This window comes from Anopheles darlingi, chromosome X (assembly GCF_943734745.1).
Source record: "Anopheles darlingi chromosome X, idAnoDarlMG_H_01, whole genome shotgun sequence".
In the NCBI taxonomy this organism is placed as follows: Eukaryota; Metazoa; Arthropoda; class Insecta; order Diptera; family Culicidae; genus Anopheles; species Anopheles darlingi.
In genome coordinates, this window is record NC_064873.1 from 5,546,629 (window position 1) to 5,683,840 (window position 137,212).

General features: G+C 53.3%; 12 protein-coding genes across 22 annotated transcripts; 7 read left to right on the forward strand and 5 right to left on the reverse strand.

The window, feature by feature from the left end:
- Positions 1 to 975: 975 nt before the first annotated feature.
- On the forward strand, positions 976 to 23,846 carry LOC125955014 (moesin/ezrin/radixin homolog 1). Of its 3 annotated transcripts, none has more exons than XM_049685844.1 (9): positions 976 to 1,076; positions 3,724 to 4,085; positions 5,512 to 5,678; positions 15,973 to 16,152; positions 19,633 to 19,907; positions 19,995 to 20,301; positions 20,414 to 20,986; positions 21,747 to 21,962; positions 22,050 to 23,846. In XM_049685844.1, exons 3-9 carry the CDS (start codon positions 5,667 to 5,669, stop codon positions 22,212 to 22,214), a joined length of 1,728 nt encoding a protein of 575 aa, XP_049541801.1. In that variant the 5' UTR covers positions 976 to 1,076; positions 3,724 to 4,085; positions 5,512 to 5,666; the 3' UTR covers positions 22,215 to 23,846. The 3 variants fall into 3 exon arrangements, with proteins under 3 accessions (XP_049541801.1, XP_049541793.1, XP_049541785.1); XM_049685836.1 differs by lacking the exon at positions 976 to 1,076 and adding an exon at positions 1,140 to 1,302; XM_049685828.1 differs by lacking the exons at positions 976 to 1,076; positions 3,724 to 4,085; positions 5,512 to 5,678 and adding an exon at positions 13,558 to 13,964.
- A 170-nt stretch (positions 23,847 to 24,016) lies between these two features.
- On the forward strand, positions 24,017 to 30,158 carry LOC125954951 (arf-GAP with coiled-coil, ANK repeat and PH domain-containing protein 2). Its single transcript, XM_049685670.1, has 6 exons — positions 24,017 to 24,671; positions 24,768 to 24,869; positions 25,691 to 26,008; positions 26,111 to 27,139; positions 27,226 to 27,486; positions 27,581 to 30,158. The coding sequence occupies exons 3-6, from the start codon at positions 25,953 to 25,955 to the stop codon at positions 29,169 to 29,171; spliced, it is 2,937 nt and encodes a 978-aa protein (XP_049541627.1). The 5' UTR covers positions 24,017 to 24,671; positions 24,768 to 24,869; positions 25,691 to 25,952; the 3' UTR covers positions 29,172 to 30,158.
- A 99-nt stretch (positions 30,159 to 30,257) lies between these two features.
- LOC125955192 (C-factor) lies at positions 30,258 to 32,514 on the reverse strand. 2 transcript variants are annotated; one of them, XM_049686185.1, is made up of 4 exons: positions 32,410 to 32,514; positions 32,018 to 32,278; positions 31,054 to 31,105; positions 30,258 to 30,939 (listed from the first exon to the last, which is right to left on the reverse strand). In XM_049686185.1, the coding sequence occupies exons 2-4, from the start codon at positions 32,144 to 32,146 to the stop codon at positions 30,374 to 30,376; spliced, it is 747 nt and encodes a 248-aa protein (XP_049542142.1). In that variant the 5' UTR covers positions 32,147 to 32,278; positions 32,410 to 32,514; the 3' UTR covers positions 30,258 to 30,373. The 2 variants fall into 2 exon arrangements, with proteins under 2 accessions (XP_049542142.1, XP_049542150.1); XM_049686193.1 differs by having other exon boundaries at positions 32,018 to 32,274; positions 32,410 to 32,449.
- Positions 31,493 to 35,607, forward strand: LOC125955034 (thioredoxin reductase 1, mitochondrial). Of its 2 annotated transcripts, none has more exons than XM_049685865.1 (2): positions 31,493 to 31,894; positions 33,689 to 35,607. In XM_049685865.1, exons 1-2 carry the CDS (start codon positions 31,879 to 31,881, stop codon positions 35,173 to 35,175), a joined length of 1,503 nt encoding a protein of 500 aa, XP_049541822.1. In that variant the 5' UTR covers positions 31,493 to 31,878; the 3' UTR covers positions 35,176 to 35,607. The 2 variants fall into 2 exon arrangements, with proteins under 2 accessions (XP_049541822.1, XP_049541813.1); XM_049685856.1 differs by lacking the exon at positions 31,493 to 31,894 and adding an exon at positions 32,581 to 33,542.
- Positions 35,608 to 35,750: 143 nt separating this feature from the next.
- Positions 35,751 to 38,383, reverse strand: LOC125955208 (B-cell CLL/lymphoma 7 protein family member A). Its single transcript, XM_049686205.1, has 2 exons — positions 37,010 to 38,383; positions 35,751 to 36,907 (listed from the first exon to the last, which is right to left on the reverse strand). Exons 1-2 carry the CDS (start codon positions 37,620 to 37,622, stop codon positions 36,792 to 36,794), a joined length of 729 nt encoding a protein of 242 aa, XP_049542162.1. The 5' UTR covers positions 37,623 to 38,383; the 3' UTR covers positions 35,751 to 36,791.
- Positions 38,384 to 39,139: 756 nt separating this feature from the next.
- On the forward strand, positions 39,140 to 52,710 carry LOC125954956 (palmitoyltransferase ZDHHC8). 2 transcript variants are annotated; one of them, XM_049685683.1, is made up of 10 exons: positions 39,140 to 39,717; positions 41,639 to 41,716; positions 41,794 to 42,290; positions 42,422 to 42,543; positions 42,649 to 42,806; positions 42,929 to 43,104; positions 43,230 to 43,424; positions 43,509 to 43,845; positions 47,616 to 48,154; positions 49,877 to 52,710. In XM_049685683.1, the coding sequence occupies exons 3-10, from the start codon at positions 42,199 to 42,201 to the stop codon at positions 51,123 to 51,125; spliced, it is 2,868 nt and encodes a 955-aa protein (XP_049541640.1). In that variant the 5' UTR covers positions 39,140 to 39,717; positions 41,639 to 41,716; positions 41,794 to 42,198; the 3' UTR covers positions 51,126 to 52,710. The 2 variants fall into 2 exon arrangements, with proteins under 2 accessions (XP_049541640.1, XP_049541649.1); XM_049685692.1 differs by lacking the exon at positions 39,140 to 39,717 and adding an exon at positions 39,729 to 40,078.
- Positions 52,711 to 53,679: 969 nt separating this feature from the next.
- Positions 53,680 to 59,514, forward strand: LOC125955262 (forkhead box protein P1-B). The gene is made up of 6 exons (XM_049686321.1): positions 53,680 to 53,984; positions 54,186 to 55,852; positions 55,935 to 55,961; positions 56,656 to 56,732; positions 56,803 to 56,904; positions 58,226 to 59,514. The coding sequence occupies exons 2-6, from the start codon at positions 54,790 to 54,792 to the stop codon at positions 58,826 to 58,828; spliced, it is 1,872 nt and encodes a 623-aa protein (XP_049542278.1). The 5' UTR covers positions 53,680 to 53,984; positions 54,186 to 54,789; the 3' UTR covers positions 58,829 to 59,514.
- A 736-nt stretch (positions 59,515 to 60,250) lies between these two features.
- Positions 60,251 to 62,368, forward strand: LOC125955151 (uncharacterized). Its single transcript, XM_049686102.1, has 5 exons — positions 60,251 to 60,306; positions 60,365 to 60,393; positions 60,472 to 60,631; positions 60,724 to 61,491; positions 61,600 to 62,368. The coding sequence occupies exons 3-5, from the start codon at positions 60,489 to 60,491 to the stop codon at positions 61,721 to 61,723; spliced, it is 1,035 nt and encodes a 344-aa protein (XP_049542059.1). The 5' UTR covers positions 60,251 to 60,306; positions 60,365 to 60,393; positions 60,472 to 60,488; the 3' UTR covers positions 61,724 to 62,368.
- LOC125954980 (late secretory pathway protein AVL9 homolog) lies at positions 62,369 to 66,040 on the reverse strand. Its single transcript, XM_049685748.1, has 7 exons — positions 65,842 to 66,040; positions 65,547 to 65,722; positions 65,006 to 65,472; positions 64,769 to 64,930; positions 63,897 to 64,660; positions 63,618 to 63,801; positions 62,369 to 63,529 (listed from the first exon to the last, which is right to left on the reverse strand). The coding sequence occupies exons 2-7, from the start codon at positions 65,610 to 65,612 to the stop codon at positions 63,163 to 63,165; spliced, it is 2,010 nt and encodes a 669-aa protein (XP_049541705.1). The 5' UTR covers positions 65,613 to 65,722; positions 65,842 to 66,040; the 3' UTR covers positions 62,369 to 63,162.
- Positions 66,041 to 66,414: 374 nt separating this feature from the next.
- Positions 66,415 to 69,055, forward strand: LOC125954983 (xaa-Pro aminopeptidase ApepP). The gene is made up of 4 exons (XM_049685761.1): positions 66,415 to 66,591; positions 66,783 to 68,032; positions 68,130 to 68,437; positions 68,530 to 69,055. Exons 2-4 carry the CDS (start codon positions 66,801 to 66,803, stop codon positions 68,820 to 68,822), a joined length of 1,833 nt encoding a protein of 610 aa, XP_049541718.1. The 5' UTR covers positions 66,415 to 66,591; positions 66,783 to 66,800; the 3' UTR covers positions 68,823 to 69,055.
- An 83-nt stretch (positions 69,056 to 69,138) lies between these two features.
- On the reverse strand, positions 69,139 to 98,926 carry LOC125954910 (dorsal-ventral patterning protein Sog). Of its 6 annotated transcripts, none has more exons than XM_049685586.1 (11): positions 98,827 to 98,926; positions 97,288 to 97,857; positions 92,913 to 93,374; positions 90,542 to 91,704; positions 78,523 to 78,626; positions 78,307 to 78,439; positions 74,881 to 74,946; positions 72,781 to 74,790; positions 72,352 to 72,695; positions 72,031 to 72,261; positions 69,139 to 71,930 (listed from the first exon to the last, which is right to left on the reverse strand). In XM_049685586.1, the coding sequence occupies exons 4-11, from the start codon at positions 90,720 to 90,722 to the stop codon at positions 71,718 to 71,720; spliced, it is 3,282 nt and encodes a 1,093-aa protein (XP_049541543.1). In that variant the 5' UTR covers positions 90,723 to 91,704; positions 92,913 to 93,374; positions 97,288 to 97,857; positions 98,827 to 98,926; the 3' UTR covers positions 69,139 to 71,717. The 6 variants fall into 6 exon arrangements, with proteins under 6 accessions (XP_049541543.1, XP_049541560.1, XP_049541552.1 ...); XM_049685603.1 differs by having other exon boundaries at positions 92,913 to 93,379; XM_049685595.1 differs by lacking the exons at positions 97,288 to 97,857; positions 98,827 to 98,926 and adding an exon at positions 96,091 to 96,267.
- A 27,673-nt stretch (positions 98,927 to 126,599) lies between these two features.
- Positions 126,600 to 129,018, reverse strand: LOC125955066 (proton-coupled amino acid transporter-like protein CG1139). Its single transcript, XM_049685919.1, has 3 exons — positions 128,654 to 129,018; positions 127,325 to 128,499; positions 126,600 to 127,237 (listed from the first exon to the last, which is right to left on the reverse strand). Exons 2-3 carry the CDS (start codon positions 128,392 to 128,394, stop codon positions 126,796 to 126,798), a joined length of 1,512 nt encoding a protein of 503 aa, XP_049541876.1. The 5' UTR covers positions 128,395 to 128,499; positions 128,654 to 129,018; the 3' UTR covers positions 126,600 to 126,795.
- Between the last annotated feature and the right edge of the window lie 8,194 nt (positions 129,019 to 137,212).

The following is a 137,212-nucleotide window of genomic DNA, read 5'->3' on the forward strand; positions in this document are numbered from 1 at the left end:
TGAACGCCAAACATACAACACAAACACACACACACACAAATTCAATAAAAAAAAATGAAAAAAATGAAACACTAGAACAGAGTGTGCGTGTGCGTGTGTGTGTGTGTGTGTTGGTATGTGTGGCCAAGAACTGCACTATTACCGGCTATACTAGAAGGTTGGCACGATTGAGAGCAAGCAAGCTGGAAGATCGAGGAGGAAAAGGAATCGGGCCGAGTATTCATTGTGAATGCGATGCAGTGATAAGAATGGCGGAGCGAAGCTGGATTAGAAAATTGAATAACATTGTAACGATAAAACAAAAAAAAACCAGAAAATTAAATATGAATAAATGTATTTTAAATGTTAAACCACCGGCTGCAGTTCGCATCCTGTTCGCATCCCCCGTGACCTGACCTGACGTAACAAAACACGCAAAATGTCCGACATTTCCGGTCTGCCCGGTTTTTGGGGCTTTTCAAAATGTCCGGTGCATGAGCTCTACTGCAGCACAACAACGGTTGTTTGAACTGATCGAACGCATCCGCTTTTCATGCTCCTCCACTTCAGTTTGTCACCCTTTGTAATCCTCCGGCACCGTCACCGGCACCAGGTGTCATGCGGCGACCGAGGCCGCTCTCCTGAAGTGTTCGTAGCCAGAGAAGCAAGAGAGAGAGAGAGAGAGGAAGAAAGAAGCAAGCAAGCGAGTGCACGTTCTCACTCTCTCACACACTGTTTGTGTTTGATTTTCGCTCGCGTACCTATTCCAGCCACCATTCCGGCTTCGGTCAGCGGTAACTCCGAGCCAATCCGTCTCCAAAGCGGGTCCAAATGGTCGTGTTCGCCCGCACGCACCATCTCTCTCTCTATCTATCTTTCTCTCTCTCTCTCACCCTTGCCAACTCCCTTGCCGGCTGTGCGGCTTTTCTTCTTTTCTCGCCCGCCCGGTGTGTGTGCCGTTCGACCGCTTTACTTTTCCTCTTCATTTGCACTTCACAGTTTGTGAGGTGAGGTTCGTGGCTACGTAGATGTGGCATTAGTACACAGAGAAAGAGAGAGAGAGAGAGAGAGAGTGTGTCGCTCGTCGCTGAACAATCGTATGATTTTTGTTTTTTTTTTGTTTCTGATTTTTGTGCTCTCAGCAGCAGCAGCAGCAGCAGCAGCAACAGCAGCGCCAGCAGCAGCAGCAGCAGCGCCAGCAACAGCAACATCAGTAGCGGCAGTGCAGTCAAGCGGCGGTGCTAATTAACTCGCTAGTAGTGGTGTGTGTGCGTACGTGTGTGAGCAGCGTATTGGAATTTCGTCTCTAATTTGGTGTGGAAGGTGTTGTAGCGTTTGTTCTTCTGTTCCCGTGGCCTTTTACCACCTTTTTGGCCCGCTATCATATCATCGCCCGTTGGTCATCTTCTGTCCGTTGTGTTGTGTGTTATGTGTGTGAATCATTGTGTTCTTCCTTCTCCCCTCTCTCTCTCTCTGTCTCACTCTCTATCTATCTTTCCCTTCTACCCTCCGTTCCATCCGCATCCGTAGCTAGCAACTAACTTTCACGAATTCAACGCCGCGTCGTCAAAGTTTGCTTTGTTTTTTTTTTTTTTAGTGCCAGTCCTACCGAGTTGGAGTTTTGGTCTGGTGGGGATTAGTGGTGGTAGAAAGCAAGGTCCCTTCTCGGTGTTGTCCCGGGATTCGCGTGCAGACTCATTACATCGGTTGGTAAACTGTGTGCTCTTAGAACACCACCATCATCAGCCAGCCGCAGTGCCAGACACAACCCAGCAATCTCATCCCAGTTTGTCAGGCTGCCGGGGAAGGGTGGAAGGAGTAGCGACGGTCGCCGTCGCTGCCGTCGTCGTGACCATTCGTGGTGACGACGCAGCTCCAGCTCGAACGGGTTGTGCGGTTGTGTGCATGGCGTCGCTGAAACCACCACGTCGAACCGCGCTGGACTCGCGAGCGCGTGTGTGTGTGTGCATTTGTGTATGTAGAATGGCATATGTGTGAGCCAGTCCTCCGCACCGACACATACTAGTGTGCTGGTGGTGGTGGTGGTGTGCACGGGTTTTCCATTCCATTCCACTCACGGTATTTCGCGGTATCGGCGGTTACGCGTTCCCTTACACCCCGTTCCACGCCCTTCCGCAACGGCCTGTCGCTTGTCGTCGTCGCGCTGGTGGCCCCTTCCCCTTTACGCGCCCCGTCTCCTTGGTCGTTACTCGTGAAATCAAGAAACTGCTCTCCCTTTCTCTCTTCCTCTGTTGTGTCTATCTCTCTTTTACTAAATCTTTCTCTCTCTCCTTGTCTACGAGTGTTTGCATCTCTTTTGCTCGGCCTATCTTGTCTAAGGCTCTCTACAGGCTACAGCTGTCTCTTACAAACGCACATACACACGCACACACTCCTACACACACACACACACACACACACGGTTACACCGGGCCGCATTCTCATGTTTCGTGCTGCAACAAACAAGCAAACCAATGGCGGGTGTGTGATGTGGCGGCGGTGGTCGTGTACCGTGGAAACCGGATCCGCACAAAGTATTTCCACTGCCCAACAGCAGCAGCAACAGCAGTGGCTACACGTAATGGTGCGGGTAGGGGGTATGGGGAAGGTGGCTTTCCATGGGCCACGTATGGGTGCCTTCGATTGGGTGTATCGGTCGGTGACGACGACGACGGTATTCCCTCCTTGGTAGCATTGCAATAATACACTCCTGGTGTGTGGAACATGCCCGATCTGGTCAGCCAGACACACACACACACACACACGGGACCGAATGGTCCTGTTGGCATCGATCTCTTCGCTGGTCGACGAATTAGTTGTTGATTTTGATGCCGGTTAGAAGAAGCCCGTCTCAGCTTTCGAACCCGGGGGGCTACGGGAGCCAAGCGAGCGAGTTTAGTGGGGTATAGGAGTCCTCCCACTACAGGGCTAGGTTGTACTTCACTGTGTTTGTGAAATTTAGTACAAAAAAAACCAAAACCTCGATCGCTATCCTTGCGCTGTTTTTTTTTTTTGCATTCTCTCGCGAACGTCACACAGGATATGCAGGCACACGTACATGGTCAAAGCATACAACGCAAGCAGTGTACTCACACACACTCAAACACACACGCACCCTAGCGCAGCCCACAATCCGCGATCGATCGATCGCTTTTCACCTTTTACAACTCCACCTTCTGCCCCTTCTTCTTTTGTCTACATGACGCATTCGTGTGTGTGTGTATGTGTGTGTTTGTGTCAACGCCATACTGACACGTGTCTATTTTACTCGAAAAAAAAATCCTCCCGTTCGCCGGGATGTACTAAAAAGGTCCACACTCACTTTAGTACAAACGAAAAACAGCTATTGTTTCCAACGTCTACTGTGCGGAGTGGCCATCCCCCGTGTGGAGACTAGAGCCCATCCATCAAGCCGACCTTGAGCCCAGAAAAGAAGAAGAACGGGAGGTACTTTCATCACCGGTCCCTAGGAGTCTAGGCGGCGGTAGGCCTTCTAGGGTGGCCTACACGAACCACGGACTCGGAATGTCCTTGTTGCGGTGAATGTTTTCCCTCAGCTGACGGCCCTTCTTCCCCCTTCTCTTCTTCCCCACACACGATAGCCCCACATGTCCCACTCGCTTAAAGCTCTGCAGCACAAAACAAAGAAGAGAACCCGAGCCGAGGTTGGCTTCATACTTCCTAACCTTCCACCCCACCCCCCCTAATCCATTGCTCTACGTTTGTTTCTTCTCCCGTGACCAGTGCAGAGAAACAGAAAGAGAGAGGGAGAGAGAACGAGCGAGCGAAAGAGTTCAATCGCCAGTGCACGGTGCTCCTATACGCATTTCCGTTTTCCGAGTGCGCGCGCGGAACAGTGTGTGCTCGCGTGACGCAGTGTGCTTCCGTCGCACAGTGTACGCGTGTGTGTATGTGTAGGTGTTTGTGTGTGTGTGTAAAGTAAAGAGGAATTGGATCCAAGTAGCAGCAGCAGCAGCAACAAACGCGCGGCTAACGATTGACCGGCCTAACTCAAGCGCGCCGCCCGCTACTATCATCCACCGGTCCGCAAGCAACCCTCTCACCCACCACCATCCCCTTAGGCCTTTCTTCTTCGCGATCACGGGGTGAGTTTTGTTTTTTTTTTTGTTTTTTTTAGGTTCTAGGTTAAAGTGTAGGGACCGAAAAAGGGGGGAATAGCGGAACAATGATCTTCGTTGTCCACCAGAAGCGCCAGAAGCCAAAAGAGCGAGAGCCTGTGAGAGAGAGAGGGAGAGAGAAAGAGAGAGAGCCTGAGAGAGAGAGAGAGAGAGAGAGAGAGAGAGAGGAAGAAGGGTATCCTCCTGCCGCCTCCTTATCAGCAATCAATGAAATGAGTGAGCGAAGCGCGTTCCGAGTGCCGGAACGCGCGATATCAACGATCAACCCAACTCAAGCCGATCACCGATCAACATTCTCATCAAACGCTATACGAAGGCGCGCTTGGTACACTTTCTTAGTTCCACACCACTGTCCTCCTTACGCTGTGCAAGTCGACGACGAGGACAAGGACGACGACGAATGCACAACAATGAAGCGATGGCGAAGACGAGATGCGAGAAGTTCGCGCGCGCCCCCTCCCTGGCCTCGTCTGCTACTGATAAGCGTCACTACTGGTTGGTGGCCTCTTCCTTCACCAACTACGCGGCCTTCCTGCTCCGGCGGTGGCCATCAAAAATCGTGAATCGTGCACTACGCCAATTGGCACACGCTATTCGCGCATGGTGCAAGATCATCTGTCGGTGCGTCGTCGTCGACACACACACACACACACACACGCACACGCATTTCTGGTTGAGAATCGCTCGTGTGCATATCACTACTTGAGCGTGAAGCTGCCGCAGTGGACGCCTCTCTATCTATCGGCCAGCAACATGGGCCCCCGGGGCCACCCTGTGTCATGTGCTCGTCGCGACGTACCGCCTCCCACCAAACTACCCACCCTCTCTCACCCTCACGCGCGTGTATACGGAGACAACGGAGCAACATGTGTCATGGACACACCACATACAACCATCCTCCGCCTGAATCATCGCTCAAACGTCTCCCCCTTTCTTTCTCGCGCTCTCTCTCTCTCCCTCGCGGCCTTCCCCATCCTTGTTCGCGATCGCTAGTCCCGAAAAAAAGCGAATTCGGCTTGTTTTTTTTGTACGAACACACGCACGAGCAGCAGCAGTACTCGTCGTCATCATTATTTAAGAAGAAAAAAACACATCATCATCATTTGCACAATGAATAACGCAACCTAGGTTCGAAACCTAGAAAGAGATGCTGCTGCGTTGATGGGTTAACGGTGGGAGGAGGATGAGGATGAGGAGATGGTACGCTTCCGGTGGTAGCGGCGAGTGCTGCTGACGATAAGCAGCAAATCCCCCCCTTACAGTATTGACGGACTCCGCTAAAAACGGCACCAAACTAAAAGCAATCTTCTTATGTGTGTCTGTTTTTGCATGATTCACTAATGTCTCCCCCTATGTTTTTTTTCCTCCTTCCGCTGATCTCGCGCTATTTCAGGAGCAAAAGCCCGCACGAACCGCAAACCGAAGAAACTCAGCACGTCACCGTTCTGTGCCGTTCTGTCGTAGTGTTGTCGCCTACCCGTCGTAGCATCGAGCGTCGCCATCGACAATTTTAAACAACTCCGTAGCCTACAATCAACCAAGATCAAAATGCCGAAATCGGTAAGTGAGCCCGCCATTGCGCCACTTGTTACTTACTTTCTCTTTCTTTCCAATACACACACACATACACACACATACACAAATTCAGTGTCGCATTAAGCGACGATCTACGTTACCAAATCTCGACTCGGTTCGGCTCAGAGGGGAAAGAAGAAACTAGAGACCTGCCGCCTATGATCACCAACACTTTATGATTCCATTCGAGCAAGGCTCGATAGTCGTACCATCGGCACGTCTGGTATCATATGGGCCAGCTGTAAGGCGCCAGTCTTTAGCCCATGGTCACCATTGTCATGGCCTTTTGTTTTTTGTTTTAGGGTACACCGCAACGCACATCTTTTTTTTTACTTTCATTGATCTTGGAAGGAACGGCTTTTGGGTTTTTGGTTGTGGTTTTTGGAAAACGTTCCCCCAGCTCCTTGGAGTAGACTTGGCCAATGTCATCGCTTGGCTTTATGCCAGCGGCTGCGTTACAATGTCGCAGTCGTTGCAGTCGTTTCCAAAAGGCTTGAAATTGTAGCTTCCTGGAAGCATTTGGAAATTTGGAATCTGGAGCGGTAAATCCTCAAATGCATCTTGCTGTGCTCGCTAGTATAGCAGCAGGAGTGCTGTTGATCCTTGTCATCAATCGTTTGCACCCGACTGCGCTGCTGTTGCGCTGACCGGCGGATGACGGATTTTGCCTCTAGAAATAATTGTGCCCTAGAGTATAAACGAGTACAGTTTTGCTGCCCTAGAGTAAACGCCTGAACCTATTTCAATTCGCTTTCGTGTGACTCCGAAATGATTTGCGAATGAAACAGGGCCTCCATCCCACCCACCGGCCTTCCAAACCCTGTTTGCCGGCCCCTCGCTCGCTCGCTCGCTCGCTCACAAAACACAGCAAAAACAATCAACGAACTATATCTACATAATTTGGCCATTTTGCTGACGTACGGCGGTATGATCTCATGCTGTCAGTGCCAAGCATTTGGGAACTAAAAACCCGGGGGCCGCGACCGCAAACGCGCAATCTGTGGCAGCACGCGCGCGCGCGCCAGAGGCCGAGGCCGGCAGCGCAGTAATGCTGTTTGTGCCACGTTATTTTCGGGGCACACGGACCAGGGGGGGGGGGGGGGGAGAGGAGGGGTACAATACGAACGTGCGCGTTTGTGTGTGCGCCTAGGCCTTGCTGGCTGCACTTCCAAACAACTGTAACCCCCCTCCCTGCCTCCCTTGAGCGGCCTTGGAGCGGCTACAATAAATAAACGTCGCCAAACGCTCCTCCTCCGCGCACCTTCAGCGCAGCGCAGGGTTTGGAAATTGGAAAAGAATAAACCCCACCACCACCACCCAAACACAGTGAGCTCGCCCAGCGCGCCCAGAACGGCAGCGTCAGCCAGATGCAGTTTCAAGGGTGTGTGGGTGTGTGTTTGTTTGTGCGCGCACACCCGTATTTGATCAAGTCACAGCAGGCTGCAATGACGACGTGCGACGACGTGCGACGTGCGGCGATGATGCTGATGTTGCCGTTGGAGTCACCATCTAATCCGATGCGCCATCCCCACCCCTCCCACCGATGATATCATAGTGTGTCCAGTGGGGAGGGGAGCGCACCGCACAATTGTGGGGCTGCTGCGTGCTGTTTGCGCAAAAGACCAGGAATATCTTGCTTACGCAAGCCGAAGTGCGCGCAACCCCCCCCCCTCTCCCCACCGTGCCTCTGCTGATGATGATGATGATGCTGCTGCTGCTGCGCTGCTAGTTCGGTGATTTTGGGACCCATTTGATCATCATCGCACTGGTGCTAGTGCCCGGTTGGTTTGCCTTGGAAAACCAAAGATTTCGGCTCAAAGCTGGAAGAGAGTGCGGTGCGATTACCGACAGCAAGGTACAAGGGTGCAAGGTGCCACGATAGCAACTTTTTTTTTGTTGCTGCTGCTGTGACCTGATAGAGCTTTTGATCCACTTTAAAATGAATAATTCTCTGCTACCCAAAATTACACTATCACAGCAGGTTAGAAAAGAAATAAATTAGCTCATATAAGAATGATAGAACATCTCATACTGAAAGATTAATAATAATAACCTATTGACCTCTTATTAGTCATACCTATTATTTGGTCAATTTGGAGCAATTTTGACAGTTCGTTTTAGAATTTTCAGCTGCACCAGGAACGCAGCTTCGGTCAAAGGCTGTTCTGGCTGTGTAACCGTGCAGCTTGGCCGACCGATACCAACCTAACTTCAATCTCATTTTAGACAGCTTGCTCTGGCGTTTGGTGAGGAGAAGGACGAGTATGGACGGACTGGCGGCGCCGCACGACAAACGTGTGTCAGCCACGATAGCATCGGCCACTAGCGAGAGGGAGGGAGGGAGGGCACTGACAGTGACAGTGTGATAAGGCTTAGAACACGCGAACCGAACATGGCACCGGTGCTGCGGTGCTAATAGCCGAACGCCATTCCATTTTCTGATGTTCCTACCAGAGAGTGTGAGAGAAAGAGAGCAGGTGGTGGTGGTAACGGGAGTAAATAAAATTCTGGTACCAAACCACCACCCCCACCTTCCCTTCTTCATCCCTTCATTCGTTCCATTTCCTTCCGGCCCCGTGTCTGGAGGAAGGAGGAACATGTGGGTTTTAATTTCCTTCCCAAATAGAAGCACCCCTTCTCCTCCCTTCCACCTTCCCGTTCACGCATCTGCGGTTCCGGAAAGGCGTTTGCTTGATATGCTCTCCTCTATTTTTTTTTCTCTCTCTCTCTCTCTCTCTCTTTTGCCCTCTCGCGCTCTCTTTCTTTCGCGCTGCTCACCCCCCTCAGAGGGAACGAACTTTAGGAGGAAAATGGGGGGTGGGGGGCACACGCACGCACGTAAGTTCATTGGAAGTTGTCGTCCATGTTGTCGCCCGGACGGTCCGGGGACCATCCACCTGGATGTTGACGCCGCCTTTTTGATATCTTATCGCTGGTATGTGCCATATCTTTTGGGAAGTTTGCTCAAGATGTTGCGACGAAGACGACGACGACGACGGTGGCGGTGGCGGCGGCGGCGGGCAGCGCAGGGAGGCAACATTGTTCATCCGGCGGTACCGCCACCACCTTGGAGTGTGCGCCGCACCGCAACCGTTATCAGCTAACATCGAGTAACTACCCCCCACCACCCCAACCCCTTGGCGACTCCATTTTTCTCTCCTTCATCGACTGAGGGAAGAGTGAGTGGGTTGGGTGGATGGAGCGAAGTGTCTCGAATTGCCCTCGTTCCTGGCAGCTCTCCAACAAGCGGACACATTCCACGGAGAGGGAAGGGATGGGGTTGGGGATGGAGGATTCTATTTCCACCCCTGTCATAGGACCGATCATCGGCGGCCATCCCTTATCCCTTATACCAAAAATGGACCGCTCGCTCGCTCGCTCGAAGTGCATTGGGTGCGTGACCTCTGACACCTCCCCAGTTAAGGGGTGCAAGATGATGATGCATAGAAGATCGGCATTAATTACGATGCATCAGTGTGCGTGTGCGCGTGTGTGTGTGTGTGAGGCGTGCACGTAGTGGGATAGCACGGGTGTCCGTGAAGGTAGAGACGCGGTGTTGGGGACGGCAGGGGGTAGTGGCGTGACCAATCGACGCCGAGTCTAACCAAATACGGTTTAAGAACAGCAGCAGCAGCAGCAGCAGCAACAGCAACAATCAAATAGCGCGTTAAGCTGCACGCTGCTGCTGCATAAGCGTCTAATGATGCACTCTGCATGCACCCTGGGATGAATGGGCGAGGGGAGGGGGAGAAGTTGAGGAGCCTGGGAGTTGAGTGTGTAGAGAAGAGCTGCTGGCAAAAGCTCAACACGCATGCTGCACGCGCGCCCGCGCGCACATTGCATTGCATTGAGTCCAAGGAAAAATGTCAAACTGCCCTCCCTCCTTCACAACCCCCGTCCTGCCCGTGGTGGTGAGGTGATGAGCATTCCGAGACCTTCCTCCTCCCGCTCGCCCCCCCGCTGGGCTCGCCTTCGTTCGTAACAATTCGTTTATGCTTCCAGCGCACGTGCCACTCTCAATGGCTTTTGTGCACGGTACACACACCTCCACCCCTCCCTCCGTAGGTCACACTCCCTCCCCGGGTAGGCTCTGTTTCGGAGTTTTCGGAGGGTGTTTTGTTAAAAGGAGTCACATTTTTCAGCTACTAAATTTTTGTTTTTTTTTTGTTTGTTTATTTGTATTTTTTTATTTTTTTTTTTTTGCAAACCTACAAAGCGAGATGTGAGATATGAGAGCGAAAGGGAGAAAGAAATAGAGAGAAAGAGAGAGAGAAACTGTAGGAACATATTTAACAAGAGAAGAGCTTAACAAAAAAAATGGGGCTAAATACACACACACGCACAAAGTAACCTCTTCTGAGGGAGTATAAAAGGGGTTGCTGAAAGGGGGGAGCGGGGGCTATTATGGGTCAGCAACAGCAAGGGGCCGGGGGTCTATTGCAATGGCCCAAGTTGGCGTGTTGTGTGTGTGTTTTTTTTTTTTTGTTATCTACATTTAGTGTGTTCCGTGCTTTTGTGTTAAGGGCAAAGCTGAGCCGAGCGGCTGCGGGGATGATGGGGAGGGAGAGGGGGGATGGAGAGAAGGCCTCGGCCCTGACTGGCTCATTAGCGGGCCTGCGCTACTACCACCACGACCTCCTCTCTCCTGCTGATCGTGACATACGACGACGACGACGGGGCTCTCCACGGGGATCCAAAATGTTCCTCCAAGCACGTCGTCGTCGTCATCGTCGTCAGATCGTTCACCGGTTCGCTGGAGCTGGCTGCTAGCAACAACCGGTGTCCGGAGTTGATGTTGATGATGATGATGATTGGCAAACGACGTCGTCTGCCGCCATGTGATCATCGCGCGCATCTTGTGCCCCTCGAACATCCTCACCATCATCATCAACATGACGTCATTCGTCATCATTCGGCGGGATGACGATGAGCGCACACACACACACACATACATACAGACATACATACATACAGGCAGACAGACAGACAGACAGTCAAACAGACACGTCAGCTATTATCACACATCACCTGACACATCATGACCGCAGAGGAGGAGGAGAGGGTCATTTGAGTATTAAACCCCCGCGCACCCCTCCCCACCCTTCTTCTCAATCTCCATAAGCTAATGACACATGCGCGCGCGCGAGGGGGCAGCTCATCTGGAGCTGATCTGAGCTCTCTGGCTGTTGCTGCTGCTGCTGCTGCTGCCGCCCGCCCTGTGCTATAAGCAATTTGCGTTTTGCTGCCGTTTAGCCACGTGCACTCGTCTATCCGTGCGTGTGTGTGTTGTGCTGCGTGTGGCGAACACTTGGCGACGATGATGGTGCGCGATGGGATGACGTAAAGGCCCCTTTTTCGGGCCAGAGAGAGAGAATATGGCTCGATCTTCGCTTATCTAACCACCAGCAACAGCAACAGCAACAGCAACAGCAACAGCAGAGAAAGAAGAAGAAGAAGAAGAAAAAGAGAGCGATGATTTGCTTGATCTTGCCTGCGCGAGGTGGATCAGTTCGTCACAGAAAAAAAAAGAAACTAGACACCCAATGGAGACGGGAGAGAGATGGTCAGCAGCGCAGCGCGGTGTCTGCTCTTCTGCCGGTTGGTCGATCGTCGTCGTCGCCGTTGGTTCGTTCGTTCGTTCACGTGATAGTGGGCCGGAGAGGGAGGAGGAATGTCGCGTATTCACGCGGTGCCAATGGCCTTACATTGTTGTTGAATTCCCGATCTCGAAAATGGGCCTCCCCCCCCCCCGGAGACCCATTCGCGATTGTCTCTTGATTCGCGTCGCGCCCAGTAGCACTACTACTACTGCCAGCAAGCCAGCCAGCATGCCTGTGCCGTGGGACCCATTACTGGTGGTGTGATGGCAATGACGAGTGTGCATGTGTGTGTGTGTAGTGTGTGTGTGTTTACATAACCTCCTCGATCCGCGGCGTTAATTGGGCATCGATTCCGCCGCCAATTCCGTTGAACGATTTTTTTTGCTTTTTGCTTTTTGCTTTTTTTTCTTTTCTTCTTCTTCTTACCGTCCATCATCCCCTCCTTCTGGGCGCTTTTGATGGAGCGTTTTTTGATCGGGAAGAAGGAAATCGATAGATACGCACACGAACACACACACACACACACACACACAAACTTGTGCTTGTCCTTTTGTGCGTTTCACTGCTTCCTTGGAGTTAAACAATCGAACCGAAGCCCCAACACCGCATTCAAGCACACCAACCAACCAACCAACCAACCAACCAACCAGCAGTTCAATCGCTTAACAAACAGTTCACCCCCCTTTGCCCTACCTCTCGACTCTCCTCTTCACCTCTTCGCTTTCCCACTTTTCTCGATCCCTCGATGCCAACTGGTGATGGTGTAATGATGCATGCAACCCCCCCACCCCCCACCCCCACCCCCACCGCTTCACGCCGAAGAAAAGGCAAAACCCAACGCACAGCGGGAGGGAAAGGCGAGCCGGTTCGTCGCTTGGCCGAGCGCTTGCTGGCGTTGAAGTTGTTCGTTTGCGAGTGGTGTGGCACTCAGAGAGAGAGAAAGAGAGAGCGTAGCGCAGCGCAACGCAACGCAACGCAACGCAGCGCAATGCAGAATTGCAGGTAGAGGCAAGAGAGAGAACATCATCAAATGATGAACCGCTGAAGCGCTGAAGCGCTGAACGATGATGATTATCTTCAGTAACATCGTCGTGTGGTAATGGGTTTTTCGATTTAGATTTTCAGCTCACGGCGGCCGATGAGAGACCAATGAGATCCCTTCGTTCTGAGTTGTGTATTGTGTATAAAATGCAAAACCCAATGATGAGGCCAGTCATGATGATGATGATGAGCAAGAAGAGAGGAAAGAGAGAGAGAGAGAGAGAGAGAGAGAGAGAGAGTGAGAGAAGGAGAACTATCGGAGATCCGTACTCAAGTGAGCCTCGCACGCACACACGAGCACACAAGTTGAATGTGGTTCTGGCCGCACGGTGGTGTGGTGTGGTTCTGGATTCCGCGACCTCTTCTCCGCTCCGTCTCATTCCTTCGCCCTGCTCACGTGTTCAGGATTTTTTTTTGTGACAGGGTTTTCGCGTACCTCTCACCTCGTTCTCTTTCTATCTCTATATCTCGTACTCTTGCTCGCTTTCTCTCTCTCTTCCTCTTCCTCTTGCTCTTTCCGTATCGTTCGCGACAAACTGCGCTTTTTGGGGGCTTTTTGGGCCTTTACCTGAGAGATTGGGCACCAGCATTGCTGCTCGCACTCGCAGACAAATACACCATCATATATATACATATCGATCATCGAGAGGCACAAAACCACAGCCTGTGCCTCTTCCTATCTCTTCTTGTTCTATTATTACTCGTTTTAACGGACAGCTCATTCCGTCGAGAGCTTCACGCGCAGCAGCAGCAGCAGCAGCAGCAACAGCCTGTTTAGCACTACCACCACCACTGTGTGTGTGTGTGTGTGTGTGTCTGTGTGTGTCTCGTGTCTCTCGGTGCTCTCGTGACACCTGCTGTGTCGTCACCGCCGGCCGAACAGAACATTCAGGGCCGAATCATCATCGGAACACGGAGCAGAGCCTCTCGTTTATTGCAGGTTCTATATGCGAGCCGCCGCACCAGCCGTTTTACTGGTGATCGTGCGGGCGGGCTCTGTGATGCGGAGAAGAGCGCTTGGCGCAATACTGCGTTGGTATGTGCTTGTGCGCGCACCGCACAGCGCGGCGACCGAGTGTCACTTTCGATCGAGAGCCTCATCGAAGAAAGAGAGAGAGAGAGACAAAGAGAGCGAGCGAGAGCGAGAGCGAGTACGTCCGTACTCTCGTCCGCATCCGGCGCGACGCAGCGCTCATCATCGACGCACACGATCTCCGAGCCCAGTCTTCTGCAATCATCGCACGCGAGAAGAAGAGCGTTGCAAGCTTTTTTATCCTTTCCGCTGCTTGCTACAGAAACGCGCGCGTCGCTCTTCTGGTTCTACGCAGGCACCACGCGCTCCTCTCCCTTTCGCGCTGTTATCGGCCATTCTGCCGCCAGCCAGAGTCACGGGAATCCGTTTTTGCAATCCACCTTCGTGTAATCCTCCGGTGCCGCGTGCTTCAATCAGCCTCTGTGCGCGCGCTTGCGCGTGTGTGTGTGTGTGTGTGTGAGAGCGTGTGCATAACTTAAAAGTGCCAATAACGCAGCCACAGCAGCAGCAGCAGCAGCAGGTACCGGAGTAGAGGCGCGCCGGCGGCCGGCTTCACTGTCGACACAGACATACAAAATGGTGTCCAGGAATAAGATGGTAAGCAAGGAAGACGGCGGCGGCGGTGGTGGCGCGAGCGCACGCAGCGTTGAAGCTTTTATCCCCGGAACTATCCTCGTCCTTGTCGCGATTGCAGCGATTGCAATAAGTATACTTCCATTCCCCCTGTCCAGCTTCTGGATCTTCTTGGCTTGGGGCTCGAAAATCGTGATCGTTTATTCTTCTTCTTCTGCACACACACACACACACATACAATCTAGTTGTGGTCGATCCTGGCATACCATAGCGATGACCGCGGTGGGGGGGTAGGGGCGCAAAAAACATTCGTCCAGCCCTCGTTCCAGGAGTGTGTTGGTAGCACTCGTCTTGTAACACGCAGCCAAACACACACACAGAGGAAAGTGTTTCACTTTTCCTTTTGTCTTTGGGTTCGGTTCGTCCCTCTGTAAGCTCAAGGAAGATGGAGGGAAACGGGGTGAGCGCTTCCCATATCCCTGCCCAGGGACACTGCTGCTATCGGTGTCTGATTCTGTAAATGTGTTCGCGTATACGCGCGTGTGTGTAGAAGCTTGCAGAAGGGCTGCAAAATTCGTGGGTCCTTTTTTGCAAAAAAAAAAGGCGCGATAGTCGCGTGTGTTGAATGCCCCCCGAAGCGTGACAAGAGTGAGGTTATGTTTTCTCACTTCTCATACCCTATAAGCCATGTTTGAGTTTGTCTCTTGTCCAGGGCGGCCATATTTGCGCAAAAACCAACGATCGCAGTGCAGACAGAGGCAGATGAGCGATACACATTTTCCTTCTCGAACTCGAACTCTCTCTTTCCTGCACTCTATCTCTTTCTAAGTAAAAAAAGGAACGCAAAGATGAAGAAAAAAAAATCACTCCAGATGGACCTTGCGTCCGATGAAATCATTGTGTCACCAGGCAGCAGGCCACCAGATGCTAACAAAGTTTGCGTGTGTGGGAAGGAAGGGAAGGAAGGGGTCGCTGCTGGTGGTGTTTGCTCACCAGCAGCAGCAGCAGCAGCAGCACGTATGTCAGGCACGCTCTCTGGTGGTGGCATCATCAGAAAAAAAAACCGGAGCCTTAAAAGAGCAAAGGAGGGAGTTTTGCAGCGGCGATGAGCAACCGACAGTTTTAGCAGCGCAGCGAGAATGCGGATTTATCTCGGGTCACCTCGCGGTGCCCTTTGGGGCACGTTTTGACACTTGGGTGATATAGCAGCACCCATCGGAGGAGCGCATCGAAGCGCTGAGTCATCACTGACTCAATACCGCACAGTTTCCCCGTTTGTTGGGCTGTAGATTAGCGACTAATTGTTTCCTCGTTCCTTGTAATTGTTCGTTTTGTGGTGCGATCCCCTTTCCGTTTTTGGGCACACATCATCACCACCCTCTCCATTCGAATGGGGTATGCATTCCGATCGATTGATTGAGTCATCGCCCAATGGCGGGCCAATCGTTTGTGTGCTCATCGAGAATGCTGTTATCGCAAGTGCGCGGCATACTGAGAACAGAGGTATCAGCGGAATGCGAGCGTTATGATTCATCTGAAGGACACACACACATACACCGCGAGCCCAATTCAATGCTGTACGCCGATCAAAGTACCGAGATCGAGGAGTGTCATCTGGCGGAATAAAAAAAAATAAAATAAAACAATAAAACAAACAAGCTGCGCAAACGATTCCCAAAACGTGCTTCCCGCTACTCGAGACGTGGGGTGGGGATTTATGGGATGACATAATTGCCCCAAATAGACTGTTGCACGGTTGTCCGTTGTCTTGCGCCTTGCCAGCCATGCTCGTTGGCCCTTTCGGCATCGGTAAATCTAATCTAGCATACCACCAATCGAGAGGCAACAAAGCACACCAGGCTCGATTGCTGATACCTCGACCACCCACTTCTCTCTGGGCCTGTACACTCCCTTTATGTGACACATACACACACACAACACATATGCCACGTATAAATCACGAGAAAAAGAGAGAGAGAGCCTATAATTCGACTAATCGTCTTCTTCTTATTTTCGTTCTTTCTCCTTCCAGATGAATGTCCGGGTGACGACGATGGACGCGGAGCTGGAGTTCGCGATCCAGCAGGGCACCACCGGCAAGCAGCTGTTCGACCAGGTCGTGAAGACGATCGGGTTGCGCGAGGTCTGGTTCTTCGGCCTCCAGTACACAGACTCCAAGGGGGACAACACGTGGATCAAGCTGTACAAAAAGGTAAACGACGCGCGACGCAAGAACGTTGGACCAACCCACCATATTACAATTCCACCTGCTGCTGCTGCACCATCAGTAGCGTTAGCGGTGGAGCCGTTATTGTCGTCGTCGTTGTCCTCGAGCGTGCTCGAACACGCACGCATTGTTTAGTCTCAGTAGAGCGCGCTTATCGGGGTCAGGCGTGCTGTACTCCTCCTAGCATCGCTAGCATCTCGCCCTCTCTCTCCCGCCATCCCCGATTTGTGGACTGCTAGTCTAGAACGTGTAGAATCGAGCTGGGTAGCGAAAAATGCCTAAGGATTGGCCGTTCGGGCGTCAATTCCCGTCATTCGTCCCGTTTCGTTTATACCAATACAGCACGAACGCTGGGGGGCCCCCCGAGGGGACAGGTCGACACAATGCACAATGGAGTTAGTCGCAGCAGCAGCAACAGCAGCAAATGGTGCGGAGCGAACCCGAGACTGGGTTGAGTACAATATTCTCAACAACGCACAGTCACGACGATTTGGAGCATTTTTATCTAATTTTTCGAAAGAGAGAGAGAGAGAGAGAGAGAGAGAGAGAGAGAGAGAGAGAGAGAGAGAGAGAACAATGATGAGAACGCTGCACGAGAACCGTCCACTGATGTCGTGCTGTGCTAATCATCATCCTGTGCCGTCGTCGTCGTCGTGAGAATGGTTGTAGATGCTAAGTGTGTAGTATTGACTTATCTAATTACAGACCGTGTAGCAAATGCAACCGCGGGCTCCCCCCACACCCGTGCCGCATCGGTTAGCGATGTTATTGATATCTGCAGTGACCGGAGACAGGGAGAAGCGCTACAACCGAAAAGACCGGCCGAGATATGCAGGTTTATGGCGCGGTGTTAGTAGTAGTAGTAGTAGTAGTAGTAGTAGAATAACCGTGCTGATAAAGCCAAGTCCTAACCAGCGCCAACCACAGTGATACTAGCGCACTGTGCGTATTTCCTGGATCGCACTACTTACCTGTTGTGCGTAATCCCTTTCTTAAAATCCGAGGCCAAATGAAGAGCCGCGAGCCGCGGCGCAAAGCAGCACCAAATCAGGGCTCAAATGTCGAGGTCGTCGCCGATGTTATCTCGTCACTGATGGTAGTAAAATGCTCCCCGCACTTCCCACCGCAAGGACATACCTTTCTTCTGTTATGGTGGATAGGTCTGTGCTCTGTTGGTCACTGCTGCTACATGTCCCTGTCCATCCTTCTTCGGGGGCAGCAGTCAGTGTGACGACAGCATGGTGACGACTGTCTGTTACCTCACTACCCTTCTGCTCAATCCGAATGCCGAAGGGCCGCAATCGACGAGCGTCAGCGCGCCAACGGACAAACCAGCGAACCATTTTCTCATTCTTCCTCGATGAAATCGATCGATTGCGCAAGCACCAACCACACCTGCCGCGTAGTGTGTGTGTGTGTGTGTGTGTGTGTGGAAGGGCGAGGGTGAGCTAGAAAAGCTCACAACCACCCCTCGTCTAGCGCGTCTATCAGCTCGTCACCTACTCGTTGTCACCATTACTCCATCGTCGCGTCACTCATCTTTTCCCGTCGCGAAGCGCGAACGCTCATGATGTCATCTGCAATCATGGCGGACTTTGCGGACTAGCTAGCAAGCTGCGCAGCAGGCAGCACGTGTTCCTGCTATTGCTGTGCAGTAGAGCCCACCGAGATAAACGCGCGCGGGGTAGTAGGGAAAGGAACAGCACCATACACTCACACACAACAAACGCCGGGTGATTCGATAACGTACTACCGGCGGCGGCGGGGTGGAGGAGAAGAAGGTGTTCGGTGGTACGCTGCGTGAACAGCAAGTTAGTAGCGTTAGGTCGATTCGATTCTCGGAATTCCGCATTCCACATGTATGCGCGCGCGCGCGTGTGTGTGTATATTGAGTAATTGGGTTGCGTAGCGTAGCGCTAGATGATTCCAATCCCCCCTCATTCGCCCTTTTTACAGAGCTCCCCTCCTTAGCGCTGTACTGTAATGCCTGAAGAAGGATGTCCTTATGGAATGTCGTAGACTCGCGTGTTCTTTGCCCTGGGAATGGGTCACTGAAACTACTTTCACTAGCTCATTCTCCGCCTCTCTCTCTATCTTTCTCTCTCTCTCTGTGGCTTTACCTTTACGCCAGCCGGAGAATCTGATCTGCAAGCATATGAAGAAGTTGGGCAAAATCATCAAACGCAACATTGGCCAACAGCAGCACCGTTTGCTGAGCGCCAGCCACAGTAGCGGTGGTATCGCCGGGGGTGGCGGCAGCAGCAGCATCGAGAACGGTTTGTGCAACGGTGGTGACGGCGAGGGAGGAGGAGGAGGAGCTCAAAAGGAAGGAAACCGGGGGCTGTCGCTTGCCGAGGAATCCGACACAGATGAGGACGATCTGGTAGCTGAACTGCTAACTCCCCCTACCTTACTAGTACTTTCTGGTCCCCTTTCCCCCTTCTGCTTTCTTTTCATTTTCCTCTTCATACCGAATCGGGCATCACGCACAGTACGATAGTGTTTACGGGGGGTGGTAGAGGAGCATTGGAAAAAAGGAAGTTCCAACATAGACGAGGCACAGTGAAGTCAAAATCGATCGAAGATAAACCGGACATTGCGCCTGGGGGGAGGGGGTGGTAGATGTGAAGAGGTCCCCAAAAACACCAACACATACACACCACCATCATGCGAGACCGGTGATGTGTGTCTGTTGCTCCGAGGCCTTTGTGCGCACCGGTCTATACCACGTCATCAGCGGGCGCACCGCGCAACACACATATGTAACGGCGGGCGGTTCTCCGTTCCGCGGTCACACTCTATCAATCAATTTCAAACCACAAACCAGTGGGGCTCCTCAACTCTCTCCCCCCCCCCACCCCCTTCACATCCTACGTATTGTGCAAAAGGCCAGAAGCGAGGTTTGAAAGCGAAAAATCCAATCGGTTCACTGTGCAATCCACCTACTTTACCCACCCGCCCATTCTTCCGCCATTCCAGCCACCTGCTGTACACTGCTAGAGATGCATTGGAATCATGCTATTCCCGTGGGTCAGAGTTGGGTTTTCGCCAAGTCACTATCTCTTATTCTTTTTTTTTTCTCTCAATTCCCCTTTCTCTGCTCTCGCAATTGCCTTTTCGCAAGGCCGGATCAACACCGTTCTCCAAATGGGTAAAGCCCTTTACCCTAAGCCATCCACGAATACTCGGCACCGCTCGGCAACAACTACACGGCTCCAATGGCTAATGCCGAGGAAGCCGATTCGATTTTTGTTGCTTCTTTTTTTTGTATATAATAGGTTTTGAATAGTGTGTTTTCCTCCCCTGTAAAAGCAACTTCAGCAACAACAGTTGATGGTCGAGAGCCGGACAGCAAATGAGACGTCTGCAATGAATGACTCCATCGATCAATTGACAGAAACACACAGGCATACGCATATAGCAATTCGTTTAAGCTCAATTCGCCTTCTGCTCGCTTCTTTCCAGGTGATGAGTCAGGATGTGCAAAAAGGGGACCCGCTACTGTTCAAATTCCGTGCCAAATTCTACCCGGAGGACGTGGCCGAGGAGCTGATCCAGGATATCACGCTGCGCCTGTTCTACCTGCAGGTGAAGAACGCAATCCTCTCAGACGAGATCTACTGTCCGCCGGAAACGTCCGTACTGCTCGCCTCCTACGCCGTCCAGGCGCGCCACGGCGACTACAGCAAGCTCCTCCATGTGCCCGGCTTCCTAGCCAAGGATCGGTTGCTTCCTCAACGGTGAGTTGGTTGCCTATAGTTGCCTAGTTGCCTGTTCTCTTTCACATCACGCTCTCTTTCTCCTCTCCTCTGTCTCTGTCGCTGCAGTGTCATCGATCAGCACAAAATGTCGAAGGAAGAGTGGGAGAACTCGATCACGACCTGGTGGCAGGAGCACCGTGCCCTGCTGCGCGAGGACGCCATGATGGAGTATCTGAAAATCGCCCAAGATCTGGAGATGTACGGTGTGAACTACTTCGAGATTCGCAACAAGAAGGGTACGGAGCTCTGGCTGGGTGTCGATGCACTCGGCCTGAACATCTACGAGAAGGACGACCGCCTGACGCCGAAGATTGGCTTCCCGTGGTCGGAAATCCGCAACATCTCGTTCAACGATCGCAAATTCATCATCAAGGTACCGTAGCATGCCATTCGTCCGCTAGGCCTTCGCCTTGGCGCTCTATTTTAGTCTAATTCTGTAATGACACTTGACCGCTGCTGCTTGCTGATGTCCTTTCTCGTCACAGCCAATCGACAAGAAGGCACCGGACTTCGTATTCTTCGCACCGCGCGTACGCATCAACAAACGCATCCTGGCTCTGTGCATGGGCAACCACGAGCTGTACATGCGCCGCCGTAAGCCTGACACCATCGACGTGCAGCAGATGAAGGCGCAAGCCCGCGACGAAAAGAACGCCAAGCAGCAGGAGCGCGAAAAGCTACAGCTGGCCCTGGCGGCACGTGAGCGCGCCGAGAAGAAACAGCAGGAGTACGAGGATCGCCTGCGCTCGATGCAGGAGGAGATGGAGCGCAAGCAGGCAAACCTGAGCGAGGCTCAGGACACGATCCGCCGGCTGCAGGAGCAGCTGAACCTGGTGCAGGCGGCCAAGGAGGAGCTCGAGCAGCGACAGAACGAGCTGCACGAGATGATGCAACGCCTCGAGGAAACGAAGAACATGGAGGCCACCGAGCGTGCCAAGCTGGAGGAGGAGATACGCGTGAAGCAGCTCGAGATGCAGAAGATCCAGGAAGAGGTGTCCATCAAGGACTCGGAAACCAAGCGCCTCCACGAAGAGGTCGAGGAGGCGATACGGAAACAGGTAGTTAATGGTAGTGTATGTATCGCGTTCCTTTTCTCCTACGCACCCCTTCTTCTACCTTTCCACTTGCTCGCTGTACCGACCTGCAAAAGGCCACATTCTGCACGTCATCCACAAGGTTGATGTGGTGCGTTTTTTGTGGTAGTTTGCAGCCGAAAAACACAGCCTAACCCAATGAGTGCAGTGAAACATTAACGGTCGTGACTGATAGACTCTCTGGCTGGCTGATAATTTTTTTTCAAAATTGCTAATGATTCTAATGTGTGACAAATTAGTTCTTGTTTCACAATTCTAATAGCATGCCACGCACGACCCACTGTGCTCGAATATTGCATTAACGTCATAAATCTTTTGGAGCTCGCCAGTAAAATATGTCTAATTCATTCCAAACATACAGCTAACATTTTCTATCTCAGCATGAAGTTTGTGTGAAGTTCTTTTCATTGTCATCTCTGCTTTTTTACTTAGTAAAATTAAATCCGTTAGTGATATGAGTGAATATTTGAAATAATCAAACCAGCACGCTTAAAAGGTAAAAGGTATGGGATATGGCGTAGGAGAAAAGCGGCAGTCGTGTTGCAAAAGTTCTGATGCACGATTTGATAGCACAGCAACAATGGTAAAATCGTGATTGTAGCAAATAACTGCGGCTGTGAGCAAGCGCAACGTCACCCAGTTGAGCACATTTACTGATACTAATTCCATCCCGCAACTTCGTTCTGTGCTTTGTTTTGCTTGTTTCCATTTACCACAATTATAGAACATGGCGGCAGCAGCACTGCTGGCGGCCACCACCACACCGAAGCACCATCACGTGGAAGAAGAAGAGGAGGAGAACGAGGAGGAACTCGTCAATGGCGAAAATGGGACGCAGGACTTTTCCAAAGATTTCGACACGGACGAGCACATCAAGGATCCGGTAGAAGAGAGACGCACGCTTGCCGAGCGTAACGAACGTCTGCAGGATCAGCTTAAGGTATACTAACGGCTGCTCGTGGTGATCATGTCATCTCTAGCATGCGACACTCAGCTCATCTCTCTTCTTTTTTTGTGGTTTCTGCAGGCACTAAAGCAAGATTTAGCACTATCGCGCGACGATACAATGGAGACACCCAACGATAAGATCCATCGCGAGAACGTCCGTCAAGGCAGGGACAAGTACAAGACGTTACGCGAGATCCGCAAGGGCAACACCAAGCGCCGCGTCGATCAGTTCGAGAATATGTAAAATGCCTATGCAACCAACACCTACTATTCGCTTAGGAGAACATCGTCGGGAACATTAGAGTGTATTTCTTCCTCTCTTGTTCCTCGTGCTCATGGAAGTGGTTCACAGTGCTGCATGGTTTTTTGAATGACGAGGTGTAGTGCTTAAAAGGAGGTACCGTTGAGATGATACGTGGAAAACACCAATCATTTCATAAACTGACCTTCGCCTCAGTGGCATCCCAGTAAATGACGCTGGGAAATGGAGCGGGATTTATATACGTGTGTAAGATGACGAGAAGGTTGAGAAAGTATGCCTAAACTAACAGAAGCAAAAGCAACGCCGTTCTGTCTTTATATATATATACATACATATATATATATATATGAATATATATATTTTTGTAGGTTAATATTCTATGAATTACAAGAGACAGGTAACTAGAAGCAAAACGAGAAAGCAAAAGGCAAAGTTAATAGAAGACAACAGCGGCAAAAGCAGCCGACACACAACACGTGCGCTCCAGACTGTTTGTCATTTAATTCGAGTGTCACTTTTTGTTTGTAACTTTGTTCGTTAATCATATAAAAATACAATATTGGTGTAGCCACATTCACTGCAGAAATAACACAGTAAAGTAGGATAGGATAACAGGAGAGGGCTTTCATTTCCATTTATTGAGCGAATCATGGTTGGCAACGTGTCGAAATGTTACTTTTTTATTATTATTTTCCTTTCTTATAATTGAAAATTATGGCATGCTTAACGTGTAGCGGTTTCACATTCTTTTTTTTTTCGTCCTGGAATGTACTACTATAACCGCCCAGAGACGAGACGATCACTTGCTCGCAAACATTCTTGTCATTTGTATGGCACCCCTTTATCCGACGCGCTTTTATTTCTTTATTATCTGGATTTTTTGTCTTTATTTGGAACTGGCATGAAGTGTTTCGATTATTATCTGAGTCTCTCGGTAGTCCAGCAAAAATTATCAGATAATAGACCTATAAAACAATCCGGTAAATTCCTGGTCAACTTCGGATGGAATTCAGTGGGCTACGGGTGTTATCTTTGTTTGTTATTTTGATGTACGGTCATCAATGTGTAAGGAGTATACGGGGAATGGCACTAAAATAACGAAGGTATCGTGAAGTGATTTTGAAACGGTGCCGCAATCCATAGTGGGAGTGGATGGGTTTCGGCAAACGGACAAACACTTCACACAATTATAACGCCAGATCCCCGTATGCAATGTTGGTAAAACGAAACAATCATTAGAAAGGAAAGAAAGGTCAAAAGAGAAAGAGTAGGATGAAGAGAGAAAGAGAGAGAGAGAGAGAGAGAGAGAGAGAGAGAGAGAGAGCAAGAGAGAGAACAATTGATTGGGTTAAGTGAATGAAATCAAGCAACACATTGTGGAACTAAACTAGAACTTTAGTAAAATAATAAAACAGAGGGAAAAGGACGCTACTGTAAATGGACAGAGGGCAGTTGAAAGAAAACTTGCTATCGGGAGGTACACGCTGTATCAGATGAACCCAACATTCTTCTGATAAAAGAAAACGATTGTATTTCAATTCTAGTGCTCATGTTTCGTACTGATAGTAAGTATATAATATAGCTTCTATAGCTTGGATCGCGCTACCCTCGTTATTTTGGTTATTGTTAGTTTTATTAGGAATAGTAAAAAATTGTAATACATGTTCTTCGATTATGTATGTGGAAATCAATTACAAACGAAGCAGAATTGATACTGAGCCCGAGAGAATTTCGCAAAAGATAGGATCGCCCGGAGTTTCTCGAGGGACGTGAAACGAGCGCTCATCGATTGTAAAGACACCCGGATAATAAGTAAGTAACGGCAATGGCCACGGGTACACAAAAACATAATAGTTGCACCCAAAAACATAATCGAACCGCTGGTTTAACGAATTGCAACGCCCTTCGGGAACGTCTGGAGAAGTTTCTGCATTCACCACACCGCCAACACAGGTAAGCGAACGCTGGAACTCTTAATGACACGACTACTATCTACTATTGTTGGCGAGCGGTTATAGCACCAACCGTTGAAACCAATACTATGCTTCACGCAAAATACAGATGTACAGTTATGCTGCGTTTCTACAGGGTAGCGATCATCTCTCTCTTTCTCTCACGCTCTCTTTCCTTCACACACATACAAATTCTATATTATTTCCCTCTCGCGACGTCTATCCAGCTGGCGCACACAGCATCGCGGTTGTGTAGGTCGCTTCGTTTCGTTGCCGTGTTTCAGGAGGTTCCGACGTTGAGACACGCGGCAGCGGTAGGGAAAACGCAGCACAGCACTCGACATCCGTACGTCCTCGCTCTTCTGCCGTTACGCGCTCTGTAGAGATATGTCGCGGTGGTAGACAATCCAGCGCTTTTCCATCCGGGTCCATATACTTGCGTGTCGTCTGTCATTCACCGAAGGGGCCTGCACCGTAGTAGCACGAAGTGTGTATTTTTGGTGGTCGGTGATGGTGTTGTGATGTTTTATAGTCGTTCACTGTGGTTTACCACCTTTTCCATACTCTTTACTCCAATGTGCAGAACCTTAGCATGATGCGTTGCATTGTGCGCTGCTGAGCTGTAATCATCGAATAAGCGGCGAAGCAATAGATCAAGCGAAAGCTTGGTTGAGTTGGTCTATAGGTATGTTCTTAGTCATCAATCCAGACATTCCATCGATGTGTGTTTTTTTTTGTTTTTCGCCCTTCCCTGTTCGGTCTTTTCGGCTCGCATTTATCTTTCCAAAAAATAACGTAAGACCCTACAAGCGAACTCCGTTTTTTTTTCGCAAGAAAATGACGACGATGTGCAGGGCGGCCGTCAACAGGTGTTTAGTCTTTTCTTCGTTTGCTTTCGCGACATGGGTGGTGCAAATGGTACTGCGGTTGGTAATGGTTTCCCATCCCGGAAGTACAGGAAAAGTGCTCTTGGATGATGGAAAGCGTATGTGCAGGCGTTTAGCAATGGTTGGCAGCCCTTCGCTTGAGGCCGTGATCGAAGAACACCGTCGATCGTCAACAAAATTCGTTAGAAAGTGTTTGTGTCACGCTCCCAAGGGGTGCGGTTTTGTTCGGTTTGTAACTCCACGCCGCGATGTAAACTGGTCGGCTGCAGTTTGCTAAGATCGAGGAGGGGACAAATGCAGAGCGAGCGATAGTGCAGACAGCGAGGGCGAAGGAGAAGAGATAGGCCAGACAAAGAAATAACTGCGAATCTGAGAAAGCAAGCAAAACCAACAGCAAAAAACAACGGACGATGAACTGCTGCTGGTGCGACCCAGCAGGAAATGGAATGACGCAAAGCGGTACCACGGTGCCACGGGGCTTCCCGGTGTCGTCGGAGTCGCTCGGGATCGGATTACGGAGGCCAGTGGTTCCGCAAGGCCAAACCCTTTTAACGCGTTTTTACTTTCATTTCGCGCCCGAGCACCTATCTACTTATTACTGATCTCGGTCTGTTTTTAGTTTATTCCCTTCGCTGATCGGGCGACTGTAGGGAGCTTCAACTCAATCGCCAACCTATCAACCACTACTCCTGAGCAACATTCTCACCATCATCAGCTGCGACAGCTGCAATCAACTGTCGCCGGAACTGCTGCTACTGTTGGGTGCGCGCGCGTACGTGTGTGTGTGCATATGTGTTGGCCTTCAAACTGTTTCCAGCGCTGAGCTTCCGCAATAACACTGCACCGGGGACGAGCACGATCGTCACCAAGCCACCCACGCGATGGCACGATGCAAGATCGATTTCGGAGAATGCCTCAAGGATTCACCAAACTTCCGGTAGGTTATGGGTAGCGGGAATGCTTTGTTGCTTTGCGTCGTTCGCCATTTCACGCAGTTCATCATTCCCCCCTCCCTTTTGCCATCTGGTGCCGTGGACAGGCTGCGTATCGAGCAGGAAGAGGCGGAGATTGAGCATCTAGAGGTGCGGCTGGAGAAGATCATCAAGGCGTGCAGCGTGGCGGTAGACAGCGGCAAGGAGTACATCCGCAACCAGAGCACCTTCGCCACCTCGCTGTGGGACCTGCAGCGCCACTTTCAGGACGACAAGAGCTCGACCAATGCGCTGGCACAGCTGATCCAGTTGCTGCAGGAGATGAACAAGTTCCACACGACGCTGCTGGACCAGGCCAACCGGACCGTGCTGAAGCACCTGACCGGCTTCCTGAAGCGCGACATACGCGAGGTAAAGGAGTATCGGCAGATCTTTGGCAAGGTGTCGGAAAACCTCGACGCTGCCGTCTACCGGAACGCCCAGGTCAACCGGAACCGGGCGGCGGATGTGCTCGAGGCGGAGAATTTGCTGTCCGCCACGAAGAGCTGCTTCAGCCACACCGCGCTCGACTACGTCAACTACATCACGCTGCTGCAGAGCCGCAAGCGGCACGAGGTGCTGGCTACCCTGCTCAGCTACCTGCAGGCGTGCAGCACCTACTTCCACCAGGGCTCGGATCTGTGCGAGGACTACAGTGCGTTCTTCAAGGGGTTGGACGATGAGATCGAGCAGATGCGGTCGGAATACGCAACCCTGGATAAGCAGATGCAAAACCGGCACACGTGCGTCGTCGAGCAGGCATCGTACGAGCGTGGTGTGGACGGGACGGAATCGCAAAATGCAGACGCGTCCCTGGCATCTAGCGGCGAGGGGAAACCGTCATCGGTTGCACCGTCAACGAGCAGCGGAGATCGAGCACCGAGCTACATGGAGGGTTACCTCTTCAAGCGCACCTCGAATGCCTTCAAAACGTGGAACCGGCGGTGGTTCTGCATGTGCGACAACCAGCTCTTCTACCGGAAGCGATCGGGCGAGGAGCTACCGACCATGATGGAGGAGGACCTGCGGCTCTGCACCGTCCGGCCACTCGCCGACTCGGATCGAAGATTTTGCTTCGAAGTCATATCGCCCACCAAGTAAGCAGCAGCAACATTGAGCTGCATCACCTGAATGAGCTGTTACTTTCTGCTAACTGAATCAAATTAAAAAAAAACATCGACAGATCGCACATCCTACAGGCCGACTCGGAAGCGATGATGAACGCCTGGATTAAGGCACTGCAGATCGGTATCGATTCCGCCATCCAGCACTACAACCCGATTCCAATGAATCGAAACCGCGAAGGAGGTGGATTGCGCACAACTTCGGGCGTGACCCGCCCGCTGCCAGGAGGAGGCGGCTCCTTCGCTGGCGGTAGCGGTGGTAGTGGTGCACTGGAATCAGGCGGCAAGGGTCCTGGTAACCGGAAGGGATTCAAAAAGATGTAAGTAAATCGGTGGGATAGACCAACGGTCGATGGTGACGATGAGCAGATCGCTGAATTGCTTACCTAATGTTCACCCTCCCAATACCAACAGCAACTGGACGCAGATGCTGAAGATCCCCGGTAACAGTCGGTGCGCAGACTGCGGCAACGGTGAGCCCCGATGGGCGTCTATCAACCTGGGCATCACGCTCTGCATCGCATGCTCCGGTGTTCACCGCAGCCTCGGTGTGCACTACAGCAAGGTTCGGTCGCTCACGCTGGACGAATGGGAACCGGAGATACTGCGCGTGATGATCGAGCTCGGTAACGACGTGATCAACCGGGTGTACGAGGGTAATGCGGCACGGATAGCGCGGTTCGAGCGGGCCACCGATAACTGTGAGATTGCGGTACGCGAGGCGTGGATACGGGCCAAGTACATCGAGAGGCAGTTTGTAGCCCCGCTTGATGGAGACGGTGTCGGCTTGGGACTGTCGGACCCGGGTGGAGCGAACAGCAGCAGTACCTCGTCGTCGACGCTCTCGTTCAAGAGTCTCGGTGCCGACAGCTCCAAGTTTCCGGAGAAGTGGAGCATCAAGAAGCTTCGACGACGCAGCTACCGTCAGCTGCTGCGACCAAAATCAAAAATGATAGCGGGAGTCGCGGCGGGAGATGCTAAAGGGGGGGATGCCGCCCAGTTGACACCGGTGACGGATCTCGATGCGGATGAGCACCGTGAGGCACCGGAGGGCGAAGGTAATGACGTTGGTGAGCCCAGCGATAGCACTGGGAACGGTGAGGGTACGAGCCCGGACGCGGATGAGAAGGATGTGAAGGAGGGTCTGCCAAAGCAGTTCGCCGACATACTGCTGATCGGGGCGAACATCGTCACCGAGGACCATCAGCTGCCGGACGAGGATTTACTGCTGCTCAACTCTGACCAGGAGTCGACGAGCGGCGAGGAGGACAATTCGATCATGGAGTGCGAGGATCTGGAGCGCCTCTGCCCGAACTATCTGCTGTACAAGGCCGCTTCCGGGCACAATCTGCCAGTGATGAGCCAGGCGCTGGCGCTTGGTGCGGACAAGAACTGGACGAACGGGGACCAGGCCGATCGGACGGCGTTGCACGCGGCCATCCTCTCGGGCTCGGTGATGGCGTGCGAGTACCTGCTGCTGAATGGGGCCGCCATCAATGCGACCGATCGACACGGTCGCACCGCGCTCCACATGGCCACCGACCAGGGTTCGGCAGCACAGGCCTACCTGCTGCTGAAGCACAAGGCTCGGTACGATATCGCGGATGCGGAGGGACGCCGACCGATCGACATTGCGGTCGAGAAGGAGGATGCGGACATCGTGACCCTGCTGCGGCTCACGCTGCTGAACGATGAGATCAGTGCGGGCGAGGACGGTGGCAGCTACACCGGTGTTGACGTTACGTACGCGGAGGTGATGAACGAGTTCTCGCACCTCGCCAGCAACCAACCGCAGCGCATACAGCGCACTCAGCGCCAATTACAGCACCAGCTGCAGCAGCAACAGCAACACCAGGAAGAGCTACAGCTATTCCGGCAACAGGAAGCAGAGCTACTAGCGCGCCAAAGGGAAGCCTTATCGTTAGCGGCGGACAGTGACCAGCGCACTGACGTCCCTGTCACAGATCTCGATGTACCAAACAGTTGGCAAGCGAAACCGTCGTGAATCGCGAGCGTTGGTGACCGAGATCGAGACCGAGACACAGAAGCAACCAAAATCGACACACCCCTCCTTCTGTTTCCCTGGTTTTCTCCTTTTCAGCGCCAACAGACCTCTAGCTCCACAGGGGACGGTTGGCAAGCGAAACCGTCGTGAATCGCGACCGTTGGTGACCGAGATCTCCCATGGAAACTTTTACTATCGGATCACTATCGAACTATCGTCACTATCGAATCTATCCATAACACAAGGGGGGGCGGGCAAAGCATAAGTTTTTAGAAAAGAGCTGGCCGCACGCTATTTCTCCGTTTTCCCTTATGTTTCCGTTGTGTTGTTTGTGAATCTCGGGCACGTTATTAGCTGTGCAGTGTGAAGCAGCTGCAGCTATGCAGTTGTTTCCGTGGGCTCGATGTTTCCTTTTTTTTTGTAACATTCTGTTCTTGCGGCGCGAATCTTTGTGGTTTCAACTATCGTATTCCTATTTAAACATAGCTAAAAAGCTCTCACATTAACCGTTTATAGCGTAAACATGGATGACGTTTGTTGGCTTAGAACGTTGTTATAGATATTATATATACACCTAGACTGGTATCCCGAAAACGAACAGCAAAATCCATAGGAACTGCTACCATTACAAACCGCAGCATTGCCCCTAGGCCTTTGGCAACCTAGTTTCGCAACAGTCAATTGAGCGTTTTCCATTCCAGACCTGTCTCGTATTTCTGCCTTCACAATCTGTTTTCCTCAAGTGTGTCTTACTTTCTTAGCCAAAAAAAAAGGGAAAGGAATCACCAAAGTAATACGATAACAACAAGAGAAAACAATCCAATCATTTACTTCCGACATTGTTTATTGGACAGCCGCACACCATAGCAAGGTTGCCAGAAAATTTTCCGGTAACACGTACAGAGATATTGGTATTATACTATGTTGTAGCGTTAATATATATGTACATGTTGAAGAAAATCAAAAGTTTGTGTTTGCTTTTTGGTGAAGAAGAACATTCATTCTGCACGTTCCGCGTAAGAAACATTCATTCCGAACCCTATCCGCCATCTCATTTCTCAATATGGTTTCTATGCTGAGAAGGAACACAAAACTAAACACCGGTATTAATGTCTACCATTTCATTTCATCTTCTTGAACTTATGAACGTACATAGAAACGGTATAAATGAAGTAATCCCTGGTAGCCAGCGCGTTGCCAACTCACCAGGGCAGTGCCGTGCCGTCGTACTGCAGGAACTGGCCGTTGTGCGATTGGTTCAATAATAGCAACGTTTGCACCATCGCATCACAACTCTCTTCGACGGCCAGGGGCGCCTTCGAACCGCCCATGTCGGTTTTCACCCAGCCCGGGTGCAGCGCCACAGCCATGATGCCGTTACCCTGTAGATCAATGCTCATCGACTTGGTGGCCGCGTTCAATGCCGCCTTGGACGTGCGATATCCATATAGGCCACCCTCTCGGTTCGCCTGGATTGAGCCAAGGATCGAGCTCATGTTGACGATGCAGGCCCGGCCGGGGCCGACCGGTGCATCCGGTTGCCTATCGGCGGCCCTCTTTAGCAGCGGAACGAGCACCTTCGTCAGCATGATGGGTGCTACCGTGTTCGTCACGAACGTATCCACTAGATCGTCCGACTTGGTAAAGTTGAGCCGCGTCGATTTCGGTGAAATGCCCGCATTATTGAACAGCACGTTCAGCCCGGCTCCCTGCACGATCGATTCCACCTGCTGGACTAGCTGATCGTACCGCGCAAAGTCCCGCAGGTCTAGCAGGTAGGAGGAACCATTTAGAGTAAAAGAGGGAAAGAAAAACAATAGAGAAAAGGTCAGTCGAAATGTGCAACTGAGGATGTTGTAAGTCCATTGGCACTGGTACGCACCGGCCTGCAGTGGGATGATTTGCGGGTGCTGCTTGGCTAGCGCCAACAGTTCCTACAAGAGAGAAAAGAAACACAAGCAAAGGGGTGAATCATCAATCGGGTGTGTGTGTATCGAGTTCGATCGGGTGCCTTTTTCGCCCAAGTGTTTAGCCCCCGATTTATTCGCGAAGTCACTGATGTCGCGTTGATCGTAGGGAGGAGTTTCAGGATTCAGGATTCAAACTGGGTCCCGACAACCAACTTTTCGAATCGAGTATGAGGAATTTCGCATGTGCGATGATCGCGAAGGCCACTGTGCGTGAGTTACCCCGTTCGCACACACTGTGGCGCACTGAGTGCGCCATCAGGCGGCTGATGCTCGCTCGCTCGCACCAATGGCCCTTCTCCTATGCTCCCTGCATAAATACAACCGCACGGAGCGAGCTGGATGCTGAAGTATAGTGCCTGCGCTGCCGCTCAATCGCAAAACGTCAACGCTGAGCTGATGTTAGTCGTGCTATCGACCGGAAGATTCCGCGAGTACAGGAACCATTTGGGAACCGTTCGTAGCTAACTTTTTTCTTGGCGACTAGCTAGGTTGCTAGGACACAATCAACATTCAAACCAACGAAACCATACAAACGTGCAGAAGACGTCCACCCTCTGCATTTCCTGCACCACGAGGCCGTTGACAGCCGCACACAACGCCAAAGAAGGGCGATTCACAAGCCGAGGCCGACTTCAAGTGCCGCATCTTTATCTAGCAAGAAGGGAAGCCATCGAAGCAGCACCGCGTCACCGAAACTTATCATTCGCTGTTCGTTCAAAGCATCCAGTAGCAACACGATGGCGCCGCTGAACCGTAAGTTACTACTTTTTTACACCGCAGAGCTCGCGATCGTGACGCTCGCCATCATCTTAGCAGCGTTCATACGGCACCGAACCAAACTAACAGGTAACACCACCACTCTTGTCCATCACTTACCTCGGACTTTTCCGGCACCCGGTACGTCGCGATGATTTTCTCCGGCTGTTGTTGCTGTTGCCGGAGCAGCGACCGGATCAGCCCCAATCCGAGACCCCGATTGCAGCCCGTAATCAAAATGCTTTTCATGGCGCTTCTGTTGCCCCTTTTGTGTCGTGCTGTGCGTATGTGTGTGTTTCTGCCGGGGTGTGGAGTGTAGTGGCTCCCCAAATCTCCTTCTGAAGCTGTAGCTTTCAGCGACGCGTCCTCGCGTCGGTCTACCTATGAAATGTCGAATGGAAACATGACATAACGCGCTTTTGGCGATCGGAACGTACACCCCGGCTCCTGGTCCCTACGAGGCCAAGGCTCTAAACCAGTAGAAGCATCGAGAGTCCGCTAGATTGTCTCACCTGATGCAATCCGGTGCCGGAATATAGTAGAGAAACAAGTATGCGTGTGTGTGTATATGTGTGAAGGAGAGGGAGAATGTATCGTCTCTGTTAGCTGCTGCTATTCGCCCTGTGGTACGCTGTCAATGCCTTATATTACCGCGTGCGGAAAAGATTGACTTTTGTGTAACCGCGCTGCTCTCTGTGTTGGAGTGCGCGTTTACCAGAGCCCGCTCCAGCATCGAACGTACGCCTAATCGCGATCTAGAATCCTCTCGATCGTTCGCAGGCAACGACAACGATCACGGTCATGTTGGTGGTCATTCGGAACACGGCTCAATCCCGAATATGCGATTTCATGCTTCCGGAGATAGCGCAAAAATGACGAGTCATGTCGGTCCGGGTTTACGCCGCGCATTCACGCAACGTCGACTCATCATCACATACACGCTCCTAAAACATTGTTTGCAAAGTACGCGAATCCTTTTGCGCCAGATACGGAGTTGACTTGAAACAACGCATATAAACACTGGTCCCTCGTGTGTAGTGGTGTCGTCCGATCTGACAATCTGCTGCTTCAGTGCGTGAGCGACGTTGACATTGACCGCGACGAGCTCTCCGAGCGTTTGTGTGTAGTACGCATCTCTCTGTGTTGAATCCTTCGTCTTCCTGGCAGAGACAACAACGAAAAGAACAATTGTGGTGCGGTGTTTGCGCCGTACTAGTCACACCTCCCCTCCCTTGATCGTACAGCTAATTCGGTGTAGCGACACAGCTGATTCGCGAAACAATAGGTGATGTAACATATCGCATGAGCTTCGCGAACCAAGAGATGCCGGTTCTTGCTGAAACACTGTGGCTGGAACCGTAAGTCGTGGGCCGTCTGTATTGGTCCGTGGTGAACGAATTTACTTCGTTTCGCCGCTGCAACGTGGACGTTTGTTTTTTTTTGCCATTGCCTCCTGACTGAAGAAAAGAGAAAGCATCCGATTTCGGCTAGACTGCAGAGAGTTTAATCACCTCCAGACACACACACACACGGGGGGCAAACAGACTGATGGCTGCCATTGTGTTGACGCGTGCCCGGAACCTCGCTCACTTGGCGTATGGCTTGCGGTACATTCGAACACAGGTCGCATCACCGTTGCTGTCAAGTGAGTTGTTATCCGAACCGACCGAGAAGTTCTTTCTGGCCCCTTCCGAAGCCGAAGCGTTTCTCAGATTGTTAGCATATCGTTAGCCTGCTTAGTCAAAAGCCTGAAACATTTCTTCCCTACACCATTGTTTCATTTCTTTGCAGAGGAGAACTATGACTACGATCTGGTGGTGATTGGTGGCGGATCCGGTGGATTGGCCTGCGCTAAACAGGCGGTCCAGCTCGGTGCCAAGGTAGCCGTGCTGGACTTCGTGAAGCCATCGCCGCAAGGTACGCGCTGGGGTTTGGGCGGCACCTGCGTCAACGTTGGCTGCATCCCGAAGAAGCTGATGCACCAGGCGTCACTGCTCGGTGAGGCGATCCACGATTCGCAGCCGTACGGCTGGCAGTTCGCCGATCCAGCCTCGGTACGCCACGATTGGGCCACGCTGACCGAATCGGTTCAGAACCACATCAAGTCGGTCAACTGGGTGACGCGGGTGGACCTGCGCGACCAGAAGGTGGAGTACATCAACGGGCTCGGTTACTTCCGCGATGCGCACACGGTGGTGGCACGCATGAAGAACGATACCGAGCGTGAACTGCGCACCAAGCACGTGGTGATAGCGGTCGGTGGTCGGCCGCGCTATCCCGACATTCCCGGTGCGGTCGAGCACTGCATCACGAGCGATGACATCTTCAGCCTGCCGCGGGCCCCCGGCAAAACGCTGCTCGTCGGTGCCGGTTACATTGGGCTCGAGTGTGCCGGTTTCCTGAAGGGGCTCGGTTACGATGTAACGGTAATGGTGCGGTCGATACTGCTGCGTGGCTTCGACCAGCAGATGGCGACCATGATCGGCGATTCGATGGTTGAGAAGGGCATACGGTTCCACCACAAAACGCGCCCGCTAGCGGTGGAGAAGCAAGCGGACGGTCGGTTGCTGGTGCGCTACGAGACCGATGGTGCCGAATCGGGCACCGCCGAGGACACCTTCGATACGGTGCTGTTCGCGATCGGGCGCCAGGCCGAAACTGGTTCGTTGCAGCTGGATAAGGCCGGTGTCGTCACGGCCGACGGTGGCAAATCGGACAAGCTGGACGTGGACGACGAGAGCCACCGGACGAACGTGGAGAACGTGTACGCGGTCGGTGACGTGCTGTACCGGAAGCCCGAGCTGACGCCGGTGGCGATTCATGCCGGGCGTATCATTGCCCGCCGCCTCTTCGGTGGTTCCAGCGAAACGATGGACTACCGGGATGTGGCCACCACCGTCTTCACGCCGCTCGAGTACGGGTGCGTCGGGCTGAGCGAGGAGGCAGCTGAGGCGGCCCACGGCAAGGACAACATCGAGGTGTACCACGCGTACTACAAACCGACCGAGTTCTTCGTGCCGCAGCGATCGGTGCGCTATTGCTACCTGAAGACGGTCGCATTGCGCGAGGGCGACCAGCGGGTGCTGGGGCTGCACTTCCTCGGACCGGCCGCTGGCGAGGTAATTCAAGGGTTTGCAGCCGCCCTCAAGTGCGGTCTAACGATGAAGGTGCTGCGCAACACGGTCGGCATCCATCCGACGGTGGCCGAAGAGTTTACGCGTCTCGCCATCACCAAGAGCTCCGGTCTCGATCCGACCCCTGCCACCTGTTGCAGCTAAGCCAACCAGCCAGCCAGCCTCCGAACGGACGGACCAACTTACCTTTCTCTCTCTACAATCAGCAGCACACACACACATACACATACACGAGCAGTCGAGCGGTGGTTGGTTTTGGAAATTAACTGGAAAAACACATCATAACCCAATCAACCGCTCACCCCTCTATCCCTATCCCGTTTTTTTTTGTAGCCTGTTTGGGTCTCTCATGTGCGTTCCTTCTTCATTCTATGGCGGACTCAATCAAATTGAGCAAAGGTGGCATGTGTGATTGTAGTATGTGTTATCATAACAAAAGAAAAAAAGAAACCGAATTCTCCGACTCGAGTCGATCAGACGAACGCAGGGAAACGTGTTCCTGGGAAAACGAGAAGCGAAACGTATTAAAAAAAAAAAAGAAAACAATCAAACAGCCCCAGGTAAATGCACTCGAACCACACATTAATTGGAAATAAAAATAAATGAACTGTTGGTACATGGATTTGGTCTTGCCCTTGAATTTCGCTTATTATCGCTTGTTTTTCCCTATCGCTCCGGTGTTGGCCCTTTTGTAATGATCGATCGCAGCGGCGAGTCAGTTAGTATGTGTATACGTTGTTGGTAGTTTATTCATTCCTTTTCGGGGCTAGCTTTCGAATTGAAGATGCCCATACGCTATGCGGAAACAGCGACTGCAGCGACATGGCTGCTCGAGAGCTCGGCTGTCGGGTGTTCCAGGGGGGGGGGGGCGTGTTTTCCGTTTTCTCTCTCGTTCTCGTAGATACAATTAGCCATAAGGTGTAATATACAATAATGCTTGCTCGATGCGTCCCTAAGTCCTCCACAATCGAGGCCGGCGAGTCGGACAGAACGTGTGCGTCCCCTAGCTTAATCGTGCCTAAAAGAAAGGGCTGTGGTGCTGCATTTTTTTTGTTCAAGTTAAGCGTAGCGTGTCACTTTGTGTATGTGCGGTACTGTCTGTGCGCGTACATACACACTCACATCTGCTTTCGCTAATTCAATCTGTGCAGGACTGCTCACCTTTCCAATCCCATTTCTCTCGCTTTCTTTTGTTCCAAGTCCAATGTTAAATAGCGCATATTACCGATGGCCTTAATCTTGCGCCCTGATGCAAACTCGTGTTTTGAATAATCCGAGGGGAGGGGGGGGGGGGGGGGAATTGCTAACCTAAAGCATCGCTAAACCTAGGACTTGTTACACAATTGCTAAGTAAAGAATATTTTGCAAATGCTCAAATATGAATAAAATTGATCGATCGAAACCACTAGCGCATATGAATTGTTTAAGTTAATTATAAGATAAGTAGAGTTTGACCTTCCGGTTACATCCGGGAAAAAGGTCTCCGTCCGCATTCCGCCCTTCCCTGCGATGATTGAATAGATCCAGTGACCCTTCCACCCACAATCCCCTCACCATGTTAGTCCTATTTCTTTTGCGAAAATAATCGGTTCTATACGCGCATACAAACATTCTGGCACACAATCACACACACACACACACACACACACACACGCTCACACATGCACACTAGGTTTTTTGTACAACTTGTTGGTAAAGGATGCTGCCATGGTTTGGGAGGGTGGGCTAAGTAGCAGCTTACGGGGGCGCGACGCTCCTTTTCACTCTATCTTGAGCCGCTTCGGTACGCTGTCACTGCCCTGGGAGTTGGAGTCCTCCGAGAACATGTTGGAAACGAAATCGGTGGCTCCCTGCGAATCGCTAACGATGGAAAAACCTGCATGCGACACGAGTGGAAAGGGAAAAGGAGGGAAAAGCACGTTAAACCATGGCATGGCTACCATGACAGGGGCTGCGCCTCGCTGGTGAATGTACGTACAGGTGTTGGAGTCCTCGGCCAGCCCAAAGTTCGAGTTCGAATTGGAGTCCGTGCCGGTTGGCTTGCGGTTGTTTTCCTTGTTTTCGCTACTGTTGCTGTTGCTGTTGCTATTGTTATTGTTGTTGCTGTTGGTGTGACCCGCGGTCGAACCGTGGCCCTGCGATCCAGACGTCTGTGAGCCCATCGGTCCGCCGTTGACGCCCGCACCCGCCTTGCCACCGAGCAGCTGCTGGGGTCCACCGGTCGGTGAGGAGACGGTACCGGTACCGGTACCGACGCACGCCGAGCCGGCACTGTCGACGTCGGAAAGTGAGGCTGCAGCGGCGGCGGCGGCAGCGGCCGCCGCAGCAGCAGCAGCCGCCGCTGCCACGGCCGCAGTCGGTTTCTTCTTCTCGTTGGTCGAGATCGGGACCCATTTGTAGATCTTCATCGAGGTTTCACCGATCGTCACCCACTTCTTCTCCCAGTGTCGGACCCGGTCCATCGACAGCATCAGCTTCTTCACGTCATCCTTCTTGCTGGCACGCGTTTCTGCCCGTACGCTGCGTGACATGGTTGAGCCGCCGCTACCACCGCCTCCACTGACCTTCTCCTTCAACGCTACACCAACCATCCGCTGCTCCCTCAGCTCACTCTGCGCGTACTGCTGCTGTTGTTTGCTGTTGTCACCGTCGCCGTCGTCCGCCGACCCTCTGCCCCTTGCTGTGCTTTGGCCCCGAAGCTCAGCTGGCGATGGGCAATGGCGAGGGGGGGTCGTAGTACCAGACACCTTCACTCAAGCCGCAATTCCTGCAAAGCAATTCCTTTGCTGTGCTGTGCTCGATGTTCGTCCCCCAGGGATATAGCGGCTAAGCGTTGCACCGTTCCAAGCCCCGCGGTGTTCCCTGTATCTCGCCACGCCGTGTCGCACCCTCTTCGAAGCTTTGGTTGATTGTGTCTTCTGGGCTTTGGATTGATTGCTGTTGAGCCTAGAGTGGCTAGAGTGGCTAGAGAGCACTGCACTGCTGGTGTCGATCTGCGATATCTGTGGTAGCCTTTCTTTTCCACTTCGCTTACTCGCTTACCCCGTGCGCTTTCATGGCGTCGCTGGTCAACCTGGTGAGCGTTCGCACAGCCCAGCAGTAATAGGCTTTGGGCCTCTCTCTCTCCCTACCTCACGGGTGCCACACACTTCGTTGGAGCGGTAGGAACGGGCAGGATGAGAAAATACGTGAAATCCGTGTGTCACGACCGCGGTGTACCTGCGCCACCAAAGTTTGCGTTCGCATTCGGGGCGACACAAAGATGGAGATTTCGAAGCGAATGCAGCAGCAGCAGCAGCAGCAGCAGCAGTACCAGCAGCTACGTATCGTGTTGTCTCAGTCGTGCTGTGTACGGCCGTACGGCTGAGGACGCTGGCGCCTCACTCGCTCACTGCTCGCATTCACCACACGGTACGCACACGCTCCTGTACGGGCTGGGATGCGTATTGGTGACACCAAGGACACCGCGCATGAGCTAGCCGTGAGTGCGTTCCGTTTCGAAACGTCTGGCTAAACTGGTGGGTTCAATGCTCCACAGGATGCACAAACCGAATGATCCTTCCTTAAGCTTAAGCGCGATCTGCGGAATTGCATTCATCACCAAACGCATCAAACGGGATGCCCATGAACATAGCGATGCGCTTGGCACCGGCAGACTACCGACTGTTTTCCTGGAACCCATTCCCAAGGGGAACTCTGCTCAGGCGCGCGGTGTCGCTGGTCGCGGCTGATGTGGACACGGCCTATACATGCCGTCCGCTGGAAAAGGTAGCGAACCCAAATTACTGCCCACCAGCTCTTACGAGCTACTAGCATATGAGCCACACGATGTAAAATCTCAGCTGACGACATTGACGACGTCGATCGCCGTGATGTGATTTTTGAGTAATCGTTTGTGACGTCAGGACGTGCGTAGAAAAAGTTCGATCTGTCACAATAATCTTTTCGTAGAACTCATTCGCTCTATCTCTCTTTCTCTCTCATCTCTCCTCTCTCTCTCTCTCTCTCTCTGGCACTAGCCTGTGCGTACGCCGCAAAGCGCGAAAGAGCGAAAGAGAGAACGAGAGAGAAAGAGAATGAGTGAGAGTGCGTTGTTGCTGCTGCTGCTGCTAAGGCTATTGCCTTTTTGCGCGAAAGATCACTCGGGCGCAACATCCCAATAGCTCCGCGGTGGCCATCGCACATCACCAACCCGCACACACAGACACACTCTCACACACAACACAACACACCCACACGACCATGGGAAGCAGACGTCAGTAGTCAGTACATCCTTGTCAGGGGGCGCAGAAAGTAACCGTGAACAAACGTTAGTAGCCCGAACCCCGTCGAGTCGATTGAGGTTCCCCCGTTTTTCACTGTTTCGGCGCTGGCCCAGCTGCTGGTGCTGTTGTGTGCCTGCCTGCGTGTGTGTGTGTTTGTCTGCTGTGCTGTGTGCTGGAGACAAAGAGAACGGGAGCAGGCTGGTGAGGAGGAGGAGGAGGAGGCTCTGATTCTGATTCGCTCCACGGGACGACTTTCCCAACAGCCGACGACACCGAAATCCGAATCCGCAAAATCCGGCGGACGTATCTCGTGGACAGACCGTGGTGCACAGATCCAGAATAACCGTCGAGTGGGGGCAGTGGTGGTGGTGGTGGTGGTGTGGTGGCCAGCAACATTCGACGACCGAGGGCGAGCGAAGAGGTGAGTTGCAGGAGTTGGAATCAGCGCGCGCGCGACTGTGTACGTGCGTGTGTGTGTGTGTGCGCGCGCGCGTGTGTGTGTTTGTGTGTATGGATAAGCAGTCAAGCAAAAAGTAACCAGCGAAAAAGAAAAGAAAACACGAAACCCGGAGAGCGGAAAAACGGCGAAGGAAAAGTCCGATATCAAGCAGCGCCCGCGCCCTGCACCCCGCCGACGGTGGAACCGTACCAAGGTGAACGCAGCATTAGCTGCTACACGTCTGCCCCCCCCGCATCCGCTGACCGTGCTGGAGCTGGCTTCTGCGGCATCCGGAGTCCGCGATCCCTGGGGCACGGAACGATTCCTTCACTCAGTGTGGATGGTATGTGGAAATTCCGCCCTGGATGTGCCAGGATGGTGTCGCCTGGAAGGAAGATGGCGGAAGGGTTGCCCGTGAAGGTCTTGTGCGTACATGTGCGTGCGTGCGTGCGTGCATGCCTACATGTTCGCCGCTACCTGTCGAACGTCTCTGCCGTGTGTTTGTGTGCATCAAAAACTCGATAGTTTCCCGTTCTTATCCGGCAAAGGGATACCTCCTTAGCCTTATCCAGGGGTCAGTCACCTGGTGGACAAGACGTCAGCAGGAGAGTAGCTCTCCTCGCACATGTTGCTTGGTCTGGAAGGAATTGGTGACCCCACTCTAACCTGTTAAGCGCTGGCATAACATACCAAGTGGTTCTGCTTGCCAGAACCCCCGGTTTCATCATGTCACCAAGGAATCACGTCGTCGTCTGCTGCTGCTGCTGCTTGTATGCTGGTCATTTCAGAAGACAAAAATCATCTCAACCTAAAATGCCCTGACCAATCCTACAAACGGACGGTCGAGAGAGAGGACTATCGTGTGTGTGTGTGCGCGAGGGACAGCGAGTGATACCGAGAGCAAAGGGCGTGGGAATGCAGCGAAGCGCGAGAAAAACTAAGTTAACAGATGGTCTTCACACCGTTGGGAAAACAAATTGCGATGGTTCTGGGCGAGTTGTTGGCGTGTGCCTAGGGCACTCCAAGTTGTCACACAAGCTGGGTTCGGCCGGGGGCCTTCGTTTACGCCTGTGTGCCTACCTCTACTGTCCTGCCGCGTTACTTTCGGTTCTATTTTTTTAGACCGCATTGACTGAAGACTGAAGACCGAAGGCGACTCATATCCTGCAGCTGCAGCTGATGGAATCCTCGTGGATGGCCCGTTATCGTGTGCTGCATCCAGAGCACAACCCCTACAGGCCCCGTTGAGCAAGAGAGGAGCCCGTCAGGGCGTCGCGTGGTGTCTACGCTGTCGCTATCGGCTCCCCTAAGGAGGGGAGGACGGACGGACCCATCACTTCGACCCTGATCGAATTAGTGCCCTGCACGGGAGTTTTCGGTGGTCGCCTCGTGTTGGGGACGGAAGGAAGCGTGACGGAACAAGATGATGGCGGTGTTTGTGTGATGCGAAGACGATATGTGTGCCGCCGGGTGTGTGTGGAACCGCTGCTGCGTGGAGTGTGCCGGAGGACGAGCGCACGCGCGCGCGCGCACACAGAACCATGCGTCCGTACCTTCTGTCGCGAGGTGTTCCGTCGTGGCCTACCAGCGCCAGCAGCAGCAGCAGCAGGTCGCTTCGTTTCGCTAGTGTTCGCCTACTTGGTACCTGCCTCACCACTCGCAACAGCTCTACCACTCTTCTTCCGACACCTCCTGGATTACCTGTGTTTGCTACAAGATTGTAGTTTTGGCTCTTGATTCCATCTTCTAGGAGTTCGATTGTGTTGTTTTTGTTGTTGTTGATGCTGTTGCTTTGTTGACTATTGGTTGTTTGTTTATTTGTTTTTCATTTGTTGCTTTATTTCTGTTTTTCTTTTCCGGCTTGGCGGATGTCGATGCACCACCGTGAACCATCTGCAAGCAGCATTTAACCGGTGTTACTGGTGAGAGGTCTTCGGCCGGTCAACCAGTCAACCAGCCAGTCCTGGCGAGGCTGCCCTTGGTATGGGGGTTACTGATTCTGCCAACTGATCGCACGGCAAACCACCTTAATCGGCTCTTTTAATTCTCTTTTTCTAGAAACTTCAACACGCTATCTGCAATCAACTCTTTTGTCTTGGTCTCGCGGTCCCTCTCTCTCTCACTCATGCACATGCTCTCTCACCAAAGCACTGGACGGAATTAATCAATCAAAAGCGACATACATGCATCGTGGTGCAATCGGTGGGCCGGTTCACTAGCTACCAGTGCCCTGAGGTAGAACGCGCACGATCGCTTAGCTGCTGCCCCGTCATCATTGTCAGCAATCAAACGTACCATAATCTACCAACCAACAAAACCAACCAACAGTCGAAACGGCGATATCCGATTCCGAACTTGGGGGCGGGGGGAACGGAAGGGAGTAAAATCCGTCGGGATTTTCTGGATGCAAATCGCGCCGCAGAAGATCGCCGCCGTCACCGTCGTTAATCACAGTCTGCCGCAATGCCGAAATGTGACGTTAAGACCAGGTATATTCCAGCCACCTTTGCCTGGACGCTGCTGCTCAGCACCACATTCCTGTTCTTCTGGTACCCGTAAGTAAACACAGACCGGAAGGGAGAGGGGCAACGGGGGCTTGCCTTCCGGTTCCCACGTCGATCAGCGCTGTCGCCGGTGTATTGATGCATTGATGTCGGTCGTCGGGCCGTCGTTTCTTCCGTTGCAGATGTCGCCAGTTCTACCTGCAACGGTATCCCTGGGTGCTAGCCTACCAGGCCGTGATAACGTTCTTTGTTATCGCCAACTTTACACTGGCCACGTTCATGGATCCCGGTGTCATTCCCAAGGGTAACTAACTGTCCGGTCCGGAGTCCGTTGTGCCGCAAACCAGCGAGTACCACTTTTTTCACATTATCACACCCTCTCCCCCCCCCCCCCCCCTTTTTCCGGTAGCCCCACCGGACGAGGATCGCGACGATGAGTTCCGGGCACCGCTGTACAAGAATGCCGAAATCAACGGGATCACGGTGCGCATGAAATGGTGCGTCACGTGCAAGTTCTATCGGCCACCCCGATGCTCCCACTGTTCCGTCTGCAACCACTGCATCGAGGTATTGAGGCGGGCCGTTCCCAAGCCGCAGTTTATTGCGTCCCGTGTCCCTGGAGTGAACTTTCCAAATAATTTCGGTTACCTTTCTTTTTTCATGTCCATTGGCCTTACCTTTCGCGGCAGACGTTCGACCATCACTGTCCATGGGTGAACAATTGTATCGGCCGCCGGAACTATCGGTTTTTCTTTTTCTTTCTAATCTCGCTATCGGTGCACATGCTGAGCATTTTCATACTGTCGCTAATGTATGTGTTGCAGATGGAGCGGGAAGTGTTGACCCAAGTCGAACCGATAGTGGCGTAAGTAGAAGAGAGGCACTGATCCCGATCGGCCGAAGGGCCGGCCGGAGACGGAGTTGAACACTCGAAACACGATCATATTGACCGGGATTAAAATGTCTTTCCTTCCCTTTGGCTCTCGGTAGTATGGTGCTGATGGCAATCGTCACGTTGCTCGCTATTCCGATCTTTGGCCTGACCGGTTTCCATGTGGTTCTCGTATCGAGGGGGCGGACCACCAATGAGCAGGTGACGGGCAAGTTCAAGGGCGGCTACAATCCGTTTTCGCGCGGATGCTGGAACAATTGTTGCTACACACAATGTGGTCCGCAGTATCCGAGGTTGGTAGCCGTTCGGCGACGTTTGGCATGAATGTACCGGCCACTAACACTAACGGTATGCTTCCACCCTCCCCTTTTCCGCAGCCTGCTAAAGCCGCAAAAGTACGTGGCGCGTCGCTACAACAAGGATAGCCAACCAATCAGTACCATCACCAACGATGGCGGTGAGGGTGGTGGCTCGAACCGGCGCCAATTTCCCGGCCGGCCCTCCCAGCAGCAACAGCAGCAACAGCAGCAACAACAGCAGCAACAGCAACAGCAGCAGCATCCGCAGCTACAGCTACATCAACAGGCAATGAATCAGGCCAGTGGTGGTGGTGGTGGCATCTATGATAATAACCGGCACACGCAGGTAAAAACCTATATGGATCAAGGCAATGGTCACGGTATACGTACAGTTGGATCCAGTCATTACAGTAAGGTGCGTAGCATTTTTGTTTTGCTTTTTAAATCCCCACAACCCAGACCCTCCCCGCCCACATACCACTCTTTCACGCAACCCCCCCTCCTAGCTACGTAATTGTATGCTGTTATGGTATGGCGTATTGCATAAACTTGACATAACCTACCTAAAGAAAAAAGGGGATAGTTTCACACCTATGGCCCTTTTCCCGATAAAGTGTAACGGCTCCTGTTAGTCCGGGGGATTGCTTTGTGCGAATGAGATTGAATGAAATTGTCTGCTACTGGCGCACCTTAAGTGCAATTGAAGCTGGCCTGGCTAGGATCAGACTGTCTCCATCATACAGCATCGTGTAGATGGAAGATGCGTGTCATTTATGTAGCTCAGCGCTGTGCTGAAAAGAAGAAGTGATAAATTATAGATTTTCTACCAATCCTCATCGATTGGATCCGGTTCTGGCTACTAGTTTAACCCTTGAATGTTCCTGATCCATAGCCCAGGTTTCTTGGCCTTAGGAGCCTCGTTTCACAGTCTGCATTCCTCTGCTGTGTATGTGTGTGTGTTGTTAGTGTGTATCGTTGTGTGCGTGCGTGTGTGTCAGGAATATATGAACATCCTGGCGCGTCTGCATGTGATTCCTACTGTCTCATGTGCTGCTGCTTCCGTTTGCTATAATCTAGTTTATTTCCGTTTGGTTCCTTTTTTATTTTTTTGTTTTTATATTTGTTTTTCTTTCTCTCCCTCTCTCTCTTTCTCTCTCTCTCTCTCTCCCTCTCTCTTTCCTCCTTTTTTCCTCTTAATTTTTCTGTCTCTCTTTTCGACTTCCTGCATCCCCGTTCGTTGATGCTGTTTTGGTGCTTTCCCTGCGCAATCCCGCAACTCTCTCCTTCACTCATGCCCTTCCTTCGTACTGAAACATACACACATCCACCACAAAATCACCATTGTCATTGCTGATTATCATGTGCATGGTTTACTAGTTGACAGAGCGGTAAACGGAGATGCGGAGCCTTGTTGGATGCACGCGGATGTTGTTGTGCTTCTGTTGGTGCGGGCTAGTACTAGGAGGCTAGCCCCCTTTTTTCATACGGGTCGTATGGCTAACTGGTATAAATACCAACTATCGAGATCAACTAATAGATAGAGAGAACGCGGGCAATGGCACAAACGACGCGCTAGTTAGGTGGCGTAGTGAACGTGACACTAATACTTATCTCGAATTACAGTTCGTCGTTTACCCTCCCCCTCCCTTGGATCGGGGTTATTTTAGCCCTGTTCTGTTTCGAAACGAAAACATCGCAAAGTACTTTGTAGTGTATAATAATTATTTTTCCCTCCAATAAATCGTCGTGTTTTTTGCGAATTAAGCGATGCATAAAATTCGCCCCCCAGTGTTGCCAGCGTTTGTTTCCGCCAAGGGTCACGGGGACACGAGCTTCCTTGTCGCGTACAGGCCATAGAAAACAGATACATATTAAAGTAAGCTGGGCTGGGTTGATCTGCTCCTTCTCGCTCGCTCGCTCTCGCTCTCTCTTTCTCTCTCTCTCTCTATCTTTCTTTTTCTATCTCTCTTCCTGTTTTCCCCCTTTCTATTTACTTTATCAATCCATCGTTCGATCTTATCAACCCGTCTGCTGGTGGCATACAGCATCGTCATCGGTACAACCGGTAGAAAACAAGGGTCGGTGATCTGCTTGAGACGTTAGTTATCGCCCCCGCACTGGGTGCCATGATAAAACAGATCCGTTGATCGATTTTGTACCGCTCGTTTTTCACACCTGCGGGGTGGTGTAGCTGTTGATAACAGGATAAGGTTATAGGGATAAGAAGGGTCCCATTGGGAATCAGTACGGAAACACATTTCTAGTAGTGGTCGAAGTCGCCGGGCACAGCATATTATTAGCCTCAGCATTTCAGCATCCTGGATGTCACCACATCAAATAGCTCGATTCTATCGACGGCCGACGGTCTCACTGCATGATTAATCAACCGGCCTCAATCGACCTTCCCTCTCCCCACCCCCCTTCCCCGAAACCCTGCTAAAGCGTTTTTCGTTTTGTCTCTCTGCATGTACCACACCGTTTTGATGTTTTTCACAAAAGAAGTATCGTTCGCTTGAGTGTAAAGAGAGAGAAAGAGAAGCTAATGTACGATTGCATGCGCATGTAGCCCACAACCAGCATCAGGACAACCAGAAATGAAAATCGTGAAACTTTGCTTTGGATCTGGAATGTGCGTTGCCGAGGAGATACGGCTTCGGGGTTTTCTCTGGGGTTCGCAGGCTGATTGCTTTCTTCGTCCGTTTGCGTTAGGACAATCAAGATCTTTAGCTTTCTTATAGGCTTACATACACCTTATAAACTGCCATCGTCGCCGTAAAACATACGGCTTGCCCGCGAAAAACAAATCTTCGCTGTATCGTACCGAGTAGGCTTAACGTTTACGAGGCGTGTACAGTACAAACGCACACAAACACACACACACACAACCAAATAATTTCGTGACTGTGACAAGGTGCTTTACCGAGGCCAAGGTAAGTGTAACTGTGTGTGTACTCGGCCATCGCTCCTTCAGCACTACTACACCACCACCAAGAGTAGATCGTTTTTTGTATAATACTACGACCGGTCCAGCGCCCTGCTTCTCCTTCGGGGGTTCCTGAGTGTAGAACGGTTCCTAGTAGTGTGCCGCCTAGGACTTTAGAGTGCTTGGAGTAGTTCCCTTGAAACCCCCTCTTTCCACCAACTCACTGATGACAGAATTTGTATGTTTATGTGTGTTTGTGTGCTAGAGGGCCCTCTGGCCAATGTCCAGATTGTTGATCCTCCTGATGTCCGTGCACTAGGACGTACTCTGTCACGACTCCCTCGCCCTTGCTCTCAGTCTACTTAGCTGTGCGTGCGTGCGTGCGTGTATGTATGTATGCGTTTCTGGATAAGTGTCTAGTCGGTTGGTCGCTGGTTGAATTGGATCGACATGGATCGTTAGTTGTTGGTGGTTTGCTGCTCAGTTCGTCAGGCGACGACACCCATGTGTGTGTATCTGACTCCCCTGTCGTGTCGTAGTGTCGGTGACCTGCCAGTCCCGTGCCTGTCCGTTAATATGCTCCATCTGCTTTCGCTAGCCTTGTTTGGAGTGTTTGGAGGGCGGAAAGCAAGCAGGCCCATCGGCGGACCAATCGTGGAACGCAGGTAGCGAAACAGGTAGCAGCATTGGAGCCATCGGATCCGACCCCGGCGGAAGTCCGGCGCACTGTCGGCCTCTCTGATGCATGCTCCTCTCCCCGCCCATTCCTCAACCCCCCGCAAACATTCAGTATTTCATTCGTAACGGGGGACGCGGCCCGCAGCACCTACTGATTCGAATAAAACATTTCGCCTTTTCTTGTCTCTCCGTCCCCCTTTCTTTCTCTCTTTCTTTCTCTTTCTCTCTCTTTCTCTCTCTCTCTCTCTCTCTCTCTCATTTTATCACTCTTCCTCTCTCTCTGTCTGTTTTTCTTTTTTCTATTCTTTTCTTAACCTTTTTCCTAATCTTCCCATGTCCAATATTTGTCCTCCACTCTCCGGCACGTTCTTGTCACTGTCATGACGCACACACACACACACACACTTTGACTTGACCCTTTTTCGACTCTCTGACTGATCTCATCATATCACCATTCTATCTCATATTTCAAATCACACGACTTCAAACGATCGCGACTTCTATCACTCTTCCCCTCTTCCTAATTTCCCCATACACTATCACACATACACACACACACACACGCCTGTCTTGTGCCCCAACAGCTATCGCCGGGCCGCGAGTGCTCGGATATCGATATGGAACCGCAGGCCTCCCAGAGCCGGGACTGCGAACCAACGCCACCGTTGCAGCGCCACGGTTCGAAGAGCAACTTTTTCCTGCCCTCGCTGGACGGTACGGCCATGTCGATGCAGTCGGCAGGTGGCGGCACTGGCTCCGCCAACGGTGGCGACTCACCCCGCCAGCAACAGCAACAGCACATACGCATGTATCTACCACGGCACAGTCCTCATCCCCGGCAGCGTGGTCTGGATCCGTCGCGTAGCTTCACACCGGAGGGACTATCGCCCGACCAGTCCGGAGCGTTGCCACCGATGATCACTATACAGTCCCAGCAGCAACAGCAACAGCAACAACAGCAGCAGCAGCAACAACAACAACAACAGCAGCAGCAGCAACCGCCAGGAGCAGGAGGTCTGCGAGGAGGAGGTGGACCGACATCGGTGGCAACACCGACAATGCAGCAGCGCATCAAGGCACTCGGTGTCGCAACACCACTCGCCATGTCCAGCCCAGTTCGAAGGTAGGTAAATCACGGAGGGAGCATGGGGGGTGGCGGGGAGGGGGGGGTTGGGAGGGCTGTTTACCCCTTTCAGTGGAGTGGATCTTCCGTTTACACTGTGTCTTGCGATGACTTTCACAACACAACCCTTTACGAAATCCGCTGGCCGAGGATCGAGGACTCTTCAAACTTTCAAGCCCCCTAGTTTTACTCATATACACATCAGTATACTTATACGTTTCCGTTTACACTTTTTTCCGCGCTGCTGCTACTGCTGCTGATGCTGATGCTTTTGCTTCTGGTGTGGGATGCACCCCTGTCAACCATGCCACCAAACCTTCCCCTCCAAAACCGGGCAAACACCCTGGCCAGGTGGACCTAACGTTAGCCTACTAGCTCTACTGGACAGGAAGAGTAGCGACGATGCCTGCTACTACTACCACTACTACCACCACCACCACAATCACTATTACTACCAAACCAGCATCCCTTTATCCAAAGCAACGAGAAACACCCCACCCAGCCCGTATCTCTCCCTGTCTTTCTCAATCTCCCGCCCATCTGTCTGCAAACGATCGCGACGATCAGACATCGGCAGCAACAGAGCGCAGCGGCGCACTACCAGCATCTGCATGGAGCCGCCACCGTTCTCTCAGCACACCGGCAGAAGAGTCGACGCAAAACCTCTAATCCTGATCATCATCATCCCCCCCGGGGCAGTTCGTTTTCGTTCCGGTTTCAGGTGTTGTTCGCACTGTTTCATCCTTCGGATATGGCTCTGCGCTCAGGTACTTGCTACTCCAGTGCCCACCAGTGTACCAACCGTGGCGCAACACACACACACACACCGTACGCACTCCTTGTTCGAGTTTCTTGTACCTGCTGCTGGCTGCCGCGCCTGCCGCGTTCGTTCGTTCGTTCGTTCGTTCGTTGTCTCGTGTTCGCTTGGTAATAGAGAGTTTTGTGATTCCAGATTTTCCTTTCCTCCAATTCCCAATTAGTTAGTTTTCGGTTTACGGTTCCTTTTGCTGCCGTACCCACACACCCCTGTTGTTTCGTTTCCTGTTCACGTTCTCACGCGCGCGTTCCCGGCCGTTTAAGGGAAACGAGCTTTTAGATCATCCGAATAGTAGCTCTGCTAGTAGTAGCAGTCCAGCAATGGTTACTTTCGTGGAGAAGCCGTCATCACAGCCGCAGGCTTCTGGCATCATCTACCTGTTCCCCTCCACACACACACACACACACACAACCTCGCAGAACTCGCCTCGACTCGAATCCATGCGCCATCCTTTTGCTAGTTCCATCTGCTCGGCCCCTGCTTTTGGTAGTGTTTGTGATGATCCGTCTTCGATTCCGGAGTAGGCGTTTGTTGTGTTTTGTTGTTGTTTTTTTGTTGCTGTTCGTTCTGCTGCCGTACTACTACTACTACTACGCTCTATCTATCTGCCGCTTGCGCTGCCTGCGTGGCGAATCGCGTTTGCTCGTTTAATTAATTCGCTAGGCTAGGTTCTTGGTTAATTAGCGAATTTGGTGGTTGGACGGAGCGCCGAGCGGTACAAACGCTACTGCTGCTAGTAGATAAGGGCTCGGTGGTCCATAGAGCGATTGTCTGTTTTCCGTTTTACGCGAACGCCGAACACGCACTTGGACGGCTTGTACTCCACTGCATTACAAACGATTGCTAACACTCTCTTCGTTCATCGTTCCGTTTCATGCAAACCATCCCCCATTGGCTGATCGTAGATCCAACCCAGGCACACCAACACAACCGAGGCGACCGGAGTTCATAGGCGTTGGTCAGCAGCAGCAGCAGCAGCAGCTCGTTGGAGGCAACGGCAGCATGGCTGGCAACTACTATGATATTCCGATGGTGCAACAGCAGCAGCTGCCACCGCTCGCCCTGCACCAGACGTCCGGATTGCCTCCTCAGCATTCGTTCCACCAGCAGTACCCGATGGTGCATCACAACGGAGTGCTGGCTGGCGGCAACCCGCAACAACAGCAACAGCAGCAGCAGCAGCAGCAGCAACAACAACAAGCCTCTCAGCAACAGCAACCGCGGGGTCCATCGGTTGTCTACCATCATGGTAGCCCCCAGCGCCGCTACCTGTCCGAGGGTGAGCTAGTGCGACAGGGTGCGGAGCTGTCGTACGCGCGCAGCAATCAAACGTCGGACAACATCCGGGAGCTAGCTGGCAGCCCGCAACGGGGCGTCTACCTCTGGAAGGACACGTCACCGGGCTTTAGCCAAGGGCCAGGAGAACCGGGCCAGGGGCCACTGCCCGCAGGCCTCAGCATCCAGTCGGTATACCAGAACACGTCCAGCCCCTCTGCCGTTCCACACCATCATCTTCAGCAGCAGCAACAGCAGCAACAGCAGCAGCAGCAACAGCAGCAACAACAACAACAACAACACCAACAACAACAACAACATGATCAACAGCAACCGGTAGCGCCATTCGGAACGGTTAGTGCCGCCCGGTATCAGCTGCAGCAGCAGCAGCAGAGTACCCTAGGCAATAACATCGCTTACCATCCGGCGCTACGCGGTGGTGTGCCCGTCTTTCCACCGCAACCACCAACATCAACGATCGTAGGCGGTGGTAGCGGTAGTGGTGGACCGGGGGCCGGACCGATCGGCTCGAATGGTGTCGGTGGCGCGGTGCCCGTCACCGTCATCGGTCCGCAAGCCCCTTCACCGTCCGTCAAGCGCAAGGCGACCCCGAACCGGCCGATGTCCTTCGTACGCGCCCTCGAGATGACCGATTCAATGGAGATGACGGCAGTGACGGGTGGGGGCGCGAGTGGCCTCGGAGAGGGTGGTCTAGTGTCAGCTGTCGGTGGTGGTGGTGCGCTGCAGCCGGCCGTCGCCGGTACCGTAGGAGGTCCATCGCAGCCGCCCGGCGCTGGGGGACTGCGCGGACCCAACGCGTCCACCTCGCCCGATCAGCGGGCCAGCGTCTACGATATGAACTACGAGATATCGGTGTAAACATGCCAGCCCCGGGCCGGGCCGGGCCGGTGGTACGCCCTAATCCGCAAAAATCCGTGCAACCCTCGGCATCGCTGGGCACGCTTTTTGTCCAGCTGCTGCAAGCTGATAATCACGGACTTCTATTGTGAAGGCAAGATAGAGAGAGAGAGAGAGAGAGGAAAAGAGAGAGAGAGAGAGAGAGAGGGAGAGAGAGAGAGAGAGAGAGACAAACAGAGATCAAGGTATTAATTAGTCAGGAGGACTGGACCGAGGGGCGAGAGAGGGTGGGAGGAAGAGGAATGGTTTATGGTATAAAGATCGAATGAGTTGTGGAGTCGCATGGTGAATGGCCATGGCGTTGTTGAGGCGTCAAGCGATAATGAAGGGGGAGGGGGGGGGGAGGGTGGGGTTATAGACACCGTTGGGACCATGGTCCCCGTGGTGTACCGCTGCCCAGGCCCGGTCTCCTAGTCACCCCCCCAGTGGTTTGCTTTTGGTGTCCAAAAACGTGTTCCCATCCCCCTTTCCCCCATTCACCAGATCCAGATCCCCGACAAAGCACTCTTCTGCTCTTCTTCCTTCCCCACCACCTCCACCACCTTCCGTCTTCCGTACCGTCTCCGTACCAGCTACCGCCGATCTCACAACGACGATGACGTCGAGTACATAGTACATACGGATGTAAGCGTTACTGCCTTAACAGCCGCCCAGTTGGTGTGTGTGTGTGTGCGTGCGTGTGTGAGTGTATTTGTGTGTGTGCGCGAGAGAGAGAGATAGAGGGGGAGAGTGGAAGTGGTGATCGCGAGATAACCAGCGGACCAGCTCGTCGGCCGAGTGTCTAACGGTTCTTCTGCGATTCTAACGCAGCTGTCCCGACGACTTGTCCCAGTTGATTACGCTGTCGTCATCGTGCTGCTAACACGAATATTGTCAACCCTGGGCAGGGTAATCTGCGACGTGAGGTTAAGGGTGTAATACGGGGGAAGGGGTAGTGAGGTGGGGTGGAACTATTCTTTCATTAAACGCAGGTGCGGAAAAGGACTACAGAAGATTAGGGGGTGGGGTGGGAGTGAGGGAAGGGTAGGGGCCAGTAGGAGTATGTCAAAATGCCAAATGAATCCACGGAAGTATCCGGGAGTTGTTGCCTCCAAACTCAAAATACGGCCACAATACACACACACACACACACACACGCGCACACACGGTCAGGCAAGGTAGGTTAGACCCTCCTCCATTGTTGATCGAGCGCACCCAGTATGTGCACTTGTGGTGCGTGTGTCTGTGTGTGTGTATGTGTGTGTGTGTTTGTTGTGTGGGCAATCCATGACTCGCGACTCGTTTACTGCAGCCGCTGCAGCCTCTCGCATGCGATTTCCAAAGCCAATGCAGAGTACCACCACACCCGGCGTCCTTTGATTACGTATAATAAGCGCGCCTTGTGCATTCTCTGTCCCGTCCCCGCGTCCACCGTCGCTTCGTGTACTTTGCTTCCGGGCGCCATGTTTGTTTGTACTTTTTTTTTGTTATTATCTTTTCATGCCATTCCTCGACAGGTGGTAAATCGCAGGTGAACCTGTTGAAGGATTCCATCCACCGCGAATGGGTCGGGGATGGGGAGTTGTGGGGGGGGGGGGGGGGGAGATAGAAAGAAGAAAGAGAACAGATTTCGTTGCGTTGCTTCCCCCATTTATCCCCGCCAATTTTTTTTGTACATGAAGTTTATTTGGGGGGAAGGGGGGGGAGGGGGAAGGGTTGTGGTCGGCGGAGAGTGGAATGTTTTTTCATTGTTAGTTTTTTTTTCCCCCGCGGCTTTATTCCTTTCCCTCCCCTGTTACGTTCGTGGGTTTTTTTTTGTGTCGAGCAAAACGACTCTGTGTGCTTTTTTCGTATATTTCTTTAGTAAGCCGATAGGCAGCGCAAAATTAGGGAGGCCCAGGAAATGTAATGTTGTTAAGTTAGTAATTATGATAAATAAAATGAGACGAAAACAACCAAAGTATATCCAAACCGTAAAAGCAGAGCATAAACCTGTTGTGCAACATGCCTCGCGGGCGCGGTTGCGCAGCATTGCAGCGGCAGCATTGGGGGTTACCTTTAGCTACTGCTCTTCTGCTGTTCTGCATCAATCCCGTGTTCTTTCCAGGTTCTCTGAACGCTGCAGGAACCCGGCATGCCCGGGAAATCTGGACACACACAGTTCACCGGAGCAGACAAATCAATTTGTCGCGCGGTGTCACATTAGTGTGTTAGCCATTGTTACGGTTCCGCGGTAAGGGGGCCCCCCACCAGACGACAGCGACACACCTTATACCAGACACGACAATTTCGCACATTCGTAGTGGAGTTTGCGCCCTTGGCATCGGTTTGGTCTCGTTGGTCTCGTCTCCCGGACCGGACCGGCTATGCGTGGCTCCGAGATACTCCAAGATGAGTACGGAAACCAATCGAAAAGAGAGCGAGAGAGAGAGAGAGAGAGAGAGAGAGAGAGAGAGAGAGAGAGAGAGAGAGCTTCCGAACCGTTCCGACGTTGCAACAGCGACGGTGTGTTGACACCATTCGCCACCAACCATTTCTCAGACGCTGGTCGGCTGACAATCGTGATGGCCGTGGCCAGAGCGTAAGAGCGTGCCAACGACAGACGGGACAGGACAGGAGACAGGGGAGAAAGGAGAGAGAGAGAGAGGTAGCCGTCCCACACCACATCCACCGACCGTCCAGGAGTGGACGTCTAGACGACGCTGCGCTGTATAGCACTCGCAGGCAGTCACACGTTGGTCACAGTTTCGCATCCCAAACGCAGCGGCCTTACGGTAGCGGTACGGTCAACGTAGTAAGCATTACGCATTCTTCGCTGCTGCTGCTACTGCTGCTGACCAGGTACGTGCTGATCTCTGCGCTTTCGTCTGTCGAAGTGGTGCGTGCAACGAGCCATTTTACCTGCTAGTAAACGACTCCAGACAGACCAGTGTTTTGTGTGTGTGTTCTGTGTGTATGCGTGTGCGTGTGTTTGGGACATGTAGTGCAGCTTAATCTCTTCTGCTTTTGTTCTTTCCGTTTTTCTTCCCTTTTCACCACCAGTTCGTCCGCGACCGAAGACGAAAGGATTGTGTGGGTGGGGCGCAGTACTTACCGCACCGGAACCAAAGACCATGGCAGCGAACTAGCGACACACGACGGAAGCGAGCGGAACGAAACGGAAGGTGGAGTGACCCCGCCAGCGAAGGCGGCGACCATCCTGCTGCTGCTGCTGTTGCTGCCCGGACTGCTGACCAGAGACTGCTGAAGAGCGAGGACCAGGACCACCAGAGCCTCCGACCTGCCCCAACAACGCAGTCCGTTTGGCCATTGCTTGCCCGTGTTTCTATTGCCAGCTATTGGCCACTAGGCCTCTCTTGCCCCCCACCAATCATCACCACCACCACCACCACCATTATTTGGGCTGTTCTTTGTGCCTTTAACTACTTGTTTGGGGTTTGGGGGGATGTTGCCGTCTGAACTGCCCAGATCCTGCTGCCGTGCCCACTGCTAACAGTTTTGTCTTTCTCTCTTTCTCTTCTTTCTCTCTTCCTCTTTCTCTCTCGCTGTCCCTTGCTTGTTTTCCGCAGATGAGCAGACTAGCGGCAGTGGTGGTGGATCGGCGACAACGCGAGCAGCAGCAGCAGCAGCAGCAGCGTCCGGTACGATGCATCCGCTGTTCGGTGGCGGAGCCTGCCGCTGGCCCGGCTGCGAGCGCGTATTCGACGAGTTCAACGACTTCTACAGCCACCTGCACTCGGACCACATCAACGGTGACTACTCAGCGGCCCAGGCCCGCATCCAGATGGAGGTCGTCTGCCAGCTGCACCTGCAGCTACAGAAGGAGCGGGACCGGCTGCAGGCGATGATACTGCATCTGAACAAGAAGAACGAAATGATGCGGGCACCGGCAGCCGCCGCTGCCTCCGCCGCCGCAACAACCGCTGCCGCCGCTGCCCTGTTCGGTGGTCAGTTTCTCTCGCAGCTCGCCGTTACCGTCCCACCAGCGCAACCCCCGGTACCACCGACACCACCGCACCATCATCCTCATCATCACCATCACCATCAGCATCGCGGGGGTGGAGGGCCCCCGCCACAGCAGCCACCAGCAGCAGCAGCGTCCTTGTCGTGCGCGGATCCGGGTTTGGGGGGTGGTACCGGGGTCACCGCTGGTAACGTCGTTACCGCTGCCACCAGCACCGTCAGCCCATTCGAGCTGATAGCCGGTTTGCGCTTCCCGGCCGATCTGGCCGCCGACATCGCGGCGGTTGCTGTGGCGGCCGGTGCACCCTCCTCGCTGCTACCATCGGCTGGTGTCGGTGTGGCCGCTGCTGCTGCCGACTGCTACGCTGCCAGTGCCAGTGGTGGCAAGCTTGCCCCCCACCAGCACCACCACCACCATCAACACCACAGTCACCACAATCATCACAATGCGCACCATCATCATCACCATCAGCCGCCAGACGGTGGTGTGGCAGCGGCAGCAGTGGTGACGGTGGGGGCGTCTGGTGGTCTCCACCATGGCAGCTCACGACAGCAGCAGCACTCCCCGAGCACTGGTGGTGGTGGTGGTGGTGGTGGTGGACCATTAACCGATGCCAATGGTGCCGGTAACGCTTCCAATGGACCACCGATGCCCACCACTGGGGCCGGTTCCAAATCGTCCAAATCTTCCGGTGGCGGTAGCGGTCAAAGTCGGCCCAAGTACTTCTCTCCGCAGGATAGCGAAGGTAAGCAGGCGCTACTCACAGGGGCCCCGTTCGAGTGCCTGTACTGACGGTGTTCTTCCTATTGTATTCCCCTGTATTCTAGAGCTCAACTATCCGGATGTGCAGGATGGTAAGCAAGGGCGCGTCCGCTGCTCCCAATTGCTGCGTTGTTACTGTGGGCTCCAAATTTCCAAAGCGTCTTGTCTGGCAAAGACTGCTCCTAGAAGTTTTTCTTGTACACGGTACATTTATTCGTCAATATACATTCTGTCAAGAAAGTACCGGGAATAGTGGGATTTAAATCTGACTTGGCTGTCGGATCAAGTAAATATTTTTTTCCATGGTTGGCACAACTGTCCTTAGCTATTGTGCAAAATTTGAGAGGAATCCGTCCACCCGTTTGTTTACAGCAATTTTTTAACTAATGTGTGATTATGATAACAAATCGCCGCTCACTGACAGACATCGACTTACTTAAAAAATTGCTGTCAACAAACGGGTTGCCGGATTTTGCTCAAATTTTGCACAATAGTTAAGGACAGTTGTACCAAACTAGGAAAAAAAAAACATAACTTGATCCGACAGCACAGTCAGATTTAAATCGACTATTCCCGGTACTTTTCCCGGACAGAATGTACTTATAGTCGTCGCAGTTGCACCTTCATAAGTTCAAAATACGACCGCTGAGATTACATTTTTTTTTCAGACAGGACTGTGGTCTTGTTTTTTTTTGGCCGGACAAGACACGCTTGGTATGGGGTTTCCTATGCCTATGCCGTTCTATCATATCGTCTCTTCAATGTTCTCCTTTCCTTTCCCCCTAGATGTACACAAGAATCGGGAGTTTTACCGCAGCCACGATGTGCGTCCACCGTTCACGTACGCCTCGTTGATACGACAGGTAACCTGGGGCCGTTATTGCTGGAGTTATTACTGATTGAACCCCAATCTGATCTCATCTGATCATGCAGGCCATCATCGAGTCACCGGAGAAGCAGCTCACGCTGAACGAGATTTACAACTGGTTCCAGAACACATTCTGCTACTTCCGCCGGAACGCGGCCACGTGGAAGGTAGGTCTAGGATCTAGGTCTAGGCAGAGGAGTGCCGCGAGAGGTTTGCGCGAGCCACTCTTTTATGCTGTCACCACCGTGGTGGCAATTAATGACCGGGGACTCCTCCCTACCATATGTATGGGGTTTCTCGGATTTCGATTTGAATATTTGAAGCGTCCGTGCGTGCGTGCGTGTGTGTGTGTGTGTGTGTTTTGCGAGATTAACACAGTAGTAGTAACCGATCGCGCCACCATACCCGTAGAACGCCGTGCGCCATAACCTGTCGCTGCACAAGTGCTTTATGCGCGTGGAAAACATCAAGGGCGCCGTCTGGACGGTGAACGAGGCCGAGTTCTGCAAGCGGCGTCCCCAGAAGCTCGGCATCATGCAGTTCAAATTCCAGCAGCAACACCAGCATCAACAGCAGCACCAGCAGCACCATCAGCGACTCAGCCAACAGGGGCAACATCATCTGCCGCACGGCGGTACCGGTACCGGTGGTGGTTGTCATCCGACGAAGAAGAAGTCCTCGGCATCCGCATCAGCGGCATCTGCGACGGCGTCGTCATCGTCGACGTCCTCGTCGTCATCCTCATCCGCGTCTTCAGTCGCATCGGTGGCCGGATTTCGGTCCCACGGGCAATCACACACATCCACGGCACAGTCCCAGCACGCGCTACCGGTGTCGCCATCGGGCAGCACCGGTGTACCGGCGTCGCTGAAGCCACCGCCTCCACCGCCGCCTTGCTTCTTCAAACGGTTTGTGTGCGAGATTCTCCTCCTATTCTTTCCTCTAGTTGGATTCGGCTATTCGGATCTCTCCTTCTTTCGAAGCTTTTCGTTTTGTTGTATCCCCCCAAATGTGTCCCCCATCTCTTCTTCCATGTCCTGCTTTCCTGTTCCTTCCCGTTCCTACGGTTCTGGCTGGTGTACGGTGCCAAAGTTTGATATTTGTCCGCTATTCGAACAAACGAACTCTCGGTAGTGGGCGGTAGAACCCCGTTTGGTAGAACAAAGACTGCAGCGAGGCCAGTGAGCGACCTACTAACCACCATCGGCGTTAGAGACGAGATGGTGGTTCGTGTCCTTGGCGCCTCCGCCTCTGCCACCTCGTCTGGAAGTGAAGGCATTCCAGGATGGGATATTCTAGGAGCGGTTCAGCCCTTCTGTAGGCTGTCCACTGTGGTGTCATCATGCATCATTCGAGTAGAACAAGTAACAAGCAGTAAGTGGCGCTCCTGCACGCCCAACGATACGATGCGGGGATGTCAATCTGTTCCCCCCTCTTTCTCTGGTGTAACCACACATCACACACACACACACACACACACATGCACAGAATGCGATCCGAACGAACCTATCGCTGCACAAGTGCTTCGTACGGTATGAGGACGATTTCGGTTCGTTCTGGATGGTGGACGATCACGAGTTTCTGAAGCGACGCCATCTGTCGCGAGGCCGACCGCGCAAGTACGACATCTCGATGCCACCCCCGATCGAGCAGGAGGGCGGTGCGGCACCGGGCACACCACACACCACCTCCCGTACCACAACCGACAACCATTCCGCCGGCTGCCCACCACAACTGCCAGCAGCAGTAACAGGAGCTGGAGCTGGAGCTGGAGCAGCAGGACCACAACAATCAGCATCCACACTGCCACCACCACCACCACCATCATCGGGTTCGTTGGTTGGGGCTGGAGAGGAATCGGGAGGAGGCATTACCGATGGAGGGCAGCCCAGTGACTCCAGTCCGCCGTCCGTGGTTCGTGGGCCACCACCGTACGGCGATGAGTACGGGCGGTTGCGCCGGATGCAGGCAGCAGCTGCCAGTGAGGCGGTAGGCAGCTCGGGTGCACCAGAGCACAAGCTGTTGGCGCACGGTGGCAGCATTGCCTTCGCGGGACGGTTGTCGAAGAGGAACGAGTACAGTCGACGGTAACGATGCTAGGGGTGGGGGGGTGTGGACTGGACTAGAAGAACCACTTCGCGCGCGCGCGCTCACACATAACCTCTCTTCCCCCTTCCTCTGTCCTGTGGCTTTCCTTCCTTCCTTCTTTTGGGTTTTTCCCCCCTTTTATTATTTATATTACTCAACGGATGCATCCTGTCATTACCTTCCCACACACACACACACATACAGTTTTATCCAATCGATTACTGGACTGTACCGACTGACTTAACTGACAGGCCTGACGGCTAGCAAATGGCGAGGCACATTTACTTTTACTCAGCACCCCGAAATGCTCTACTAACACTACTGGATTACACTCCCCCTATTTTGTTTTTTCGCCAGCCAGGTGCCAGGACGAACAGTTTGGTCAAAACTCTTGCTCAATGGTTTATATCGGTTATGTACGGGTGCACAGGGTTGGCGTATAGTGCACCTTTCTCTCCGTTTTCATTTCTTAACCCTAATCGCTCTTGATGCGGCCATTTTTAGTCAACAGGTGGATAGGTGGCGAGGCGCTGCGTCCATCTACCCATTGGAGCGCGGCCGGAATGCACGTTGTCTTTGTCTCCTTTTCAGATGTCCGTACTTCAGGTTCGCCCGAGGTGATATGATGGTAGTGAGGCCTACGGAAGGTGGAATTTGCTTTTCACAAGTACGCCGCGTGCGACGGAGTGGCCCGAGTTCTGAATAAAGAAGAAGAAGAAGACGGCAGTGATATGATGGGATGAGCATTTCTGATTCTTGAGATGGCCAGCGATGTCATTATGAAAGAAACATGTAAATTTCTGAATTTATATATTTTGGAGAGCTCGGAAGGCGAAGGCTGGCTACTTGTATTCCTCTTCGTATTGCCTGGTGCATTCACGCTGAGCGCTACGGCGAATCAGTCTATTTAACCTTGGCAGGAAATGGCCTTTGAAAGCCAAAGTTTGCTTGCATTTGCTTTGATTTTTTTACGAGCAGTTATTTTCTTGCGCTCCCTCTCAAATCTATCAACAATTTCAGCTTCTACACGAGCGATAGATCTCTCGCCGCTGATTTGTATGGAATTTGTCAGTTAATCATTGATATCAATGATAGACTTGATAGATCTCTCACTACTTGCGCTATCGGCTCTACACACACCAATATTTTTCATGTCCCGTGAAAAGTTTGCACGTGCGATGCAACTTTTTACGCAGTGTGGAACCACTCTGAGGTCGACGAGACGAGGTGAGCCGCGCTATGTGTAGCCACTCGGTAAGCCAACAGTCAAACGAAGGTAAACAAATAAATAAACCGAGAAACATTGTTGTTGCTGTTGTGCACCGTTCACCGGAGATCGTAGAATCGTCCAAGGGATTTAAAAACCGTTTGGCGTCTTTTTTTTTTGTTGAAATCACGAAGATTCTTCATCGCCAAGCCCTATTCAAAGATTTCTGTTCATACTTTGTCCGTACCAGCTCCAGCTACCACAGTTAAACTCGGTAAGTTTGGGTAAATCTTCACCGAGAACCATCCAGGTAACTGTGTAACAAGAAGTAGGCTTTGTGTAGCTGGAGCTGGACTAAAAGGTGAGTGCCAATCAGTAAGAGCGGGCGGAGTGGCATTGGAGGCGTTTTATTAGCCTTTTTGTGTGTGTGTTGCTCCAGGAATCGGACGACCGGCAATGCCGAAACGGTGGGGTGCGCTGAAGAATGAAGATGCCGAACGCAAAAAGGAGGTGCAGAGCAATGGTATCCTGCTGCCGATCAGTAAGATGGTACAGTTTCAACAGATCAAGCTACCCTACACCATTACCAAGGCCAAGCGGTACGTACCAAAAAAGTACCAGATCACATGCCATGGTTGCCGATGGCTAATACCGATACCAATTCTGTCCCACCCCTTTGTCCGTAGCGTAGATTACCGCTAAAGAATTCGCTCGTCACGCAAACGGTGGAGGTGATGAAGCAAACCGAGATGATCCAGACGCTAATCGACACCTACTCGACCAAGTCGGGGTGTGGGTACATCCTGAACCCGTGCCAGCTGATGCCGACGGTACACTTTCCCGCCAGCAACGTGGCAGACTTGACGCGCAACGAGCGCGTGACGAGACCGTTCTGGTTCGTGCCGTACACGAGCACACCGTTCACGCGGGGTGAACCGAAAAACCACGTGCAGGTTTCGCGTGCCGTCGTGCTGCAGGCCCTACGGAAGGCCGCCTGCGGGCTGCTCTGTATGGTCGGGTTTTCCGAGATCAACGAGTCCGCGTTGACGATGTTCGTGGACGGGTTGGACCAGCATATGGCCCTGCTCGTGCACAGCCTGCGGAGCGTGATGGGGAGCTCGGCGGACGAGCGCAATCCATCGCCAAATGCGCTGATGCTGGAGCGGATGCACCTGTGGCTCGAGCGGACCAGCCTGTGCAACCTGCACAACTACGAAAAGCAGATCACATCCAAGAATCGCTACGAGGTGCGCGAGTTTCGCGATATCTCGGACGAGTACGAGCGGCTGCTGCAGGAGAATCAGCTGACCGTGCAGAGCATGCAGCAGAAGCTGGGCGAAATCAAGGAGGAAGAGTATTTGAATTTCATCGACTCCCAGTCCCACTCGTCGAACGGCACGATCATGGAAGGGACAACGCTGAGCATCGTTAACTTTATCAACGGTGAATCGGTGAATGGGTAAGGACGCCCCGTTTGGATCTCCCGAACGTAACCGTATCCGCATTCGCTGAACTCATCCGGCCGAAATATCTCTACCTTTTTTTTTTGGCGTCTTCCCATGTGTAGGTTTAAGGAAATCCTTGATGGAGAGTTGCTCGAGTCGAACAGCGCACAGGAACCGAAGGATAAAATGTACCAGCAGGTCTATCAAGGGCAAAACTTTGCACCGGTCAGCAGCATCCCGCATTGATTTCTGTACACTGCGTCTACGTATCATGCTCAATAGAATCGGCTCCGAACAACGATCATGCCGGATCCCGATTTACTAGGGAGGCGCTACATCCGTTAGGTTTAGGAAGACTGTATGCAGATCAATCCTTGCGAATCACGTGTGATGCACCACAAATGATTATGCAAATGAAAAATCGTTTATTATAGTTGGTAGGGTTAGGTAGGTCTTAAAATAGCTTAGGTCATGTATAAGGACGGATCAGAAGCTGTATGTTTGATTAGTTGCTTTCATATTTACTTTCTTGGCATTACATCTGGAAGGTGGAGGAGATTGTATGCTGACAATTACGTTCGATGCACCACAAATGATTATTTTTATGATTATGAGTTGTTTATTGTAATTGTTTAGGTTGATTTTTATAACCTTTTTGTCATATGTAAGGATGAAACGGAGAGCTGTATTTTCCGTAAGGTACTTTTAATATTTGCTTTCTCGGCATTACATCCGGAAGGTGGAGGAGGACTGTATGCTGCTTATTGCGTGTGATGAACCACAAATGATTATTTTGTAATGAATGTTGTATTTTTATAATACCTATGTGCTATATTTAAGGTATAAAACTATGGCGAAAACAGTAAATGATACAAATCTAGACGTTTGCTATTGGTTTCCAGAGTTTATTGTACGTAGCATGGAAATGCGCTGGACTATTTTATTTATAGCTAGCGGTGTCCTCGGGAACATTGATGAAAAAAGCCTTACATTAATACATTACATTTTATGTTATGCCCCGAATAAGTGATAGATGATTGATCGACGATCTCTCTCCTGTATTCCGTTTTATGTAAGCACGCTAGCTCGAAGAGTTGAAACAAATTCAAGTGCATATTGGATAGCTTGGCAACGAACAATGGAATGTCGAATTCGCTCAGACGTCGTCTTATAGAATGTGCGAGGCAGAAGGCAAACTGATAGAAAGGGAAGTACGATCCGTGAGCAATGAGTCAACGCGTCTCACTCTGGAGGGAGCCGGGAACGAGATAAGGTATCGCAAAATGCGTCGTTACGCGCATTTGTAACCGATGCGTACCTAGCTTCACTAGTCGCAAGGTTGTTAAGGTTTCGTTTCGCCTTGTTTTAAATTATGACTAAACAACCGAATTCATCAATGAAAGTAAAAAGGAAGATAAGTTTTGGTAACATGCTAAAGAGCTTATTATAGCCGGGGGCCGCACACCTACTGTACATGCGCCATCGCAACGAATAGCCCTGCCGAGGTGGATGGGGATGAGATTGTCACCTAGGAAACGTAAAGCGAGATTTGTCCCTGTCCTTTTTTTTACTGTCGATTGATGAGCGAGATGTGCTTAGATTGGACCATGTAGGCCGCCCTATCTGTGACTAGCCGTTTTCCCCTTAATCCCCCAAACTAGATCACCCATTATCCGGTTCGTGCTTTACGATAGTTGAGCATCTTCCATGGTGACAAGCTGAATTCGGTTTAACAGCTCTGCCTCCTTACCGATTTCAATCACAGCGTTGGTGACAGCCGCGTTCTGCTGCTGCCTGACACCGTGTTCGATGCTAGCAGCGCCAGTAGCTTCGTCATGCTGCCCCACCTCAGGGCTCTGCGGTTCCACTTTCCATTCGGTCACCTCCTGCTGTGGCGAAATCGATGGGCTTTGAGCCGGTACGGGCGTTGTAAGGGTGTTCCACCAGCTGGAAAAGGCCCCCTTGGCTGTCGTGATGGCTGTACCGACGACGCGGCTGGTGCTGGTAACAGCCTGATTCAGCTTGCGGCCCCCATCGCTGTTCTGCATCGTTCTGGAAATCGTATACCGAGAGTCGTAAGAATGTTAAAGATGGAAATGACCAGTAGAGCGTGGTCGCGTGGTTCACTTGTCGTACTTACTGTGCAATTTTGAGCTTCATATCTGCAACCGAGAGAGATCCTGCGAACGGGTGTCCACCGAGTAGCTCGTCAAATGCTGGTATATTCCCCTCGCCTGTGCGATTGAGCCAGTCTTTGTAGCAGTGCGTCGCTTTGAATGCAGTCATGAAATGTGCGTTAAAATTATCCTGTCGCGTGCCGCCTTCTGCAAAGATGTGTAGAGCAAAGAAAGGAAAGCGTTTTAGAATCATTCGCTGTACAATTCGTGCACAACAATCGCCAACCAAAGGGGGCGCGTACCAAGGGAGGTTTTCAGAAGTGCTACTGTATAACCGTACAGCTGATTCCGTATCCAGCACTCACTACCTTCGGCGTCCTCGCGGGGCGTTTGCGCGTTGCGCACGACATAGTCGATAAAGCGCAAGTCCTCGGTGGTAAGATGCAATTGCCGCTTGGTCTCGAGATCAAGCATCTCTATTATGCCACCCTCGACGTCGACTAGCACGTTTGCCAGCTGGCGTTTGTGCTGGAACAGCACATTGGATGTGCCTATCGTGTAACTGTGAACGGCCGGGTCTGTCAGTAGATCCAAATAGGGCAGCGAAAGGTACGGTAGGCAGAGGTGCCCATCGTCGAAGATGCGCAGCGGAGCTCCCCAAGAACCGGGTTCGATCGCATACAGGCTCTCGAAATTGGGCGCGATTGTGTACATGCTTGCATCGCGCACCAGCTCTGCCGACGAGCGACGCTTCTTTGGTCGGCTTTCTTCCTGGTCGCCCTCGGCGAACGACGATGAGGACGATCCGGACAGAGATGACCGGTCTTCGGAGTTGAAGAGGTTTTCGGGATCACTACCACCCATGACTGCGGTGGTCGGGTAGTCAGCCAACTCGCTTTTCGTCTGTGTTGATGTCGGCTCGCCAACGCCCGGCTGCTCTTGATGGTTTCCAGATACGGTTTCCTTAGGCACACTACAAGACGCTTCCTGGGCGTTATACTCTTGATGGGTGGGCGATAGTTGACCGGTCGGTAGTGCGGTGAATGGCGGCTGCTCTACTGTTGTTCTAATGGTGCGTAGATGGTATGGTAGAGGAGGAGAAAAAAAAAGCCCAAACTATTGATAGTCTGCTGCGCTCTGTCTAGCCAGGCACAGGCACTGAACGGTGACTTACTTGACGCAGGCTACCTGCTGAAAACCTTTGGCGATCAGCTCAGGGTGCAGCGAGACAAGGCTGAGTATCAGCGAGCACGTGGGCTGTACCGGTGAGCCAAAGTAAAGCACGCGTTTTTGCAGCAGCTGCAACTTGAACAATATTAGCATCTTGTGCTTCCACCTGGGATGGGAAAGGAGGTAGACCAGTGGAAAACGGTTAATCTACGCGCAGAGGAGGCAGTTTGTGGCAGCTTACTTGAGTAGCAAATCTCGCAGCGGCATACCGACGAAGAGTAGGCGGGACGGACCAATAGTGTCCTGTGGCTCGAGACAAGCATTCAGCTGCTCGTACGCTTTCTCCAGCAACTCGGTGGTGGCGAAATCGCCCTGCTCAAAGTAGGCGCGCGCGATCAGCGACAGCTTCACCTCGACGTAACCATAGATGGGAAGCGACAGTAGCGCGCACACCGACTTCTGTACGGTGCTGCGCGTCAGATCGGCGGTGCGGTTCTTTACGTCCTCGATCGCGATTTGGCGATAACAGGAAATGCCGTACACCGATTGCTGCGGCTCGGTCAGGCTGGGCAGGTTAAAGCAGACGGTATCGGAGTTAAAGTTGTGTGAACCGTCCGGCAGTGCGAGCGTCGGCAGATACTTCCAGCCGGATGGGCATTCGTTCTTGCCCTCGGTTCCCGGCACCAGCGGTGGGTAGGAAAACTCCACCTACAACAAATCGAGTAATCGAGGGTGACTCTGTTAGTGATAGGGATAGCGGCGAGTGCCGGTAATCCTTTTACCTGACAGCCTTTCTTGTGATGAAATCCAACTACCACAATGTTCAATACCGGTTTCTTGAGATCCATGGTGACACGACGAGTCCCCCGTGCCTCCGGTGTGAGAGATTGTTGATTGCTACAGTCCACTTTTCCGGCAGCTCACTCTCTATTCCGTTTCCGTTCGCCAACTACTCAATCTGTCGCAAAAAAGGGATTAAGCGAAATGATGAATCGTCGTCCAGTTAGTTTCGCTGGTTGTTATTGCTGCTGCTGCTGCTGTTTAGCAACAGCGCAGCAGAAATTCGCAAATAGCGACCTGCGTGCTTGCTGCCGGACACAACTGACAAACTCTTTTGTGCCGCCTACTCGGTTCTACACAGGCGAAAACGTGATTGCTGCAGCACAACCCAATGCATCGTATCACAGCTCTGCTGCTGCTGCTGCTGACCCTCCAGCTGATGATCAGTGAAGCGATAAATTTGCGAAAACAGAGGAGGCTGCGCTGCGCTCGATGATTCGCCTTTTGGATTGGCTATGACTGTTGCCAGTGCCATAAGATGCCGTTCCCGGAGGGTGCTTTGTTGTGACTGCATGCTGCTGTTGTGCTTCTTTTATGCCAAAGCATTTCAACGATTTTTTCCCCATCGCTGTGTAGCAGCGACCAGAATAGCAATCGTTGGATATTAGCATGTTTCTCGGAGGAAATATTTTGTAACGAATTGCAAAGAGAGTGGCGCTTATAATCGTTGCACATATGAACCGTGAAAGACCGTTCCAGAAGGGATTGTACATGGCACAGCTTGCCATCCTACCCTTGCCTACAGGCTGTCAGTGTCAATTTTCTCACCTTCTTTTTGTTGTTGGTCCTCATCGCTGCTTTTCTTTCAAGTCATTTTGAGTGGGAGGTAGCGTACGGCCGTGAGCGGAGCGGGCGGGATATCGGCCATCGGCATCAGCAACAACAACAACAACATCGGTAACGGCACAAAGCGGACGGGACAACAGTAGATAAGATAAGCGTGTGGTACCAACAATCGCGGGTAATCCATCACCGGTGAAGTGGGAGGTGAGTCCCCCGTCTCCCAAGTCTAAGTGGGCACTTGGCGGATGCTATTGGTGGGCGCTATCTGGTTGGGATCGTGCGTACATCCATCCGTACCGTTCAGTCGTAGCTAGGGGCACTGTGCGAACCAACGACACGACCGTTTTCTACCGTCCGTCCGCTTCAATTCCCATTCCTCGTACCTTTCATTCCAGCATTCCAACGCACCGGCCATGAAGCCAACCGGCGAGGTGTTGACCGCGCTGCGGCAGCTGATGGCGAACTTGCCGAATAACCTGGGCGCGATCGGTGCTTACATCATCCCGTCGACGGACGCGCACCAGAGCGAGTATCTGGCGGCGAGGGACGAGCGGCGTGCCTTCGTATCCGGCTTCGACGGAAGCGCCGGTACGGCGGTCGTGACCGAGAGCGAGGCATTGCTGTGGACGGACGGGCGCTACTACCAGCAGGCGGCCAAGCAGCTGGACAGCAACTGGACGCTGATGAAGGAGGGCCTGCCGAGCACGCCCTCGATTGATGCGTGGTTGGCCAAGATCCTGCAGCCGGGATCGCGCGTTGGCGTCGATGCCAACCTCATCACCACTGCCGCCTGGAACCCGCTCCAAACCTCCCTGAAAACGGCCGGCTGCAGCCTACTGGCCGTCGAGCCGAACTTGATTGATCTGTTGTGGCAAGAGCAACCGGCCATACCTCACAATCCGTTGCTGGCGCTCAGCACTAGCTTCGCCGGGTGCACGGTGGCGGAGAAACTGATCAGCGTGCGCTCGAAGTTGGCGGAGAAGCGAGCCTCGGTGCTGGTGGTGAGTGCGCTCGATGAGATCGCCTGGTTGCTGAACTTGCGCGGCACCGACATCGATTACAATCCCGTCTTCTTTGCGTACGTGATCGTCACGCCGGAGCAACTGCATTTGTTCATCGACCCGGTCCAGATCGTACCGCCCGTGCTGGAGCACTTCGGTGCGAACGGTGTCGAGGTGCAGGTACACGCATACGACGAGGTGCACACTTTGTTGAAACAGCTTGCCGAGGCGAGCTCGCAGCTCGTGTGGATCAGCTCTGGCTCGAGCTACGCCCTTACTGCGCTGATACCGGAGGAAAAGCGCTTTCACGACATCACGCCCATCCAGCTGATGAAAGCGGTCAAGAACGAGACGGAGGCGCAGGGCATGCGCGACTGCCACCGGCGGGACGGGGTCGCCCTGTGTCAGTACTTTGCCTGGCTCGAACGGACGCTCGCGGCCGGCGGTACGGTCGATGAGATTAGCGGTGCAACCCAGCTCGAGCATTTCCGATCCGTGCAGCAACACTACCAGGGCCTCAGCTTCACCACGATCAGCGCATCCGGACCGAATGGTTCGATCATCCATTACCATCCGCTACCCGAAACTAACCGGCCGATCACCGATCGCGAGCTGTACCTGTGCGATTCCGGTGCCCAGTACCTGTATGTATGGCCCACATCGGGGCAGTCCTCCGGCTCTCCACCACCACCCTCATTACTTACCGTCATTACATCATTCCCTCTCTCTCTCTTTGTGTAGCGACGGCACGACGGATGTAACGCGCACGATGCACTTTGGTACACCGACGGCCGAGGAGATTCGGGCGTTCACTTATGTGCTCAAGGGTCAGATCGCGCTCGGGACTGCTATCTTTCCGCGAAAGGTCAAGGGCCAGTTCCTCGACACGATCGCGCGCAAAGCCTTGTGGGATATCGGGCTCGACTATGGGCATGGTACCGGGCACGGCATAGGTCACTTTCTCAACGTACATGAGGGACCGATGGGCATCGGTATCCGGCTGATGCCGAACGATCCCGGGCTCGAAGAAAACATGTTCCTGTCGAACGGTAAGTGCGAGCGTTGGCCTCAGTTGCGTTAGATTCAAGTAATCCGTGCTCGTCTCTCTCTCTCCCTCTCTACTGCGTTTCTGGTTGTTCAGAACCGGGTTACTATAAAGATGGTCAGTTCGGCATTCGGATCGAGGACATCGTTCAGGTGATAACGGCGAACGTTGGAACCAACTTCGATGGGCGCGGGGCACTAGCCTTCAGTACCATCACCATGTGCCCGATCCAGACTCGCCTGATCGACGTCACCCTGCTGACACCGGCTGAACGCCAGCACATCAACAGCTACCACGAGCGGGTCCGCGATCAGCTGCTACCGTTGTTGCGTGAGGCGAACGATGCGGAGACGATCGCGTGGTTGCAGCGCGAAACAGAGCCGATCTAAAGGGCATAAAAACCTACCGTTACGGGCACCTCTTATCGGGGGGTAGGAGATTGTTGGGGGGTTTTGTCCGGTCGTCAACACATCGGCGCTTCTATGTTTCTTTCCTTCTTTAATTTTGAGTACCATACTCGATGCGCTTGCCGGTCTGTGTTTACTGCTGATGGTTTGATGAGCGAAACGCAACCGGGCCGAACGGGCCGCTACCAGCGCAAATAAATGGCCTTAATACTCTAGACATGGCGTACATCATTTAGCGAATGAGGCGCTTTTCTTCCTTTGCAGTCCAGTCGCCATCACCACCTCCTTACAGCATACCTTGAGATGTTGGAGGGTCCTGTTCGATTTGCTCTTGGACATCAACAGAGTATACCCTTCTCTCTTCCAAATAACAGACCCAGACACAGGAACACACGCATACACACTAAAGATCAACTTATTGGCTGTTGTTGGTTGTTGCAGTATCGATTTATTCTCGACTTTTGTCTCGATCGTCCTCGCGTAGATTTCCTGCTACCCACTCACTCCTTCTTCTCTTTCTATCTCTCTCTCTCTCTCTCTCTCTCTCTCTCTCTGTATCTCTTTCTATCTCGATTTTTAATAATATAAAGCTGCCCCATGTGTGCACTGAAGCAAAAAACGAAAAAAAAACAAAGCTCTGCGCTCTAGGGTAAATGCGAACATCCTTTGCGCCGCGCCTAGTACGTTCGAAGAAGCATTTTAGCTTATGTAAGGGGAGAAGGGGCGGGATGGGTGGTATCGGGTGCTCGGGGATGGGCTGGGATGCTGGGAGTGTTGGTGGTGATGATGGTATGTATGTGTATGTGTGTGTGTGTGTGTGTTTGTATAGGTAAGTGTGTGCCGTTTTCTGCACTTTGTCGTGTAGTTCAGGGTATCCCGTTTGTTTAGTTTTTCTTTTGTTTTTGCTGAAGCGCATTTCCTTCGCGCATAGAAACTAGGCCAAGGAGAAAAGGCTCACCAGTCCTCCCCACCATTTGGAGGCGTTTATGGTACATCGAAAAACAAAAGCACGCCGCTGCGCTTGCGCCTTTATTCATTCTACCGACATCTTGTGGTGATGATCGTTAAGATTAATCATTATAGTAGTAGTAGACATATGTATGACAATCAATGCTTGCTGCTGCCGCGTGTCAACTATTGTCTGTCAACTGCTGCCTGCTAGCTTGCCTTAAGATCCTAGTCCTTCTTTTCTTTCCTTTACTCGCATTCTCTCTTTGCTCTCTCTCTCTCTCTCTCTCTCTCTCTTTCTCTCTTTTTTTCTCTCTCTCTTTTGCTGCACAAATGTTTGAAAATAAATACGTGTCCTTATCGTGCTATAGGGTTTGCCCCGTCCATACGGGGTAGTAGTTAGTAAAGATTAGAAAAAAATAAATTCAAACCTATACGCCTAAGATGTACGCTAGCTGATACATTACATGGTTTTATGTTTGTCTGTGAATGTGTATGTATATGCATACATCTCTAAACATACAGAAAGATGTATTCATAATCATACGCACAGTATCGTGCATGGTGCATATATGCATATATATATATGCGCATCGTGTTCTACTGCACAACACCGATAAAAAAAGGTATGCAAGTATGCAGTTCATTAACAGTAAGTATAAATATTGTTTTCTCTCTAATACATTCTGTCGCACCGCGCACTCACTCAGCCAACCTAACCGAGCACCCCACCACCTCCTACCATTCACCTTCTTCTGCGTTTTGCAGTGCCCCTCTCTCCTCCCCCCCTGAGCTGATCTGACTAACTGATCGTCGCGGGCCACTAAAGTTGTTGGCCATCAAAAAACGGTCCTCCTCCGGCGGCCCAAGACCAAACGTACATATCCACAAACACGCCTACTCTATACGGGGAAAGAGCAATGGTAACGCGATGGCCAAAACGGAAGGAGGTTTTCGGGCAGGGATTGCATCAACATACAACACACGGGACCCTCTAACAGGTTGACTGGGTTTGAGAGCAGCCTGGAGCAACGCCACAAGCGAATAATACAAAGACCTGCCACTCCTGGCTGGTGCTGGAGGGCGTATGCTCTCGGATGCTACTTTAGAAGGAGGGCGATAGCTTAATGGGGGGAGGGGGGGGGGGGGGCTGGAGTGGGAGGATTATGCCGTTGTGCTTTGCTGCGCTGCTCTGGTCAATCCGCTCTCTCTAAGCCAAGCAAGCGAACGGTCCTGTAACTGGTAGCGAGAAGAGGAAGTGTGGATGTGCTATGAGGAGGAGGGAGGGGGGGGGGAGTGCAGTACGCGGAGCACTTTCTGGTATTTCCTTCCTGACTTTCTTTTTGTAGTAGTAGTAGTAGTAATAGTAGTAGTAGTAGTTGTTGTTGTAGTTGTTAATCCTTGTTTGCAATGTTCAAAATATAACTCGCTGCTGCTTGGCATGGAAGGCAAATGGAGCCAAAGAGGTGTGGTGCTTGCTAATACGAATTAAAGAAGAGACTGCTCCCCGCAGAAAAGGGAGCGATACAAATATGAGGGAAGGGGGGGAAGGGGTTGAGGGTGAAGGGGCAGAAGAGACAGCGGTTTCTAGGGAAGAAGGAAGGACCGTAGGTCAGTAGGGCTAGGCAAAACAGGAAGGAAATGGAACCAGGTGGCAGCTTTTTTGATCTGATTGAAAGATGCGATGGCTGCTGCAAGGGAAGGAAGGGATGGGAAGGAAAGGTGGAGAGGGAAGCGGGGTTAGAGGAAAGAATGGGATAGGGGGCTCAACTAAAGCCATATGGCACAAGGGTGTCCACACACATACACACATACAGACGCACATACACACACACACAGGCACACACGCACGTACGCCTGTAGTCGTCGGTGTTGCCGTGGCGTCGTGGTGTCGTCGTCACGCGTCTCGTCGTCACAATTACGTCAAGTTCAACTCTTGACATTCGCTTGCTGCTCCTTGGTCTGCTGCCGCTTTCGGTGATGGCGAGTTGGCCGACATGGGCAGCACTCATCCACCTGCTGCTGCTGCTGCTGTTGCTGCTGTTGCTGCTGCTGCTGCAAACCGGAACGCTTGGTACTTTGGGGTCGTGGGCACGGTGGTCGAGTGCCGCATCGCTTCCGGTTACAGTTCAGTTGGCCATCCTGGTGGTGGTGGTACGAGAACATTAGAAGTGGTCGTTAGTGACTGTTGTGAAAAGCTGAAGGAAAAGGGCAGCTAGCTCTGGAAACATTGGAAACGTACCTTGCAGCGGCACTTGATGCACTTCTCCTCGCCGTGCGTCGCCAGTATCGGATGGTACTCCTGGCCGTTCTCGTAGATCTGGTCCTCGTAGCGGCAGCCACCGTCTGCCAGGATGGTCTGCGGCGACCGGAGCGTCCCGATCGACGAGCCCGCCTCATCATGCAGCTCGTCCTTGCTTGCCGGTACCTTGCTACCGCTCGGACCTGGACTCTTCTTTTTCGACTCCTTCACCTGAAAGAAACGGGGAGGTTAATATTTGCTATCTGTGATATGTGATATGTGTCACTTTGGCCTTTGGCCCGGTGGAGTGGAGATCTTTACCTGTGGGCACACCTTGCAGCAAGCCTGCTTGTCCGGCCGGTACGCGACCTTATCGCTGCAGGCCAGCGGAGGGCAGGTGGCGCGCGCGCAGTTCACCTGCAGTGACTTGGGATCGCAGGAACAGACGGTACAGACCTCGAACCCGCTCGGGTGCAGATACGGATGCCAGTTGGAACCGGCCATGTGGAACTCATCGCCGAGCATGCAGCCACGCGGTTGTGACAGCAACTGCTCGCCACTGCTACTGCTACTGCTGCTGCTGCTGCTGCTGATGCTACCGTTGCCGATGCCACTCGCTAATACGTCGGTTTGATCCGGAGCGAAGTTCGTCGATGATCGGGTAACTGAAAGGCATAGAAAAAAGGGGTTAGGCTCGCTGCTCTGCTCTCTCTCTCTCTGTACTCCGAATCCCCAATGCTAGGTACTTACCGTTGCAGGAAGGACAGCAGTCGCCGCGCCGCTGAATAATGTCCTCGTTGCGGCAGCGCAGCGGTGGACAGCGGATCGGATCGCACTTGATGCGGCGCGCATCGCACGAGCACATGGTGCAGCTCTCGATGGTGCTGCGCCACGTCTCGCCATCGTCGTAGAACCGGTTCGCGTGGTAGCACTTGTTGTGGTCGACCGCCACCGTACCGGTCGGTAGATCGTTGGCCAGGAACGGATAGTTGTGCTGCTGGACCTCGTTATCGTGCGCGAGAATGGAGGGTCCGGCACCAGCCGACGCACCGCCACCAAAGCCCCCGACGCCACCCTGGACGGTGCAGTGGTGCGGGACGCGCGTCACCGAGCGCACCTTGGAGCGGAGCAGCGGTTCGGTCGAGGCGTTCGAGCGCACCTCCAGATAGATGACGCTCGTCTCGAGCTTGGCCAGATCGCGGGCCGGCAGCTCGAGCGCGAACCCCTCGAGCTGGTTACTGGCGAACTCCTCCAGCAGCCGGCGGCTGACCGGTGCGTTCGGTGCCTCCAGTGGCAGCTCCTCGAGGTACAGCTGCAGCGGGTGCAGTGCCGATGGGATGCCGGCGAGCGACAGATCGTAGTGCAGGTTGCACTCGTTATCGACCGCCATCCAGGCGAGCCCGAGCGCATGGCCACCGTGGGCGGCCGGTTCACCGTTGGCGGTGGCCGGCCGCTGCAGCAGCACCGGTGCCCCCGAATCGCGCGCATCTGCCACGTGCCGGGTGACGAATTTGCCGTGCAGCAGTGTGAGATTCTGTTCGTTGGCCACGCTCACCGTCATCTCGCCGGCGTACAGTGGTTCCAGCAGGCGTGGTCCCATCCGCTCGATCATACCACCGACCGTCAGCTCGGTCGTACCGGCCCCACCGTGGTGGCCCCGGTGTACGGTTAGCGTTTCGATTTCCGGCTTCCGCTTGGCACTATCGTCGAGCAGCGTAATGATCGGACCGTTACTGGAACCGGTGCCAGCACCAACGGCCAGCTGGTGTGTCTGCACGTGGTACACGAGGGCACCGTCCCGGTTCAGGTACATCCAGGCAAGCCCGGTCGCATCGGTGCGCAGCTCGGCACCGTGCGGTGTGAGCAGCGTCTGGAAGATTTCGCAGGCAACACGCGACCGCACCGGTCCGTGCAGCCGCAGGGCATCCGGGTTGCGGCGTGACTCGACCGTCAGGGCTAGCTTGCCACGCGTCAGCAGCCGCAGATCGCTCACCGTCACCGGCGAGGACAGCTCGATCACGTTCAGCTCGTGCGACGGTTTCCGGACACGCTGCACATCCTCCAGGATCACCTGGCGCCGATCGGTCGTCTCGAGGCGCACCACCAGCGGCACATCGCTCACCTCGTCCGGTGCAAACAGCCCGTTCAGCACGATCGTCAAGTGAATCGAGGAGGTCGCACCGCTGCTCGTCGACACGATTGCCGTCCCGCCCGCACCGCCCATCGACGACGATGACGATGATGATGATTGGCCGATTTCCGTACCCGGCAAAACGGCCGGTTCCAGCAGCGCACTAAACAGCTCGTGTGCCAGGGCCGGATACTTGGCAACCGGCCCTGCTATGGCCAGCTCGGTGACCGGTTGGGAACGGTTGCCGGCACCGGTACCGGTGCCGCCCCACAGCAACACCACGCTCACGAGCTCGTCGCGCAGCAGCCGACGGTACTCTCGGGGTACCCGGCGCCACACACCGCACACCTTGCCCGTCGTGTTCTGGTAGACGCTGAATCGGCCCGCATCGGCAGCGATCGCCAGCGTGTGCTCCTCGAGAATGTTACCGTTCGCGTGCACGAACTGGATGGCCCGGGGCCGCCCGGCACGCTCCGACACGTAGAAGCTGTAGTAGAGGTTCTTCTTGTGGAACGAGAAGCGACCGGTCGCGATCACGTTCTGCGGGTTGGCCGTGGCGTACTGTGCGTCATCGTCACCGCGCCGTAACAGCATCGCCGTCGTTCGTCCGGTCAGCAGTGCGGCGAAATCTGTAAACGGTGAGAGCGAGAGAGAACAATCGTTAACATAATCATCATCATCATCAACATCATCATGACGGTTCGGGTTGCGATACTTACGCTTGCTGCGTTCCTCCTCTTCCGGCATTGTCGCCTGAGGAAGATGATCCTGCGGTACATCCGGACCTGGTTTTTTTGTGTGTGGGAACAAAAATGAGAGAAAAAGAGAACAAAAAGAAAGAAAGGGTTAGAATTAGGGGCTCGAAGAATACCGCCTACCGCCCCCTGGTGCTGGCAATTTGCGTGAAATTCACTGTTCGCATCACACACCACACACGCACACGCAGACCCATAAACGCAGAGATTGGAGTGATATTCGCTGTGTGTTGTTTTCGCTGGTGTCAACGACACCAACGGGGGGGAGGGGGCGCGCGATGCGCCCTTATCGATCGATGATCATTAGCTCCCGCCCAGGTCACTCACACACACCGCACCACACGGGGCCGAGTATGAGATTCGAGTAGCCCGCCGTAGGACTGGACTGGATTTGCCACCCCCTTCCCCCCATCCCTTCCCATCTCCCTTTGTAGAGGGTCACACACTAGCCACTAGCCTAAGCCCTTTATGCTGTTCGCGAATCAGAGTGTGTGTGTGTCCGTGTGCTGCGGAGAGCGAGATAGCACGTGTGGTGTCTGGTGGGGGGAGGGTGCAAAAAAGGGGGTGGAAGGTTTGCATTAAGGGCAGCCCGCCCTACTACAACCCCCTCGCGCGCGCCTTGCCGGGGCCTTTACTCGGATGTTTTGGAAGTCAAAAGAGGGGGAAGGGGGTGGGGGCGGTAACAACACCCTCTTTCACTCCCTCCTCTCACTCTCTCTCTCTCTCTCCCTCTCTCTCGCTTCCTCCCTTTCCCCCTCCCGAGGTCTGGAGCCAGCGCAGCGTTCGAGGGTTTTCTGTCATTTTATCTGCTTATCTGCGCGCGAAGCGAAGAGTCAAGAGTAGGAGAGAGCGAGAGAGAGAGAGCTCACACCTACAGTCGCCGCGTCGCGTCGCGTCACGCGATGGTGTGTTGTGTGACACCGGCTACCGGCGCCTCAGACCGGAGCTCACTGTCCACCAGCCACCGGCCACCAGCCAGCACCACCTTGCCATCCCCCACCAGCCTGGTTGGTGGGGGGGTTGACTCCTGGTTTAGCAAAACAAACAAACGGCGAGCGATACACGGTTATACAACGCCAACAACGAACGTTGGAGCCGGTGGCGACGGCGAAGGTGGCGCCAGCGGCAGCGCCAGCGCCGTCGGACCGGCCACTTATTTTATTGCCCCTCCATTCAGCTCCATTGTTACTTCCTTGAACACCGATCGTTCCCCGGGGCTGGGGTTAGCGGCAGAACAAGGGGGGGTGTCCCCGCTGATAGAGTGCGAGACACACACACACACACACTCACATGTTCACTCAGAGGCGTGCGCGTAAACGCACCCAGCGCGCCATGTGCCAAAATGATAAGCAGCGCGCCGCGTTGTACGCGCCCCGGGCCGCTGGTCAACCGTCAACAACCGTCAACAATCAGCGAGAACGCAGCGGCAACAACAACCAACCAGCCAGCCAGCCATCATCAACCCTCACCACTACCGCGCACCACCCGCCGTCTTTCAATTTGCTGCAGCGAGACGACGCGGGCGCCAAGAACCGCAAGGCATCTATAATAGGGGAGGGGGGAGGGGGGGGGGGGGCAGGCAGCGCCGAGAGCCGCGCGATTATGGAAGGGGGTGACGGCAGTGGTGGTGACGATGGCGGCACAACAACAAATCGGTCGAGGTCACGACGACGACGACGACGGCGACGGTGGCTCCAACTGGCGCCACCGCGGAATCGCGGCGCGAGCGCCCGCCCGCCTCTCATATACACACTCTCTCTCTCTCTCTCTCTCTCGCCTGAACGATCTTCGCCATCCTGCACCCCCTCCCCACAGGCCCTACGGTGCGGGCTGATTACATAAGAAGTGGTTCGCCAAAAAGGCGGAAGAGCTTGGCAGACGCGTGTTATCACCCTTCACCCACCCGGTCCTAGGGGCACCAAGGGAGGGGGGGGGGAGGCATGCAGGTAGTAGAGTGCGTGTGGGCGTCCCCGTAACCGAGGTCCAGGCCGAGACTCTCTCTCTCTCTCTCGCTCTCTCAGCGATCAGCGATCGCGTTGATCCTGCGCGCTTAACAGGGCCGAGGGCAGGGGGAGGGGGGCTCTCTTACTCTAGGTGTCTTTCTTCTGCTCTCTCTCTCTCTCGCGCTTGTGCGCTGTGTGAGATATGTGTGACGCGGAGCAACCGTCTCGCGCCTCGCGCCACTGTCTGCGCTCCGAAGTGGCGCCTCCGAAAACACCTTGCACCGTCGCTTCAACGACGGCGCCTTCAACGACGACGACGACCGGTGATGATAACGTTGCCGATTCTCCCGCGCACACACACGCGCGCGCGAGAGCGAGAAACAGAGAGAAAAGGGAGGAAAAAAAAGGGGGAAAGAGCGATTCGCAGGTTGGCGGCGTGTAATGAAGAGCCATTCGCGTAAGGTGGCCTTCCGCAGGCTTCCGAAAACACACCGCAGCAGCAGCAGCCACCCCCACCACCCCGGGATCCCACTAAAGCACTCTTTAAGGGTGTGCGACCAACGAGAGTGCACAAAAAAGAGAGAAAGATGAAGAGAGAAACGACGATAAGACAGAAGCGTAAGCGAACTGACGGTCGGTGGACAGTGTGTGTGTGTATTGGGTCTAAAAAACACATCAGGCGCGATCGAGTTAACACACAGCGGTGGCAGGCGCCACCGCGCCTTACTATCCCCGCGTGGTGACCGGTGGCCGGCGGCCGGCGACCGGTGGTGGCCCAAATTCGCGGGCCGTGCGCGCGATGAGAGAGAGAGAGAGAAAGAGAGAGAGAGGGGAGAGATCGTAAGGCGTCAAGACACCACCACCACCACCACCCCAAAAACGATATAGCACCGATACAGCACACCGATGACGTAGGCGCTGCGCCGTGCTGCGAGATGATTTGGCCTGTCGCTACCCCCTCTCCCCCCTGCCATCAACCGCCACCCAAGGCACCACCACCACCACCACCAGCATAGCGCACACGTCGCTTGCTTCAATTGCGATCTACTCTGCTCTGCTCTCTAGCTCTATCTTCCGTGTGTGTGCGAACGCTCCTTCCCAAACACGGCTTTTGCGCCTGGACGAATGACGTGCACTCACCGGGGCACCCCACACCCCACTCAACACCTTCGTTTGTTTGCATTTCGTGTAGCTGCTTTGTTGTAAACCCTTAAAAACAAAAGCAGTAGAAAAAGGGAGCCTCACCGACGTATGGTGAGCTGTTTCGTTTCGATTTCTCACCTTCGCTTCTCACTAGACTAACGCTCAGGCTCATCATCCCTGGCTCATCTCGGGCTCATGTTATCTCATCAATCAAAACAGGCTCGGTGCGTGCGCGCGCGATCGAAAGGAGCACGCTTGGAGGTTTTAAGGTGAGCAGATATTCTAGCGGATGGTCGGTACTTACTTTGCGGGTCTCCCGGACAGGACTTGCAGCATCTTCCTGGCAGCAGGATCGGATCGTCGCAGGTTGGCTTCGGGCACTCGTTCTTGATGTTCCGGCACTGTACCCGCCCGACGACGCGTCGCTTCTTCTGGAACTGTGTGTGAGTGTGTGTACGAGAGGGATCAATTAGTGTGAATGAATATGTGTCTCTTTTCGCTCCAAGTGGGGAACACTTACCGGAACGCATTCGCACATGATGCAGTACATCACGCCGAACGGTGGGCCCAGATCGGCGAACCAGGTCGTATGCAGCTCGCGTATCGTCTTGCCAAACTGACACTCTGTTGTTGTGTGTGTTTGCGGGGGCGCGCCGAGAAGAGAAAGCCCGCCGAAAGCCGAAGAAAAGGAAGAAAAAGAAAAAGAAGAGATGTTAATATGTGAAGGAAATTATGAATCAAAAAACCAGCAGAAAGCAGAAACGAAGAAATCGAATCGCCGCCTACAACTGTATAAGCGCTACAAGATGGCACTGGCGCGCGGGGGCCCGCGCTCGTGCGCTTGTGCGACCCATGCCCGTGCCCGTACCCGTGCCTGCGCCGCTAACGCCCGCATTCACCGCGATACGATATGGCGTGTGCGATCTATGAAAATGAAACCAGAGCTAACGAAGGACCAACACCAACGGAAACGGGAAGGGATGGGTAAGAAGCGGTAGAGGCGGGAGAAGGGGGGAGCGTAGAAGCCAGCAACGCACCCACGCAGCCCCACTCGGTTTCAGGTTGAAGGATTGCGTTGGTTGCTGCTGCTTCGGGGGGTTGCATTAGAAAACGAATAAATAGTGAAAAGCAAAAATGGCAATCAAACAGAAGAAATACACGCAAGAAAGCGCGGGAGAGAGAAAGAGAGGGAGAGAGAGAGAGAGAGAGAGAGAGAGAGAGAGAGAGAGAGAGAGAAAGAGAGAGAGAGAGACTGAAACGGGAGGCCAAGAGAGACAAAGACAGAACGGTTGGAGATAAAATAGCAACAGAACGGCTCAAAAAGAAGAATAAATGATACAAAGAGAGACAGACAGAGAGAGAGGGAAAGAGCAAAAAAAAGTCTAAAGAGGGAGCAGCAAAAGAGTGAGGAAAGGGGAGGGTAACAAAAGGACATAAAATGTAAACACAGCAACAGCAACAGAAACATACACACACCGAGCGAGAGGAGGCCAGTAGACGATAATAATAATAATAATAATAAAAATAATAATAATAATAATAATAATAATAAAAAAACAACAACCGTAAAGCCAACAACCAAACCGACCAAACCGATTAGTTAACAACTGGCGCCACCAATTTGGTCTGGCCCCTCTGAGTGCTGCTGCTGATGCCCCGAAGGTGCTCTGGAGAGGCAGCGCTGAAGAGCTTTTTTGCACTCGGATCGCCACGCCGCTCGACCGGCTCTCTCTCTCTCTCTTTCTCACGCGGTTACTTGTGCGGTGCAATGGTGTGGTGGTCCGGCAGCAAGGGTGGGAGTGAGAAGGGGAGGGGGTGCAGGGGCAGGGGTAGATTGGCTCGCCGGCTTCGCGCGTTCGTGCCCGTTTCGCTTTACACGCGCTGGTACGCTGATGGGTACGTGTGTGTGTGTGTGTGTGTGTGTGTACGTTGGTGCGTGCGCGTGTGTGGTACAGCAACGGCGTCGGCGGCGGCGGCGGCGGTGGCGGTGCGAAAGAGGCTTTTAAAAAGGAGTTTATGACGCGCGGGTTGTATAACTGGATTTTTTGGACCTCCCGCCACCCCCTTCTCCCCCTCCCCCCTCCCCCAGGCCTCCTCTCTTCTCGGTCTTTGCCTTCTCTTCCTTCTTCTAGCTAGATCTCGGATTCGACTGCGCCGACGCTGCCCGATTGCTTGTGAGCAGTGAGCCAAGAGGAACAGAGCTTTACTTCCGGCTGTCGACCGTTTGTCATCATCGCAGACGGGTGTGTGTATGTGTGTTTGTGTGTAAGTATGTAAGTTTGCTAAAGGACGGCTTATGTGTATAACCGTGCGCGGATTGAACGGTTTAGTTCTCCTACGACAACCTGGTGATACTACCACAACCCCTCCGTTAGAGATAAGGAACGGAAGTTCATGTGGTAGGGGAGGGGACAAGTCCAAGTCGCGGGACGCTTCTCATCCGGTGGACGACGGACGGACGGTGCGATGCGTTATGCAAGAGCAAAAAACACCCAAAAAAAACTCAGCTGTCGAGAATAGCTAAAAATGCTCTCCGCATCCACCGAGAACGGCCCGGAAAAGACGCCCCACCACCCACCCCCTCCTCCCGCAGCGGATCCGCCGGTTGTTTTTCACCAGTTACACACACACACACACACACACGCGAAATCTCTGACAGACAGACAGCATACATAGAGGCAGCAGTGTACTGCATCCCGTCGTCGCTCCTGCTAACCTCCCCCTACCCCCGTCCCCTCCCGGGAATGATGATGTAACTCCCCCCCTCCCCCCGCCACGATGTTAGGAGGGCCACCCCTTTTCAAGGGAGGGGGCGGAGGGGGTGTTGCGTTTCAGCATTCGCGGAGGTAAGTAGATGAATGGTTTTCAATTTCAGCTTCCGGTACGCGTGTGTGTGTGTGTGTGTTTTTTTTTTGTCCTCCCCTCTCCCTCTCTCTCTTCTGTCGCCCTCTTCGCCTTCATACGCAACGATCTTGCCGCGTTGCCGCCGACGCCGACGCGCGGATCGGATCGCTGCTCACGGGGAGTGTCAGAGATCAAGGTCAATGGCGAAGTCGCGTGACGCAGCAGCAGCCGCAAAACAGCAGCCACTGGGGTAGGTCTCACACTTTGGCTGCCCTCCCTCCTCCTCCGCCAACCTCCCTAACAAGAAGGGTCCAAAATTGTACACACACACACACACACACACACACACAGACAAGCGCGCACGATTGTGAGTTGCGTCGGTGGCGCCAAAGGTGTGCCCGCGCTCGTGCGCCGCCATCTGACAAGTTCTAGAGGCGCTGATGTGCTGCTGCTGTTGCTGCTCCTTCGGTCTCTCATCACTCTCTCTCTCTCTCTCTCTCTCTCTCTCTCTCTCTCTCTCTCTCTGCCTGCGCTTAGCAACCTCCACCCATCCATCCTCATACAAATTTTTGAGCAAAAAAACGAAAAAACGGTTTGATGGATGACGAGGAGGACGAGAGCAAGTAGGGGATGACCAACGGAAGGGGGGGGGGGGGGGGGGGTTGCAACAACGGGGGGGCGGCAAAGCCGTAGACGTAAGCGCGACGACGTACGACAACTGGCGACAGGCGTCACAGCCCGGCCCGGCTCGGCCGGAGAAGGTAGCGGTTAGGCTGTTAGGCAGAGGTGGACACACACACACACACACACAGCCGGACAGATCGGATACCACCCTTAGCTGAATGCGTCCTTTGCGTTTTCTCAAGTTTCTCACTTCCATGATTCACCACCAACTGGCCAGCGAGCCAGCCAGCTCGAGCTCTCGCCAATGCTCGCTGCTTCATTCATCAGAAACCATCCACCAGCACCCCCACCCCCATCCCCCTCCCTCATCCGAATCTGTCATCGCAGACAGAGCGCAAGAGCGAGCGCGCTAGATGACGACGTCGACGACGACGACGACGGCGACGACGGCGAGACATTCCTTCACACACCACGGGGCCCCCCTCCGCCACCATCGCACCCCTCCATCCTACCCCCTTGCCATTGCCTCTTCGCGAACAATGACTCCCGGGAGAGGTGAGTGTGCGAGTAAATCACCGCGCGAGGCACCAACCAAACCCCCGGGCACCATCTGGGGCCGTAGTTACATTACACCCCCACCCCCCCGTCACTCCTGCTGCCCATTCCACCTTCCCTCCCCTCGATTCCCTCGCTCAATCGCGTTGCCAATTGCCAGCCAGTTGAACCAATTCAAACTTCTAATCGACGCCAAGAACGCCATAAGCTCTCCAGGCCTCTTGGCTCCAGCAAGTCTCAAGTGGCAGCAGCAGCAGCGATCGATCGAACAACCGCCACCATCTGACCTGGGCACACACACACACACTCTTTCGTATTGCGGGTCTCTCTATCTCTCTCTCTTTCTCTCTCGCGCGCTCTCTTTTCTCTAGATCTAGATCTCTGCGTCTCTAGATGCTGACGAGATCGAGGGTGCTGCTCGATGGCTCGTCGATGTCCAAGACAAGAGCCGAGACCGTGAGCTGTGAGCTGAGCTGAGATGCTGAGTCAGCAATCGAGCGCGGGATCACGCGGCATCATTAGACACAATTGGGGGTGCAACGATGTGTGTGTGTGTGTGTGTGTGTGTGTGTGGGAAGGAGAAGGCATGCAGCCGTCGTTTAATTAATTGATTCCATAGCGCATTTCGCATGAGCATCCACCTTCCACCCCCCACCCCCAAACACCAACCCTTCTTCTTTCGGCTTTTGGGCCCGAGATCGGGCAAAACGGGCGGGCGGTCGGGCGCTACGCCTACGAGACACCCCCGGTGGGCCATTCCTGGAGCTTGGACACAGCAGCAGCAGCAGCAACAGCATCTTCTTCTTCCTCTTTCTTTTTTTTTTTTGGGGGGCTTTTTTTGGCTCAATAAATGGGGGGATGAACTCATCCAGGGGCCACACACACACACACATACTAGCCGCCGAAGAACGAAATTTTGGAGAAAACTTTTGGGCACTGCAATCGACGCAAGAGTAGAGGTAGGGGGTGCAATAGTAGCAGAAGCAGCAGCAGCACCACCACCACCATTACCCACCATATCCGTCGTTGGATGATCACCATCATCATGATCTTCATCGGCGCTCCAAGTAGTTGTTTTTTTTCGTCCTAAATCAACGTTTGACGTTGGCACGCGCGCGCTCCAATTCGCGGGGCAGGGTGGCCCGGGTGTTAATGGCCGAATAATCGGCCGAAACCACCACCACCATCCCCCTGCCCCGCCCTCCTTCTTCAAATGATCATCCCTCATCTGCTCGTAAGGCGTGTGTCGCAGCAGCAGCAGCAGCAGCAGCAAGGGAATGAAACGCGCGGTCGCCGCCCCATCTGTCTTCCTGGCGCCCTGCCCTGCACCACCTCCCTCGCTGCATCATAAAACTACCCCCAACCCCCCCCCCCCCCCCCCCGTTTTCCCTGGATTCTCGGTGGAAGTTGCAGGCGGATGAAGGTCGAACACGGTCGACCGCATCACCGAAGAGACGAGGAAGACGCCCACTCAGCCACCCACCCGCACCCGCACACACACACACACACCTGACGGTCGTATATCATGCCACCCCTTTTTTGTCTCCTTCTCCTCTTCGATCTTTTTCGGCGAACAATTCCACAATCCTATGTGGCACACACTCATCCATCAGAATATATATACACACACACGCGCGTACTCTCCTCCCCCTCCCCCTTCTCCCTCTCTTCTGCTATTCCTCGGTTCGCTAATTAGATGGCGAAATGATGGTGGGTTCGAGATCGAGCGACGGTCAGCGATTTTGATGGCAACCAATGACCCCCTTCTTTTTGGTGGTGGAGAGGAAGGCAGGGAAGGGGGGAAGGGGGTAATGGAATGGAATGGGGAGTATGCACACAGTATGCACCACGCGCCGTCCCCGTCGCATCGTCTGCATCGCTGGAAGAGTAACACCAGTTCCAGGTGTTCCAGGGGGAGTGGAGAAAGGGTTGAAGGACCGCGGGATAGGGTGCTCCAAAGGAACGTAAACGAGCAGCGTTTGCGCCGCCAGCATGTCTGGCATTGCACCGATCCATCAAAGCAGCGCTTCCGGTGGTGGTGGGCCCTGATTCGATCACCCCCTCCCCTTCCCTTGTAGTCAAGGGTGGGAAGGGAGGGGTGCGAGTGTTGTATGATGATATCGACCGCGGCCACGCCGCCGCCGGCCGGCAAACATCACAGACAGGCATCTCAGACCAAACATTATGCCTATCAGAACCGTCAACCCCTGTTTTCCATCCCTCTGCTACCCTCCCTTGGCCGAAATCGACCGCTTGGACGAGACGAGACGAGATTACAATATTTGGATGGGACACACCACACCACACCTCGGTAAATGGTGTGTGTAGTGGCGGTGCTTGAGAACCCTTTGCCCCGTATTTCCTCCCCCCCCCCCTTACACCCCTCTTCCCTTCTTCATCTTTTTTCTTTACCAGCGGCACCAGCGGTAGAAAGAAGAACGAGAAGAGAAAGAAGTGTTGGGATGCCGGTCCATCATAAATCAAGACTTTCTCCTGCCGGTCCTCCGGCCAATCGGAAGGAGAGAGAGAGAGAGAGAGAGAGAGAGAGAGAGAGAGAGAGAAAAAAAAGAAAAAAAGAGAGCGAGGAAGGAGGGAGGGAGGTCGTTGACAGTTCGGTAAACATCATCGCGCCATCGCTCTGTTTACGTTTCGGGCAATCAACCGCCCGAGACCACCGCCCGGCGAGGACCGCCCGTCCATCCCCCCTTCCCATCCCCCTCTCAAAAAAGGAGGAAGCACCGGGAATTGCCGTGCGTGTGTGTGTGTGGGGCGTCTGGCGTCTGGGCCGTCGGCCAGCTAGGAACTCCCAGAGACACACTGTCTGGCTCGCTACGCAGGTAAGGGGTAGGGGGACAATTAGTAGACAGGGAGGAAGGAGGAGGAGCAATAAAGGAGGAAGGTAAAGGAAGGTGGAAGTTCTTCTGGAGGCGTTCTCGGAGTTCTCGCGGCGACGACCGGATCGATCGTGATCGAGAGCCAGGGAGCTTATTTCTCTCTCTCTGTGTATGTAAGTGTGTGTGTGTGAGAGGAAGAGAGAGAGAACGGTACCGAAATGGGGCCAGGATATGCATATGTCTTCGGTTCCTCTGAAGTACTAGCTGAGGCCTCTGGAGAAAATGCACCCCCTTCCCCTAACAATCCGCGCACCCCCATCCCGGGAGGGAGTTGATCAAATCGAGCGCTGGTGAAATATTGGAAACCGGCCAGCTCCATGATCCAGAGGCTGCTGCTCACTCGAAACGGTCTCTCTCTCTCTCTCTCTCTCTCTCTCTCTCTCTCTCTCTCTCTCTCTCTCCCTTTCTCACTGGTGCTAAAAGGGCGACACAGAACCGATTATTCCGCATCATTCCGTGCGACCAATACCCACAACAACAACAACAACCCAAGCCGAGAACCGAGACCAGCACCGCCGCCGGGCACGGCACGGCGCGAGAAAAAAGAGAATCCCCCCTCCACACCCCAACCCCCCCCCCCCCTCCCCTTCTCTACGCTACGCAGAACGTGCAACAATGCGTGTGAAAAGCCGAAAGATGCGCGGACTGCGCGGCGTGCGCGAGACCGACCGACCGGCCGACCGAACGAACGAACGAACGATCGTGTGGTATGCAGTAGAACCACTTTCCTGTAAGTACACCCCTCCCTCCCCGCGCCCTGATGAAGATGATGATGAGCCACAAGCTGCTGCTGCTGCTGCTGCCGCCTGAGCTGCATACTGAAGAGTGCGCAAAACGCAAACCGCATTGCGTGCATGCGTCTGTATGCGTGTGTGTGTGTGTGTTTGGATGCGTATAATGACGGTTTCATGTTCTTGCGCCCTCACTCACTCACTCAGTCACGGCGAAGGGGGGCAGCAGAAGAACAGGACACGTCTCCGGGCACACCGATAAGCGACAAGAAAGATCGATTAAGCACCGGACGCACACACGCACATACACGTTGATGCCACACCGTAAGGAGAGGGAGCACAGGACAGCACAAAACACAACCTGGAGTAAGTAGTCCTGGAGGCCGCCTTCTTGGCGATGGATGCTGCAACAGCAAGAGAGAGAGAGAGCGAAAGAGAGAGAGAAGGCGCACCTGCACCACTTGCACTGCATCCCCCCTTCCCCCTTCCTCCCCTTCTGTGAACTATTCCGCGACGCAAAAATAGCTCCTCCACACACACACACATACACGCAGCGTGAGCGCGAAGCGAAGTATGAATGGAACGAGCGCCTGGCCGGCCGCCGGAAGGCTGATGCGGAACAGCTGATCCCTAGCAGGCTCCTCTCGCATGATATGGTGGCGCCTCATCAACATTAACATCAACGGCAACAACAATTAAAAGCAGTAAACGCAACTGCCGCGTAATAGTGCAATTGTGTGAAAAAGTCCCTAAGCACCTGGACACACACACACATGGGAGGATGCTGATGCGTTGCGGACGTCGTGAAGGGGCGTAAAAGGCTCCCCGAGCGTCATCTTCTACGACGAGGACGATGTCTTGTGCAAAAAAAGCAAACAAAAAATGTAAAAAAATAGAAGAGAGCGAAAAAAAAGGGGAAGGGGGAGGAAAACAAACGGGAGCAGCGGGTAGTACCAGGGGGACGGCGACGGCGAAGGCGAGAGCGCGCGCGTCTCGCGCGGCGACTTCGCCTATAAATAGTCGCGTCACTTACGCGGCGTCTCGGCGCAATACGTGCGCTGGCTCCTTCCACCTACCCCCTTCACCCCTTATCTCTCTCACTCTGTCTCTCTCTTGCTCTCTGTCGCTTGGGGTCTGTTGCTGCATCGCAACCGCAACCGCCACCCACCCACCCTGACCACTTGGTGTAAGGACGAGCCCGGGGGGTGGGCAGGTGAAAAATGGTTTTGTCGTCTGCAAACCCCCTGGGGGGGGGGGGGGTGCGGGGGATGCGGGGGTGTCGGACTACCCTACATACCCCTGCCTGCTACTAGCACACACGCTAGAGCACACAGAAGACAGCCGTGGCTGCAGCGGCTAGGGACGCACGGTATTAGCAACAATCGCACAGCGCTCCCGGTGCGTACACACACACACACACACACACCAGCATACTCCAAAAAGGGTGCGCGCGCGCTCGCGCATCGTCATCGTCCCTTCGTTCTGGAGGTCCGCGCCAGCGCCAGCTTTTATTCCTCGCGTGAGAAACGAGTGGCTGGCTGGCTGGCTGGCTGGTCGACTGAGGGCGGCACATTCCTGAGGGTGGCGGCGGCGCACACTCGACGACAACGACAAGGGGGTCATTGACCTCCCGACCCCGTGCGAAACGTGTACCCGGCGTGTTGATGCGCCGGTGTGTGTGCGCCGAGCTGTCGAGCGAGGTTTTGGGGGTAGGGGGATGAGCGTGTCTGCAACCCTGCACCCCCATTCCTCCCTTTCGCCAATCACTACCCTCGCTAGTGAGATATACAATATCATACATACCGTCATACATCGACTGCCCTGGAATCCCAGGTGTCAGATGCCACCGGCTATGCAACAACAACAACAACAAGTGACAACAACAACAACAAGAGCAACAACTTTCTGGGGTGCGCGCTGACGTCACGATCGCGATCGCGCGTCGCGCGTCGAGTACGTCGAGTGTCCAGTTACCCGGTGGCGGTGCGTTTTCTTGCTGACCCAGGCTCGGGCCCCCTCCCGCTGGCCGTGCGCACTGCGCAGTTACACCTCCCCCCGCCAGCGCACCCCTCACACCCTTCACCATTTGGTCGCAAAAAAAACCCCGAAAAGAGCCACGGGGGAGTGGAGGTGGTTCGAGCAGAGGGAAACACCAATCACCTACCGTATCCGGATGGTGTGATCCGGCTTGCATCCGGTGCACCGAGTTCTCGGAAGCAGCAAGCAGGAAGCCGAAGAGAAAAAGTCCAGGAACAATCACGTACCGGAATAATAATGCCCGGATGAAGGACCTCCTCTGGAGGTCGATCGATCGATCGGTGTGCATCCCTGATCCTTGGCACGCAGGTGTGTGTGTGTGTGGGATGCGTGAGAATGAATTAATTCGGGGGTTTGGCCTGGGTGTCCCGGGGGGGACCATAACAGCTAAGATGCTAACAGTCGTTGGCGGTGTCGTTTTTGTCGCCTTGGTGGCTACTGCTGCACACACACACACACACACACACACACACACACGGGCGTGCGCTCAGGCACACCTGGGGATTGATGAGGTCCCTACCACACACACACACACACACACACAAACACACACCTCTCAAACGTACGCACCCTCTCAATATAGGGGTGCTATTCCTCTACCTTCATTTCTCCTGCACACACACACACACACACACGCGGTATACGGATTTTTGGGAATTCCAGAATGAATCTGTTGCCATCTCGTTCTCGCACGTACGTACGTCTCGGTCAATACGGGGACGACTTCTGTGCGTTTGTGTGTGTGTGTGTGTGTGCGCAGGGTCTGTCTGCCTGTCTGTCTACCTTGTGGCTGAATCACATCTGTGGCTTTGGTGCACCACCCGGGGGCCAGGTAGAGCCCGGGAACCAGGGCCGACAATAGGGCGAAGGGCTCGAGGCTCGAGGCTCGTCCTGTTTTTCCCCGAAGGACTCTAGCGCGCACGGGGGCAGGGCAGAGGAAGGGGAAGGGCAAAAACGTGTCAAAAGTGGGACGGCGCAGTTTGTCTAGAGGTATATGTGCATACCATATATATATAAATGTATACCCCCGGGGACCCCTTGTGGTGCTTATCATGACCTCCTACATCAAACAACTCCTCCGGACCCTTTTTTTTTTTCTTCATGGTAGCGCTCAGCGCTCAACGGCCACGATGACAAATGCGTTCACGGGCAGGCCCCCGGTCCCGGTCCCGGACCCGAAACCCCGGGCCACAGGTATGGAAGGAAGGACACCCGTGCCCACGAACGGCTGACGGCGAACACCTCCTCCAGAGATTCTTTCCTCCTTTTGCTCCCCGGATGCCGCGTGAGGTCGAACACACGCACACACACACATCCGACACACCTCCGGTGGTTGTTTTTTGGCCGGAACAACAGCCGGATTTAGCGCTCTCTCGCTCTCTGTCTCTCTCTCTCCTCTCTCTACAATCGGTGGTATCTATTTCCACGATCGCTCGTTCTTCTCCTTCGCCGCACGCCATGTCTCTCTACCATAGCGGCTTCATATCCCCGTAAGGATCTTCCTAAATCCGTGCTTTGTTTGCAATGCAGTGCAGTGCGCGTTACAGCGTTTGTGTGTGTGTGTGTGTGTGTGTTTTTCGGTTTTAAAGCCGGGCTTTATTCCTCGCACCGTCGCACTTCCGCTCCCTTCCAAAATATGGACACACACACACACACACACACCCCAGGGGACAGGGTGAGGATCTTGTGCCGCAGAAGCAGCAGAAAAAGAGAAGCAAGTAGAGCTATAGCTAGCTAGCTTTACAAACAACACAACACAAACGGGGCAAGACGGGAAAAAGGGAAAAAGGGGACAAGCAAGACGCGTCACGTCCCGTCAACGATCTTCCCGGGAGGTGAGGAAGGTTGCACTAATTACGCATTTACGTGGGCCGCAATGTCCGGTGGTGCCGCACCGCATCGTCCTGGTGTGTTCCGCGTTTGTGTTCCTTCCACTGTATGTTCCATTGATCTTTTCTTCTACTTTTTCTTCGTTTCGCTTGTCCTTTCTCCCTTTTCTTTACTTGCCCTTTGGTTCTTCCTCTACTTCTATTTCTCTCGAGCCAGCTTCTTCTTTTACTTCTTCGTTTGTTTCTTCTTCTTGTAGGTCTGAGAGACTCTGAGAGCACACTGAGCTAGAGGAGAGCGTAATCGTCTAACCTCTCTAGCGATGAAGAGGGAGGGGGATGAGGGTGGAAAACAGCTTAATCAAGCAGAAAGAGCGCTACCTGCGCGAGCATACTGCATACTACTACTGCTACTACTACTACCACTACTACTACTATCACTACTACTACCGCTAGTAATAGTGAGGAGTTCTCGGGGCTACTGGGGGCTCGCCGATCCACACCCGATCGTCTGGGTGCAATATTGTTGCGCGCGCGTCGGGCCTTACCCCTCTCCCTTGCCACTCCCTTGCCTCCCACTATTTGTCTGTCCCCGAGACACACACACACGGATCACACGATCTTCCGCCAGCCAATGGACCTACACAGCCAGGACACGATGACGATGGCACAGGGGGCGAAAATAGATATCTCGTGATCGGCAGCTGACGGCAGCCCGCCAGCCAGCCTGCCAGCCACCCAGCCCGCCAGTCCGATCCCTTTTTAAGCCATCCCGTTAGTACACACCCACGCGAACTAATTTGAGGTAAGGGTTTTTGGGGGGCGGGTGTGTCATTATGCGCACGCACCAAAATCATCCCTCACCCCCTCATTTGGAAGGGTTGTCTGCAGGCGATCAGGTCCTCAGGTCCAGGGTCCAAGGATCTCCACGTCTTCTGCGACGTGAACGGCTACTACTACTACTACTATTACTACTAGTGTACCGGGTCTTTCTGTTAGGGGGTTCATAAAAAGGGGGTGCTGCGTACCTGCGGGCCTGTTGCGGCGTGTTCCTTCGTCCTCGATCAGTAGCGGATGGCGACGGGCGGCCACCGTGCGTGGCCCAGTGCCACCGCCACCACCGATCACCAGCAACAGCAACGTCACCGCCAGTGTCAACCGCCACCACCATCCCACCACGCACACTGCCGGGGCGATATATTTAGCCATTGTTTCTCTGCCCGTCGACGTCGACGTCGTAGTTCACACACACCGGGGGCACACTATCTACTCGATCCTCCGATAGATCTGCTTCTGGCGTGCGTGACTGACCGCTGTGATGGCTGGCTGCTACTTCTTCTCCTTCCTCTTCGTCTGCTACACTGACTTCTTTCACTCGCGCGTCGGGGTCTCCTCCTTCGAATGGGGAGACCGCCGGAGCCACACGCACACACACACAGGGATCTACTCACGGCCGCGTGTCCTTAGTCGCACGGCACAGACACCTCACCTCACCTCACCGAACTCAAACACTGACTAACGCACGCCCTCGCGCACACACACACAAACACGTTCTGATTTGCACGAATCCTTCACTGCAGGAGCCTATAGGCCTTCTCGCGATTGCCTTGCGTTTTTTGCGAGGATCATTGGATTCGCGGCGAACGGCGAACCGCCTTGGCCGTGGCTCGACCACACACGGGTGCAACTACACAGACACACACACACGCACAGCAACCTGGCTTGACACTTGGCACGCACCAGGCAAACCACTTATAGGGAGGTAGTGCTGCAAGTACTGCCTATACACTAGAGTGCGCACTGCGGAGCCACAGGCACAGGCACAGGCAGACCGAGAGAGGTTTTGATTGTTGACGCTTGGCGCTGCTTGCTTGGCTGCGCCTTTTTGCTTGAAGCGGTTGCCTGGCTGGTTGCCGGCCGGTTGATTTGCAGAATCCTGGGACCTTGGGAGAACACCACCACCAGCTCGAGTCCTCGCAAAGGCTGGAACTCTGGTATGGCGGGGCTGCGGGGTCAACTACAAACTCACTCACTGAACTCACTTCTGCACTCAACACAACACAACTCAGTGTCCACCGTGTTTGTTGATGAACTGCTGCTGCCAATACTTGGCTGCTGCTGCTACTGCGGCGGCGGATCTCCTCCAGATTCACCAGGTGTCTCCGGTGTCACGGGAGTTGAAGCACGAAGGCTGCATTGGATATATAAATGGTTGCTTGTGACGCTTCGTTTGCCAGGACTCAACACTCAAATTGCTTTATCGAACTCGAACTCGTTTGGGGGAGGGGGTTTGATCTATTGTTCTGCTCCTCTATACAACACTGCACTGCACGGAAGTCCCTCCGTCTCTGTCTCTCTCTCTCTCTCTTTTTCGCTCACTCTCTTAGACACCTCTGCACTCGGCAACTACTCACGTACGTCTGAACGGTTCTGCGAGGACTGTGCCGTGTCTTATATCGTTTTCGACGTTAATATCGTTTTATGCCTTGAACCCGCCACCGCTGCCACCGCCGGAGGATCTTCTCTCGCTCATCGCACGTCAGCTCCCTCTCTCGCTCTCTCTCTCGAGCTCGCGCGCGTGCCGTGCTCCTCGTGGTGAGCCCTCCTCACGCGGGTCACCTGGGTATATATGGTAATTGCGAGCGGTACCACTCTCGCGCACTCTCCACCGCTTCTATCTCTCTCTTTCTCGCCAATTCGCTCACGCGCCCGCGCGATCTCTCTCGCTCGTCTCGCTCTCTCGCATACTCACGCTCCAATAACACGGTGCGTATCCAATACGTAGCCATCGGCACATACTCACACGCCACAAATCCATACACTGGTAAAGAGAGGATCAGAGAGAGAGAGAGAGAGAGAGAGAGAGAGAGAGAGAGAGAGAGAGAGAGAGAGAGAGAGAGAGAGAGAGAGAGAGAGAGAGAGAGAGAGAGAGAGAGAGAGAGAGAGAGAGAGCGAAACTGAGAGAGAACGAGAGCGGGAGAGAGAGAGAGAGCGCAGGAGCTGCAGAAGGCAATATTTGCGGACTCGCGATCGGCTCGCGAGCGAAGGGAAGCTGCGCTGCGCGAAAAAAAATCGATAGCGATCAAGGATCTCGCGGGCCAGGGATCGGTCCGCAGGTTCGGTCAACACTCGGTTCGGTGGACGACGACGACGACGACGAAGCCTGTGGTGATCCTGCCGGCCGATCGGGCACCCCGATTATCCTCATAGCCACCATCGATCGCACTATCAAAGGATCAATGAGCCCAGGAGCCTGCCTGGTATGGGACAGCCATTGTTATCACCCCTTCATCCCCAATTCAGCCCCCGCCCCCTAGCGTATAGTTCGAGTTCGAGAGATCGCGAGGATGTCGAGGTCCATATAGGTGCATTGAGCAGTGCGTACACCGCGGTACTTACCCTGTGTTGAGCAGCCACCCCCACCCTCGGGGGTTGGTCGGCCACTGTTATGGCGGCGTTCGCGGGCAGGTGATGCCGATGCCGGCCACCGCCACCACCACCAGGGAATGTCCTTGCGTTTCCTGCGCTTCCGAGCCCTGGTCGTCGTTGTTGTCGTTGTTATCGTTGTTGTCGTTGTCGCTGTTGTTGTCGTTGTTGTCGCTGTTGTTGTTGTCGTTGTCCGCTTTCTTCGCTGCCGCCGGCGGATTGTCGGGTGTACCGTAAATTCCTCTTCTTCTGTCGCTGCCGCTAATGCTACTGCACACTGGAGCTGGACTGTGTCTAGCGCTGGTGCCGTCCGGTCGGTCCTGTTACTACTGCTGCTGCTGCTGCTGCTAATCTGGTGAACAACACCACTGTTCGGGAGTCCTCGGATGCGGTCGATTAGATCGTCGTCATGCACTGCTAGCCGACCACTGCTGACTGTGCTGGGTGTTGTTGTTGTTGAGAAAATAAAACAAAAATAAAAAGAAAACAAAAAAGAACAAAAAGAAGAAAAGGGAAGAAACGGGAATGAAATCAATTTAAAGCAATTTTGTGATTTTTGAAGTCGCTCCTGGAATTTCCCCTGGACGTCACCGCAGACGTCATCGCACCATCCTATCCAAAGGGGGATGGGGATGAAGGGATGGGAACGTCACCTCTTCGCGCCATGCGCTGCGTCACAATGCTAGGCAGACCGCCAGCCAGCCGCCCAGACCCACACCAAGGGGAGATGGTCTGATGACCTGACCTGCATCAACACACCCTTCTTCACCCCCCTGCACCTTTTGTTGTAGGCCAGTTATAGTGATCGTCGACCAGGTCCGAACCGTTGACTTCCGCCGGGGCTAGACCTGATCGTGAATCCTCATTCCTTTTCTGCATTCTCTCTCCCTCTCTCTTTGTAGTAGCCACACACACACACATACATACGCTGTCGATGTCGAAAGGGATGGTGGGGGAAGGGGGTGGTTATAACGCACAGACACACGGGGGTTGGAATGAGATTTTTCACACTTTTGACAGTCAGCCTGCGCGGATGTGATGCTGCTGCTGGCGCACGTCGCATTATCGTTGCGCTTTGACATCGCGCTGTCTGTGAGAGCCCCGCTCTGCATTCCACCAGCCGTGTGTGTGTGTAGTGCTGGTGGTGGGGTATGGGGTATGAGGGGGTTGCGTGCACTCGTATTTGATTGATTTGAGCCAGCCCTTTTATCGTCCTCCTTCTACTTCTCCTACTTCTCTTGCTGTTGCTGTCGCTGCTGCTGCTGCTGCTGCTGCTCCATCCCCGGCGTGTGTGTGTGTGTGTGTGCGCGCCAGCGGTGCGCTACATGACATTCTGACTCGCCCGCATTCCACACTGCATCCCTGCCCCCCTTGCCATGCCCTCCCCCCCTGCATTGCCTTCCTAGGTTCGGTTTGGCGTTAGAGATACAGCGCCAAATCGCGCCACGAAGCCGCGCGCGCGCGTGTGTGTGTGTGTGTGTGTGCGTCTGGGGCCGGAGCCGCCACCGCCGTTCGTAGTTCTACCTCGCGACTAGCGCAGAGGCACGACACTTAGTGCGGATGTCGTGCCGTGACGACGGTGATGGCGATGATGATGATGATGATGATGCTACTTGCCGCAATGGTTTCTTCCTGTTCTGGTGGGGTGAGGGCTAGCGGAGGGGAGGGTGAGCACCACCAAAACCACATCAAAAGAATGCGGTGGGGCACGCACCACGAAAGCCTTCCCCCAAAAAAACCTCAACCCCTTTATGAAATGAAGGCAACCAGACGCCAAATGTTGTTTATCTACTTTGCTTCCTTTTTATCCATCAGACCAAAGGCCAGGCCTGGTGGGGGAGGGGGTTACGGGGGGTGTAGGTGCGTGCGTGCGTCCCCCTTAAATGGAGCGAAACCCTCCAAGTAGTATCACTAACGGGGTATGCGTGTGTGTGTGTTTCGGGTTAATAGTAGTAGCAGGCGAAGGCCTCACTCCCCGCGTGCCCGGTTCTCGGCGGTTCGCCGGTCGAACCCCCACCCCCACCCCCACCCCCGCCATGGTAACGGCAATCGTCCTTTCAGTCCTGTCACGGAACACACACACACGCACACACACACAAAGGTCGGAAGGGTCCATGCGTCCATCGGGATTGGCGTGGCAGAGAGAGGGCTGTCGCGCGCTCGCGTTCGCGCTTCTTCGCGTCACCGAAACAACACCTTTTGATTCGCGCTCACACTTCACACCATGGCGCGGCGTCGACCGACGGCGCGACGGTGGTGGCCCCGGTGCTCTACACTCACTCGCTCTCTTTTTGTCTCACACGCACGCACGCACACACACTGTATCTGTCTATCTCGCGCTCTCTCGCTCGCTCGCTCGCTCCTACCGTTGTCGTTGCGTTGCGCTGCTGCTCTGCGCTCCGTGGAGTGCGTCGAGCTCGAAGCGAAAGACGGCGAGACTACGGCCGCTGGCGACTTCTGCTGCTGCGCTGATGACGGCGCACGGGATCGGTGATGGCGACGATGACGATGACGACGACGGCGACGACGGCGACGACCGCCGAGCAGCGGCAGCAGCAGCAGCCAAAGCGCCATAATAGTGGTTTGCAACGTGCGAGATGGCTCTCTGCCGGCCGGTCCGCTCTCTCTCTCTCTCTCTCTCTCTCTCTCGCTCTCGCTCTCGCTCTTGTCTTCACGCTCCTTTTCTCACACTGTCTCGTACGCTCGCGTACAGCGCGCGCTGCACACACTCCAACTGCGGGGGTGCGCGCACACTTAAGATCGAGTGAATTAAGGGAAGGGGTTGAGGGGGTGGGGGTGTGAGGGAAAGGGGAGCTTAAAAGGGACGAAAAACGGGGGGGAGGGTGCCGACGGTGGGCGAAAAGGCACCACCAGCGACAGCAACAACAACAACAGCAACAACACAACAACAACAACAGTAAAAATGGCGAAAAAAGTGGCGGCGCTGATGATGATGATGATGATGATGACGACGCCGCAATCGCGCTGTTCCGTCCGCTGCGCTGCGCTGCGATTGGGGAGATGAGATAGTGTGTTGTGGCGGGCCTCATGTGTATGCGTGTGTGCGTGTGTGTATATGTCTCTGTCTGGTTTGTTGCGAGCGCGCGCGCGTTCGCCACGGCCGCGTTCGCGTTCTCTCTCTCTCTCTCACCCGCTGGTCTCTGCTCTGCTCTGCGCTGCTCGTTGCTCAAAGTTCTGCTGCTGCTGCTGCTGCTACTGTTGCTAGTGTTACTGCTGCTGCTGCTGCTGCTGCACACAACACACAACCGTTCTCGGAGACGGACCGTGCACGCTTGACAAAAAGTGCGCGCCACTGTGTGCAAACCCTCACACACTCTCGCGCTCGCACAAATGGGAAATCGAAGCACCAACCGCCACCGTCGCCTCGCAAGTGCCCTCCACCGGACGAGCGCGAAGCGGCTGAGAGCGGGTGGGGAGCCTATTGCTCACCCCGGCCCCCCCGTTCAGTCGGATCGCACGCAGCAGCAGCAGCAACAGCAGCAACAGCAACAGCAACACAGTGACAGCCGCAGCGCCAGAGTCTCTCGCGCGAGAGCACAAGAACGTTGCGCCGGCTATTGAGCGGTTTTGCGTGAGAGCACCGCTCTCTCTCTCTCTCTCTCTCTCTCTCTCTCTCTCTCTCTCCCTACCCTGCTGCGAGTAAGTGAGTCGAAGTGAGAGAGAATGTGTGAGAGAGAGAGAGAAACAGCGAACGAGCGAACGAGCGAGCGAGCGAGTTCAGAGACACCCTTTTTTTTTGCGCAGCGCAGTGCACGCTCTCGTTCCTGCGAAATCCTACTGCTCCGTGGCACCTACACACACACACACACACACATGCACACACCTGCACACCCTCCACCCGGTTCGATCCGGTCCTCTGGCCCGGTCGCAGCCTCCCCACTAGCGGCAGTGGCGGCGGCAAACACACACGTTCACTTCCGTTCTCTCGCGGTTCCTCCGCCACGCGATCTCGGTCTTGGCGATTGGCGCGCGCGCGCGCGCGCCCGAGATGCAGATGAGCGTAATCGCTGCGAGATCGATCGATCGATTGAGAGAGAGAGAAAGAAAGAGAAGGAGGGTGATCGTTTGCTACCTCGCTGCTCCGTCCGCTGCTTGCTGCCTGCTGCTTTGCATCGATGCAGCAATCCGTGCGGGGGATGATGATGCTGGGGATGAAAACACACCCCCAAGCCTTCGTAAACACACACACACACGCGTGTACGGGTGATCGATCAGACGCTCTGCGCTAGGATCCGTCTGACTGGCTTGACTGGCTGGACTGGCTGGTATCGGTTTTTTTTTTGCTGTAAAGGATGCCCGCCCGCCCCCAAAAGGAAAGGGTACGCACCTGGACGCAGATTGTCGCAAATCATTCGCGCGGCGCTGCGCTCCGAAGCTGGCCTGCCTGGTCTGGCCCCCTTTTGTTTGTTGCCCTGTGCGGCAGTGTCGGCCTGGATTGTCCCTGGATTGCAGACTTTGGCGTCGACTAAACGACGACGACGCGCGATAATAGACTGTTCTTTACAAACACTTGCCAAAAACTGGCCACTACTGACGCGGTGCACTACTACGGACGTACGTACGTACGTGCGTACCACCTACGCACTGTGGGCTCGGCCTCGTCGTGGGGCGCTTGGCCAAAAGGGGTTTTGGCCGGTTTGTCGCTCCTCTCCTTGCGATATTGCGATATTGTGTTTGCGTTTTCGTTTCGTTTTCGTTTCGTTTTCGTTTCGTTTTGTCTCTTTGAGTGTTTTGTTGGTCGCCTGGCACCCCCCTCCTCTCCGGGTATTATGGCCGTATATGTTCTTCTTCTTCTTCTTCTTCTTCTTCTTCTTCTTCTTTTTCTTCTTCTTTTTCTTCTTCTCTTTCGGTCACGTTGAAGTTGATGCGCCGTTCGACGACGACACAAAACCGTAACCTAACACCGGGGCAGCCGGCGTGGGGGAGGGGAGGAGGAGGAGAAAAGATTGAGGTTAGAACCGGCTGCTCCTGCAGCAGCCAAAGCAGGCTGCCCTGCTCTTCCTCCTCTACCTAACCGCAACACACAGCCACACAGCAAGCGTGAACTGTTGTTGTTGGTGGTGATACAAAAGGGAGGGGGAGAAGTAGTGTTAGGGGGAGGGGGACGCCAGAGGCGGACTCTACTCTATTCCCCATTCAATTTCAACGTTCGAGCACTCATCGATCGACCGATCGGATCGTCAATTGAGCGTAACTAGTCGTGCGCTTCCGCCGCCATCCGGGGGGCTACGAAGAGGGGAGGGGAGGGGGAGTGAGTATTGGGACGGCTCCAGGCCTCCTGGCAACACGTCCTGACCTAACACTGGGCACACTTTCGCACTCGCTGACAGCTTGCTTGCTGGGTTGCTCAGCGCACTTTGCACTCTCCCTTGCGATCATCAGCGAGCGAAGAAGACAGGTAGAGACGGGGGGTGGGGGAGGGGGATGGGGTGAGGCAGACAGTGCGACAGTGTCTAGTGTGTATGTGATCCACAGTAGGACCCACTTGGAAGGGGTTCTCTCTGGCCGATCGACGAAGACGATCGACTCTCTCTCTCTCTCTCTGTGGGGTTTTTGTGGGTGGATTTTGGGTCCCAAACCCTTCCCCTTCACTTCACGCACCTCTTCTCCCACCCCCTCTCGAATGCACACACACACACACACACACACACATGCACACTAAGCCCCCCAGATGGTGTCCAGGCCCAGGGGAGCAAAATCAATATTCATCAAACAATTGAACATTCGCCCTTCGCGGATGGGGTCATTGTCCGGGACACCAGTAAATAGAAGAGGAGGAGGGGTGGGGGTAAATGTGCTTAATGGATGGATTAATGGATCAACCCGGATATCCGGTTATCCGTTCCTGCGAATGACATTCTCAGACCTGATTTTTCACACGCACGAAACGCGCAGACAAAAGAAAAACCCAGCACACACAGACACACACACTCTCCCGACACAATTGCGTTGCGCACGGTTCTGCCGGACGGTAGCTACTGACCGCGCGTGGCGAACGGTGTGGACGGTTCGGTCGGTCCGTCCGTCGGTCGGTCGGTCGGTCGGTCGGTCGGTCGGTCGGTCGGTGGCGCCGATCCGTGCGATCTTGGATGATCGCGAACTCCGCGGTCGACCAACCGACCGACCGAAAACACACCGAAAAGACCAAAGACCGGGCACGAGGTCATGTCTACACACCGCACCGCACGCACTCTGCCTCTATCCACCGATTCTGTATCAGTAGTATCTTCATTCTCCCCCGCACCCCCAACCCTCCAACCCCCAACCCCCAGCTCCACTCATTCCTTTCCTTCCGTTCCGCTCGGGGTCATCTTGCTCGCTCTGTTACTCTCTTTCATCATCATCTTTCTCTCTCTCTCTCTCTCTCTCTCTCTCTCTCTCTCTCTCTCTCTCTCTCTCTCTCTCTCTCTGTTTCGCCCCTGATGCTGATGACCACTAGCATGCTGGCGCGCGCTCGCGTGTGTGTGTACATGAGTGTCAGATACTACAGTAGATGACACTTTTGGCAAAGCACGTCTCTATCATCCCTTCCCTAACGAGGGTAGGGGGTGGTGCTGAGCAAGACAACATTTATTTTCATTTTTGATGATCGCACGACACACACTACCCCACACTGTGTGTGTGTGTGTTTAAGGACGGGGGGGTGGGGGAAGGGAAAACCGTTTCTCACCCCCAAACTCTTTCATCCCCCCTGCGAGACACCCCCCGATACCGTCAGCGTTGGTCCGTTGGTGGGGCTTGGTGTCGTTACGCTGTGTAGTAACAGAGGCACCGATTGGACCGAAGGCGGAATGGGGAAGCGGAAATAGATGCGAGGGGTGCCGCGAGTGGCGCATCCACAGGTCGTGCAAGAAGAAGAAGAAGAAGAAGTCTCACTGGTCACTGGTTATCAGCATCAACGCTTTACGTTAACCGAACTGTCAGTCAGTCAGCCGGTCTACTAATGGGTAGACCGAGCATCCCCCCACACCCCCACCCCTTCTCCCCATCCCCCAACCGGGTATGGCGCAAACCCGGTCGCCGGAATCGCATTCCGTGATCGCATTCCGTGATCGCATTCCGGGGTAACCGATCGCCGGGAGGATCGCCGGGAAATCCTGCAATAAAGGTCGATATCGATCCAGCCGGGTCCGGACACACACACACACACACACATGCCTACAAAGTGGGCAATAACAATGCAAATAGGGCGTTTGTATGTAAATCGCGGGAAAAAACCAACAACCTCAAGCCGTTCGAGGACGAATGCAGGTGGCAGCGGCGACCCCTCTCTCTCTTTCCCTCTTTTTCTCTCTCTTCCTCTCTCTCTCTCTCTCCCTCTTTTGCTTCTACGTCTGTCGGTCGGTCGGTCCTACCTTTTGTGTCCCGGGGTACCGGCGTATATACCAGCGAACCGTCCGAGGTCCGAGGTCCCGATACTCCCGGGTACGCACTGCCTGGAGCCGCCGCCCGGAGCTCTTTTATACCCCCCCCCAAGAAACCCCTGTCCCTCGGGGCTCGGCATACTCGGCCGGTGGGTGGGCAGGCCCCGCTTCGTAATCTTCGGATCCCTCCCCCTTGGTAGCGGCCCTCCTGGAAGGCCCGCCATTTGACATCGAACCCGGGGCTGTGGAAGTGTTTTTATTTTGTTTTTCTTGTTTTTTTCGTTAGCAAAACCCCGCAGACAGCTTGGTGGTGGTGCAGGGGGTGTGTTTTGAACGGGGGGATGGTTGTTTGGACAAATTTTTTGGACGCAACGCAATGCAATGGATGCCATGCCCATAGGGGTAGGTCTCGGTGTGCCTCGGTGTCAACTACTTTTACCTTCCAGGGCGGGGCGGTTCAGATCCCGCTCCACGGATTCGGATTCCGTCAGACACAGAAGTCAGCTGATTATGGTCTTGAGAAGGTCGAGCAGATCCCTCTTTTTTTTTTTGGGTACCGTGTAGGGTAGCGGCACATTCCGGGACCACGGTGGCAGTTCCGGGATTTCCCGGGGTGACGGTCACGGAACGGTCAGCTAGCGCTAGCGTGTGCGTGTCTCTACCTAGCCTTCTCGTCGTCTCCGATTCCCTACCTACTAGAGTCCCAGAGTCCCAGAGTGGTGCCAGTAGCAGCAGCAGCAGCTAAGGGTAATGCCTTAAATTGATGGGAATTCCCCGGGATTCCAAAACCCGGGATGACGCTAGGGGACTGAGGGTCTAAGCTGCAGCAGCGTCAGCAGCTGCTGCTGCTGCTACTGCTGCTACTGCCGTTCGGCTGTCCTCTAATCCTCGCCGCTCGCGCGTGAACCACGCACACACACACGCACATTCTCGGCACCTCTACCTGGCCTGGCTTTTGTTGGTCACGGAACCCGGGATCGCGCGACCGGTTGCAAAGCACACAGCAGCCGCAGAGCAGAGCAGAGCAACGGAGGCTTTTGTTGTTTTAGGACGCGGAAGGCAAACGGCTGGCCGGCCGGCCGGGGGTTTTGCGCCCCCGGAATTCTGGGGTTTGTTTGACAAATTGCTTGGCCAAACAACCCGGTGTGTGTGTGTGGCGTGGAAAGTTCGGTCGCAACCGCAACCGTTTTCTCGATCAAGCAAAAAAAAAAAACACAAACGACAGTCTGCAGCAGCAGTGTGTTAAGCCCCGGAATTTGCCCTAATTGGACCCGGGGGTGGCTGCCGGCCGTGACTGCCGGTGACGAAATGGTCGCGTGGCTGACAAAGCCTTCTCGGCCTGGACCTTCGTGGTGGTGAGGTGGCGGAGGCTGGCTTAACGCTCGTTCGAGCGGCAGATTTATGCGCTCGTTGGTTCGGTTGCAACAACAACAAAGGGATAGGACAGGACAGGGCAGACAGGGCAGCAGACAGGGCAACAGCACCATTTTGCACTCTGTGCACGGCCGATGGTGGCCGGCTATTTTCGGCACGGCGGCGCACACCCGAGGCGCCCGAGACCGAGACCGAGAGAGAGCAACGAGTGTGTGTGTGTGTGCGCGTAAGCCAGCTCGTGCGTAAATCACGCACAGCATTCAGATGATTCCGCAGCAGCAGCAGCAGCAGCAACAGGAACAGCGGCCTCCCCCCTTTCCTCGCCTTCCGCCGATCCTTTCGCTGGATGGGAGTTGCTGAAGCGCTGACCACCAGTCCCAGGCCTGGCTGGCCATCGCTTGGTGGTCGTTTTGTGCTCTACAAGGGGGGGGAGGGGGTGATGAAGATGAAGACACTCCAGAGCAGCATTTGCCAACCCCATGCCTGCTGCTGGTCCATAAATGCAAATCATGGTAAATTTAGCTTAGCATAAAAAAGTAACTGTGCAAACACACACACACAGACACAGGCACGTGCGAGATAGAGAAAGAGAGTGGTGGAAGAGTGAGGTATACGGTGTTGGTAATCCGTAGGTGACGCTGAATCGATGGTGTTGCCCTTCACGCCACGGAAAACCTGATGATGGGGAGCCAGGGGAAGGGGGGAAAGGTGAGGGGGAGGGGGTGCTGGGGTGGCCCGGTTGGTACTCCCAGTACTGGCCTGTCATTTCGCTCTTCTCCATCTCTCTTTCTCTCTCTCTCTCATTCTCTCTCTCTCTCTCTCTCTCTCTCTCTCTCTCTCTCTCTCTCTCTCTTTCCGTTCTGTTTTGCTGTCCGATCTTCCAGTTAAACAGTCGATGCAACACACACACGCACACGGTGCAACCACCTCCCTTCCACAGCAACCCCTAACCCTGCACCTTCTCTCCGTCTCTCTCTCTCTCCCTGTAAAAAGGGGAGTTCTTCATATTCCTGCACTGCAGGACTCGTTAGCCTGGAGCTGCAGACGCGCATAGCGCCCGCACCCTGCGCATATAATTACATAAATTTCCCCCTTTTACGAACCGCCACAGGGGAGGGGGAAGGGGTGACGGAGGGGGTGCTGCTGCGCGTCCGGCCTCGCGCCGCGCGGCAGACCTTTGAAGCAGACCGACCGCGTGCCGAGACAGAGAGAGAGAGAGAGAGGGAGAGAACCGGCTGCAGCCTGGCGTAAAGAGAGCCCATAATTGAGGTGGCGGTGGCGACGGCTGCCATGGGGGTGGCGGTGGCTCGTAACGTTTCAATAATTCGCGCCGGGTGTCGGTTTCAATCATCATCAAACGGCGCAAATCCCTCCACGCACAAATCAAGACGGTGTCTGGTGCGAGAGCGCGAAGAGAATGAGAGCAGATAAATGGAGAGCGAGAGAGAGAGTAAGAGAGAGAGAGAGAGAGAGAAAGGGCAACGCAGCCACCGCGGAGCGAGGAGCGCGGGCGGAGATCACGAGATGCACGAGAGATGCGCTGCGGCAACTGTTGGTTGCAGCTGTTGGACTCCAGCCTTGGGAGTACGGCATCAATTGACAGGGGGAGGGGGAAGGGGGAAGGGGGTTGGGGGTGCAATTCAAACCCCTCTTCCCTGTTTGCACGTTGCACGAGTGTCCATCGGAGTGCCTTCGGGGGGAGGTAATAAGCTCATTTTGTGGCTCAAACCCCCAGCCCCCGCCCCTGCTAGTGTCCTTCCGGTGCGTGTGCCGGAATGAGAGGGATGAGCGGAAGGGTGGAGCGCAGGTAGAACCGACCGGTTGCAGCTGCTACTATTACTTCAAAGCCCTTCAAAGGTCGCAGCGAGTGCTGGGTGGTCATCGAAAGCATTATGCGCGTATGGCACACGGCACACACACACACAAGGGTACAAGGGTGCGCAGCGCCTACCGTACCGGGGGTTTGATTTGATGGATCGCTTGGGGGAGTCGGTTTTAGGGGCCACTAATTGATAATGGCACACTTCAAGCCCGGGGGGGGAGGGGCCGGGGTGGACAGGGGAGTGTTGCTGGTGCGGTGAGCAAAGGAGAGGGGAGTGAGGGGCGCTGGGGATGACGAATGGATATGGAGGCGCCTGGTGATCCAGGAGGTTGATTGATTGATGGGGGTAATGCATTCAAAACGCAATTAACCGCGATGATGCGGAGCGGGATGGTTGAGGGGTGGGTTCCTTGTCGATCTCTCACACTCCCTCCACACCCTACCCTCTTCCCTTGCTAAGTCTGCCTTACCCAAAACAAACCATTAACAATTCGATAGTGAAAGGGGTTGTTGTTTTTTTTTCTTCTGTTGTTGGAAGCATTTGTTGTCGTTCACAAAGGGAAGGGGTGCGAAGGGGTGAAGGGAGTCCCAGTACCCAATCAATGGCCTCAATCAGGCCAATGCCGAATGGTTTTTGGACCCCCATCCCCTCACAACAATTAGCGCACGCGCACCGCACGGCATTGACCCTTCCGCAGGTGTTTTCGTCGGGCGGCGCCGGCATGTTGGCGCCAGTCAGGGATGGGGGTTGCCAGTGGTGGTGGTGGTGGATGGTGTTAGTGCCTTAGAGAGTACCCGGGGGGCTATCTAGCAGGCGATTCATCAACATCCGCCCTAGCTAGGTTGACGACCAAACGTGGGCTAGACCAACCATTGTCGGACCATTGACAATCCGAGCCGAGCTGCTGCCTCCGCTCTCCTCCGCTCCATCCACCCCCCCTCTGCTTCCCTTCCATCGCTTCTCTTCCGCAAATTCGGTTGTTTGAGGGTTGCGCGCAGCGGTACCATTGATCTCTTTGTTCTACTGCTGCTGCTGCTGCAGTTGCGATGGGGGTTGATTTCACACCCCTCGCACCTCCTCCCTCCCTCCCTCCCTCCCTCCCTCGAGGGTAGAGCAGACTGTGTCGAGTCGAGTGGCACTTTTTTTGACGCGATCTGAGGGGTGGTATTATTTCATCCCTTGTGGTGCCCGAACTCGGCGTCTCGGGAGCTCCTTACTGTCCAGTCTGAACTGACTGCATTGAGAAGGCTGCAACTCATGCAAGCTCATGTCTGTGTGTCTGTGTGTGTGTGTGTGTGTGTGGTCCATTGTGCGCTTTTGCGGTGCGATGGCTTCTGGCGGCGCCACCAGACCATCGACACCTACGCCTACGACTCACGACTGACGACGACTGGCTCTTCATCTCTCTCCCTCTCTCAACATGGACACCCTCTTTCTCTTGCGTACATGGAGTGCACAAGGCGAGCGCGATGAGCGGATGCATCGAGGGCTTCTAGGCGTCAGCCAACAGCATCCGTTAGCAGCGGTTGTTGAACCTCGACGCTAGGCTCGGGCGTCGTTACTGTCGATCGCGCGCAAGGGGCAGGTTCTCTCTCTCTCTCTCTCTCTCTCTCTCTCTCTCTCTCTCTCTCTCTCTGCACGCTCGGCACACAACCTTGTGAAGAATGACGGCAAACGAGATTCCAACGCTCCCGCGGTCTCCGGGGCTCGTTGTGGCTGGATTTGGGATGCGAAGCCGACCATATACGCACCCCCCGGGGGAGGCCGGTGAAGGGGGAGGGGAAGGGGAGTTTGCAGTTCCCATTTAAGGGCCGATGGCCGGCATGGCCGTCGCCGTCGTCGTCGTTGCTGCTGCTTCCGGAAATCAGCAATCTCAGAACGGGTGTGCGCGACCACCTTCGACGCTCCAACTGCTCTCGACCGCTCTCTCACTCACACACACACACACACACACGCACACACACACGCGCCAGTACTCGTACTGCTGGCTTTGGCCGGACGCACTTTCCAGACACCAGGGACAGGTCCGGCAGGTGCGGTGTGCCGATTGAGTGAAAGAGAACGACTGGAAGGGTATGATAAATGGGGGGAGGGGGGAGGGATAAGGGGTGTGGGGGGTGCTGGTGCTGGTGCTGGTGGACACACAGCCGCTGGCGACACTGTTTTGCCCAAAAAAGGCTCGAAATCGGCCTCGAAGCGAGCAACGAGCGAACTGCAGCCGTTCGGGGGCGGAAAGAAAGAGAGAGAGAGAGCAAGAGAGAGAGAGCAAGAGAGAGAGAGAAGGAGAGAGAGAGAGGACGCTAGCGATCCCTGAAGCTCCGATCCGGATCCCAAAAGCGTTGGTGGAATGCAGCTTCTGGCCCCAGCCGTCGTCGTCGTCGTCGTCGTCGCTAGCCAGCAGCAGCAGCAGCAGCAGGCCCATAAGAGCCCTAGCCGAGCCCAGCCCCATCTAGGGCAACATGATCAGCGCCTTATAGCGAGCGAGCGAGTGACCGATCGCGAACCCATGATCGCCGCGCGAACGCCGCGGACCGCGAAATCCGTTTTGGACGTTCTCCAACCTCCCTCTCTCTCTCTATCTCTTTCTCTCTCTCTCATTCTGTGGTCCAAATCTGGTGCGATGCGTCAGCGTCGGATACGGGTCGCGGGTGCACCTGCAATTGTGCAATTGGCCCCGTGTGTGTGTGTGTGCTCACACGCCCACACGCGATCGCGCGCGCGCACTCGTAACTCCCCAAGGTCACGGTACTCCGGGCCTCTTTCCCAAAATGTCGCCGCCACCGCCGATTTCGGCACACAGTGCTGGACACACACACACACACACGCACACACCGAGAGTGTTGCGCGTGCCACCCAGGAGACAAGGATTCCAGGAGGATGTTTTTTGTGATGGATGTTCCGTTCGCGGTTGTTCCCGGTGGTCGCGAAATGTTCCACCGCCATTTCGTATTCCGGCGCGGATTGGAGCGATGCCAGCCTTGCCGGTGGCTGCAGCGCCCGTTTTACGATCGCCCCGGCCGCACCGTTGCACCGGACCGGACCAGTAATGACTCGTAAAGAGCTCTAGTCAGCTACCACAAGCCGGCTTTTACGATCGTGAACCGTGGCCCCGTGGCCCGCAGGGGTCATAAAACACCGCACCATGGAATTCTGCGCCATTTTGTGCTTAGGCGGCTTAGGCGCACGCTGCTCCTGGGAGGTCCTGCACCAACGATGCAAACGGCATCGTTAAAAGGGTTTTGCAATATTTGGCGAAATGGTGTTAATGTTCTACGTTACGCGAGCGAGTCGATGGGTTGGTGGGTGGCCCGCTGACCCCGCCGCTGCAAACAACGTTAGAAACTCCGAACCCCCGATCTGTGCATCCGTGGAATTCGGTCGATTGGATCGTTTCCAAGTGAGTTTGTTTAATGGAGGGAGAGGGGATGAGGGGGGGGGTAGGCCATCCGATCGAGCGTGAAATCCCGGGCCGTGGAGGTGTAGGGCTGCACCCACCCTCTCACGGGCGGTCTGCCATTGTTCGGGGTCGATGTTGTCGTCTACTACCCCCTCGTAATGTCCACGGACGTTCGTGGTTTCGGGAGGTCTGATCGGCAACTCGGCAGAATGATGGACACGCTCGATGACATGATTATTCATTGACAAATGACATTCTCTGTAGCCGCAAGGGGGGTTACGTTCTACCCTTTATAAGGCATTATTGCCTTAAACAATCCAGTTATCAGCAATTGAATTTAAAGTAAGCAAAGCGCCAGCGCCGTTTTTGGCGGACGTTTGGCGCCGCTGGAAGCCGCGAATTGAATGATGATGACAGACAGACAGAGAGGGCACCGGAAGCAGCAAGCAGGAAACCCAGGAATATAAAGCAAATTCATTCTTCTAGTCTAGTCTGAGTAGTGGTTGGAGTGAGTCAACCGGAAGCGCGTATATAAGGTATCCGGTAAACAAAACCCCCAGAATGGCATTTTTAGTTGAAAAGAACAGTTGTGTGTACGATGCAGAGTTGGTCTGGAGCTACGATTAGTCAGAATCTTCGGCTCGGAAAGGGCAACTGGGGTTGGACGTTGCGATTTGTTGTTTTTATTATAATGGAAAGCGAACGGCAATTGCGGGTAATTGCTTTTTGGTAAATTGGAAAAAAAAATTTCATCTTCATATGGATGAAAATGAGCAATTTGTTTTGCCGGTGTTGGCATTTATTTGCCTAATTGCCCCAAAGCCCGACACATTTTTTCGAGAAATTTTTACTTTATTATTGGTATGATGATGAGTGAGGAAGAAATCACATTAAAGGACTGTTTTTGTCAAATGGATCGACAAATTTCGTTCCGAAAAAAAAACGACTCAAAGATGAACTACTTTCAAACCCTTCGGGGTGCATTTGATCTTGACGAAATCAATCGCATGAATCGAGACATATCGTCTTATAATAGTGTATTGGGTTTGAAGAAAGGTTTAACATAATAACAATAATAGGGAGACGTTATAATAAATGGGACGTCATAATAAATTTAGTCCATAAAACAGCTTGATATTCGGATGCCATACAAATTGAATGTCATTCACTTTAACAAACCACGTTCAACGTTTGTGATTTAGCTTGTTTACGTTACGAATTCGATTGTTTACGTTACGAATTTTTGAGCATCATCATCATCAATCATCACCGATGTTCAAAGTTTGCAATTGTTTACAATAGTGAGAATAGAAAATGAACAACCGTCGTGAAGCGTGAAGAGTCACTCCAAACGACCACCGGAAGGGTACATTAAATTAACTTGATTATGAACTTAGATAGATAGGTGGAATTTGAGGGATGCGCTCTCAAGGAACGAAACGATTGATTTAAATATCCGTATATTAACAACTGGTCAAATTGCTACCATCGCTAGACCGCAATACATATTTATGCCCTCGGTAAAAGTTAAGAGAACCTTCCAGGGCACCTTGGATACACTCACTATATACAGGGTTACTGATATGAAGTGTTACCAATTTTACACTGCTTGTATCTTTTGAGCCGCTCATAGCTTCAACGCCAAAATTGTTCTATTGAAAGTTCAATATATTGTTTACAAGCCACTCATAACGTTTTAGTCTCAGTTTTACTGATATTTTTTTACCGTCATGAAATTAAAAAGTCATAGTGTGATTGCGTTATATTTGTCTGGCAAATCATAACCAGCTATTGTTCGTGAGCTCAATCAACTTAAAGTGAATGAAATATTTGTGTATCCCACCATAAATTGCTACAATAATACTGGTAGCATTGCAAAACGCTTTGGAGGTGAACCAAAAATATCGCAAGATCACATTCGTGCAGCATGCAACTCGTGTTTGGACTTTTTGAAGGCTATAGTTAAGGCAAAGGTGGCCAGATCTGGATAAAGTGAACGGCTTCTGAAATTTTGATTATCCTCAAACAATTTTGTTTTTGAAATCACTAAAAAATGATAACACACAAAAAAGTTATGGTCTTTTGAAAAGGTAACACTTCATATCAGTAACCCTGTAGTGCGGACCTTGCACTTTCATAATACCATTTGTTTAGAATTTGCAGAATTCCTTTTAAGGAAGACGCTCAGTGTTTTTTTGAAGACAAAAACCGATATCTATGACTGGTGAACCTGAGGGATGCCGAAAAGAAGTCGAAAGTGCATAGAACAAAACTGTATTGTTTAATCTTCATTGTATTGTATTGTTTAACCCTCGGTTGGGCACCCGGGTACCAGGGTATCCATTTCAAGTTTCAGCGAAAAAATGAATGACTTCCCGTAAATATTTTTTTACGAAACTCCGGATCCCCAGAGTACAATTCATTTCACGCCGAATTCGCATCGGAATTGTTTTGATAACTAATATTTAAAGGTAATTATGGGGCTATAAAAATAACATACGCCCAGTGGCACCCGGGTACCCGGGTACCCAGCGCGTTGCCTATGCATATGGGCTATGTTTATAAACACAAAACAATACTTTTGATCAATATTTATCAATATACTCGGGTCTATCAATTGTTAAATAAGTAAACTACAATATTTTAATGAAAATAAATTCAAATTTTAATTATTGTTGCGTTATAACACCAGCAATAGGAGAAAAATAAGTAACACATTATTCAGCCCTTTATGTGCAATTTCACCTATAAATTATTTCTCATACTGATTAAAAATGGTTTGTACAATGCCATTTTCATAACATATGAGTAAACTATTCACTTATTTTGATTCAAAAGACTTAAAGTGGGGTTTCGGTTGACCACAGAGACAAATATAGCAAGTGAGAGCTCTGATGGAAGTGGAAGGCACCGCGATCATTTAGATTCATATACCCTGTAGTTGATTTAGTATTTGGGAATTTCATTTTACTCTTAAAATGAATTCACTTAAAAAATGCTCTATATTTCTTTTTTTTCAAAAACCTAACAATCAATCTTACAACTTGCGCATTCAAGCAATTTTGAATTAGACAACTAGGAAACTTTTCCCCCTTGCGGATGAAGTAGTCGCCGTTCATACTACTTTTGCACACCTCACATGTTGTTTTCTAAAAATTATATGAATGTGACAAAACAATTGGCAACGCGGATAACGAAAAAAAGATTTTGTTGCTTATTGTTCCTTGCTAAGTTCCAATATGTGTAAAGTTCTGCGACAATAACAAGTAAACTAATTGCAAGTAGCTGATCGATTGTGATGATTCTGTTTCTCCCGGATAAGACATCAAATATTCTACTTCTCTGGCGTGAATACTTGTCTATCAGCCAGAAAATGATTGCCCGGTGGTAATCTAATAAGTAACAGATTAAAAAATAATACATTTTGAAATACACGGAAACTTCTTTACCATACACTGTTAGCTTTGCGCGAATTTATTGTGTAAACGTGAAGGTACCTTGATATGAATAGCTGCTCGTAAAATTGTGAGGAATACCTTAAAAATGACAGCTTATGTTTTACAAAATTACTATTTCGCATTGTGCATACCTCTCTTACTAAAAATTATGTACCTTTCACATCTGCAACATTAATTCGTACAAATGGTATGGTATGACGAAAGTGTTTGCTATCGATATGCTCTATCGGTCACCATGGTCAGCATCACTAGTATCAATTGTGTGGGTTGTGCAAGAACCTTTTGACGATGCAAAACAGTTTTATTTGAAGAAACAATTAATTTTATTAAAACAATTACAGAAAAATAACATCACTTTTAGATTTCAATGCATGCTTTACGACGTACACGGTAGAGAATGACCGTATGAAGGGGTCACAATGATATTGTGTTCCTTGTTTTTATTGTTTTTTAATGCATTTTGTTATGATTTCGAAACAAAAACACTTTGCCAAGACCCTTAAATTAGTTCTTGTGCACTATTTTTGCCATAAAACTGATGAAAACGGCGGAACAATCACTTAACTATGCAATGCACATGAGCTGGGTACCCGGGTACCCGGGTGCCCAACGAAGGGGTAAACGCCGGGTGCCCAACCGAGGGTTAATCTTCATTTGAAGTATTTTAAAAACGGGCAACAAGCTAATAATTGGATGACGAATAAATGCGAGAAGGGATCTGCTAGGGGTTTTAGGGGTGTTTCCGGTTCTCCGCTATGGTGATTGCCGGGTCTACAGCACGATCAGCAATTCGCTGCAAGTCAGCAAAACCGTGCATCCCGAGAGGTCGGTATCGTATTACCGTCCGACCGATTTCGTGCGCTGCGAGAACTCGTCCAACGAATTGAACCGTATATCTTCTTTGGGGTTTTCGCGCCACGCTCTCTGCCCTACCTGCCTGTTGTTGCCCGATTAGATGCGCCAGCCATGGTGGAGTGGTCCGCAAAACACCCCATGACTGCGTGCGTGCGAGCGAGCGCGCGCGTGTGTGTGTGACAGTGTGTTTTGATCACGGCGGACAAATCATGCGGGCTAATGCATAAGTAAGCTCCTGCTCCGAATGTTCCAACCAGGGTACCCTGGCATGATAAGCTTATCTACATTGCGCTCTCTCTCTTTTTTCTCTCTCTTTTGGTCTTTTGTCTCTCTCTCTTTCACCCTTTTCTTCCCTTCTCATCATCTGTCACCTGAGCGGGGCGAAAGATGCGTGCGAGCGAAACCAACAACAACAACAACAACGACAACAACAACAACCGCCAACTGCCACTACAGGTGGCTGGCTGGCTGGTGATATGGTGGCGATGGTCGCTGCCACGGGGATGGGATTATGTGTGTGCCGTGAGGGCGATTGTCGATTACCGGCCGGGTGCGTGCGTGCGACGAGCCGACTACGACAACAGCGCACGGCTTGAGCTCAGAGCGCGATCGCGTTGGTGGTGGCCGCTAATCCCTCCGGGAATGATCGCACGCAAACGAGAAAAAAAAAACTCCACCTGCTCCACCTCCTTGCCCGGGTAAACGTAACTGCAATTCACCGACTGCACTCTGCCTCGCCCGACACACACACACACACACACACACACGCGCAGACACACAAACGGAGTGTGAATGGAGTTGTTGGTTTTCGAATCACACGAAATCCAAACAAACAATCAATGGCGGCTGAAGACGGCGACCGGGCAGGCAGACCGAGGCCGGGACCAGGGTCCGGGACCGATGCCTGCCTGGTGGTCCGGTGTGTTGTTGTTGGTGCTGTTCGGTGTGAGATTAGATCAACCGCGCCCCGGGCTGGCAGCCCCTTGGATCTCTTATCTAGAGCCGGTGTGTGTGTGTGTGTGGAGGGGAACGAGAAGCACCGCTCCTCCGCTCCTCCGCTCCAGAGGGTTCCCTGGACCTGGACCGGGTGCTCCAGAGATAACCTCATTCTTAATTCGATGGGGATATCCGTCACCGTCGACGTCGTTTATCGCCATTTTCCATTCCCACACCCCCTCCCCCCCTCGAAGGGCCCTTCGGCGCCCTCGCTAACGGGGTTGCAGGGCATGCTGGTTCCGTGAACAAGGCGTGCGTGCGCGCGCTCGCATGTGTGTGTGTGTGTGTGTGTAGAGTGCACAACGGCGGGCGCGATTGGATGCCGATTGGATGACGATGAATGAGGTCTGTTTGTTTGTTCTAAAGGGCCCCGGGGGTAGGACGAGGCCCGAGGCCCGAGGCAAACAGACAGACAGACCGCCGCACGGTCGACGGAACGACGGAATCTGCTGCCGCCCGAAGGTCTACCGATGGATGCAAAGACGGCGGCGGCATGCAGCGGTCTACGCGACCTTTCCTACCTCCCGGCCACCGCCACCGCAAACAGTAAACACAAGCGAGCGAGCGAGCCCTGACACGACACGACTCTCTGTTAGTACGATGCACCGGGGGGAGGGAGGGCCCCGCGGAGGGAGGCCTGTCAAATATTGATCCCGCGATCGTTCGCTTCGCTAGCGAGCAAATAGACACACACACTTGGGGACACTTGAGGGGGAGGGGAGGGGGTATCACAGCTCGTCTCACACGGGGGTCTTCGTTGGGTCTTCCACGAACCAAACACCGCAGACCACACGGACATCCTTTGATGAGGGGGGAGAGAGAGCATAAACCAACCAGCCAGCCCATTGCATTCCATTGCCAGGTTCCTATGAGAACCATAAATTCATAAAATGTCACTTACCACCCCCCACCCCTCGGCTAAATTGGGGCCAAAAAAAGGCTCATGTTTTTGGGTTTTTTTGTGAACTTCATTTTGAGTTACCTTAACTTCATAAAAAACTACAAATTTTTCAATAATATTTGGCCGTATTTTGAGGAAGATTTGTTCGAAAGAGAGAGAGAGAGAGAGGCTAGAGAGAGGCGAGTCCTCAAAAATGCACTTTTTGCCCGGTGACCCCATCGCAAGCATCGCTGCTGCATGCATGTGAAATCAATATTCTTTTGATGGATTATAAGTTTATCCCATTAGCACCCGAGTCGACGGAATGTGTGGAATTTTCGTTCGTTTTTCGACTGTTGATAGGTTTTAGAAGTTGAAAACGGGGATGCGTTTTTACGATTGTGTCTCCGAAAAAGAGTTTTACCAGGTGTATAACCTTAAATCCGCTGGTTGCATGTTTATTGTTTAATTACACCGTGTCCAATATATTCTCATACAACTTCAATCGTCTATATTTTCATAAAGGATGGGCCGTTTTTTTTAATCCGAGCATTTTTTTGTTAAGAAACTTATATTAATTAATTATAAAATATGTTTCGAAATTACTCCGGCCCCAAACTTTTTTTACTAGCTTCAATCGCTTCTCAAACCCATCGCACGCGGCACGGACGTCCTTCATAGGCATTTCATCTCAAATTTTATTTATCGCTGCTTTAGATTGTATCAAACTGGACAGTTTATGGTCGTTTAATATTAATAACATGTATGACCAACCGAAAAAGTCCAGTGGGTTAAGATCTGGTGAACTGGGAGACCATTTATTCTTCGCTTCAAATCTGGTTAAATTGTTCCTGCACTAGTGTTTGTGACAAAATTCGCTGTGTGCGAGGGCGCTCTATCTTGCTGGAACACATAATCGTCGTCTCCGTACAATCTTTCCAAGCTAGGTTGCACTACTTTCTCTAAAACTTCTGTTTTATAATACATTGAGTTGATTTTTACGCCTTTTTCAATAAAAGTAGGGGTCACTTACCGCGCTTGCAAATACTTCTCCAAACCATCACACTAGCCGCATTTTGAAACCGGCTAATGTTCCTTTAGTTATCTTTGACATCCTTGATGTTTCTGGACCACAATCTATCGTTTTGGTCATTATGACTTTGCTCTAGAACAAATAGTTTTCATTTAACAACACAAAGTCTCGGGCAGCGTGCCGAAATCGATTTTTAAAACACAGGCACGTAATGTTTGCTACGTTACTAAAATCAGACCACCAACAGAAAACCGACCAATCCAACTCCCAAAATACTAAGTAAACACTGTAGTTTAACAGAAAAATATCGATACTTGAGCTAGGTGCTGTAGATGTACCATAACCCAGCAAAACGTCCAGCAAAAATTTGTATGAGAATATATTGGACACGGTGTATGTTCCTGTTGGTTGCTGATGAAAGTTTGATATCCACGAAGCGAGATACTGTATCAAAGAAAAAAGGTCGTCAACTACGTAGTTGCATCAAATATAACCGAGACTTTTCGGTTCCTACGGCCACAAAAATGAAGATAGAACCTTGTTACCCCTTATTTTGTTGTTTGGTTGGCTTGTCAGCAGTAGGAAAAACGTGCTGGATCGTCTCCTTGACTCTATCAGTGTCCACAGTAGTAACTTCGGAGCATGTCGTACCTTCGTCATTTGCGCAACCTATTTTAATCAAGTTTCTCACCCTGGAAGGTGTAAACCCGAGTGAAATCTTGAGGAGATTGACTGCATACTTCCGGGAAGAGACACTGTCGCGAGCCAGAGTGGTTGCAAAGCTTAAAAAAATCTTTTTGGGTCATAATCGTGTTGAAAATGAGAGCCATAGCCGCAGACCTCGCACCAGCCTAAGAACGCATAACATTAAATCCTTTAGACGGCTTACTGAGAATGACAGACGTCGTACCACTACAGGACAATTAATGCGACCAATTCTTGTAATGTTTTAAGTGGGGGCTTTGGTTATTTCGGGTCAAAAAAGGACTTGATGATTTTTAGTTAAGAAACCAGTGCACTTTAATTTTTTATAATAATCTCATATTAAACTACAACTTTTCAAGAATATTTGGTTCTATTTTGGGGAAAATTTATTCAAAACTACGTTCATGGCATCCAATCTAGAAAGGCAGGTTTGCAACAATGTACTTTATGCGGTGCCCATCGTAACCACATGCCGGGTCATCAGAAACATTCAAATGACTATTCTTTTGTTAGATTATGAGTTTATCCAGGTAGCCCCGTCAAGTTTTTGTTAAATTTCCCATTTTTCGATTATTGACAGATTTTTGAAGTTGAGAAAGTGCTGCTTTTTTCGATATTCCCTCAAAAAGCGACACTTTACACAATTAAAATAATTATTTAAAAGAAAGTATTAACATTTTTTATAAAATCTCGACGGGGCTACCTGGCAAATAGTGTACAGATTATATGTTCAAAATTTCAAATCGATCGGTCCAGTAGTTTTTATGCTACGATGGGCACCGACTTTGAAAACGCAGGTTTTGGGAATCGCGATTCAAAGTTGCGAGATGCGTTGAGCCTTGTATGAAACTCTGTTTTTCAAAAATCAATATCTTCATCAGTTTTGCTTCGATTGATCCCAAAAATTTTCACAATAATCTTGAAAGGATAAGCAATCATAAAAAAATGTAAAAAGTAAATGCAAAGTATTAAAATAAAATACCGAAGCCCCCCTTAAGTGACATCCGACTTGCATATCGTCTCTAAATATGGGACATATTGATAAGGGAAGTGGTCCTCGTCATGACAATGCTCGCCCACAAACACTTGCAGCCGCATTACTAGGGAGAAACTAGGAGCAACTGAGGCAAAAAAAATGGAAGACCCTCCTTCCAGTCCTGACCTTGTCACCCTATGACTGGTCATGTGTTTAGCTCTCTCAAGGAAATTTTTGCGAAACAACAGATTCAACGATGATGCTGAGGATAAAACCTTATTTGCGCTATTGGCTGCAAACACGGCCAACATCTTTCTACGAGGAATGAATTGAACAAGCTGCCTGTCCGGTGGGAAAAATGTGTTTCGAAATCAGGAGATTATGTAGAAAAATAAAAAAATACCTTTTATGCGTTTAAGCTAAAGATAAATTTGCTAAAATAAAAGTCGAGTTGATCTTTGATGCATCCTCATAATATAGCAATTGGCAAAAACCTATAAATTAACGCATTTGTATGCTTATTTCTAACATTTGTAATACAAATCACAAACAAAAGGGCACGTATGATGTGCTGGTTTCATGACCTTTCAAACCAGTATAGTATTGCTAGAATCGTGGTGTAGCGGGTTTTCTGGAAAAGCCTTGTGCGCACCCATTTAGACCCACTTTAGTCTATAGAACGATCTATTTTACAGAGTTACAATCTATATATATAAAAGAAAGTTGCCATTCCTTTGTTACCTTATAACTCAAGAACGGCTGAACCGATTGACACGAAATTTTGTATACAGAGGTTTTTTATACAGAGGGAAAGGGGGGCTCCCATACAAATCTTTTCTACCTCTCATGGATTTAGCGCCTACTTGGATGCAGCAAACATTTTTTGCAAAGCAACGCATCGGGAAAAAAATCACAGTGCACTATGATTTGTTCATAACTGACTCGGAATGTAAAAAATAAATTTAAAGCTGAATAAAAATTTTAAACACGGTTTAGGATAGTTGTAAATTTGTTGATTACATTTTTTTAAAGAATCAATAGAAATAATCAATCAAACTCAGTATTTTGTATCACGTTTTCTCATCAATTGGGCAATGGTTTCTAGGTATATTTAATGCGCAATAAAATCTAAGTAATCTGGTAAAAATATAGCAAACCTATCTGTTGATATCGTAAAATAAACAATATACAAATCAACCTAAACTAAAAATGTAACAAAAAACATGCCGCGGCCACGAAAATCGAACCTTTCAAGGCAAAGTCGAGATGTAAGAAGAATGCGAAACGTTCGCAATGAAAGGGCGGAAGAAGAACAAGAAATTAAAAATTAAAATATTTTATTCTTGGGCAATACGAAGTATGCCGGGGTTGCTAGTAGCAAATAAAACCGACACCCAAGCAAAAAGCTTCCCACAAAAAACAAAACAGAAAATTGAAGAACGCTTGAGAACCAGGTCGCCTCTTAGCGGGAAGCAATTAGAAGCCGTTGATGCGAAGATGGTGACTAACGCGATTGCGCAAAACCCATCCGGGAGGCAACCAGTCGTGACGGGCGCCACCGAGACGACGAACCGCCCAGCGTCAAGTCGAGGTAATCAAGCGAAACGTAGCGCACGCCCGCCGGTTCGCGATTTTGCGATCTCCTCCAGAAAGGTGGCGCCCTTTCGGCGGTAATCCGAGCTCCCGGCGCGCCGGACCGGTCGTTGGGGTGTTTTTATATAACACACACACACACAGGCAGACATGGTTTGCGACTGCGACTAGTACCGGAAGCCACGCGAAAGGACGGAAGAGCATGAAGCGAGTGGAATGGAATGGCAAAGGCAACGAAGAGGCATCTCGTGCGGACTTGCGGTGGTGGTGGTGGTGGTGGTGGTGGAGGAGGAGTCTGTGAAATTTTGATCGTTTGTAAGTGCGGACCGGAAGAAGCCTGCCTGACTGCTGCGATCGGAATGTGTCCCGTCATATCCGCATTTTTCGTATCCGTAAGGAGGGTAAGGGGTGTCCAGACGATATCGGATCGGATGTCAGCGGATATAGTTTTGGAACCTCTGGCCACCCCCGGCATCACTCCCCTCGGGTTGATAAGAATCCGAAAGCCCGACCACTGCTGTTGTTATTGTTGTTGTGTTGACACAAGCGCAAACAGCATGTCAAGCGCAGAGGCGCAAAGACTAAACACCGATGCAAAACCCCCATCCCCCATGCTACATCCTCACGTCAAATAACTGTCATCGGACTGACAAACTCACTCTCACTCTCTCTCTCGTTCTCTTTCTCGTTCTCTTTCTCTGTATGTAATAAAGTACCGACTTTACGAGACTGGTTTTTTTTCCTTCCCAAAAATTCTGGACTCTGGACCGAGGACAGGAACAGGAGTACAGGAATCCGAGGAAAAGGATAGGAAGGGTTACAGTCGAGGTAGAGCGCGCGCGCGCGACGCAACGGATCGTTCTGGATGTCCTCCGGAGAGTCACGTCGCGGCTAATTGCGTCGCGCGTTCTGACCACTTTTAGGGGAGGGGGGGGGGGGGGGCAAAGGGGTGTTATATAAGCGCGCGCTCTCCCTCTCTCCCTCTCTTTCTCTCTCTCTCGCTATCTTTCTCTTTCTAGAAACCACTTTTCACTCTCCATGCCGACTGCCTGACCCGCGAATGTGTCTCGATACCATTTTCTCGATACTTTTTCCTACCGACTCGTGTGTGTGTGTGTGTGTGTGTGTGTGCACAAAGTGTGGCCTGGTTGGTGGGAAAACAGGGTGCGGGGTTATCTTACCACTTCTTTTTTGTTGTTTTTTCTGTTGCTTTCAGCGCTCTAGCGTTTGTCACACACACACAAGAGGAAGGGATTGGGTAAAACAGGGGGTAGGGGGTGGGAGGGGGGTTGGCTTACAATGTCGTGCGGGCGAACGAGCGCGCGCGATCCTCACCTCCCCCCCTCCCCCTCTGTGCGGTGCTGATTTTTAACGATAATGGTGATGAAATGAAAAATGGATTTCATCTTCAGACGCCCCCCCCACCCTTAGCACGCGCCCACCCCGCCCCCGCCGTATGATCGCATCGCACACCCTCTTATGTGGGGGGTTATGTGAGTGGCCTGCGGGCGGCAGATGCGCGCGCGCCCGCGCTCGCCAAACCAAGAAACAAAACAAAAACAACGAAAGCAGCAGAAGGAGGAGAAGGAGGAGGAGCAGCTCCCCCCCCACTCTCTTCAACCCCTATCGAGGTTTGGGGGTTGCTACTGCTGCGACGACGGTCCACAGTCTATCAAAGTTGATTATTTATTGCGCCTTTAGCCGCGCGGCGGTGTATGCGCCACGGCAATCCGCGCGCGCTGTGACCCATAAAAACTCAGACGACCCCCGCCCCCCCGCCTTTCATCCCCTGCTCGTTTTTTGGGGGAGCGGATCAGGAACACCAGCCGGTGGTAAAGGACACACACACCCGGTGGCCAGCCAGCCAGCCCCCGTTTGGTGCCACGTGACGTATGAGGGTGTGCTTGGAAGGGGATGGGGTGGAAGGATATTAAAATTGGCGTCGACCACACGCGCACACACACACACACACACACACACACACACACACACACACGGGGTGATTCGAGTGATGATACCGATGATCGCGACAATGAAGGAGATGAACAGGGAGTGAAAGATGCCCCAGGAGGGAATGAAAAGAAGGGATGCGGGGTGTGAAGCGAGTGAGAGCCGGATCCGGGGGGTGGGCAGTAAATCATTTCAACATTTCAGCAGCAGCAGCCCGGACCCAGCGGCAGTCCGATCGCGACAGATGCACGTCCACCCAGCGGCAGTAAGTCCCAGGTGGTAATGGGAGGCGGTAGGGGGTGGGGGTGGGGTGGGGGGTTAGCAATGGTCGTGGCGTGGCCTGCGCTCCAGCACCCAGCGCAGTGGCACGCGCCAGACAGCTGCACACGGGAGCGATCGAACCGGACCCGCGGCCCTCCCTCCCCCCCTCACTTCCTTCCACACGGGGGTGGGGGTGCTTTAAAAACCAGATCGAATTGTACATTTGTTTTGCCTTCACTAATCGTCCGCTGGGATGCTGGGAGAGAGAGAGAGAGAAAAAGAGAGAGAGAGTGAGAGAGAGAGAGAGAGAGAGAGAGAGAGAGAGAGAGAGAGAGAGACACTCACACACACGCAAAACAGGTCGTGCGTTGGTGCCGCGTGGTGCTACACACAAACCCACAGTCTGGGCCATGGTCCTGTGATCCCAACTGGTGGATGACGTAATCATTATCAACACATACACACACACACACACACACACACTATCACTTGCATTCACGGCAATATTGACGGTGTAGCTCGTTGGTGGCGAAAAGACGGCAAAAAAAGGAAATGATCCAATAACAATGTCCTTCAGCTCTATCTACCTCAGTTTCTCTCTCTCTCCTCTCTTCCTCTCTCTTACTTTCTCACTCAATCTCTGTCTCTTCCTTTTTCGATCGATCGCTGAACAAGATGACCGGGTGCGGCTGGCATGGAGGCGCCTGGTCGTTGACCAAAAAACTCCGCACCCTCATCCCCACCACCACCACCACCACCTTCCAGACTAATGAACTCCTCGCTGCGCGCTCCAGCAGCACTCCACGGGAACGGGATGCTATTGCCGTTCTTCGTTCGAGGCGAAAGAAGAATCACGAGGTGGATGATGGGGGATGGAAGCATAAAACAAAATTTAGCACTCAGGCTGATCATCATCACCAGCAACATCATCATCCTACTACTACTACTCGTCAGCAGCAGCAGCAGCAGCAGCAGCAGCAGCAGCAGTGCCACTGTGCGTGATTCTATTTTCGAAATCGAAAATTCAACTCTCAGCCCAGCAGCGGCAGCAGCAGCAGCAACAAGTCACCTCAAACTTAACGCCCCTTCCCTTCCTTTCCCTGTCCTTTCCCCACGCTCGCGGTCGTCTGCCGTACGTACGGACGAGTGAGAGCGCGCGCGCAGGGGTTGCGTGACAGTTTCACACCCCCCACACCCCCGCAATGCGCGCGCCCCATCCCCATCCGTGGACTGTGGACCCGGGAGAGAGTGCGGCCGAATAGAGCAAATCCAGCCACCCAGCCAGCCAACCGGATTCGTCTTTGACATTCGGCTGGATCACCTCGCTGCACCTCGCATTGCAGCAGCAGCTGTTTCAACCCTCGATCCCCATCCCCTTCCTTAAGAGATGCTGTACGTGTGTATGTCTCTTGTGTGTGCATCGCTTAAGTCTCTCTCTCACTCTCTCTGTCATCGTTTCTCTATGCATTTCTCATTCCTCCTCCGCCTCGCCGTCTCGCCTTCTAGGCCCCGGCAGCGGCATCATAAGTTGAAAAGATTGTTTTGCGTTATGTTTGACAAGTCAGCAACAATTAATTGTATTTATAGACTCCTTCTTCTCCTTCTCGCGTTTTTTTTTCACAACAGACAGAGAGCGAGAGCGAGAGAGCGCGCGCGAGAGAGCAGGAGAGAGCGAGAGAGCGCGCGAGAGAAAGAGAGAGAGAGAAAGCGATGTGGAAAACGAATAAAATAAAAAAAAAATAAAGAAAAAACAAAAAACTAACGGAAAAGAGGAAAAAGGGAAAACCCGCAACGACGACGACGACGACGACGACGACGACGGTGGCCAACGAGAGTACGCTCACACACACACACACACACACACACACGCACACCGAGAACCCGAGGGTTGCGTTTCTACTTTCGTTGGCGGTTTGGCGGGCGACGGTGACGGCTGTGGCGGCGCGTGGGGGGTGGGGGGCTGGCGAAAGATGACGGACGAGACAGCCGGCCGGGTGCCGGGACCGGGACCTGCCGGGTGTGTTCGACGCCGCAAGTAGGCGCTGCGTGCGCTGCGAGCGACGACGACGCGCGTACCGCTTCGCACCCAGAACCACAAATCATCCCCCTCCCCTCAGGGGTGTCCCCTCCCCGCTGGCTGTCTCGCTGCCTCCTCTCAGCTTCCTGCATGCCAGAGCGCCGAGCGACGAAGCGCCTGAACCAACTATCTCAGTATTCGCAACGCGCCTGATGATGATGATGAGTCAACCAAGGGTCTCTCCTTGCGCCCCGCACCCGATCGAGCTGTCAAAACAATGCGTTCAAAGCGTCAAGTGTCGGCCGCTGGGGTTGGGGCTGGGGCTAGGGGAGGGGGGAGGGCGAGTGATTGTGGCAGTCATCGCGACGCGATGATTAGTGTAGATCAACCGCCAATGATCGGCCAGTCAGTGAGATCAAGGGAGAGTATCGCGTGCCTTTGGCACACGCTCCAACCGGGGGAAGACGCCGGGGGGGAAAGAGGGTGTTTTATGCTAATGGTCCCCTCTCCCCCGCCCTCCCCACCGGGGCTGAATGTCACCCGACGGCACACAGCACTCCCGGTAGTGCGTTACCGGAATGCGTAATGCGAGCGATCGCGCAGCAGCAGCAGTACTGGACCGGGTGTTTCGACCGGGAATCATGGGCAGAGGGGGGAGGGGGTAGGGGTGAAGTTCGATGAGATCATGCTGCTGTTGCTGCTGTTGCTGGGCTGCTCCAACAAAACAGCTCAGCTCAGCTCAGATTTCCATTTCCTGTGTTTCACAATCACAGACCCCTCCCTTCCTCCCCTTTCCAACCCTTTCCAACCCTTTTTTCTCTCCCCCTCCTCCGGCGCTCAATCAGCTCAATCAGCGATTTTCAATAGCGAGGAGGACCAACCAGACCAGACCAACTGGATGGGCCGGATGTAGGCCCCGAATGACATCGCGAACCATAAACACCCCCACCACCCCAACCCCCAGACCATCGCTGGCGCACCCTTTCCAAATCTCCTCCTTCTCCTCCACCTCCAAAAAACTCATCAAGTGGCAGCACGCGATCATCCCCCGGTCCGGGCCAAATCTTAATAGACCTATCCTCCTCCTCCTCCACCTACCCGTCCGGGCGCTCCCTTGCGCTATCCAAACAAACGCTAGTGGCGTGGCCACCGCTCACGTTCGCTCGCGATATGCACCACTTTGCCACGCCAGCGCCGTCGCCGTCGTCGTCGTCGTCGTCTCGTTGGAATCGCGTTGGAAGTAAATAAACAAAAACGCTAGATCGGAGATCAAACGTTCACCCAACCACAGCAGCAGCACCAGCAGCAGCAGCAGCAGCGCAGTATTGACAGACACACACACATACACACACACGCAGAGGCGCGCGCGCGCGCGCCCGGGCATTAACAATCCCTGGCCGTAAAGATCGGTTTTATGAAGTGCCGAAGTGCGGCCCCCTGGTGTGTTGTTGGCCCAAATCGGACGGTTCGCCGCCGCCGCCTTCGCCGTCGCTCGGTTTGTTTGTTGTTGCGATGATGGGTGACGAAGAAGCTTTTCGCCATTTCCTCCGGTGTGTGTGTGTGTGGGTGTGTGTGCATGGCGCCAGATGACGGGTAGCGCAAATTGGACACTCGGGAGTGGTGGGGTGTGGTGGGCCGGGAAGGCAAGGTGTGAGGTGGAGTTCCGGCTCCAATTCGATTCGCCGCAGGTCGGAGTCGAATTTTGCGCGGAACTCCAGATCAGAACACCAGAACAATTTCCGGACCGATCGTAACGTCACACGCGCTCTCTCTCTATCTCTCTTTCTCTCTCTCTCTCTCTCTCTCTCTCCTTGCTTCGAGTACTTTCTTGTACCGGAGTAATGTACTTTTGTACTTTTCATCCTATTTCAAACAACAAAAAAAAAACCCAGATGCAACAGATTTGCAGTCGCCAGAGAAGTTCACCAGAAGTCTATCGCCAACGAATTAATTGGCCCCAATCTTAAAAAGATAGAGAAAGAGAGAGAGAGAGCGATACTCAACTCCAAGTCTGTTGCTGCTGTTGCTGCGTCATCTCAACGAACTTCATTTCCGATCGGTCTGCTAGCGTCAGCAGTCATGCTGAAGTTGCTGCCTTGTTGCACACACACACACACACACACACACACACACACACACACACACACACACCGGAAATTATCCTTGCGATAGCGAAACTGTAATAGAACTAAACTCGATATGAAACAACGAAAGGTCCGTATAAAAAGAAACGGACAAGGACTCCAAACGCCAAACCGGTGTGTGTGTGTGTGTGCGTTTGTGTGCTGCATTTGCGTATGTCGCAAGGCGTTCCGAGGCCGTCCCTTGGCATGGCCGCCAAAGGAAAACGGAACGCTCATGCGCTCATCCTCAATCAAATTCAATAAAAACCAATCGTTGTTGCTGCTGCTGCTGCTGCTGTTGCTGCTCGGTCGCCGCATTCTATCGCATTCTACGAGCGTAGCGTGCGTGCGTGCATGATGCCGGGTTGCCACTTGAGAAAATATAATTAGCCCTTCCAATCGATTTGCCTGGGGCATCTATTTTGCTTAGTCGTGGCGGATGGCAGCTTAACTGTTGCTGCTGCTGCTGCTGCTGCTGCCATTGTTGTTGTTGTTGTTGTTGTCCATCTAACTGGTGAACTGGTATGAAGACTGGCGGCCTGGCAGCAGAAGTGGAACCAATAAAGCTGTTGTGCGAGGTTTGTGGAGGTTGGAAAGTAAATAAATAATACAAATGCACATTACACACACACACACATACACACCGTCGCAGCACGCTCGCGGGCGCGTGGTCGCGCACGCCCCGTCATCATCTTTCTTTTTTGGGTTTTAGGTGGCTGGTAATGAAGCAGAAAGGAAAGGGATGGGGGTGAGGGAGGGGAAAGGGTGTTGAAAAGTGTTGGCATGCAGCGGTAAGCGGGGGTGTTGGTATCGTAATATGAGAATCCATTCCACACACCACTCGCTCTCTCTCGCTCTCTCTCTCTCTCTCTCTCTCTCTTTTTCTTTCACTCTCTTCTTTCTTTCTTGCCCTCTGCGTGCAGTACAGTCTAGTCCTGGGGTCTGCTGGTGCACACACACACACACACACACATACGGTCGGTCGCGGGCGTGCGAGATATGGATGGATGGAAGATGATGAGGCAGCACCATGACGCCGCCTGATCGTTATTAATTACAATTTATTGCTGGCGTACGCCCATCGCGCACCATATTCCCTATTGCGCGACCGTTCGTTCCGATGTGCTTATGCTGCGCAGCATCGCATCGCACAAGAGTACCCACACACACACATACATACACCTACACACAGGCGAGAAGGTGAGTAAGCGAGCGAGCGAGCGATCGAGCGATGCTTATCATGGATGTAGCGGCCGTGTCGGATCGTGTCGGAATCGGTGGCCGCCGGTTCATGCGGACTCCAAACTCCAGACAAGCTCCAGATCGATCCAGGTGCTCGCTCCGCAACAGTTCGTCTACCTCGTGGCTGATTCTGTTCTTAACCGTGCACATTGAACGGAACGGAATAAACAGCAAACAATCAGCATACACACACACGCATACACACGCGCGCACACCGGACCGCTGTGTCGCTGTATGTCCCAAAAGTTCCGCTTGACAGCTGAAGGTCAATAGGTAGACGCCACTCGACAGCATCAACAGCAGCAGCAGCATCGCAGTACGCACTGATGGATATTCTACGCAATTACCTCCCTTTTGTGGTGAGGGATGGTGGTGGTGGTGGTGGTGCCAGGGGGAGGAAAACGGGGTTGAGAATGGGGGAGAAGGAAAGCACGAAATCGTGACTCCCCCCCAGGCCTCCCCGCTCTCTGTGTGCACTCGTCCACCCCCTTCTTTCTGCCGCAGGCGCTGCTGTAGTATTCAATCACGATCACTATAAACAAGCGGCGGCGACCACCACCACCCTTGCTTGCTTGCCCCGAAGGTGCGAAGATGATGAATTGGTTTGTAAATATTTGTCGCTCGACATCGACACAACCCAACCCTGTTCTCCCTCCCCCCCCCCCCCCCCCCCCCCGAGCGAGCTAGATGCTAGCAGCTAGAGCACGGCGGCTGAGGGGGCAGGAAATCGTTTTCCTTTCACTGCAAGCCGCCTGTGTACCTGCGTGCGTTTGTGTGTGTGTGTGTGTGTGTGTTTGCTGAGAGCAACAAGTTCACCTTCATCTGGAGTGCGGCGGTTAGTGGATCGATTGCCGATCGCTTGATGGAGATGTCTAGCCCCCACCACTTCCCTCACCTTTCACCATAGACAGGCGAGTGTGTGTGTGTGTGTGTTTCTGTGGCAGTGGCTGGCTAGTTTGTTGCTGGACTGGCCGGTAGCCGTGATAAGAGATGCTGGCTGCTTATCGATCGACGCCGAACGCCGCTTATCACCTTCCACGACGACAGCGACGGCGTTCCAACCATTCCGCGTGCATATGCAACCATTCAAACAGGATGCACCGACATTTTCCTCCTCCTCCTCGTCTTCCTCTTGCTGGTTACTCGATGTCGCATCACACATTGTTGCACTGACCATGGCGGACGCAACCGATCGGGCGCGCGAGCGCGCGCGCGCTGCATTGATATTGCATAAGCACAAGGTAGCGTAGTGGGGAGGAGTATGAAGAAGATAGGTGACGGGGCTAATAATAGCCATGCACGGTCTTTCGGGGTCTCGGGGTCTATACTGCGTCATCCAGCCCAGCCCTTTAGCGCTGGCCTGGGGGGGGGAAGGATGGGAGGAGGGTGGGTTCGGGGGCGGTGGCGCTACGCGCTGTTTGCTCGCGAGCTATTGTCATGATTCACGCTCCTGAAGCACCGACCTGAATGACAATCCGCACGTTCGTCCATTGCCACATTGCTCCCGGTGTCGGCACGTCGGCACGTCAGACGTGCGGCATACGGCATACACAAACACACACAAGCACAAGCACATCCTGGATCGTCATACATTTTCATTCTTAACTTTAATTCGCTTAATCGCTTTTCGAGTATCGGGTACGAATAATCACAAACACAGTCAAAACCTATTGGATAAACCGAGAAACGGTGGTAGAACGGTGTGCGCTGGAGGGGGGGGGGGGGGGGGGAGTTTAGTTCTAAGTGGTTAAATCTGCTCTCGGGATCCGTTGATCCGGGATGATGCGCTCAGAGGCCACCATCCGAGGCGAGCTCGTCCGGCGTACCATCGAGTATCATCGAGAGGCTCTTGGCGGTGCCGAAGAAGAAACCGGACGCACCGAACGCAATGATGAGCGCATCCTTGAGGATGAGCCAGCGGTAGCCGGGCCGCGGGTTGGGCCACACCGTCAGCAGCTCGATCAGCGGCGGAAAGACGAGGGCGAGCGTCGACGTCGAGACGGCACCGACGAGTGAGATGAAGGTGCTCAGGTTCGGGATGATTGCGGCCAGCACGAACGTCAGCAGGACGGTCGCGAGCCGGAGCACAGTTTCGGCACACTCCGGGTGACCACCGGAGAGCGATGGTCGGCGCACGACCGGTGCCAGGATCGTCATCGGTACGTAGAACTGTAGCGCGTACGAGGCCAGCACGGCCACGGCCATCAGCAACCGGACGAGCTGAGCCAACCTACGGGAAGAGGGGAGCGAAAAAAAAAGATGACGGATCACAATGCGGTACGATGGGAGTCGTTCCAGGGGCGGGGGGCCAACTTACATATGGTCGTTGGGTAGATTGAGGGTGACGCTGCCCTGGGCCGCCTCACCGTACTTGAGGTAACCGAAGAAACCGACCGCCGAGTAGAGGCAAACGACCAGCGTCATGCCAGTGTTGAGGACACCGTTCCAGGCGATAAAGTCGCGCGGTCGGGCCAGGTTGTTCTCGAGCGGCAGCACCACACCGATGCCCTCGAACGCGTACATCACGGTACCGAAGTAGAGCGGCAACGTCGACCAACCGGACACCGGCGGTACGGAGGCACTGTGCGGTAGGTCCTGGAGCAGGAAGAGGAACGCGATGGCAAGACCGGCAACCGCGAACACGGACGCAACGAGCGAGGTCGGTGTCAGCAGCTTCAGGCTGCGGACGAGGTTGAGCAGCGCGAGCGGACCGAGCAGCCATAGTAGCACGGTCAGCACGCTCACCTGTACCCCACCGTACGCCAGCAGCTCGCGCACGTTCACCGCGACGAACAGGAAGTAGACGCAGCACAGCCCGAGCTGCATCACGACGAGAAAGGTGTTGATGAGCCGCCGGAAGCTGGCGGCCAATGGTTGCAGCCGCACCGGGCCGGAATCTAGCGCACAGTAGCCGACGTCGGCGTACGAGAGCGAGGGGCGACCGTAGCGGCGGCACAGCTCGTGCGAGCACCGAACCAGCAAGTGCATGCAGTGCGTACAGATGATGCCCATCGCGAGCGTACCGAAGAAGCCCACGTATAGGCCCGCATTCTTGAAGGCGTCCGGCATGGCGAGAATGCCGGTCCCGAGGTTCCCGTTCAGCATGTGCATCAGTGTGTCGAGGTTGGTGGTCGGGTTGGCGAGCTTCCGGTGCGCGACCGGATCGTTATCGTCGCCGTTGTCCCAGTGACGGGCACCACCGGTAGCCGTCGTCGGTCGTTCCGGCTCGATCGTCAGCGTCAGCGTACCGTTGCCATGGCACTTGCCATCTGCCAAGCGACCGTTGCTGTTGCTCTTGTTGTTGTTGTTGTTGTTGTTGTTGTTGTTGTTGCGATCGAGTGCCAACAGTGGCGTCGTCTGGTCCGCTTCTCGCACCTTCGGTGCCATTCTGCCTACCTGAATCTTTTTATTAATCACACACACACACACACGCGCGCGTGTTCGCACGCAGAGACACAAACAGAGGAGATGAAGCACACAGACGAAGGAACACTGTGACACATCAATAACACACAACAGACGGAAAAGAAAGAAAAACAAACAAAACGAGAAGAAAGAGAGAGAGAGAGAGAAAGAGCACCTGTGTGTTAGGCGAGCGTAAAGCAACGGAAGAAACCGGGTACACCGGGAGGGAGGCAGGCACTACCAGCACTAGAGCAGGGCGATCAATTTCGGACGATCCGGGGAGCAGGTGGGGAGCGCTTATCCTTTGTCGAGGATCTCGAGCCAGGAGAGGGCCGTCTGGGGCGGTAGTATCGTGGCAGTGTCACTCGGTCGATGGCACAGCAGCTGGCCGGAGGCGTTAGGCATTGATGTGTTGAAAACCACAAGCGTGTGTTGATCGATACAGAAAATGACGCGCCTACGACGCGGTACGCGGTTTGATCGTGGGATCGTGGATCGAAGGGCAGCAGTGGCAGTGAAGCAAGCGTGCGGTCTAGGGAACAACTGAATGCCGGTCACTGCCGGGTGGACGCATTTAAGAGAACCTTCCCCCGGAGCCGCTTATCAGCCCGGGAAGATGCGAGACGCACCACGCACCTCCTGTGACGCACTCTGCTGTGAGCACTGCTTTGTTGACGTTTGTTGTTGAATGACTCCTCACCGCTCACCGCTCTCTTCGCCGCTCAATCGAGCCCTGGAAGCGGAAAGTTCCACTTCACTGCACACCGGAAGCGGTCTGGAGCGGTCCGAAAACAAAAAAAAAACCGAAACGAAACGAAACGAAACGAGGCTGACAAGGAAAGTTTCCGCTCCGCCCGGACTGGATGTCCCTGCCAGTTCGGTTCGATGGTCGGCCTCGGTGATTAGACGCTATATCGCTTCAGCGTCATGACCGCACGTAATCGCAATCGTAATTGGGAGCAACTTAATCACGGACACACACACACACACACACACACAGGCACACAGGCACGTAGTCAAGCGCGCACTAGCTGGCACGTATTTTTTGTTTACACTTTCGGTTTTTAGTCTAGTCTTCTGGAGTGGACACGCAGAGCGTCAAGCAGAACGTTCAATTTGCGTGCCAAAACAAAGCCGTCGTTGCCCTTTGCACGATGATCCCTAATCGGCCGAGAATTCCCCTAATCGTAACGATGCGACCCGGGGAGCGTTTTTCGGAACAGTGTCAACAGTGCCAGTGCCACCGTGGGAGATAGTGAAGGCCGGCAGTACGGCGCGTTCATGGGCACAAACCATGAGCCGGGGCGCTAGATTGTGCCAGTTAAATCCCAACCGAGTGAGTGTGTGTGTGTCTGTAAATGGATTTGACACTTTGATAGCTGAAATCGAGCAGCAAAAAATAAGATCCTCATCGATCGGGAACGTACACACACAAACACGCATGGACAAGGCCGTTCATCGATCTCGAGCAGAGATGACAGTATCAGAATTCCGGGCTGCCCTGTGGCCATTGTTATTGTTCGTCTTGGATCGCTGTGATTGGCAGCTGTGCAATCAATCGGGAATCGGCAAAGTGGATCTGCAGCAAATCGGCACCTCGCACTTCGAATTGATTTATCCCCATCCCGAAACTGTTGATGACACAGTGCCGAAGGAATGTAACAACAGAAGCTGTACCCGCCACGGCTAATAACAGGGCCCCTCATGCCCACACCGGTGGTTTTCCGGCGCTGGTTTCACTGCCAAAGGTGTTCCGCTTCGACCACGCGAAAAGAAAAGCGAAAAATAGTTTTGTCCTCTCACTCTCTGGTGAGTGGTGCGACCATCGCGAAGCGCAGAAAGCAGAAAACATCTGCACTCCAGACCAGAGCCAAGAGGGCGTTACCGCACACTGCGGGGGGGGGGGGGGGGGGGCACCACTTGCCACGGTCATCACTTGCACTGTGGGGGAAAAAAAACTCACTGGGCACACCGGCTTGGCAGGTAAATTACCCGGGAGGCGGAATTGTTTCATCGAGAGAAATTTTTCGGGGAACCCACACGCGGCCAGGTTACGCTCGGGAGAGCGCAAAAATCGGGTACCCAAAACCCATACACAAACGGTCCAGGTGCTACTACAAAGGCGAGCGAATACGTATTGCTTGGTTTCATTTGGATGCTTCGGGCTGCGCAAACATTCTAGCGTCTTAAGATGTTAGTGTTCAACCATGGCCCCAGCCGAACTCGGTATGTGCAATAGCGCATCGTGATATTCGAGAATTTCGAGCAAGAAAATAGAAACTACCACATTGGCCTCAAATGTTTTACAAGTTCTTCCTTTTGCGAAACCCTAGCAGTAGTTGTGACGTTCAAAGTGTAGTGACCACTACCCTTGTCGATAGCCAGTGCCCAGCTAAAGGATTCCAGGTTGCCCCCAGGCCTCACTCTTCAGCTCCTGAGGGGTCCAGCTCTCAGCTCTAGGATGAAGCAGTCGTGCTGTGCTGTCGACGAGTGCCTTCAACCATCAACAGGACTTCTTCCTTTGAAGGAAACGAGGGGCTGCTCTGTTCGGATGCATCGGAATGCGTTCGCATGGTTGAGGGCACAGCGGCCAGGACCTAAAGATGGGCACCAATGAGCATTCCATCGTACGAGGAAGGGGGAGGGGGTTTATGATTTTTTTTTTGTTTTATGATCGACCCTCTCCTGGACCGATGCGATGTGCGGAGAAAAGGGCTGGTGCGCAATAGATAGATAGATCCAATATGGAATTCCAACCCCCCCCCCCCCCCCCCCCCTAACCCCCGTCCACGGGCTCGGTCAATTGCAGCACACAATTCAGCGACACTTCACCTCACCGTGGATGCATGTATATTCAATCCTTGTGTTTTGCATTGCCACCACCACCGTCCCTCACACCCCCTCCCCCCGTGCTCCCTTCTCTTCTAAACTGCCCGCTCCGGTTCCGGCTCGGCTCGGCACGGCACGCACACTTCGGCTCGCATCGGCAACGGGCCGGTTGACGCAACACGCGGACCCGCACACCCTGTCTCCCCCTCCGCATTCCCCGCTAGTCCGGCACCGGGTCCCGCGTCCGGTCATAAAACGGAAATATTTTGCATTTTATCGCACTCGTTAAAAGTCGCCATTTTGCCGCCGGTGTGCGGGGTGTGCGCCAATGCAGTTTCCTCCTCCCGATCTGGCACTCTACCGTCCCTCCTCCCCCTCTTCATTCCTCCCCTTTCTTCTCCCCCCGTTCTTACTAATAAACGAGGGGGAGGGGGAGGGGGTTGGTGACGATTCTGGTCCTTGGGCACAACTTGGGATCGACCATTAAAGCTCTCTCTCTTTCTCACACACACTCTCCTTCGCTTCCCTCTCCCCCCCCTCCCCTCGCTCCCATGTGTGTTCATCTCCATCCCCTTGCATGTGTCTACATTTTTAACTTTAACGACTTGAAAACCCTTTCGCGATCTCTCGCTGCCACCACCAGCAGCAGCAGCAGCAACAGTCGGTCCGGTTTTGGCCGTGGCCTCTTGCTCCCCCACCTTCCCCCTTTCGCGTTCCGCCCCCTCCCCTCGTCACACACTGGCAGCACCGTAAACCCACCCCGGGAATCGGAATTAATTTCGCAAAAAGCCATCAAATCTGGTCATTAAAGTTTGCGGCGCGCACAACCCCGGGCTGGGCCGGCCGGCCGGCAGCTAGCTAGCTGGCTGGCTGGCTGGCTGGCTGGCCTGCCGGCGCGCCAACGCTGCGCGATGGCGCAGTGGCCATGGTCCCCCGCTAACTACCCCACCTTTGCCTTTACCGTCCCGCTAGGTCCGTTTTGATCGTGCATCGATCAAGCGGCGCGAACGACGACGACGAAACACGCGCCGTAAGGTCGTGCGAAACAGCAGGAGTCAACCAGCAGGGCAGGGTAGGAAGGAAGGGTAGGAGGGGGGGGGGGTGCGAGGTCCACGGTACGGGCCGCGCGCGCATGCATCCCATTTGCAATCATCGGGAGGCTGTGTAGCGGAGACAAACGACGACGACGACGTAACACCCATCGACACCGCCGCCGGATTGTCCTCTTCCAAACCCTTGCATCCCCTACCTCCCTCACCCCCTTACAGCGGGGATGCAATCGATGCCAATTAGCAATCGAGGCACACATTAGGCACACGGCACATTAAATGCTGGAGCGGTTTGGTTAAGCTTGCAGCTGGGAGGAGCCGCCCCGCGAACGCGGAAGATGGGCGAGGGCGAGGGCGAGGAGGGGTAGCCATAAAATGGTTCCACGCAAGTGCCCTCGAAGTGCATCGCTCGATCGATATGGGCCAATCGGTGAGGGGCAGAGCGAAGCAGGGGGGGGGGGGGGAGAGGGTAGGAGGGAGGGGGAAGGGGATGCATCGAGGGCACTGCATCGTAAAACCCAAATACCTGCACCGAGCAGTACACATCCAGCTGGTGGTGGTGGTGGTGGTGGTGGTGGACGAGGAGAAGAAGGAGATGAAGCAGTTAGTCCGGCTCCAAAAGGGTAGACGAAACGAGCGTTACGAGTTTATTGCATTGGGCTCCTTTATTATCCTCCAGTCCAGTGGTTGCAGCGAGTAAGTCGCGAAAAAAACAGGGGGAATGGCGGGTGGAGGAAGAGGGGATGGAGCAGGCCGTAAGCCGTTGTGGTCGTAGATCGTAAAAACAGCAAAAACCTCGCGCATATGGAGTCAAGTGTCCCTGTGTGTTCCACTTTCCACCACGTTACCGGCGCCACCAAGCGTTAGCGCTTCGGAATTGGTTATTAAAGCATCCCCTTCGCCAACCCTTGCTGACCTTGGCTGAATGATCCTTCTTCTTCTCCATCTCCTCCTCCTCCTCCTTCTCCTCCAACGCAAAAGCTACACGAAATCTGCTGCGCATTTCGCCATCCCCTGTGCCACCCTCTCCCCCTCCCTCGTCAGGATGGATGAAGGCAACTGGAAACTCCAGAGATTGGACTTGGCTTAGAGCAGCCGCGATCCTTGCTGTTCCTTTTCTTTCTGTCCCCCCCCCCTCCCTCTGCACACTTCACAGGGAGTCAGTGGAGGAAGGGATGGGGTTGACGGTTTTCATCCCTTCATCATGGGGGTGCATGAGAAAAAGGGACCACCACCAGGAGTCGGCAATGGCCAGACGTCCCGAGTCCCGTCCCACTAATACTCCTTCTTATCCAACCCGCCAACCCCTCCCTCCCCCAGCTTCTCCCTCCCCTGGAATGATTGGACGCATCGGACGAACGGCCGCCATCGCCATCGCGCAGCGTCGCATCGTCTCAGGGAAGGAACCGCAATCGCAAACGATGGGTGGTATGGGGAACGGAGGTAGGAAAAGGGAAGGACCACCCTCCCCAACCCACCCGTACCCGTACCCCCCCCCCCCTCCTTTCCCCCATCCGGAACGGGGGCGGCCGTTCGGTCAGTCGCATTTATTTGAAGTTTATTTTCGTAAATATGCGAAACGATCGTTTATGTCGGCAGTTCTTTGCTCCGATTCGCTAGGTGTGTGCTAGGGGGTGGTGGGAGGAGCGTGTGATGCTCGCGCGGAATGGGGCAGCTGTGCTATGGCGCAGCAGCAAGCAGCAGCAGCAGCTGCGGCGGCGGCAGTAGCGGCGAAACCGGGATTAGGTTTTTGCTCGGGCACAGCACCCCCCCGGGTTTTACGCCCGTAAGAGACCGGGGCGGGGCGACATACAAGCGTCCGTGTGTCTGTGCACACACACACACACTCGCGTTCAACCACCCACCAACAGACCACACCGGTACGGGCTGGTTTATGTGCTTTTAATTCGGTAATTCGGGATTAAAAGTGAATTGGCCTCGATCGTTTGACAGTTTGGCAACGACACAGCGTGTGTGTGTGTGAAACATTGAGAGGGAGTAAGAGAGTGAGAGAGAGAGTGAGCAGCAGCTCCGAGATCTACTCGACAGGCAAACGGTTCCCGGTGGTTCGAATTGCCTAAAGGCGTTCCGCGAATACTGGATCTGGACCGAGGAACTACACTGCGCGGAATGCGAGAGGGCGAGGGGGGTGGGGAAGGGGGGTTGGGTTGGATGGGGTTCACTGACCGCTGACTGTTCTGCTGATCTGTGGTGTGCCAGCTGCTGTACGAGAAGAGAACGGCCCCCGGGCAGTGCTGGATGCACTGCTGCCTCCGGTGCTTGCTGGTGGGGGGAGGTTCAAGGCCAGCTGGTCACCACCACGCATCACCCCCTCCCCCTCACCCTTTCTTTTATTGCTGACCTACTGACGATCATTCCCGGGATCAATTAGGAGCCCGGTGATCGGGTGGAGGGATGCGGTTTGCTGCTTCACCCCCACCCCCTCCACCTACGCTCTTCATTTCCAATGCTTCCGACGTAGCTTCGCGCTGCACATCGTTGGTGTTGTCAATTAGGCGAAGCGCCCCAGGTGTCAAATGGGAAGGAAGGGGAGGAAGGAGAGAGGGGGTGGTACTCGCCTCGTTGGGATTTGGCACATACCTGGTTGTCTAGACCTAGACGCGACCTAGCATCACGCGGGCATAGCTCACTCCCTTCCCTTGTTTCTCTCTCTCTCTATTTTTCTAGCTCGGAGTTTGCCTCGCTATGAGGTAACAAACACACACACACTCCAACAACCTCTAGTCAACTTTCACGAACGATCACAAGGGAGGGGGGGGGGGGGGGCAGGAGGGGGTTAGAAGGGGTGCTGTACTGAAAAATGCAATTAACATTGCATTCCTTACCCTTTAACACGCAACACACACACACACACACACACACACACACACACACACACACACACACACACACACACACACACACACACACACACACACACACACACACACACACACACACACACACACACACACACACACACACACACACACACACACACAGGTATGCGGATGCCATTAACCAATCTCGGCACGTGGAACAAAACCTCCCCGCAGCTCCCTTTGACAGGGTTGCCGTTTTCGGGGAGGATATGAGGAACGAGGGAAAGTGAGCGAATGAGAGAGAGGAAGAGAGAACGAGAGGGAGAGACCGAGACGCCGGGCCGCGTGTCTGTCAGATCAGCCAGGGAACGGGGTGCGAGTACAGGAGGAGAAGGACAAGAGGGCGGGGGGGGGGGGAAGGTAGGTGGACATGAATCACTCCCCGACGGACGCCTTGAACTTTTGACAGAGCGAGAACGCCGCAACTCCTCTCCGGTTTCCTGGTTTGTTTTGCATTCCACCGCGGCAGGCGACGCGGGCGCGGGATGAGAGGCAAGGACCCCCCCTCCCCCTCTGGTGTAAACGAACAGAGAGTTCCTCCGGACTTTTCGCGCACACACACGCGCTGGAGGTGCTGCTGCTGCTGCTGCTGCTTTGCATAATCAAGCGCACAAGCGGGAGGATGGTTCTAATCTTTGATTTGCGTGAAATTTATGCTCCGAATTAATATTCCAGCAGAGAGATAAGGCGAAGGCTGGGCGATCTCATCGCCAACCGGGGGGGAGGGGAGGGAGAAGTGGGGGCTCCGTTCCCCCCTTCTCGGATGGTGCATCGGCAGCAGCAGCAGCAGCAGCAGCCGCGAGGCGTGATGGCGTGACAGGCCGCAATATATCGTTTCCCTGACTGATCTTCTTGGACTGCGCCTGCCAAAGAGAGGAGGTGCGGAGGGTAGACAGGTGGGGGGGATGCATGACGGTTTGACTGCCGATTGCCAACAACTTTATCACCTGCTACGCACCACGGTGCACGGACCGCTGCCTGTCGCATGCACTCGCACCTTAATGGGGTGCAAGAACGAAGGGAGGAACGAGGGGATGGGGGGGGGGGGATGACGGTGTTGGGATGCCCGCGCTCGTGGGACTCGACTGCAGATGGACAACGACGACGCCGACGACGACGACGACTGTCAGTCAGAGGGAAGGAACACACCGGCAAGTGGGAGTCTAGCACCTACCAGACGGGGGTTGATTCGTGGATGAAACCGTAAGAAGGGGTTGAAAGGGATGGCGACGGATGGTTTCCTTTGGCGCTTGCTGCTGGCGGCCAAATAACTCTTGCGCCTTATCGGGCGGAGTCGATCTGGGCCTGCGGGGAACAGCGTCCCCAGGGTGCAGATGAGCACCCCCCCCCCCCTCTTTATGAGAAGGGGGGGTGGGTTGGGGATCCGCGTTCCAATTTCCAATTCATTCATCTCGCGGCCGCCGCGAAATCGGAAACAACCGAGAGAGCGCGCGCGCGCGCGCTGTTTGTCGTAGTAACACCTCCTCAATCCCTCCCCTTCAACCCTCCAAGCAACCCTCTCCCCGGGGTCGGGGGAAGCACGCAACAGATCACCGCGATCACCAGCCTTTCGCCCCCTTTTTAATGAGATGCAATCGCATAGGCAAACAAGCTGCGCGCTCTCTCCTTCTCTCTCTCTCCGCTTCTACCTGTCTCCCGCTCTCTCTCTCACCCTCTCTCGGCACTAATCGGGGAAGAAGAAGACGAAGAAGAAGCGATCCAATCGAAGGAGATGTCGTCGTGGCTAAAAATAAGTTCCGGTTGGGGCGCGCAAAACGCGCAAAACCAGGCGCCGGATCAGCATCGTCATCATCATCATCATCAGGGGTAATGATCAGGGGATGATCCACCCCTAGCCTTCCCCTGGCCGATCTTTATGCCTCCAGTTCGGGCTATCGCTGCCGGAGTAGATGGTCTCGATCGAGCCGAGCCAGGACATTCACGGTCCCCGGGTTCCGTGTGTGTGTGTGTGTGTGTGGGGTCGGGGGTGTCGTGTTGGGTGGCGCAATTAGCGGTGCGATCAGCGCGCGTCTCTCGCAA

Bases quoted from the DNA above. Each gene is read 5' to 3' on its own strand.
- LOC125954956 (XM_049685683.1), top strand. From the start codon at position 42,199: ATGCCGAAATGTGACGTTAAGACCAGGTATATTCCAGCCACCTTTGCC. The intron at 43,105-43,229 runs GTAAGTAGAAGA...GGCTCTCGGTAG, and splicing joins CAAGTCGAACCGATAGTGGC to TATGGTGCTGATGGCAATCG. The intron at 43,846-47,615 runs GTGCGTAGCATT...GTGCCCCAACAG, and splicing joins GATCCAGTCATTACAGTAAG to CTATCGCCGGGCCGCGAGTG.
- LOC125955262 (XM_049686321.1), top strand. From the start codon at position 54,790: ATGCATCCGCTGTTCGGTGGCGGAGCCTGCCGCTGGCCCGGCTGCGAG. The intron at 55,853-55,934 runs GTAAGCAGGCGC...CCTGTATTCTAG, and splicing joins CTCTCCGCAGGATAGCGAAG to AGCTCAACTATCCGGATGTG. The intron at 56,733-56,802 runs GTAACCTGGGGC...CTGATCATGCAG, and splicing joins ACGCCTCGTTGATACGACAG to GCCATCATCGAGTCACCGGA.
- LOC125955208 (XM_049686205.1), bottom strand. From the start codon at position 37,622: ATGGTTGGTGTAGCGTTGAAGGAGAAGGTCAGTGGAGGCGGTGGTAGC. The intron at 36,908-37,009 runs GTACGTACATTC...TGTCGCATGCAG, and splicing joins GGCCGAGGACTCCAACACCT to GTTTTTCCATCGTTAGCGAT.
- LOC125955034 (XM_049685856.1), top strand. From the start codon at position 33,446: ATGGCTGCCATTGTGTTGACGCGTGCCCGGAACCTCGCTCACTTGGCG. The intron at 33,543-33,688 runs GTGAGTTGTTAT...ATTTCTTTGCAG, and splicing joins CGCATCACCGTTGCTGTCAA to AGGAGAACTATGACTACGAT.
- LOC125955192 (XM_049686185.1), bottom strand. From the start codon at position 32,146: ATGAAAAGCATTTTGATTACGGGCTGCAATCGGGGTCTCGGATTGGGG. The intron at 31,106-32,017 runs GTAAGTGATGGA...TCTCTCTTGTAG, and splicing joins GGGTGCCGGAAAAGTCCGAG to GAACTGTTGGCGCTAGCCAA. The intron at 30,940-31,053 runs GTGCGTACCAGT...CCTACCTGCTAG, and splicing joins AATCATCCCACTGCAGGCCG to ACCTGCGGGACTTTGCGCGG.
- LOC125954910 (XM_049685586.1), bottom strand. From the start codon at position 90,722: ATGGCTAAATATATCGCCCCGGCAGTGTGCGTGGTGGGATGGTGGTGG. The intron at 78,440-78,522 runs GTAAGTGTTCCC...ACTCACACACAG, and splicing joins TCATGTGCGAATGCGTTCCG to TTCCAGAAGAAGCGACGCGT. The intron at 74,947-78,306 runs GTAAGTACCGAC...CAAAAAAACCAG, and splicing joins CTGTCCGGGAGACCCGCAAA to GTCCGGATGTACCGCAGGAT.
- LOC125955014 (XM_049685828.1), top strand. From the start codon at position 13,944: ATGGTGTCCAGGAATAAGATG. The intron at 16,153-19,632 runs GTAAACGACGCG...GCTTCTTTCCAG, and splicing joins GGATCAAGCTGTACAAAAAG to GTGATGAGTCAGGATGTGCA. The intron at 20,987-21,746 runs GTAGTTAATGGT...CCACAATTATAG, and splicing joins AGGAGGCGATACGGAAACAG to AACATGGCGGCAGCAGCACT.
- LOC125955151 (XM_049686102.1), top strand. From the start codon at position 60,489: ATGCCGAAACGGTGGGGTGCGCTGAAGAATGAAGATGCCGAACGCAAA. The intron at 60,632-60,723 runs GTACGTACCAAA...TCCGTAGCGTAG, and splicing joins ACCATTACCAAGGCCAAGCG to ATTACCGCTAAAGAATTCGC. The intron at 61,492-61,599 runs GTAAGGACGCCC...TCCCATGTGTAG, and splicing joins AACGGTGAATCGGTGAATGG to GTTTAAGGAAATCCTTGATG.
- LOC125955066 (XM_049685919.1), bottom strand. From the start codon at position 128,394: ATGGCACCGAAGGTGCGAGAAGCGGACCAGACGACGCCACTGTTGGCA. The intron at 127,238-127,324 runs GTAAGTTGGCCC...CTCTTCCCGTAG, and splicing joins AATCTACCCAACGACCATAT to GTTGGCTCAGCTCGTCCGGT.
- LOC125954983 (XM_049685761.1), top strand. From the start codon at position 66,801: ATGAAGCCAACCGGCGAGGTGTTGACCGCGCTGCGGCAGCTGATGGCG. The intron at 68,033-68,129 runs GTATGTATGGCC...CTCTTTGTGTAG, and splicing joins GATTCCGGTGCCCAGTACCT to CGACGGCACGACGGATGTAA. The intron at 68,438-68,529 runs GTAAGTGCGAGC...CTGGTTGTTCAG, and splicing joins AAACATGTTCCTGTCGAACG to AACCGGGTTACTATAAAGAT.
- LOC125954980 (XM_049685748.1), bottom strand. From the start codon at position 65,612: ATGGATCTCAAGAAACCGGTATTGAACATTGTGGTAGTTGGATTTCAT. The intron at 65,473-65,546 runs GTAAAAGGATTA...GATTTGTTGTAG, and splicing joins ATCACAAGAAAGGCTGTCAG to GTGGAGTTTTCCTACCCACC. The intron at 63,530-63,617 runs GTAAGTACGACA...TACGATTTCCAG, and splicing joins ATGAAGCTCAAAATTGCACA to AACGATGCAGAACAGCGATG.
- LOC125954951 (XM_049685670.1), top strand. From the start codon at position 25,953: ATGGCACGATGCAAGATCGATTTCGGAGAATGCCTCAAGGATTCACCA. The intron at 26,009-26,110 runs GTAGGTTATGGG...TGCCGTGGACAG, and splicing joins AAGGATTCACCAAACTTCCG to GCTGCGTATCGAGCAGGAAG. The intron at 27,140-27,225 runs GTAAGCAGCAGC...AAACATCGACAG, and splicing joins GAAGTCATATCGCCCACCAA to ATCGCACATCCTACAGGCCG.